General features: G+C 39.3%; 1 protein-coding gene across 4 annotated transcripts; it reads right to left on the bottom strand.

The window, feature by feature from the left end:
• Window positions 1–32339: 32339 nt before the first annotated feature.
• PXYLP1 (2-phosphoxylose phosphatase 1) lies at window positions 32340–99871 on the bottom strand. Of its 4 annotated transcripts, none has more exons than XM_044432807.1 (7): window positions 97313–99657; window positions 94637–95638; window positions 77560–77700; window positions 61902–62063; window positions 53414–53540; window positions 39538–39677; window positions 32340–34777 (listed from the first exon to the last, which is right to left on the bottom strand). In XM_044432807.1, the coding sequence occupies exons 3-7, from the start codon at window positions 77636–77638 to the stop codon at window positions 33846–33848; spliced, it is 1440 nt and encodes a 479-aa protein (XP_044288742.1). In that variant the 5' UTR covers window positions 77639–77700; window positions 94637–95638; window positions 97313–99657; the 3' UTR covers window positions 32340–33845. The 4 variants fall into 4 exon arrangements, with proteins under 4 accessions (XP_044288742.1, XP_044288743.1, XP_044288744.1 ...); XM_044432808.1 differs by lacking the exon at window positions 97313–99657 and having other exon boundaries at window positions 94637–94769; window positions 95534–96068; XM_044432809.1 differs by lacking the exon at window positions 97313–99657 and having other exon boundaries at window positions 94637–94706; window positions 95534–96068.
• Window positions 99872–116545: the final 16674 nt, after the last annotated feature.

Genomic DNA, 116545 nt, shown 5'->3' with positions numbered 1-116545 from the left:
TCTAGATCACAATTCCACTGCACCATCGCCATGTATCTGAGTGACTGGCTATCTGAATGACTTACCCATCCAGCTTTTGGAAATAATGCAAGCACCTTCTGTGCAGCTGCAGTCACAGTGGACAGCAAGTGCAGGAGGAAGCAGTTAGCACAAACTGAGGGGGATCAGAGGGGCTGATTTGAGGGTGATGTTTTCAAAATTGCATTGCCACTGCCAAAGCACTGCCACTGCCAAAAAGAGTAGTAATGAGGACATCATGCCAGTGAATACTTTCACTGACCCACTGCATACATTCTTGCATACGTTTGAGCCCTGCCTTCTCATGAAATCAGGCAACCAGAAAAAAACTATTTTTAAAAAAGTTCACTCCCCACCTCCACCCACCACTTCACTTCAGCAAATTAGCAAACATGCCTCTTTAAATCAGTTCTGGGAGATGTTTGGAAGCTTGTCCATATCCTTTAGGATGGCCTATCCGTGCACACAGATGGTGGAATATTTTGATGACTGTGGTGGTGACCTCTGAGTACTCAAAAACTTCTGCTATCTTCTGAAAGACAGGAAAATTGAACAGAAATGAAATGGCAGGATTACTTTGGCATATTCTGAAATTGACCAATGTAGCATGCAGGCTTCTCCAGAGGTGTAATCTCTCAGGTTGCTACTGACATACGGAGTGATCAGATGGACAATTTCCTGAAACCATGTTTGTATTTAAATGGATATTATCTAAAACCATTGTGAACCTGAAACTACCTACTTCAGGCCAATATCTCCTAAAGTGACGTTCACAAGTATAAACCAGCTGAAGGAGCAATTCAGTCAGCAATTTCCAAGGACTGAAATTCTATAAACACGGAAAGCCCTGAAGTGTAATTCCTCTTGATGCTGAAGAAATTGACAGGGTTTCACCCAGCTCAGTCAGCATATCAGATAGGCAATTTCTCCACTAAATGAACTGGCTTTAGGAAAATAAATGTGGCAATACTCACAGGTAAAAGAAAAGCAGATCAATATTCCACCAACAGCCACAGCCATCCTATTCCAATTAATTTCATCATTTCCAATTATATTGGTATGCAGCAAAAACTTCAACAGATCAGCAGCAGCTTTTAATGGCAAGGAAGATACAGAGTTCTACATTTCTTCATTTTTTAAATTAGAAGTTATCAGTTGATTACAGTTTGTGTGTGCATGCATGCGTGTTTTAATAAATAAAATAAAATAGAAATGAGCTCATAAGTTACATTTCTTTCCTTTACACATGTTCATAATAGCTGATATTGTGATGCTTCTGGCACTCCATAAAATTTTACTTAAAGGCCAGAGCAAAATTAGTTACTCGTAGTAAGTAAAATAAGATTAATCCAATAGTACAATTCATAATCACTGAAGGTTTAACTTGGAATCTGTGTGTTCAGGCATGTGAATATGTTAGATATAATTTGGGATTGCTTCTCTACAAATTAGACTAAAATGGTGCATTGGGTTATACACCAGGGGTCCAGCTCCTCTTAGGGTAGCCTGTAGGGACTAAGCCCTAATATATATGCATAAATTGTATATATCCATAACAATGAGTATATATGGAATGCACACATATGAAAATACAGCTTACTATCAATTATACATAGGCTTCAATAGAAACAGACCAGATATGCAAATAAATATCAATTGGTTTGTATGTAGGAGGAGGAAAATGAGAAGTGAAAGACAAAAATATAATGAAGAAAAAGAACTTGTCTTACTCTTTGCCAAGAACAGCAAAATGCCTTACATATTGCAATGTTCTTTACATTGCTTCACTGTTTCCTCTGAAGAAGTCATGACAAAATAAGTATGGAATAAAATTAGATTTGCATTTTATTTCCTTTGCTGAATACTCATGGAATGAATTAGGTTTTCTTTCCTGCCAGTTCTTCTTCTTGATGCTGTTTGCCATCACCTTTCATTGTACCATCTAAATATGGAATGGCATTTGACCTGTTCCAACCTGTGTGTCTAATTACATTGAGCATGCTGTCTAACTACCAAGCCAGCTATCAAAAAAGGAACAAGTCAAAACATAGCTGGGACAGAAACCAACCAAAAATGCTACCAAAGGATGTGCCTACTTGCTAGCTGACTTTTCTTCACTTAGCAATTCCAAGTAATGAAACTTTATTTTGTGTTTCCTTCATTCTGTTTTCATCCATTTTTAAAGTGGCTAATGCACAATCATGGCTCTTTCTTTTCATCTTTCCAATAATTTCTTCTACATGCATGAAGTTCTGGTCTTCCTGAATCCTAGGAATTTGGATTTCTTCTGCATGAGATAGCCTTGTATCAGCTCTGATTTCAAAACAGAAGTTTGACTGCTTCTACAAAGGTAAAAGGGATTACATTTCAGAGAGTAAGATAGGTTTCAGAAGGGTAGCTGTGCTTGTCTGCTGACTCCTTAAAAACTAATAAATTTATTGTGGCATAAACCTTTGTGAGCTAGAATCCACTTCATCTTACACTGTCTGGCTTATATACGTACATAGTTATAAGAGGGAGAAATTGTGAGCAGTGAGGTCGGAGGAAACGAAAATGCAGTACAGAGGGGGATAAGTGCATTAAACTTTGCATGTAAAGTGAAGGACCTACTCTGAAAGCTGTGTTGATTATAGTCTCAGCATCTGTAGGCCTATAAACATACTGGGTGTTTAGAGGGGTCCCTTTCAGAGGCTTCAGGGTTTCTCTGGGAGTTAGGGAATCGGAAAGAGGTAAAACTGTGGTTCAGAACCAAGCTGTCTTTCCTGCTGCCTGAGGGAGGATCCATACTACAGCCCTACACTTCATCAGGGATTCCTGTTGGGCTACTTACGCAAAACTCATTTACTGCTGTTAGAACACATGTTAATGAATACAAGCACAGTTTCCACCTGATGAAAATGGGATCTTGTGTCACACACAAAGAACACAATTAGAGGAGGAGGAGGCGGCGGCACTGGAAAGGTAATGTTTGCAGGGAAATAGCCCTTTGGGTTTCATGGATGGAGAGGGATGGGGGCAGATGATCCATTGAGCTTATGCACAGCTTCACTGGTGCTAAGGATTGATGATGCAGAGTATTTTAAAAGTCTACAGGAAGAGTAATTGACTTTTCCTCCTACTTCCTCACAAAAATCATGGGGAAGGCGATAGGGAGAAAAAAGGGAAGATTGTGCTTCTTTCTGCTGTCCTTCTACTTTCCATGAGCTGGGACCACTGCCTTCCACCCAAGAACAATTTGCAACTAGCAAGCGCAGCCCTCTCCCTTCAATTGCCACAGAGGACAGTGTGATTTATTTCTAACCAGGCTTGTATATCAGCACATTTTCAGATAGTTGTTCCTTGAGGCAAGAGGGCAAAGGAGCATTTGAAAAGACATTGCAACCAATCTTGGGCTTATCTCTTTTGCCTTCTGCTGTTCATCAAGGTCAGCCAAGAGCAGCCTTCCTCAGCACTTGAAGTCATGTGACAGATTTGTGCCATTCACAGGCTCACACCTCCACATTAGGAAATACTGCCAAAAAGGAAGAAAAGGGGACATTTCCTCTTAACAATGACACTCCCTTCCAGTCCACTGAAACCACACCTCTTCTCCCCCAGAACGGTATCTCAGGTTAAGCCCACAGTGAAATATGCACCCCAGAAAAATGCAGTATGTAGTGCATCATGATATGACTGGTCTGAGGAATCCAGGGTAAAATAGAAGTAACATGAGGAGGTCAGTAGGGTGAGCATCTTGTGAGTCAGGTATTAAAATGGCAGTAAAAATCCCTATTATAGATCCCTGGTCCAAGTTCACACAGCTGTGGTCAGATTGTGAACAATGGACCAGTGTAAGGCGTTACTTTGTTTCTTACTGCATTTTCCACATACTTTGCAGATTTCTGCCTGCTTGTTATGTTGCTCACCAATCCAGAACCAAATTCCCGGTTGGCATCTGGGAAAAAAAAGTCCAAGAAATCTTTTGGATGGGAGTAGAAAAAATTGAAGTGTACCTTAGGAGCGGGATATTGCTCATCTATTCTATTCTTTTGCATCATTCCTGTTTTTGCTAAGGAATCTTGGAGGCCTTTTGGGACTTTTGCTAAAGAATCTTGGAGGCCTTTTGGTACTTGGTTTGCTTTTGCCCTCTTTCTTTTAAAGAAGAAGGGATTTCTTACTCTGTTCATGTCCCTTCCCTTTGAGGCTGCTGGGCCATTTTTAAAAATCTTTTTGAGGAGTATTTTGAAGCTAGGTGCCTAGCTCTGGAACGGCTTCATTCAGTTTCCCCCCATTATTTTATCTGACTCACTGCTAAGGCTCAGACTTAACAATTGTCTGTTTTAAAACATTTTCTTCACTTCCTCTCCAGTTTAATTTTACTCTCTGGGCTTTGCTAAGAGCTACTCTGTGGACCCTGGGAAAAAACTCCAATCTTCCTCCAGGTGCAGAGGAGCCTGTTTCTCAAGTCTCTGTTTGAAATAGGTAGCTGTAAACTTCTTTTTCATGCTGCAACTCTCAATTCCTTGTTCCTGAATGTTTAAACTGCAGTGCTGTATAATTGGAAGCTTTAAAACTTGCATTTAACTAGACTACTAGTGGAAGTTTAACTGAAGTAAAAATTAAAACTGGTTTACTGTAACTGCTTAATGCCATGGCTGTTTTATATAATGTTCTAATACCACTTTCCTAATAGGCTTCTGTGAAAATTAAATGACGGTATGGTATCGTCTTTGTGTGAACCTGTCACACTGCTTTGCGGTTCATGGCTACATGTATTTTTTGTACAATTACATGTTTCACAAATTACTTTTGCACATAATGCTCTCCTGCATTTGCTTTTCTCTGTATATCATGCATATCTTAATGCATCATGTGAGGCATTTTTTCATTTATTTTAAAAGTTGAAAGGTATTCACTGTTTTCTGTTTTGAATTGTAGAATATATTTTCAGTTCTAGTTACAAGTCAGACCTTCCTTTAAAGAGTAGAATGGAAATATCTTCTTTTATTTGTTTTGCCCTTCTAGGTCAATTAAAACTTTAGAGTAGACTAATTATTAAACAAATTAACAGTGCAAACCTATGTATGTCTACTCAGAAGTAATCTTCATTGGATTCAATGAGACTGTCTTATACGTGAGTATATGGTTGCATCTCACATTCTTCAGCTTGTCTTCTAATGATAATCCTTTTAAGGACATTGTCATAATTCTTAATATACTCTGAATTCTAACCATTAATTGGCTTGAATCTGTGCTCAGAACAGAATCTAGTGGCAGATCTTATTTTCTCTTCCCTATACCTCTCCATAAATTTATCCATAGGTTGGAGGATTCTTTTAAGTAGGTATGGTGGGGGGAGCATGTAGTGGGGGGCTGCATGTGGGAAGGGAAACTCTCTTGCAGCAGTGGAAGTCAACCCATATAAAGCTAAAGGAGACTCTGGTCTCCTCCTTTAGGTGGGATGGCTGGAACTGAATGCAGATCTTAGTGATTAATGCAAGTGTTACAATGCTCAGTGGACCAGGGAGTGCAGTAATATGCATATTGCACTTGTGTTAAAAGAAGTACACTGGCTGCCTATAACTTTCTGAGCTGCACTTATGACATGCAAAGCCCTAAACAACTTGAGAGCAGGATGCCTAGCTGATTATTTTTCCCAGTATAAACTAAATCAACCCCTGAGGTTTTCTGTGGAGGACTCATTGGTCTTGACCAACAGTTTGTCCTTGCGTAAAGGCACAAAGCAGTCCTTTTTCATAGTGGCTCTCATGCTTTGGAATAACCACCCACATGAGGTTTGACAGGAAAAATGGTGGCCATTTTTAAATGCCTCTTGAAAGCCCAGTTATCCACACAGACTTTCCCTGTTACCAGCCTATTTTATCCTTATGATGTAATGCTTTTAAATGGTCTTCATTATTTTAATTACTTATTTTTATCTTTCATGTATATTGCTATGTTTCTTAATGTATACTGCTTGGGATTTTTAATATATTAAGTGATCAATCCCATACTGCCCAGCCTTGTGCACATAAGAAACCAAATTCAGAGGTTTACTTGCATCTGGTACAAAGGGTGAGATGGGATAGTTGCAATGTCTGCCACCACCATGCCTTGAACACCAAATTTTATCTGGATACATGACCATATTTATCTGGATAAAGTGATGTGGAGGGCAAGGAAAGGAGGCTGGAGAAGCCACAGCTTCCTCCCATGCCCCCCAACAGGATGTCCATCTTCCTTCTCTCCAGTGACAGTTTGCAACCATGGAGTGGTACCCAGCAAGATTCTTTCCATGACGGCTGTGGAAGGGGGAAGGGGCTTGGCCTTTGGACTTCCAGCACCAAAGGCACAAGACTCTGGAGCTAAGAATCTGAATAATCCTGTTGTTAATCCCACTCCACAGATGATGTCAGGAAGCCATAAGATTTCATCTTAACCGGTACTCATACAAAGGTATGGTGAAAAATAAATATTTTTATTTTTGACTATTCCCTGTCAAATCTTGAAAATTTTAGGGAAAGTTCAGTCCATTCATATATTCTTTGTTGTTATAGCTCAGCTTCCCTATATTTCTGTTCAAAGCCTGACAAAGAATGCAAATATTTAGTGCCTCACGGCTGCTTTTCCATCTCATCAGAGAGAAGAAGCGGATAGCAGGGAACAATGGATCCAACTGAGTGCATAGAAATAATATGGGATAAAGGAAGAAAACTAATTTCTGAAGCAAACTGTGATTGCAATGATCAAAAGCTAAGTTTCTGAAGATGCTTTGCAGCAAGTACATTCCATTGTGACAGAGCTGGATTTTTCAAATTCATCTCATTAAGCACTTGAAAATGGTTTCTCCAAGTCCAAGGAACTGATTTGTTGCTCTTGTTATAACTAATCACAAAATAAAGCCATGAATAAAGAAAGCACTGGTTTCCTATGTGATGAGACTAGCTAATATTTGACCAAAGGGATACCAAGGGGAAGTGGGCACGTGTTCTTTAGAAATGATGCTATTCATTGGTAACACTATAGCATCATTTCTATCATGCATTTTGGCTAGGTACTAGATAGAGACATATCAGAAATATATCTCTTTGTCAGGTAGCATTTTCTAGAAGGAATTGAAGGGCTTCAGTATAGCTCTCATGAGTGATGCATCCACAAATTTAGAATGCATTTCTTGAAATAATAAGTCAGAAAAGGAAGAAGTTGATTGTGTAGCTGCCTGCTCTTCAGTCCAAGAACTTTCCTGCACAAGGCATTTACTGCAGGCTTGTCATTCCCTCTTTACAGTGGTTTATGGATCTCCAGTTTCACTTCTGTTTTTAAGAAAACTTCCTTAGGGGAATTTTTAGCACAGGGATAATGGAATATTATTTCTGAAAGAATATGAGAATCGAAGAGGTCAGATCACAGCAAAAACAAAGCCAGCATCAAGGATAAATCCATACAAAGATTTACCCCCCCCCCCCCCGAAAAAATAATAATTCTTAGATGCATGGGAAATGTAGACACCCAGTGAGGCTCCCTGGAAAAGGCACTCCACTTGTTAGGATGCTATTACCAAAGAGTTTGTTTCTCTTCTGGTCACCCCTCTCTCAGGAGCACCTGGAAATTATTTTTAATTGATGGTAAAATATTGTTGCAATTGGATTGTACTGGCCACTGCACAATATTTTGGACAATGTGAAGTTTCCAGACCATTTTCAAGGTAAAACCTAAGTATAAACTTTGTAATAATCCAAAGAAAGCTTTATCAGAACTTGAATACCTCGTAAAGGTATCTCTGACCAGCTGTGGCCACGAGTGATCAATCTAAGCTAACCAAGGCTACCTGTGCTTTTAGTGAGAATGACTGAATCAAACACACTCCCAAACTATGCGCTGGATGCTTTAGGTAGAGTGCAACCCCCTCCACAGTCACTCAGCAAGGCAGACAGTCATTTATGTTCTGATTACTTTTATTTATGTTCTGCTCAGTGTCATCCTCCTATGATTCCAAAATGTATTAGCAAAAAGATAACTTGGTTATCATTCTCTTGCCCTGGTCAAACTGCCTGCTTGTCTGGTATCTTCATGAAACAGCTATTCCCATACATCCCACCACAGTTTTCTATACCAGCCTCCACCTACTATCCAAACAGCACAGCTGCTGCAGTTGCATGGGTCTCACAGCAAGTGAGGTAGAAGACGTTTGTTTGCAACCCTAGAGAGCTGCTACTAGTTAAAGCAGACAACAATGGGCTTGATAACAAATTGTCTGGCCTAATATAAGACATCTTCCTATGCTCCGTATGTCAAGAATGCAGGCTGTTTTGGCCTCACCAGAACACAACTGTAGTAATCTCAGCAGCTGGCAACTGTATAGATGTAATTATTTGCAATGTAAAATTTGGTAGCAGTCTTCCCCAACCTGAAGCCCTCCATATGTTTTAGACCATATCATGCAGTGTTCATGGTTGGCAGGGGCCACTGGAAGTTGAAGAGCTTAGCATCTGGAGAGCAGCTGGTCAGGTAAGGCTGCCTTTGGCAGTACACAGTTCAGGAAAAGTTACACAATGAGACTAAGTCCCATGGAAATCATCCACTATCTTAGGTCTTATAAGATTTTAAGAATGATTAACCTTCACTGAATTGTACAAAGATGGGTTTATAACTATTCTTCAATGCACACTGTATTAAATAGATTTATTTTTACAGATTGTAATTAATGTCTATTCTTCCCATATAGTTTGCTAAAAATAGCAAACACTTTGCTCAGGAGACTATTTGAAAAACTTGTTTGTGAAAACACTATTTTAATCTAGCTTAATATCAGAAGACTATTTGCAAAACTTTTATGCAAGAACACTAGTTTAATCCCCTAACTCAAAACATGAAAACTCAGCTGACACCTATTTTTGTGTCACCATGCTATGCTACTAGTAATTCCAGCATCACATTCTTTCAGGACTATTATCAATCTTCTTGGATATAATTAAACAAAAGGGGGGAAAGTTAGGGAGCAGTTCACAACATGATACCTGGCATTCTGCTATCAATTAGCTCACTTGATCCTGGCTGTGCAGAAGCAAAAGTAAAGGATTCCCTCCTCCCGTACATTTCTTTTGTTGCTACAAATTATGCAATGGCACAATTGTGTATCTTTGGATGCCTGCAGTTCTTTCAATGTCTGCTTAACCAGATGTAGTCCAGATGCCTCCTAAGTGCACATGGCAGGAAATTCTTTGCAGTCTTTTCTGTTTCCCGTATATTATTGGTTTATAATTACTGCTATCCATCATTTTTTTTTAGCTACTGAGGTTGCCCTTGAGGCTTCCCCCCATCCCCCAAAGAATTTTGCAGGTGTGTAGATAAAGCCCAGGCCCTGCTAGCTGTGCAACTCTCTCATCAGCATGAGCTCCAGCTTCTCCTTGTATATAAATATAGGAGCCACGAGGGAGTTTTACTTCCCAAAACAGCACCAGTAAAGATCAGAAAACTTGTATTTAATTTGTTAGAGTTATATATGCCACCTTTCTCATAATGCACTAAGAGATCTCAAATGAGACACTTGTGTATTTTCTTGATGACAGTTTTCAAGTCTTGCAAGGATATTACATCTGCTTTATTTTTAGTCTTACTTTAACCCTCTTCAAAAATTGCCCCTCTAACATTCAGTGAATGCACAGGAAAGAGTGGGGAATTTCCCCTGGGACCATCCCCAACATGTACGTATGCCCCAGCTCTATCCTGTGTTCTCTAAGTGCACAACAGCATGTCTGAAAGGAAAAGACTACATGTGCAGAATTGTGCATGCGTATGGTAGAACGTTGTGTTAATATAACTTAAACCTTATTTCTTTAAATTGTCCAACTAATGTTGAATACAGTCTTTTAGACCATGTTTGATTCCACAATGTAGAGTTCAAAGGACGAAGCAGTGTACCTAGGAACATGTTCCCTGAATGCTAGAGGATCATTTCTGGAAAGGGCTTATGGTAAAGATATATTGTGATGCAAATATTTTGCACATTCCTTCCAGAGAAGAGTGATGTGAGTTATGTGAGGCAATTGATTATAGAGGTATGGAACTTGTGGCCCCCATTCTAAAGGTTGCAATGCCTCTCTTAAGGCATCAGTATTAGCAGGAAGAGCTTTATGTCACATAAACTCCTGAACTTGTAGGCTCATGTTCATCCAATTCAGGAGAAGCAGCAGAGGTGACCTTTGCCTCACTGTTCTATAGTTTTGCTAAATAACTAGCTAGTGGTGGCAGTTCAGAGGGAGAAGGGAGGAGGCTAGACTGGCTTCAGGATGCCTAGTATCCTGGCCTTTTCAGTGTCTTCCCTCCCCACTCCCCCAATTTCCTCTTTAAGCCATCTCTGAGGTTACAGTCTGACCTCAGAGAGCAACCAGTGAGGTTCTTTCCTTTCCAGATGTGTGAGACTTGGGAACAGGACTGGATAGCTGATACCTACCTCTTGCCTTAAAGCAGTGGGTCAGAAGGATCTCATGGCTTCTTAGACAGATTCTAGGGGGCGTAGGAGCTTTCCGTGGTGCTAAAATATGCTGGGGCAGACACTGCATTTTTGTCCCCACACGCCTTGCTTTTGGTGGCACCCATGATTAGAATGTGTGTCACAAGAGCTTCTCTGAAATTGAATTTAGCCCTTGCACTGAAACAGGTTCCCTACTGTTTCCAGTGCTAAATGTGCCTAATTACTTGGCTTGGTGTTAGAAATCGTTTGTAGCCATGGCTTGTCTCCTTGCACTTTTAGTTATTACACAGAAATGGATTTTGCCTTGTTTTCATAGACATCCGAAGATGGTTTGAAAGAAGGATTTCTGCTTGTAGTGCAGGCACTTATTCTCATTGCCTCTGGTGAACATACTTTGTAGGAGTTTGTAATGCTTCTAAAGACTCTAGGATGAAGCCAAGAAGGACATGGGGTGCAACAATAGCATTATTTCATTTCTAAATTTGTTTTTGATATTAACCCCATATTTATTTCTTTTTGAGCGCATGAAGTATATAACAAAAGGGCCGCTTTGATCCCAAAACTAATAGGCATGTCTCATGAAAGGGCAATGAGTACATTTATACACATGGACACCCTGGAAAATGACGCTTGTCTCAAACTAACATCATACTCTTAAAACATATTGTCTGTCTCCACCCTTGTTTCATGTTAACTCCATGATAAATGAAATACTAGTACAGCTTTCCCAGTCTCCAATACCCTTTTGATTTCACATTGAGCAAACCAGAAATATGTTTCCCATCAAATTACTTTCTTATTCCCAGAGCTACAATAATTCTCAAATAAATCTGCCCAGCTGAAACATATTTTACCACACACCCCCTTTCCAGTTGCCTACGGAATAAGAACAAGCATCCAGGGGCAAAAACCTCAAGCACATAAGTCTCAGCTCAGCGGGGAAAATCCACACCTACCTAACTGAGAAGCCTAATCTAATGTCAATGCTGCTGTCCCATTGACATTGACCAACTGTTCATTCCCCATTCCCAAGAAACACAGTTATGTTGTACAAGGGCCTTTGCTGGCATGATGCATACGGCTTGTAAGAAGTTGGTGGTGGTCTTTTAAACGGACCCCTGAGGAATGAGACAATTCATGGAGCAGCACTGCATGATAGACAGCACAATGTGACTGTCCTACTGAGCAGGGCAACAACAACCTAAAAGGAAGAGAGAACCACTTGAATGAAACTGAGGAACAAAGGAAGTTTACCCACACCCCAACATATAGCAGAAAACAGTCATGCAATATCATCTTTGCAATGACAGTGATAATAATCTAGTATACACTACCAATGATAAAGCTAGTGTAAATGTGAATGTAAAACACACAAACACACCACAAAATCCACCTGCATTTAAAATGAAATCAGCACTTCCAGTATTTGTCTTTGTTATTTTAATGAATAGCTTTTAATATAAACAATAAAACTTATTACCAAAGTATTCACCCCATGAAAAAATAGCTTTTCTGTCCAGTATAATTTATTTGCCAGGAACATTGCATTCAAAGTCTTGCAATCATTTCAATGAGCTCTGATTAATCAAGACATTTTCATTTCTTTATGCCTATCAAATTTTACCCAAACTAAAGAAAATACTGCTTATTTGCCAATCAAGCAAGGAGGACAAGCAAGGAGACCAATTATAAAGCAACACACCACTGCAAGTAACACTTGCACAAATATTAAGAACACACAACCATGAAGTCTTACAGGAAACAACCTTTTTTGGTTTTGTTTTTAATTAAGGCAGGGGCAGTGAAGGAAGATTAGTGAAGGCAATGAGGAGGAGGAGGAGGAGGAGGAGGAGAGGATAATGTAACAACATTCCATTATCTCCTGGTGAATGTCAGATAATTCATAGCAGATAAAGTCATTGTTTCTTGACTCACAATTAACTAACAATAAGAAGTGTAGGGATAACATTGGCCGATCTGACTCCTGCACTGGTAATCAAATAAGTGGATTTCTGCAATGTACTAGGTGGGACAAGGTAGGTCTTCCTTTCAGGTTGGTCTGGATGCTGCAGCTGATACGTGCATTAAGTGGGAAACCAGCTCATACACACATTACACCCATGCTAAGGGAACTCACTGCCTATATGTATTCTACCAGGCCATCTACCAAGGACTTATTAACATAAAAAGTCTTGAACTACTTGTGTGTTTGGAGTGGCTGTTGCTTGCTTGTTGTTTGTTTGTTTAATACACCATTTCACATTCAAATTGAACTTGAAAGTTAGGCAAATTTACTCTTATGACTGAGAGTCAGAAAGCTTATTGGATTAAAAAGTGAACATAGAAACTGGGAACATTGCCAAGTATATTAATTTCTTCATTTCCACAGGGCTCTCTTGTAATTATCAGAAACATATAGATTTCTGCTTAGAGGAAAGGTAGTTCACAGCTTGCTTCTTCATCCATTAGTTATACTGACTAATTGATATTGATAGCTTCTAACTGTTTTACAAACCTTTGCAAAAATAAAAAATAAAACCTTGGCCAACTCTATCTGATGTTTTAAAAACATCCTTCAGTTCCTTTTAAATGAGATGAATATCCTTTAAACTGTGTGCCTAACAACAGCTGAACTTCAAGAGAGGTCTTCTAAGCCACCCCCCTGTGTCATTTCATATCGATACTGCAGAACTTGTCCCCTAATTCACTATACATGTGACCAGTCATGTGACAACTTTGGAAAATGGTGTCAATGAGCTCATTTCTTCTCAATAAATGGAGATCAAAATTACCTAAGTGTCAATGCATGAATTATTGGGTAAGTTTGACTAAAATCCACGATGGCTCCAAAACCTATGGGTTGGTTGTTTAGAGAAATTAATAAGACATAGTCTTTGTAGGCAGGAATGAATGTATAGCCTTTAGAAAACCCAATGCAACATAATCATGCAACTTAAAATAAAGCTTATTCCTTCTGGCAGCTGAAGATAACCTATCCACAACCCATCTGTTTCTGCCATGGATATATGCATTTATTGAGTTTCTATTTACATTGAGTTCCCTAAAAGATGAGAAATGGTCTCCTTCACTTGCCTTTTCCACAATTAGAGCTATGATAGGACCCTCATGTCCTTTAATGTGTACTTTTAATATGGCAAAAGGCTGTATTTCCTTGTCATTATTATCTCTTGCTTACAGCTCACGTCACAGGGCAAGCGCTTGCAGGATATTATATTTCTTTTATAATGACTATCTCTCAAGCTAACAATTCTAGGCTTTTCCTATAACTAGAAGGCAGCTGTGATAGCTGGGAAGGAATTTAGTGGCACCTTGACAGCCACCATTAAAACAGTCATTACTGCTGCAGTACCAACTAGAGAGCTTCTTTAGTGAAACTCTGTCACTTGCAGAGCCATGAGTTATCACTCACAGGCTTCAGTGCCTTCATTTTTAATAATATTGATTGGTTATAGGCTTATAGCAAGCAAACAGGATGGCTTTGGGATTAGAAAATGATCATTTGCCCTGACAAAATGCACCACACATAAATTACCAAGCAAAATAAATGTACGCTCACCATCAATCTTATTTTCCTGCAGATTTACGATGTTGCTCATGCTGAGTTCACTTTATGATGAGTTATCATAGTGGGTCCATTTGGCGTGAATAATGAGAATGACTAATAACTCATGCCTATCATTTAGCAAATGGCAAAGAGACTGGAGAAGCAGTCATTCACAAACAACCATCAATCCATCTCTCCATGGCCCTTGCCATGTAAAAACAGCATTCTGTGTAAAAGTAGGTAAGCTGGTTTGCATGACAGAAAATTATCCAAATTGTTGTTTTCCTGGTTACTGTGCAAATGGCTTGCGGGATATAATCTGGGTAAAAGAAGGTACATTTCCTTCTTGTGATAGGCCAGTGCTAGCAGTTGGACAGTTATGTGACCCACCAAATACACTAGTACAAGAGCTAAAGGACCCCACATGTTTCTAGACCACAGGGTCTAGAAGCACTTTGAAGAAGCAACTGAGCATATTTCATCTCTGAAATTAGTGAGGGCATGCTCTAGTTACAATGATGTGAAGCAGGAATTGATGCTCACCTGCCAAGGGGAGCTAATCTTTTATTTTTGCATATTGCAGTTACATTCTTAAAGGCTCTGGCAAAAGCATGAAGACATAAACCTTTTCCAACCTTTAAAAAATGATCATTTTTAAAACACATTGAGGAGGTGAAAACCTGGAGGTCATCTCTGATTTTCCCACACCCTCCAGCTATGTGTTTAACAGCAGATAGAATGGCAGTCTATGCACACAGATGTACAATCTTTGCACCCTCGAGGTACCAGAGGAAAAGGCTGTGCACATGCAGCTGTAGACAGATAAAGCTCTATTCATACCTTCTTCTGGAAGCACAGGACTTGAGGGCAGCTGCAATCTTCCTCCTCCTCTTCAACACTAAATGTTTAGTGAATATCACTGGGAGGTGTGTACAAGGGAAGAGAGCCTGATTCTAAGAACACCCGGCTGGCTGCTCTTTGTACTATTGCCCCACATTATATGGTGCTCAGCTGGTTTGCTTTAAGAAATGTTTTGGTGATGAAGGCCTAACCTTTACAATTTGTAGACCCTCATGAAGGCCTGATAGACATTTGGTGAAGATCTCAAGGAACTGAAAATCCCATGTAACATTAAAATTTGTGTATATGTAAAGCATATGCAGAAATGGTGCTGGCATTTTGTTAAAAGGCAAGATAGAATTGCCCTCTGTCTAATTGAGATGGTGTTAGGAGATGGTCACTAGGCTGGAGTGGATTTGGATCCCTGAATCCCTGGGAAGCCATCTGTCCCACCTGTTTGCTGTCTAGTCCCCATTGTGTCTGATCTCCCCTGGGTTAGCTGATCTCTTGCGTACATATGTTTCACTTCCTACTGCCCCCACCTCAGAAAAATCTGCCTCAGGTTTCCCCCACTAAAAAACAAATGCCTTTTTCTCCCCTGACCCTACATCCCCTTTTTTAAATAGTGGTGTCCTTAGGAGACAGTCCTTTAAAGTGTGTGGTGTGGGGGGAGTTCAGAACACATGCACACATGTGAACATATGAATGGACATGTGAATGAGCATATGAACATGTGTGCATTTCTTGTTCTTTGGGCTCAAGCCCTAGATTAAATGGGGCAGCTATCATCCCCACTGCTTATCCCCATTTTAGGGGAGGAGTTGTAATGTTGCAGAAAGGAATGGACATTACCAGTTCGGTAAAGTGAAACAAGACATTCATTACAAAGGCTATCTGTGAACAAACTGGCTTTTAAAACATCTCTGTGTGTGTGCAGCAGTGGGGAGTGGGGCGGGGGGAGGTCACTTCCATTTTAAACTCATCTAAGCATGTGTGTGCTATTGATCCAACATTTCATTTCCCTTCACTTAAGAGTAACTCTGCAAGTAGCCCAAAAGGAATTAATTATGGCAAAGAAGCAGCGGTGCAATTAGGCTAGGTGATGCTGCCATTAAAGAGGAAGGAAGTAGGCAAAAGGAGCTCTTATGTGTCGATGGAAAAATGCTTTGAGCTGAACATGTCACTGGGCTAGTTCTAATGACTTTTCCAAACCCTGCTTTCAGAAGTCTTATCCTGTGCACTAATTGGGAGGAATACCTCTTTCTCTGTTGTAAATATGATATAATCCTGTTGAGAGACTTTTGATTGATTGTAAGCTGTGTCTATATTATGCATAGATAATTGTTTATTTAATACTGAGCAACTATTGTCAGTAGGCCATAATGTCAAAACCAGGTAATTGTAACCAGGATCTTCATAGAGAACAGTGATATTTCTGGTATCGTTAAAAAGCACAAAAACACCTAATTGATTTATTTTACTTTGTTGTCAGCATATGACATTTTACTGAGGATAGAACCTACTTAATCCTCAATTGCTGATTCAAAGAAGTGAATCCAGGAATATACAACAGAGTATCCAAAGTAAACCAGGGTATCCAAAGCATTCTGTGTCAATAGCCAATGAAACCTGAGGGAAATTCCCTTCCTCTTCCAAGTATATTTGCTATTTCTGAAGAAATCTCCCTGAGCTCATAATGTATAGCAGAATACAGGCAAAGTTGCCAATAAAACAGTAGCCACTAAGGTGGCACATTAAAGACATGAAGTGATGGCCTTTTGTTCATCCATGGCATATGGCATCCTAAGATATGTAGCCTCACAAACAAAAAGCAGAAGCATGCCAAAGTAGCTGAGCAATAGCTTTAAATCTGCAGAGGTGACCTGGTACCTTTCAGATACCTTTTGATTAGAACTCTCATGAAAGTTGTCTTTTAGCCATATGGGTTGGAGCTTAAGGGTGTTGCAGTCCAAAATATTTGGATGCCACGAGGTTACCTATCCATACCTTAAAAATACCTTAGATTTTTACAGAAAGCTTGCTGCACTCTGCAGGCGAGAAAGGATCCCTACATGATGACTGGAAGAGTAGGTTGTGCTTTGCTTCCCTTCCCTTTGCTTTGCCTTGCTTCTGACTTTTCATGCACAATCCCGTACCTGTGTGGACTTATTCCTGTACCTATTTAGGTAAGGAGTCAGCTTGTGCACCACAACTCAGCTCTGGTCAAAGGCAGTTGTTACAAGATGATGCATAAAGCTATCTGCACACCCAAAAGACAAACAATGGAAGGAGCCCTGACCTTGTACATCCTCTGTTTTTAAGTGTGATAAATAAAGAAAGTTTCTTATCTTCATACCATTATGAAAAGGGAGATCACAAAATGAGGGAGGCAGAGAAAAAGAGCGCATTTTTCCATGGGGTTTCTATGTGCCCTTTATTTTTCCATACTTCTTTTTTTTAGTCAACTTGGGGAACAGCCCAATGACTGTTCCCTGGATTCAAGGCATACCATTGTTATAATTGAGTTCTGGATTCCCGCATACATAAAAAGTAGCCACAATAAAGATTTCATACAGAAAAGAAAAACATAAATAAGGAAATTAAAAACAACTTTGAAAATAATGGACACAGTTACAGAGCAAACCGTAGTGCAAGAAACAGTGACATTTCACCTATGCCTTCTTATAGCCAGACTATAACAGCCTCTCCCATGCTCAGTGGGGTATTAAATTTTATAGCCATGCAGCTTTTATTTTTAGATATTCCAACCCTTCTTTGAATGCATGGGCTTATGTTTTTCTTAATTTCTTTTGTATGTAATATGTTTTGAAAGTTTGTAATGAGCTAAACAGCCTTATATTATCCTAGGCAGTGGAGGTCGTCAGAAAAATGTTGCCATTTAAAATCCCCAGCATTCATAAAATGCTTTTATTACCCTTTCAAGGTTGGTGGAACGGCTGGAGGCTTGCACCTCGAACTTGGCACAGTCATCAGCATAATTCTGAAAGTCAGTGAGCCTCCCAACACCATCTTGTTTTAGACATTTTAAACAGAGAGGGGAATCGCAGTACACTCTTCCCATAGAGCGAATGTTATTAGTGTCATAAAGTGTGTGTGAAAGAAACCAGCAAAGCAATCACAGGGAATTTTTTATATAGAAGAATCACCATTGTTGAAGGTCAATTGATGCTTCTGACAGAAACATTACTATACACCTCCATATAATACACCGCTACTTCCAGGGATGGAAGATGGTGCTGAGTGAATGCTAACACCCCTCCCAAAGAGACAGCATTACCACTACCATAATGAATTGACGGATGAATTTTCTTCTGACCTGCCAAGCAAAGAAACAGAAATTATTCCATCTCCCAGAGCTTGTGATCCGTATCCAAGGATTCAGTCAGGGCCAGCCCGAATGGACAGAGCTGTGTTATTAAAGGGAGAGGAAAGAGAGAGGCTGAGCTAATCTTATAATTTATGGTGACTATTTTAAACTGGAATGAAGTTCTGAATCACTGTAATAGGTAGGATTTCATAGCCATGCAGAAAAAAAAGATACTAAGCCCCATTACTGCAGCTCACTGAGCTGAAGCCAGAGGTGGGTTTCCTTGGCGTCAGATTTAGATGGGGTTAGAAAAGAGGCAAGGTTTGATGCCAGTGCAAAGTGAGACTAGACCAGTGTAGGGATTAGCCTGCTCATGTGTAGGCTTGAAAGAGGGCAGGACTTGGTTGTGCCCGTTGATCTTACCCCCCAGGAACCTGGTCCTCTTGTTCCTGACAAACGAATCTTCTCCACCTTTCATTGACCAGACAATGAGCATGGGGCTTGCCTTTCCTTTGAGCCAAACATCTCATTACACTTTAATCTTTTTAGAATCAGAGCTCAGAACTGTGTTTTTGATACTCAAACAGTACCTATTTATCCACCTTGTAGAAAAAGCTGTGCGCTCTCCAAAGAACAGTGACCATAAACCTCAAAAAGTTGGCAGTCATACATTGGACAACTCATGGGGTTTACATGAACTTTTGTGACCACAAAAACCTTTTATTAGCTTTGTGGCTACTGCTATGCTCCTCTTGGAGGCCATCTCTTCAGAAGAGAGGGTAGCTCTCTCTGGGCATGCAACATCAAATAGCAGCCCATTCCAGAAGTTTAGGAACAGCCTCTGGTCTCAAAGGAGATGGCTGCAGATCCCTTCCTGAAGAAAAGGGGAATTCTACCTTCAGGTGGCACTAATACCAACACATATAAGTGGCTCAGCCCACTCAGTGAGCCCAGAGTGATGTAGTGGTTAAGAGAGTGGGTCTGGGACACAGGTGACTTGGGTTCTAGTCCCCACCCAGCCATGGAGCCAATTGGGTGACTTTGGGCCAGGCACAGGCTCTCAGCCAACCTGCCTCACAGGGTTGTTGTTATAGAGATAAGATTGAGAGCAGGATGAGAATGATAGGAACTGCTTTAAGGTCTTTGTAAGAAAAAAGGTGAAACATAACTCTAATAAATAAATAATTCTAAATAGTTTTGACCTATAAAGCTGTACAGTAGATACCTGGGTCTGAATTATTTTTTACCTTTCCTAATTGAATAAGGAAAAAATAGCAAAGTAACCTACCTGAAGGACAAAACTTAACTGACATTAAAATTTCCTTGAAAATATATGCAAGTGTGTTGTTGCATAATAACACAGCACACTAGGATGGTGAAACAGCCAACCACAGTCTTTTCAGAGAATGCACAAATTATTCACACAAATGAGAAGCTGCACAATAGAATGATCTATGATACAAATGTGCAGTGAATTTGCAATTCATATTGAATGCAATTGCTTTCAACCTGTCATTTTACATTAGAGGCTAATTTTCTTGCTATTGATTCTTTCTCAGCCTCTGCTCTTTTTATTTTTCAGTACCCCCAGTATTTTTTTAAGAAGAACAAGAAATGGTAGCGGACTGTTTGAATCACTATATATATATTTGGCATGATGCTCCACCCAGTTGTTCTTTTCATGGCACAACTCACAATGACTCCATGTGCATTTTCCATAATTCTGCAATGTATCTTGGATGATGGGTCTCTGCCTGGAATAAATGAAGGTTATTTCCCCCCAGGAGGAAGTGTGATTGAAATGCAATTCAAGATGATTAAGTGAGCTGGTGGACTGTACCCTGACAACTAGTCACCCAAACAAATTGAGAAAAATCCTATCCATGGACAAGTTGCCAAACTATACCTAGGTCCGAGTGACCATAACATAGCCACCTACACAGACAGTGGCTCAGGTTGCAATGCAGGTCTGATGGCTTTGTTAGACCCCATATGTGCACTGGTCACATGTTAGCTCATCCATTAATTCATTTAAATCCCATGGGGGGGGGGGGGAACGGCAAAGCAGGTTTATAACCCTTCCCTTCATTTTATCCTCGCAACAATCCTGTGAGGCAGCTTAGGTTGAGAGTCAGTGACTAGCCCAAAGTCATACAATGATTTTTAAGTCCAAGTGGGGACTAGAACCTGGGTCTTCTGAGTCCCAGTCCAGCATTCTAACCATTATGCCACAGTGGCTCTACTTTCCCTCACAGCTTCTTGTGTCATTCCAGCCAAGCAAGGCTGCTGTGTTAGGATGTTTAACAAAAAATCCAGAACCTATGGCCTGTTGTAGCTTTTAGATCAGTTTCTTCACTACCCGAATGGACTCCACCAGGTTCAACACTGTTGCACAAAATCTACACAATGGCACTCAAGAGCAACATAATCCATCATGGCTTAAGCCTGGGTGGGCTGCAGTGATTGGGTGAATCATGTCCAAGTTTTCTCCATTCTGAGAGCCCAAACAATGTATGTGCAGTGCAATCCTATATTTGTTTATTCAGAGGTAAGGCACATTGCATTCAGTGGTGTGCTTAGTAAGTGTTCACAGGAGCGCTTTTCCTTTTGTTAAATCACTCATCCAGTTAAGCCAAAATGGCAACTAGTTTTTCAAAGCAAGCAAGTAGACATGATTCATGTGCTTTTTTGTGGGCTTGATGCAAATCTTGTTAAGGACAAGAAAAAACAGAAATGATTCATGAGCAAATAAAAATACAGTAGGATTGTTTTTTTTGACAAAAGGAGACCTATCACTAACAATCAGAAGAAATGTCTTCCTCAAGATTTTCTTCCTGTAAGAAAAAGGATGGAAGACGTGGTTTCCAAGTAGATGGAAAACAAAAAAACAAAACCCTGACTGGATCCTCATCAAATTATATGTATGCGAAGGGGACTGGACTTTAAAATCTGATCCCTTGGGTTCTCTGTCATAGATCCACAAGAAATAAAATCATACAAAATGATGGATATATTTAAAATTATTTTACGCTGAGAAGCATTTGAGAAGCCAGTCACAGACTCTTGTTCTAACGAGCCTCACAGGATTACCTTTGTGAGGATAAGATTGAGAGGAAGGCAATGGAACCCAGGTTGAATTCCTTGAAAGGAAAAAGAGACATAAGTTGTGTTATTATAATATTATAACATAAATGGGGTGAGGCTGAAGGAAGGGGCATGGCCATCTGGGGAACCTAGGAGAACCAATGCTAGTGATTATATTTACATCCTGCCATTTTCCTTCTGTAGGAAGTTCAAGCCAGCTTAGAAGGATCTCCTCCTCTCCATGTTATCCTCACAACATCATCAACAAGAACCACCACCACCCTATGAGATAGGCGAAGCTCAGAGTCAGTGACTTTCCCTAAATCATCCAGTGAGCTTTCTGCCCAAGTGGGGACTAGAACTTGGATCTCCCAAGGAGCCTTCCAGCACTCTAACCACTGCACCACACTGGCTTTCAATGTTTGAATTGCAGAGTATGGCAGAAGGCATAATCTCACTTGTGGCCTCAGAGCTATAGAGGGCTTCAGATACTGGGTGGTACTGAAATAAGATAAATAATTAAGATATGCTATGCTATGCTATGATAATACAACCCCAGAAAGAACTGTGTCAGGAACAAGGTCAAAATAAGGTTGCTCCATCATCAAAGTCTCAGCTGTGACCACAGAACACATTTCTGAGGTTAGAATTGCAACTCTGACTTATCCTATGGCCATCTAGACAGCATTGAGAGGCTCTAAAATTGTTCCCTTAGTGTTCCTGATTTCCCTTTTCAAGATGTTTGTGGAAAGGAAGTCCTTCTTGGAGTGTTTTTAAGGGCCTTTTCCTGTGACTTTTTAAAAAAGAACTACATTTGCAATGTTGTGCCATCTGTGCAAATTTCTAACTTCTCTGATGTAGTTCTCACCTCAAATCCTATTAGGGAAAGCTACATACAAAAATTGATGTATTACACAATGTTACATGCAAAAACATGAGTATTAAGGAAAATTATATAAACTGTGTCTTTTATAGGTATTGTATTCAAAAAGAAATGCAAATTTTCATGCTGTTTTAATGAAAAGAAAAATTCAGATTGATGCAAACAATGGACAAAACAGTCCTGTTATTGAATGCACACACCGCTAACAGGAACTAGAAACATACTGATTCATCCAACCCTGGTGATAGCATGCTGGCATGGCAAAATTGAACCACTTCAAACTGAGAGGAAAATCCTGCCTTAGAAGTTTTGATGAATAACCTTACTTCTTTTGGAAACAAGATGACAAAATAAATGCTTTGGAGCAGGCACCTGAGACATTTTGCTTTGCTAAATCCAAAATAATTAGTTGCTGACAATTGCACACAAGGAATACAGATTTTCTGTCCTGCCTAGGCACTTAATGAAATGCTAGTACAAAGGACAAGAGAGGGGAGAGTGTCCAGTCTCCACACATGCATGGATGTATATTTCATTTGATACTGCTAATATATTTCCACCATTTCAGAATGCCTTGGTTAACCGCTGCTTTCATGATGTGTCAAACACAGGGTAATTGATCAAAGTTGGTGAGTTTTTCTCAGTTGAAATGAGAACCACTCTGGGTGGAACAGAACCCAAACAAGTAAAGCTTAGACCAATGCTCCCGTTTTGATCAAACGCCTTTTATTCCTTATTGTTCTGCAACATGAACATTCAGTATTTACTTTCAGGCATGCATGGAAAAAAGGCAGTGGGCCCATGAAGAAGTCTTGCCACAGGCAAGGTAGGAAAACATTATCTACTCTCCCTTCCCTCACATAATATATCAGCATTTTTTGACTGGTTACCTCTCTATTGTATAGATTTTCCTAGATTCATAGGAGGGTAGGGCTGCAAGGGACCAAGAAGGCCACCTGGTCCAGCCCCTGCTGGTGCAGGATACCAGACCGCTCCATGCCATCCAGATGACTGGGCTTACATTTTGGACTTAACTCCCATCAGCCTCAGTCAGAATGGCCAATGGTTAGGAAAGGTGAAAGAAGTAATGCATTTGGAAGGCATCAGTTTAGGAACGGCTTCCCTGGAGATTTACCCAGGGTCCACATTGTCTCCATGAGCACAGCTTCATGCTTAACATAGTCATCTTGATAGAGAGAATGTGTGCTGATCCAATAATGCATATAAAATGAATCTTTTATTAAGTAAGCATTTGTATTATGCAAATGCTGCATGCACTCGCTGCTAATTTCTATATTTGCAATGCAAACATAAGAAAAAATGGTGATATATGAAGCAGCTCAGAACTCTACAGCCAGATGGAAGTACAATGCAGAGAGATGGAAAGGTTGCTATTTTTCCCTATACTGTGTCACACAAATCATGCCCTTGCCACCACTATTAACTGCAAAAAGGAAAAAAGGCATAGAATATAGGAACCCATGTTTTCCTTCCTGTGGCTAAATTGCTCCAGCCAGTGGGTAGAGTTTTTTCATTGGGAAAAATCAGTGCAGAAACAGAGAGTTAAATTCTGCCTTTTCTATATCATATTACCAAACTCATGTGTGTGTTTGTGTATTTGTGTGTTTGTGTGTTTGTGTGCGTGTGCGTGTGTGTGTGTGTGTGTGTGTGAGAGAGAGAGAGAGAGAGAGAGAGAGACTTTTTTGAATAAGCAAAAACATGGCCATGGGGGGATGCTAAGTAAAGAACTCCCCATATCCCATTCAGTTTGGCCCTGAAACAGTTCAAGTAAAGCTCATGTGCTATTTGGATAGCCCAGGTACCCCAGGAGTGTCAAGAAGTTCACAATGGATTCGAGTTTGTTAAGATTTATTTGAATCTGGTACACAGATTGTGTAGCAGACCAGTTTTTCCCAGGTCACTTGGATTCCATGGGCTTACAGACCAGTTTCTGCTTTCCAGAATTCCACCAAATTTATTTGCAGAAAAATAAGAAACAAAATTTAAAAACCAACCAAAAATACAGTTCCCCCATAGGCTAGAGTTTCTAACAAAGAGAGCTCTGGTTCAAGGATTTAATTTAAATTTCTTGGCTTTGAATATATTTACTCTACTAAACAAAATGAACATATTTTGACCAGAACTTTTGTAATAACCTGAAGCATTTGCATGCTTCCTCTAATTGGATTGGCATAAGTGGTCAGGGTAATTTCATGAAGACATCTATTTGAGCGTATTTTAAAATGTGCATGCATCAGGGAACAAACACCTAAGTGCTGCTTTCCGCCTGTCTTTTGGGTACAGACTTCTTTTTCTTCTTCCTTTTCTAAGCAACCCTTAAGCTTTTCTATAGATCACTCAGAAAAATATGTGGTTTTGATCATGCTTGAATGTCCCAAGAACAACTCAATTTTATGTCTGAATGGCACCTCTAGCATACATTTTACTCACACACCACAAACTGTCACCAGCATAACAGGAAATCTCTCTCAACCACTTTGGGAAACCAAGAGAGAAAAAATAATGAAAAATAGCAGGTTCAGCCAACCTTGATTTCTCCCTAAAGAGATTCCTGGCAAAAACCCATGGAAGAAATGCAGACTTGCATGCCCCGGAGGATCCTTAGGCTGGAAGGAAACCTCAAGGCTGCCAAACTCTGGACCTTGGTTTTGACAGATGAAAAATCTACATAGACCTGTCTGTGACTCCTTGTTCTCTATTCTGAAAGCTTTGAAAAGCTGGTACCCTTTTGAAAATGAACAAGTGCATTGCCAGTGAACTGTTACAAAGATCCCATGGCTGTGTGTTATGCTACTTTATCATTATTTATTATTATTCTATTCTGAAGTGTGTAAATATTTAGGTTTCCAATGGTTAAAATCTCCTATGATTTGGCATGTTATTTTGCTGTAGATCAATGCTGTTTACAGCAAGATACATTTAAATTAAAAGAGAAACATGATTTACTTCATATTTTAGTTTCCTTAATATATATCAAATATCAATCAATGCAATTTAAAATAAGAAATTATACAATAAAATATTTTAGGAAGAAATCTTATGGCCCCTAGCATGTTTGATTTTGTTATTGTCTAATTAAACTCAATTGTAAATACGCATCTGTAAAATGCAAGTTACTAAAACATAGTTCTATTCATTGAGGACTGGAAGTATAGTTTTTCTACATGAGGTTCTTAATCCACTTCATTTACTTTTGGTTTCACTGCAAAACTGAGATTAGAGCATTTCATGAAAAATATTTTTTTTTCTTTTTTTCTGCAGCATAATGCTACATTATGTGTATAGTCAAGGCATACATACATGCACATAGTCAGGGCTATGGTTTTCCCAGTTGTAATGTATGGCTGTGAAAGCTGGACCATAAGGAAGGCTGAGCGCAAAAGGATTGAGGCCTTTGAATTGTGGTGCTGGAGGAGACTCCTGCGAGTCCCTTGGACTGCAAGGTGATCAAACTGGTCAGTCCTAGAGGAGATGAACCTTGACTGCTCTTTATAAGGTCAGATACTGAAGATGAAACTCAAATACTTTGGCCACCTAATGAGAAGGAAGGACTCCCTGGAGAAAAGCCTAATGCTGGGAACAATAGATGGCAAAAGAAGAAGGGGACGGCAGAGGATGAGGTGGCTAGATGGAGTCACTGAAGCAGTCGGTGTGAGCTTAAGTGGACTCCAGGGGATGGTGGAGGACAGGAAGGCCTGGAGGAATGTTGCCCATGGGGTCGCGATGGGTTGGACACGATTTCGTGACTAACAACAACAAATGTTACATTTCTCCAGCTCTAAAAGTAAGTCACCAGAGGTCACAGTATCATCTGTAAGCAAGCATTAGTAGAAAACGGTGAGCACACAATGAGTGCCTCATGTAGAAAAGCACCAGAGAACTAGATACAAATGTATCTGTGAATAGTACAAACTGGCTTTGACTATGGGGCAGTACAGAAATGAAGTCAATAATTCTGATAGCAACAGCAGCAGCACAATTCCAGGTAGCAACAGCATTCTGTTCGGATAGCCATGTGTCCTGCGCTACAGAGGCCAGTTCTCTATTTGAAGCCCTACTAGAGGACACGTCAACCTGCTCCTTTGCATGCCATCAGGTCAACCCTTAGAGGAACTGCTCCCCCAGATACTGAGCTCCTTTTCCTCTGGCACAGCTGGATTTAAAGGGGATTCTTCTACATGCACAGCTTGTGACACTCATACTGAACATTTTCTGTGTACACATTGGAGCACCCATGAGACTTCGTACTAAAGTAACACTGGCTTAGAATTGTCTTCTCTCAATATTTTTATTCTTTGCCCTCATTAGGGTTTATGTGCTAAGGTGCCTTCATGCAGAACAATAAGAACTCTTCAGCCCTTGTTTGCTTTATACTGTAAATTAATTTAATTTTCCCCCCAGTGCTGATCTGCTCTAGGAAGAAAAGAAGCAATTAACACATTTTTCTGTTAAGGACAACAATTCAAAGTAGACTGTTTATCAAATTAGCTTATCTGCTTTTCATGTTTGCAAATTATCCATAAGGAGGCTACTTTAATAGGTTTGCTTATTTGCAAATACTTAGGCTGACAGATGTTAGCCCAAGGCTTCCATGCACACAGCTCAGTGTTCTTGCCTTGATTTGACACTGTTTCTAATTGGTACTTTTTGTCAACTGATCATATGGTGGGGCTAGGTTTGCACACTGTCAGGCTCAATGTTAATAACAGCCATCTGAACTTTCTTCCAGGGCCAGTTTCCATATGGATGTCAGAGAAATCCGCAAGGAGTCAAGTGAGTTTGGATTTAGGAGTTATACCAATCTAATCTGCAATATCACTTTTGTAGTGGTACAGAATCTATGGACCTGCAAACCCTTTTTTAGGATTGGGTTAGGAGGTATTCACTAATGCTCAGTAGTGCTGATACATTTTAATGCAAGTGGAACAAAGTTTTCATACCTGAGAGAGAAAAAGTAAGTATATTAATGTGCTGACAACAGAACAAAACATACCTACAAAACACAGATGGAGCATATTTAACAAAACAAATGCATAAAATTATGGCTATTTTAATATATCCATAATCTCCATAAATATCCATAATCTTAATCTCCATAAAATGATAAATGAGTTCCTTGAAACGACTGAGCTGCCATTTCACAGGTGACAAAGTAACTGCTCAGCAAAGAGTCTTTTGAATGTACTCCCTTTCACAATAGCTGAGGAGAGGCAATTGGGGAATACAACTGATGCAACTGTTAACTGTTTAACTTTGGGACATTCTTTCTGACCTGTGACTTGGGAAGGGATCAGTCAGCAGGAGACACTGTTTCTGTGGTCTTCCATGTGGCTTCCATGTACCAGCACCCTTCATCTCCATGATGGCAGTCAGGTTTTTTGGGTTGCCCCATGGCAAGAATTAGATAGGTTCCCTTCCCACATTGCAAAGCCCAGCCTGATCCCTCATTCATTAGCTATCTGGAAGCAATGAAACAAGCAGGACAGTCACTATAATACAGATGGCGCAAGTTGGATGGACTGGACATCACATTACCATACCCAGTTTGTGGCAGTGAAGGGGTCAAGGCAATCTTCCTTCTTTCCGTCCATTGCATCCTCATGTGGTGGCCATCTGGCAAAATTTTTTAAAATCCTAGGCACTCACACACATTCCAGTTGTCCTGATCACAATTATTGATATAATTCAAGAGGAAGTTATCTAGAGAATCACCTGTTCTGCTTTGGGGGATCAGTTTCAGTTGTGGCAGTCTAGGGATACAGATAATGAGCTAGGCTTTGGGTTCCTGAGCCACCTGAATATATTCCTCCCTTTCCTATCTTGGCTTCTTATACAGAGGTGAAAGAGATTGTCTGGGCAGTTCCAGAATTCCCAATTGGTACACGGAATAATCCTAGCTGCCTTCAAGACAGAAGAGCACTTCTTTTTTAAAAACAGAAACAAAACAAACCTCCTGATTGGATCTAGATTATTCCTTGGTTGCAATACCCATTACGGAGGTAAGATGTTTCAAGGGGTGGTGGCAGCCCAGTTTGTAGCACTGCTAGATGGAATGCATTATCTAGGCTTGTTTCAGCCTGGGTTTGGGCCTGGCTTCGGCACTGAAACGTAGTCTCCAGAGTCAGGATGCACACTGTGGTTTCTTCTTCCTCTCAAGGGTTATTAATACCATCTGCAGTAACTCACTGGACTGATTCTGTGGAATAAGAGACACAGCAATTCTACGTTTATTTCCCTGGTTTTCAAAAATTAGTATTGGGGAATAACCCCATGGCATATGATCTGTGGGGTGCTGTAACACTCCACCGCATCCATATGGGGTGATTGGAGCTGGGTGTGATGGTGTTAGTGCTGAACTGAAGCTGAATTGTGAAAAGTCAGAGGTATTGAAGGTAGGTGTTTTTATAGCTGAAAAGGCAGTTTATTACCTATTATATACAAATACTGTGCAAACTTTGTATGTGTGTGGGTACAATGCGTAAGTGGCCACCCTGATGGTATATGACTCTTAACAATGAAGCTTATAAAATAATAATGTAATCCTATGCATATGGTTGCAGCATCCAGGTAAGAGAATATGGGACTGTGCAGATTCACAATCTCCAGTTTAGCCTACTACGGTTTTAAGATATCTTCCATTTGTGCCTATGTCACTAATCAGAATACAGTAATTGCATGCAGTACATAAGCTTTGGGACAAATATTCTCCTAAACAGGGGTCACTAATTAGGAGCATGTTCAGAATCTGCTTATTTAGTAAATTTGTTAGAATACCCATTTCCTGCTTTTCTTTCTTGGGAAGCTAACTGCTACAATTACTTACCAAGCGACTGTTTTATAGTGTTTGGCCACTAGAGGGGAGCCTAAGCTTTCCTTTGCAGTTTAGGAAGAAAAGACCAAAAAATAAAAGAAAAAACCCACCCATCATTACAACCATGATTTCGTTGGCACTGTGCTTTACTTGGTTTCAGGGAATGAACACACACTCTAGAAAGTTGGATGAGAATCGGAAGTAGCTCCATATCTGTAAAACTTGAGAGCTTTGGTGATAGTGGTGGGGTCTAAGACTGTTGAAAGATACAGTTTAAGAAAATCACAAGTTTTGTTACCTTTTGTTCCAGAATACCCAAAAGTTGTGTCTGAAAATGTTTAAGGAAAGAAAGGAACTGCTCCTACATAGTGACAAAGTTGCAATGGGCTCCATCATCATCATCATCAAAAATATAATCTGTGGATTTCCAATCCATCTAACAGGATTATGTTCTTATATTTCCCATTGGGGTTCCCCACCCCTTATACAAAAGAATCTGCCCAGTGTAGATATACCCATATTGCGGTAAGCACCTCTGAAATCTACTATGATGGACAGTGTATAAACATGCCAAATAAAGAGTCCCAGGAATGCATTTTCATATGGGAACAGTGCCACATCCTCTGTCCTATTTTTTAAATGCAAGAATTCAGTGTTGGCCTTAAAATCTGGAACTTACCAAAATGCCAAAAGGAATAATATGCAACCAATGTACAGTATCAGAAAGACTCACAAAAAGGTACTTAAAAATTAGCCACATTATATTCACAATCTCACTTTTCACTGGGATGGAACAGTTTTGTTGAATACGGAGTGCTGTAAAAGTAGGAGAAACCTAGAAACACAGAGAGTCAGAAGGGGCCTCCTGGGCCATCTGACCCTTGGCTCCAGCCGGCTCCACTAAAGACATGCCCACCATGTGCATGTCCAGTCTATCTTTGAACACTCTCACCGATGGGGCCTCAACCACCTCCCATAGTAGAATATAAGCAACATTGCTAGTTGCTGAAAATCCAGTTGTCCTGGATGCATCAATTTCCAGAGTCATTGCTGTGTCCCATGTTCAAGGACAAGTATATTCCCAGGATTTGTGATCTGTATCAAATAGATACATAGATGGACATGCAACACATTTACAGGAATATGTGGCATACAGAAGCTACCAGATTCAACATACGAAGACTAACTTTATTTTGCTTGTTTTTCTTTTGACATGCTGCTATTTGTAATGTCAGCACCAGTACCTATCCAAATGGCAGCAACCTAGCATTGTACCTGCATAAAGCCAGTCATAAAATGTAACCCTCAATTCAGGAAATGGGATGTTGTGACATAGTAGCTGCTGTGATTGTTTGGTTTCCTTCTTAGTTTTTGTGCTTTTCCCAATAGAAGATTCCATCCATTTTGCTTTGGGAACTCCTTGCCTTTCACCGTATTGGCCACTTATGGGTGCAGCCATAGAACCCCTGGTCTGTTCTTCATCCAGGCCAGGAGACTTTGTCAGGAGCTCCAGCTGGCACACTGGCCAGCAACCAAGCTATGTTGGGGGTGTGTCCACAACATGTCCCCAACAGGCATCAGCTCTTTCCCCCTCCCCCACCACACCCAATATCTATTTCTCACCCAGGCCATAAAATATACCAGATTTTGTCCTAAGGGGCTATGCTCCAACTCAGAAGGGAATGTACATCAAATGTATTTTCTGCATTAGAAAGCTAGGACAGAGCAACCCTCAGGGTGAACTAGACCGCAACTAATCCTACTGATTATTCATTCTCCATTATTTTTCTTCCCACTATCTGGCTATACAGAATCACATTATTGAACTGCTCTGACATTTAGCCCTTTAGCTGAATTTGTGCAATATGGCACATCTGAATTTGGCTAACACAAGAATACTTGTGTACAATCCTATAGTTTGCAACTTATGCTCACAAAAGGAGAGTACATCAAAGACAAAATCAGGCTGAGATCCTGCTTCACAAAGTGAGTTAGACACAAACCATTTCAGCTGATACCCAGTTCAGCATCAATCTGAATCAAAATGTCATTTTGGAAGATCCTTAGCTGTTTTTCCTCACCATTGATTTACCATAGGAAATTGAACAAACAACTTTTAACTTTCATACTTTTTGGCAGAAAAAGTCGGAATATGCAGGCCTCGTTGCTCTTCTGAGAGAACACAAGCATCCCAATCTAATGCAATGGCAGTTGAAAGGACCTGATGGAATGAGGGGGCCTCTGTACCTCCTGGGACCCCTTCCCTTCTTGACATATTTAGCTATCAAAATTTTCCTGATTCTAGGTGTTGCACAGGCACCCAATCCCATCAGTGTGATGCACAGAGGCCACAAAGAAGCACACACACACCATTTCAGGCAATGATGTGTATGTTAGAAGTGTCCCTCTGTAAAAAATCTGCAAAGTATCAGAAGGATAAGTGCAAAGGTTAGGGAAATTACCATGAATGAAAAAAGCTGAAGGGGTTTTTTTTTTGCTCAGCTAACAAAATCACAGGAAGAACTTCATTTACACACACACACACCTCATATAAGCTCCTTCTCAAATTGTCAGTTGTGCTTCCTAGCTGCTCCTTGGTTACAGTGGGCCCGAAGTTGCCAGTAGGCGCCACACTGAGCATGAAGGAGTGCTCTTCCTTCTGCTGTTGCCAGGGAGAAAATATTAAGAGAACGGTACAGGTTAGGAGGACTTGAATAAGATTTTAAATATCCATAATGCTAAATTACAGATATATTATGAACCTCATTTTTTTCTTTTTTCAAAGTGGGTTTGTTATCACATAGCGATAGCTAACTAACCAAGTTGTGAATGCAGGATAGAGTGCACGTACCTGAATCCCCAGCTGGCACAGACCAGGAAGTACTGCTCCCCAAGCAATTTGTGATCTCAGTGTGGCTGGAGCTCAGAAAATGCCTCAGAAATTTTATGATAGTGTCAAAATGCCATAAAAATTACAAGAATATCCCTTGAAAAGTTCTATATCTGTCTCAAAAGCACTGTGACTGTATATCTGAAGTTCTGTACTTTTGAGAAGTTACTTTTTTTAAGCTTCCCAAGCCACTTTTCATAATGTAATCTACCTAGGCTTTGTGAGATTAGGGCTTATTTCAGTACTATTTAGGTTGCAGATCTATGCTAAAACACCTAAGTTGTAATATTCATAAAACATATCCAGCATGTCTACTTAAATTGTAAGTAGACGTATTTAAAATAAAATTAAATTGCAAAAAGCATATTTAACACAGGGAAGCAAAAATAATTTATATGCATACTATTTCCAATACTAGATAGCAAAGATCAGCGTAGAGCCAGAAGTATCAACAAGAATTATTCAAAACTTTATTTATAAGAAACATTCAAATGCATCATTTTCAAAAGGGGGCTGAAATACCAATAAAGTCAGAACACAAATCACAGCTCCTTTTAATTGCTAGCACCATTTCAACCTGTGACACACAAATTATGGTCCTTGGGTGTGTAAAAACTCCAACATTAAAAATGTGGCATTCCAACAGTAACAAAAGGTGTCTAAAAATATTGTACGAACAGTACATTTTAAAATTGAGTTTAAATTGAGTTATTATGCATTAGTAGTTTCTCAGGTATAATTAAGCATAAGACCACTTCTACATACCACCCAAAATCTATGAACCATGGTTCAAGAAGTGTTTGAAAACTGCTCTTGGTATCCCTTTACAACGAAGGTAAAAAACACTTAATACACTATAGTACAATCACTGCAGCGTAAAAAACAAGACTGAGCGTATAAAATGTCTTCCTAGTCTATAAAAGTACTAAATGGACTACAAAATTAAGCAGTAAGTCAAGTTCTCTTTTGGCCACATGCAGCCATTATAACAAACTGCAAACACATTGCCAGCACAAATGGGTTGAACACATAATACAAAAAGATCCTAAAGTGTACAAGTCAGATTTAAAGTTCTCTATTTCTTATACGCTTCCTCTACATTTAGTTTTGTATCATTTTCTAACATCTGGCACAACTTGTAATTTGTGTTCAGAGTATGCATAAAGTGCTAAAAGTGCAAAAAACAGAACCAGGACTGCTTTGTATATGATAAAAACCGTTTCAACATACTGCTTGTAATAGTTCCTTTATGAACTGGCCAACAACTACACTTCTGGTAACATTGGTACTTCCCAGGAAGTCATTGCATGAGGGCAAAGAGACTTTTGACATGTTCCAACCAATGAGCAGAAAAAGGAATGTTAAATATTATAGCCTGCACCAAACAGTAATAGACTTCACACATCATGTATGAAGTAAGTCCTGTATAGTAATTAACAGTCAAGTTTTCCACACTCTTACATGGAAAAAGCATATGAATACATGCATGCAGGGTGTGGAAAGGATACCTATAATTTGCTATGATGTAATTTAAAAGAACTGACACTTCAGGAATATTTCGGAAGGAACAATGGATCTGCACAATGAAGAGAAACTTTCTGTTATGACGACTTTTAGAACGGGTTGTATTTGTTGTTGGTGGTGATCTTTGTGGTAGAAAAACAAGGAACCAGAATATGTCAATTCAGTCCTTCAAGCAATATCCATTTTTACAGCAGCTAAGAGACAAGTCAAGTTGGGCACAAAGAAAATACTTCTAGTTCTGCTGGACTGGCAGCCGTTATACATTTTTATGACAATTTAAAACAATGTAAAATGAATTTTGGCAAAAATTAAAACCATTCCAAGCTATACTCCTTTACACTTAGTTACACTAGAATTTGACAGTGTCAAGATTTCTTATGAACAGATCTTCTGACAAAACAAAATGTAAAATTTTATTTCTCCCTCATTTAGTATGGTCTTCTGTGACATGCATCATAATAATTGGTGCTATTAAAAGGTGAAAACATGTCTTGCTTAACAAAATGGACAAATTTCTCCAAAGGGCACATCAGCTTGCTATAACGTTTGTTGTAATCTCTGCAGAAGGAAGTCTGGAATGTGACATCAACACCATTATAAAGGATGCGAACAAAGTGTTCCTTATATTTCTTTCCATCCTTCCAAAGCTCAAATACAAGTCTAGCAGCAAATCTTGGAAACCGGGCCTCCGTAATGCCTAAGGCACTAAGGACAGGTGACAAGGTGACATCATGAGCAGAGTAAAGGACAAACAACTCTTCTTTCTTGCCCTCTGCAATGCGCTGCATACGATTGACAGTCTGGTTAAGGATAGGATGAGTGGCCAGTAGGGCATACAAGTAGTAGAATTTTTTCTCCTGCCTCTCTTTTTCATCTTCAAGTTGATGTGTCTTGATTACTTTAAAGTGCTCGATGTCAATGCAGCCATTCTTAGTGCATGGGAAGCTGACATTATGGCAAAAATGGCACAACATCGAATCTATAGGGTTAGAAGCCCTTAGCTGCCTTGTGGGTATGCCAACTATTCTTGCCATATCTGCATATGTTTTCTCCAAATTTAAGTTTTTAACCCGTAGGCTATACTGGCGACGTTGTTCTTCCTCTAGGTAATGGTTTCTTATTGGGCAATCACAATTTCCTGAACAAAAAATTGTGCTCCATTGGTTTCGAAAATTAATTTTCTTCCAGTCAAATTCTGGCAGGAAGGAATAGAGTAATGCGAGCCCACTCTGTAGCGTTCGACTCTTTCCTGTGGTCTCCAAATACAAATGTTTACTGGTCCAATCACTTGGTACCAAGTTATGCTTCTTTATATAAATATCCCTTAGCAGTTGTCCATTTCGTAAGTGCTGTACAATACCTTTAAGAACAAGTGGGGGGAAAGGTAGGAAAAAATCAATAGCATATAGCAGAATGCCCTCCTTCCTGGGGCTACAGTTAATTAGCACATATTTGACTTAGAACTAAGACAGGTGGATATGAACAATCAAATTTTGACTACATTTTGCTCCTATGCAGGACAGCATAAACAAGAACACATTGCCAAGCATGTATTAGCAAACTCTAAATTAAATGTTAGTATTCCATATTGCTCAGTACAGTAGGAAAATGGAACAGCTGCTTCAATAGCTTTATGATAAACAGCTAAGGGAGGAACAGAACTTTAAGTTAGATTAAAAAAGAAATCAATTTGACAACCTATAAAAAATACATTCAGCTTTTCTGCAAAGTTGATCAGCTATTAGGAATGAAAATTCAGTTGAGTTTATAAGTAAATTGTATTTGTTGTATATTGCACAAGTCCTTAGCCCGTGGCAGAATTAAAAGCAAGCCTTTTCTATTTATATGCATCTTAGTAATATTAACCTGCTTAAGTGATTTTTATATTAATTTTCATCATTTTATGTATTATGATAGGTTTTTAAAAATATGTTTATGTGTAAATAATTGCCTTAATTATTAACTAGGTAGTCCAGAGAAATAAGCAAAGCATAGCAACTGCAACTAAAAATCCCTGATGGAAGCTGCATGTTTGGAATCAAACACTTTCAAATAATAAATCAAAACTAATGCATGCTACATGAGAAGTCATACTGGATCTCCCAGCACCTTCTCCCCCTGAAAATGAAGCTGGCTGAAGTAAGGCTAGTATTGTCAGTTCGTAGGACACAGTGCCCATGACTGATTGTTCATTCTCAAGTAGCCTTATTGGGAAGGCTTGTATTAGTCAATAGGTTAGACCTTCCACTAGGCAGAATGAGGCAAGCAATCTAAGCAGAAGCTAGTCCCTCCTGCTACAGTGCTACTGCTACTGTTAGCTGCCTTTATTTCATGTCAGGTTCTGGGCCTCCACCTGATGCACTCCCACTCGCTGCAGCCATGTGCATCAAGAATCAAGGTGAGCACCTGTGGAAGTGGGAGAGGTTCAGACCTCTAATATTTTTTTCTGATCACCTAGGCTGGTGGGAAAGTAAACCACATATGTGTTTGGAAAGTAATCAGAACACCATCTGGAGCACACAGAGGCTGCAGTAAATCACACCTATTTGTGCTAACTGGTTATAGTCTGTTATAGCTCATTTTTTGTTTTGATACAAGAAGGAGTTTGTGTCTGTTCTAAATCAACATCTAAGAAAACAACTATGATGCTTGTGAGTGGGTGTTTCTGTGATTGGTGTAATTTACATGCATAGTAATTCAAGAAGTTTCCGTTTTCCTCAGAACAACAAGGAATGTTATATAAACAAGGAGCTTTTGCCTCTGAGTTAAGATACTTGTTGCTTTCAGAGGACTTCCGGTCAGTTTCAACTCTCTCTCCTGGAATTTATTTATTTATTTATTAAAACATTTTTATGCCGCCCCATTTGCCGAAGCCTCGGGGCGGCTTACAACAAATAAGTTAAATAACATTTTAAAATATATACATTAAAATTAATTACAAATATACAATATAAAATAAGCCGCCCTGGCCAGAAAAATTCAATAATATTAACATTTAAAATGCTGCTTGAATAAAAAGGTCTTCGCCTGGCGCCGAAAAACAAATAACGGCGCCAGGCGGGCCTCTCTGGGGAGCGCATTCCATAACTTAGGCGCCACCACAGAGAAAGCCCTCCTCCGAGTAGCCACCCTCCTAATTTTATGCTTTATTAAGCCTACGTACCTGGATTAACCTAAACACAGAATTAAGTTCATTTTCTTCCACATCCCCGAGCTAAAGAGGTACACTGAGCTGCAGCAAATGTGCCTACCCACTGCCAATCTTCTCACCACTACCCTGAAAGAGACCGAGACCCTGACAAGCAAGGGCCCCACAAAGCAGCTGCTACTGAGGAGGGGAGGTAGCAGTGGAGGAGGAGGATACGGACAAACAGAAGCCATATGTCCCAGCCATGCCTCCAAGCAGACAACCACTGCAGGCAAAGTGACTATCCCTATCTAGCTTTTCTCTCTCTAAATCAACCTGACTTGCAGCCTCTCCACCCCACCCCACCCCACCCCACCCCCATATTGCTGGCATAAAGCATCAACCTTGGCTTCCCCACACATTTCTCATTTCTGCCTGTATCACTTGTGCCTGTGAATGGCAATCACACATTCTCCTCTAATCCTGAACCATTTCAATCCAGTTTTATCAGCGGCACTGTTTTCATGTAAGACTGCTGAGGGATTATAGCCTGACAGTTTAAATTTGGGAGTAATTCATTTCCATGCATAGAGCAAACCTATGCATGTTTACTCAGAAGGAAGTTCCATAATATCCAGTGGAATTTACCTCACTATAAGGTTGCAAAGACATGGGCTTGATGGGGAAGGATTCTAAAAGAAAAAGACAGAAAGAGAGCAAGTGCAAAGAATAGAAAGAGAAACAGAACGTGGGAGTGTAGACTTGTCCCTGTGTGAGAGACAGCAAAGAAGAAAAGGGGAGATGAAAGCATATAAGAGATCAATGCAACTTACGTATGCAACAAGTACCTTGTTAGAAGAAAGAATGAGAGCATTGGACTTATGAGTGTCTACCCTCAAGGCAACAAAAAAAGACAAAGAGTTCTTAGTGGTAGAACTACAAGATCAACAGCAAGCTGAGGCAGAAGAGGAGAATCTTAAAGCAAGGGAAAATGAAGTAGAGAGAACTCTTTGGACCATGCTATAATTAATTTCTTGATGCTAAAAGAAGCAGAAGCTAATTGTAGCCAAATGCATACCCTAGATTTTAGGAAAGCCAATTTAATGGACTCAGAACAATAACAGGTAAGGTCCCATGGCAAGTGATTCTAATGAATAATGTAATCCAAATTGGAGGGGAAACAAAGACAATTCTAAAAGCATGATTACAAACAATTCCAACATGAAAAGAAAAGAAAAGAAAGACAACCAAAGAAATCAGTATGGCTTCACAAAAGGCTCAGAGTTTACCTGGAAATGGAGAATAAGAAGTGGAAAACAGGCCAGGCTACAAAGGAAGAGTACAGGAAGGTAGCATAAAATTGCAGGGTGACATAATGAAGGTTCAGATGAGGGTTATAAAGATGACTAAGGATTGGAAACTAAGCTCTATGAAGAAAAACTGAAAGCACTAGGTATGTTCAGCCTTGAAAAGAGAAGTCTGAATAGAGTCATGATACCATTCTTCAAGTACTTGAAAGGTGCTTGTAACACAGAGTAGTGCCAAGATCTCATCACAGTCCAGATAAGAGTACAGGACACAAAATGATGGGCTCACGTTACAGGAAGCCAGATTCTGGATGAACATCAGGAACAAACATCCTTACTACTAAGTGCAGTACAACAATGAAACCAATTACCTGGAAGGTTAAGGGCTTTCCCACAATGGAGGCATTCAGGATGTAGCATCTGTTACAGATGCTTCAACCTGAAGTCCTGCACTGAACAGGTGGTTAGACTAAGGGCCTTACTGGCCTCTTCCATCTCTACTATTCAATGATTCTGTAAATGATTCTAGGTCTCAGAGGAAAGAATAAAGAAAGGGGGACCAGCTGAGAAGCAAACAATGCAGGATATGTGGAAGGAAAAGAACACTTGTCTGGCTTGGATATAGAGACATTCTATTTCATACCACAAGCATGTCCATCTCTACTCAAAAATAAATCCCATTAAGGTCAAGTGGTCTGATTTCCAAGTAAGTTGTGTATCGGATGCATCTTTTATTTTGGCAAAGCTGGGGGAGTCTGCTGTGCCTGACTCACCACACATCCCTGGCCTTTTGACTAATGATTCACTGTTGTGACTTCCTGTCCCAAACTGAGAATATTAGGTTTCATCCATGCCTTCTGAGGTCTGTCTTAGACTTGGGGTCATCTAGTTAATTTGACTGGCAGTGCACCAGACAGGAAAGGAAAGGCGTTCCTGTGGATTTTACTCAGCTAGCCAAACAGCACCGGACAGAGGACAGTCAAAAAGGAAGTCTATCTTCACACACAGTACATTTCTTTACTGCAATATGTTGCACCTGAATGTTTTCGCACTGCCTCAGGTGCCTTTAAGAGAAAATTAAAGAGGGTAGAGTCATACAGCAAGGGCTGATGGGGACAGAGTACTGCTTACTGTGAGGAGAGGAAGATGCTGGGCTAGGTGAAGCCTTTGGTATGAAAAATTCTCTACAGTATCCTGCCCTTTGCAAACCTCAGGAGGGTTTAAAGCCACAAAGTTTTAACAGTAAAAGACCAGTTTTGGTTCTTCTATAAGCAAGCATTTAAATACACTTCAGGCCAGGATAATCTTCTCTTGCCGATGTTTTTGCCTGAATGGGGCTGTTATGATAAGTTAATTCAGGCAGCAAAATATGCTGGGCTGGCTCTGATTGTTAGCGAGATCCACACAAGAAGTCAGGGGCAGAAGCGGGCAGACATTGGAAACATTTTTGAAAATGGGAAAAAGGGGACAATTGCTCAAGGTATAAACAGGCCTTATACATGTCATAAATATGAGAATGCCTTACCCCCCACCAAAAAAAAAAAAAAAAGGAAACCAGGTTATTCTTTGGAAAGCACCAACATGCCCTCTAGCAAACAAGGAGGACATGCCAATTAGGGGAGAACCCAAGAACCCCATGGCATGCACATTTTGCTGGAAATGAGAAAACCGGCATGACGCACTCACCTGTCTGTGTGAGCTCTCCCATTTCACACAATGAATGGCTGGGGTAACGAGACATGCTACTCAGAGCACCATCCATTTGGGCTTCTTCTCCTTTAGACATATGGCTAATAAAAGCCTCAAGCTGAGGATGGGATGGCTTTCTAAAAGAAATACACCAAAACATAAAAACTCTTAAGTGCATGAAAAAGCTAGAACAGTAAAGTGCCCTAATTATGTCAATTCACATAATTTCATGACAGCATAGCTTCTGCTGGGGGCAACCTGTCCCCTGCTCTTAAAGAAATGAAATATGTTGCTAAGAAAATGCACACTAATGCTTGAAAAATGTGTGTAAGGTTGGGTGGGGGACAGCAGAACAAGAACTAAGAACTTATGAGACAAACCCTGGAGGCACTGTTATGTAACAGCCTATAATCCATGTGGCACTTTCTGATTAGCAATCTTGCAGGCACTTGGACCCTATGGTCCTACACGGAGTGAGCAACTGAAGACTGTCTCTGCTGCTCCTTCTGTTCTACCTTGCATGAGCATAAGCTTCCATGTTCAGATGTTTAACCTCAGCTTTGTAGGATTATGCCATAACATTATCTATCTATTCCTCATATAACAGAAACACTACACCTGGCAGTGGTCAGGTTAGGCAATGCATGATTTGTGCCCTATTGTCCTGTAAAGTCAGATGTTCTTCACAACATTTTGTAGTGTCCACAACAGTTTATAACATGGAATAAAGAGACAGAGCTAGTACTCTCCAGATGTTTTAGACTACAGCTCCCTTATAATTAGCCATGCTGGCTGTTCAGATGGTATCTCCAAAGCATCTGGACAGCACATGGTTGCCTACAGGTCTATTACCTATTCCTTCAAGATTTGCATCGAATCATCCTTCATAATCCAAGTTTGCATGTAACTTCCATTTCTCGTTCAAAAATCAAAGTCCTCATTACTGGAAGTCACTGAGAACCTCACCGATAATATTTTAAAATACTCCAAAAGTTTATGATATATTTGAAGATGCCATGGTAGTAAACAGAAAATCAGGATAATTTTGCTAAGGATGCCATTTCTCATATACATATGGATATTTCTCATCTGTTTATACTTCTAAAAGACAGTATATTGTCAAATTAATCAGTGCATTTTAATCAAAAGTTTAATCTAATTAAAAACAGTTACCCTTGACAGATATTTCAGTAATTCTACAATATTTCAAACCTATTCTGGATAAAGCAAGTAACATTTATTGAACATACATTCAACTGTAGATGGGCTTAAAAACATGATTCTGAAGTATAGAAGTACATTACTTAAATGCAGAAAAAAGGTGACTACTTGAAGAATGGTACTAGATTACTTTTTAACTGTGGTAATAAGGCCTTAAGGCAATAAAGTCAATGATTTTGTCAATGATTTTTTCCCATTTCAGTTAATAAAATATTTCTATTCAAGTGTGCCTTGCCTGCTTAAAGGAAAAGGAGTAACAAAAATTCTTGTTTCCACAAGCTTATGCTACTGACGCATTAAATTATCAGGCATTATTGTCTCAAAAAGCAATAGGAGATTTTGACATAAACAACACATAAAAGAGCTTCTTCAAATAATATTGGTTTACCAGTTCTATGAAAGTGCATAACTTTCTGAATCTCATAAGGTGAGAAAAGCAAATCACCGGTCCTGAAAAACTGACATGCTAGCTTTCTGGGACTTCCTTTGGCTTGGTGTTCAGTATATCCTTTAACCTTTAGAAAAGTTCACGTTTTCACAGTGGTAATGGCAACTACAACGCACACATGAAAAAGCGAAGTAAGACACATGCACAGAAATTCTACATGGAAGGAAGCAAGTGTTCATATTAACTCTGAATCACACTCCTTTTTGTGTAAAATTTAGGCCCAATCTTTATGACCTTATTTGATGTAGAAAAACCATTTTATATGACTTTATATTTTATATATTGCTTTGATAATCAAGAGAGTTAATAATAATATTCAGACCACCTTCATCAAATTTAGTCTCATTGATGGTCATGGATGCAACACAGTGTATACACATTGGGATGTAATTAAACTCTACTGAAATTACTCATTTTAGATTAATGTTCCATTTAAATGTATAAGCCAATTTCCAAAACAGGTATCATCAGTAAAAACAAGATTAAATTTAATAATTTAGCACAGGCTATTTGAAGTTATGGGCTACCAGCCAGAGGGCTGCAGAAAAAGTCAGCATGTGTAGAGTGAAACACAGTTTATTGCTTTCATTTTCACTCCAGTAACCCCCTGCTAAACTGAAAACTACATTTTGGACAAATCTGAGAAGAGCAAGCTGCTGAAGTGAAAACTGAAAGCAAAATAACCAGCAATACATGTGGGTAGGGTCTTAATGTATCTGTTTCCTTTAAGAATTTGTCCCTTCATGTCACTTTCCCTTTGCTCATAGAGGTATTAGTTCTTAACACAGCAGCCTGGGCATCTTGATCAATATAATAAAAGCACATGGTACTTCATAAAATGTAAATATCCAAGAACATTTACACTGCAATTTAATACACACGATCACAGTGTAAATCAATTACTGACATCAGGATTAATCTTAATCTGACAAGACTTGCAGGGATCAGGGGAAGACATTAACAGTTCAGCATATTTAACTGAGAGGAATGGGACAGGGAGTTTATTTCTGCATGTATTAAACAATTTACTGATTTGCATTCTGTGATTCCACTACAGCTCGGGTACAAGATATGTATGTGATTTCTCCTTCATCTTCAGTATCCTATTCCCCCTTCATATTGAAATGGTTGTTTAATTACACATAACAGGATTCAAGGGCACAGAGATTGGTATAAATTAAAGTTGGTGGAAGCCAATAATTCAATGGAATATGTCCAGATAGGCAGAAATCCCACCAGGTTCAAGGTATGAACAATTGCACCTGGATAGCTAAAGTAAGACTAGCACTCAAACAAGGCTTTTAAGTATCTAAAATATTTGTTCAAGCTAACAGGAAAACAGACTTAGACACTAATTTGTATAGATTAGTATCAAAAAGTGACCTTTAAGGCTTACATTTCAACAAAGGAGCTAAACAAATCTTATATAAGGCTCTATAGGTCAAACAAACCAACAAACAAGTCTTGGGGCACCTTTAAGTCCAACAAACCTATTACATTGTAAGTTTTCATGGATTACAGTCTGCTCCATCAGATGCATTTTAAATACACAGTTGTGGGAATGGGGGAAGGCAGAGGGTTCGAGAGGATTCATAACTGCTAAAGTCAGAGAAAAATGAAATATAAACATCACAATAATTGTCTTAAAATAACCATTCACGAATAAATCAGTGTGTGTGCTAAAATGAATAACCAACATTAAGCTTTAACATGTCACATTGGGTTTTGCTTTGTTTGCTTCCTTGTTTGCTTTTTGCATTTCATTTCCTTCTTTTCTGAGTGATTACAATCCCCCAGTCTGTGTGCATGTGTATCATCCACTGAGGACAACACTTCAGTCTATGAAAGTATATGTATGCCATAATATCTGTTGGTCTTTAAAGTGCCCAAAGACTGTTATTTTTGGTGTGACACGGTAACATAGTTATGCCTTTAGAAAGTGGACCATTCTGAATTTTGAAATTCTTCTACATGAACTGGCTCGCAGGATGCAACTGTGCTGAATAAATTATGGCTACCTGGTGCTTCCAGGACAACAGGCTTTGCTACCCAGTGGCAATGTGTTTACTCACGCAAAGTGACGCTGCTGCCTTTTTTCAAATCAGATAATGATTCCTTGATGCAACTCTTCTGTGACGATACATTTCAAATAATTAATTTGACCCATATGAATATGCAGTTTGTAGGTTTTATGGTTTAGATTACTCAATCTTTATCCCTGTCAATATGATACAATCAATAGTGTGTATATTCCTTATTGATACTTATTATTAACAAATTTTGCTTAATGAATTATGACTTAATTTGGAAATACTCAGAACAAAGCTCTTGCTATGTTTAAAGTACTTCAAGATTTGAAATGGGAAAAGCCTTATCAACAATCATTGCAATAAAATGTTCTTGTGTTTTTATTTGTGTACTCTATATTGCAATTGATTATTCTTGTTTTTTTAAAAAATAACAATATATAGGTCCAGTTCTATGTCTTCCACATAAGATTTTCACATTTGTCAAATACAGTCAATGGTATGGCTTCAAAATGCTTCAATATGATTCTGAAATTTGGAAATGCAAATAAGAGCTGGTCAAATAAAAGGCATCTGTTGGATACTTTGTTCTAGACTTCTCAAAAGATATTGAAACCACAAGGGGGCACCAAACAATCATTGCAAGATAAACATAGGCCTTAGAAGTGATACCCAGAATATGACTACACAGAGGATTCAAAAAGAGGCTCTCCTGAAATGCAAAGTTATTGCTTTTGCACACTCTCATATAGCAGAAAGAAGATAAAAATTAAGAAACAAAAGTTTTCCAGATACTTGAGCTTGTCAAAAAAGGAAGGGAGGAAGGAAGGGGGAAACATTTAACAGAAAAATCACAAAAACACTTTTCATATCACCCATGTGTGGATATAATATGGACAGCTGAAAAACTGTTCAGCCTTTTCCTGCAACTCCAAACTGCAGCACAACACAGCTTCTTTACTTATCCAGTGCATTTATATCCTGTTTCTTAGAGGTATATACTCAAAAAGGAAGTAGACACAATTTCATATCAATTTAGAAATCAAACCTGTCAAAATTAAGCCAAATTTGAGGTTGCTGAGCACATGAATTAACTGCTTACTCAGAAAAGTTCAATAATAGAATGCATATATCTGAAATCCTTCCCTTCCTTTTAATTTTGCTTTATTAATGGTAAATTATCATTGTGTATTTTAGTCTTCCTTTTCTTCTTTTTGATTCTTTTTTCTTCACCGTTTCACCCCACTACCCTTTCTTTTTGTCACTGTAATAGTTTATACAATTCTATGAAAATTTAACTAGAAATAAGTCCCACTATGGTCAGTGGAGTATAGTCCCAGAAAATATACACAAGCATTGCCGCTTTGATGTTCTTATCTTGTCACAGTTTACAAAATAAAGATGATACACGCACACAAGTTTGTTAAATACACCCCTTTTCTTCTTCCCATAGCAACCACTATAGTGATTAAGAAGATGCATGGGCTCTCCAGAACAGTTACATAAGTTTGTACATTATGATCATGCATATTTGCTGACAATTATTGCTCTAGGAAATCCTTAATTCAGATAGGGCAGAGCTCTCTCTTTCATACACACCATACAAAATAGGCTACAAATGCAAAGGCCACATACACCTTTCTACATGTGCACACAGCTTCCAGATTCATATTTAGTAAGTGATAACCTAATTCTGTCAAAAACTTCATGTTCACTAACTGCAAAGCATATGTCAACTTTACCATCATACACAAAAGTGAAATATTTCCAGAAATGGTAAATATACTATACTTATTAGAAGTGCCATATCAATTCATAAAACCTGAGGTGCAAGGCAAAAGCTATGGGTAGACAACTCACAGCACTCCTGACTGCTGGCCATGCTGGCCGAGACTGACATGTGTTGAAGTCCAGAACACCTAGAGAGTACCAGCTTTGAGAACACTACACTATCTAATTCATTACAAAGAAAAAGCAGCTTTAACAATCCAACTGTCACAACTCTGTAACTACCATTCTTACTTTCCAGTAACATGAAAGCCATAAAGGGAAAGCTTTTCCTGTACAGATTTAGCACTAATAGCAGGTAAGAGATTCTTTGCATTTAAAAAACTTATTTTTTATGTTTTTGAACATGCAAATCAAGATGCTGTAGTAGTACTGCATTTGACCAGTGAACTGAAGAAGATTAATGTTTGTCTTCCATTAAGACTACGTGAAGATAAGCTTGAACTGAAGTTTGCTATTTATTTACATTGGTCACAAGTTCTTAATTTAGCTTTCAGTTTCCAGTTAATCATTCCTTTAAACGGGCCCAAGAACACTTGCATGATACAGGTCTCCTGTCTGAAAATGAACTTGTAGGTTTGAGGATGAGCCTTGGATGCACTCTGGTGTTACTCACAAACCTTTAGAAAGATGGCAAAAAACAAAACAAAAAAAGCCCAGCTCTTTCCCTTATATGCAGTGATAGCTAAAGAAACAAGGAGGAATTTAGTAAATTGGTAATAGCATTTAAAAGAAATCATAGTGATAGTCTATCAGCTATGTAAAAGTGTTAAGTGCAAATTCCATTACAAAAAGGAGATGTGGGTGATGCACTTTGGGTGGAGAGGCCAGGGAAGGTGCTCAGGCCTACCGCCAGCACCTACATACTGCAGCAGTTGCCAGGGTCCAGGCATCCTATCGGGACTCACTGCAGCCAAATGCCACTGTCACTCATTGTGCCTCCTAGATCAGCTCACCTTACAGTGATGGCGCTTTTTGGATCAATGCTGGGTGTTCACAATACAACCTTTCCCAAAATGCAATGTCCACTCATGCGTTTTGAAAAATCCGGCTCTCATCCCAGAGGGTCATTATCACCAGTTAAGTGCATGACAGCAATGCTGAAGTTGGAGCTCTTTAAATATGTTTAATGTCTAGTTTCTCTCTAGGGGAAGTCTTCCCTACATACCTTATCAGTTCCTGCACAATATTACATATACGGTCACAGCACTACTTTATCTCAAATAGAATTGTCTCTGTATTTCACATTTATATGCAATATAAGCAAACAGTAATATAGTGTGTACTTTAAACTATACATGAATTTTTGAGCTTCCATCCAGTTCACAATCCTTTCAGTGAAGCATTGTGTTCCCAACTTAACTGTAAAAATCTACAGATGTTTAAGCATCTCAGTTCCTCTGTTACTCCCTAGGTACAGCTGTTAACAATTAACTTTGTGAATACATATTTGAAAGTTAACTATTTATAGCAGTACAAGGCAATTTATCTGTCAATAGCTTAAAGGTATACAGGCAATGCAAGTTATTCTCTACATGCCAAATGTGAAGAAGGTGTTTGTACTGTCAGAATCCAGGAATCTCAATTTGAGAAGAGGGAATAAAACTTGGGTTCATGGGAAAGATCAAGCGTCCAGACCATCTAGGCTTTATTGTATTTACCCCAAGGTTCCTGCGGTACTCACGATAATGCATGCATTACCAGGCAGGTAGAGATGAACTCTGCTGCCAAGCTTCAACACAACTAGAGAGTTTTTATACACTCCCAGTCACATACAGGTACAGGGCAATTGATGACAGAATGTAGAGATTACAATAAGATTCTGAGGTCATCACATACAGAACAGATAAAGAAATATCAGTCAATCACACAGCAACAATGAGATTACAATATTTCCAACTGCCTGTATTGACACTTTAGTTCAGTAGCTTGAACCCATCTCCAGGTCTGCTTAAGACATGTAAATTCAAGCCACTGAAACTATGCATGAGCTCAAGACTCTTATCTAGAATGTCTAGACTCTAAACATTCTGAATTGGCCAGGGCACATGGAGCCTCTGGGCTAGGAAGATACTTCCTTGAATTCCAACAATGAGTATTTACAATGTATATTTGGACTAAATGGCCTGTCTACTGTAGCCCACAGCTAAAGGTGAGAGAAAGGAGCGGGGGAATGAATGCCATTTTAAACAGTGACAGCAGAGAGTACAGGATTTGATCCCACAATGCAAACGCACACAAAAGTAATGCTTTTCAGACAGGATTTATCCAAATTTTCCCAATAGTACCTAATTTAGGGAAGAGATCCTGCATGCATGCATTCTGCAAGCTGCACTGTAAATCTTACTATTCACAAGAGAAGGGATTAGGGAGAATAACACAAGACACCTGAAGGGGTTTAGTATTTAGGCTGTGAGTTAGTAAATTACCAATTTTGCTGTTGAATTGGTCAATTTAGAGATACCGCAGGAGATGGAGTATCCAGGCAACACTGTGAAGGTTGCTGGGACAGTGCAGAATAAAAGAAATTACTCTGTTTAGCTTGATAGATTAAGCCTCCAGAGAGAGTATTTCCATAACATTGTGAAAGAATAAAAATGAGAGAGATTAATTATGCAGTGTGGCCCTTTTTTGATAACTTTCTGGCATTGGAATGTGGCCAGGGCTAACATGTTTAAAAATAAAATCTTTTACAAATTGTCAGTATGGTGAAATGCATTCCTCATATGTTTCATTTTAGGGCATATTTTTCCTAATTAAGCAATATGTTTACTTTTTCATCCTGGAGCATTTCCAGTGCATTGTTAGAAGCTGATCAAAAAGAACAGAAAAGCCAAATTTTACCAATTAGTGCCAACAGGTCCTTGAGAATACATTGCAAGGAAACTTCTATTTGCAATTCCTTGTTAGTATTACTACTTAGATGTTTTGGTTCTCTGAATGCATAGAAGAATGGGTAAATTCATATGAAGCAATCTCCTTTCATTAGGGAAGGCTGGACCAATCAGACTGTCATTAATGCAATTATGCATTTGTTTGTAATGAAGTCTGCCTTATCCTGTTTCTGAATTAAATGTTCATTTTTTTTCCTCAAACACTCTTGCATGAAATTATCTGAAGGTTGACTTTGAAATAAATTGATCTTTTCCCCCACAAGGCTTCCCAATTTCTTTTTCTGATTATAGATTCTTGTATCGCAGGCCAGTCTCAAAAGCAGGAGCTGTTTTAAAAGCCCTTTGGAAACCTGCTAATACAGTTCAGCTCACCTATCATCTCTGGCTGTTCTGCAGCCACATCTGTTTACCTATTTTCTGTTCTCCTTTTGCTGTCTAGAATTTTGCTACACATTTAAACATAAGCTATGACTACATTTTTAGCCTCTCCCACTTTGGGGGCTAAGGGCACATAATATTAGGCACTAAGGAGAACTGGCAAATGCCATTTTATATCATTCTTAGCATCACCTTTGGGGAAGTAGCCTAAACTTTCTTATTTCTGCAACAGCAGTAGGGTGTCTTTTCAATATGCATTCAAATCTTTCCAGTTTGCATACGATAGGCAAAGAGTAGTTGCCAAGAACAACTTGGGGGCACAGGAAATTTCTGGGGGCAGGAAGATTTCTATGCTCTCTCTCATGAAACTCAATTATGGCATTTTCAACAGATAGTTATCACTTTATCTGTTATGTGTGAAACTAACATAAAGCTAGGTATTGCATACTTGAATCCAAAAAACTCCAACAACTACAACAGAAAGTTAATTATGCATGTGAACAATTACAAAACCAAGTTTTCTCTATGGAAATCTGCCTTTATTTGAAAATGTTAATTGAAATTTGACAGGAAATATCTCCAAGGACTTGGTCTATTTCCTGGTGTCCTTTCTAAACTATTTATAAGCCACATTTTTTAATTCACAAAACCCAAGCAGGACCCCCTAAGCTATCTTGCATACCCATTAAAAGTCCATAGGGCTATAGCATAATCTGCGTAATTAATGAACTCCATCTGTGGAATACTAAATGAAACAGAGAATAGGACTGAATACAAATGGGATGCTTATCACAAAACCATGTCCAAATAGCTTATACAAATACAAATTTCAGTGGGAAAATAATTAAAAACTAAATAGCTGTCAATCTATATTTAACAAATGTGTGGCAGTTCTTCTATGTTTTAATCTCACTGTAACCAACAGCACTTCATTATTCATCATTGTTACAACATTTTTGTTTACCAGCCCAACTGAAAAGAACTCCTAAAATAGTCCTACAATTATTTAAGACTATTTTACTCAATTTGCCTGTACAGCTGCTAATTCCCCTTCTCCTTTCTCATGATGCCACACATGCAACCCTGCCTTCATCTCTTCTGGCCTTGAAGAAAACCTTGCCAGTATAACAGAACTATGCATGAAACCACCACTATACTTTATTAATAGACTGCAGATCTACTGAGCCAGTATAAAAGTGCACACAGGTCTCCAAAGAAGATGTGTCTTCAAGTCTGTGGCAGATGCAGTTTGCTATCTAGATGCTTGCTCAATAACTACAGTGGTACCTTGGCTCACGAACTTAATCCGTTCCAGGACTCTGGTCATGACCCAAATTGGTTGTGAGCCAAGTTAAATTTCCCCATAAGGTTCAATGTAAATAACGTTAATCCGTTCTGTAACCATTTTTTAATTCAGAAAAATGTGAAGCAAAGTGACAACAACAAAGACCATGGCCAGCTTCCCCCACCCCACCCCGAGCACAAGTGGGGCCACTTCCCCGCCACCCAGCAAGACCGAGATAGCACCTGTCATCCCTGCACTACTGAAATCATGCCTGTCATCCCGGCAGGCGCCCGTCATCCCGGCACACTGGGGAGTGGGAGGGAGAGGCAGGTGCAATCATGGGCGCACTGGGGGAGGAAGAGTCGGGGGCAAACGGCGCACTGGGGGACAGAGAGACGGACGTGAACAAATTGTGCTGGGGAAGGGAGAGACTGCGCGAGCGGGGTGCACTGGGGGTGGGGAGATGTCTGCAATCGTGCTGGTTGCGGGGTGGGGGGGAATGGCCGAGATTGCGCTCATCCTTCCTGCAGGAGTGCGCCTGCCTTCCCTGCACAAAAGGAACTGCGATCGTGGCCATCTTCCCACTCGGGGTGGGGGGGGGGGGAGATGGCTGCGATCTTGGTTGCCACTGAATGCGGAATTCGCGACCCAAATCAAAATTTTAATGAAATTTTTGTTCCTGACCCAATTTGTTCATGAACCAAGGCATTCATGAGCCAAGGTAGTTTGTTACTATGTTTCAGAAAAACAGACAAGAGGTATTGTAGTACACTGATTATAGCACAAGCTTCTGCCTACTGGTGAAGCAATAACTCTGTGAGACTGAGATTCAGTGAGTGGCCCAAAGTTACTCAATGAGCTTCATGGGCAAGTAGAAACAGCAACCAAGTCCCAATCCAACACTCTAACCACTACACAACACCAACCTTTGTGTGTATGCATGTGTTTTGCATACACAAAATATAAGTTTCATTTACATTTTATCTTTTTCCCTTGCCAATATATTCTTATCAATACTCATGCAATGGATGTAAACCCTTTGTCCACAAGAAAGATGTACAATAGAAGAAAGACTATTAATCGCAAATGATTTTTCTGCTAAGTGTATATATTCATATTGATCTCCCTGTAAGAGCAGGAAGAGTTGCATGCAATTTGCAGCTTCCAAATGCCATGACTAGAAAAAGACTTGTCTTTGGTCTGTCAGATAAACAACCTCCTGATGTAGCCTTCTTTGTTGAAAACTGCACCAAGCTTCTTTCTCAAAAACTCTAGTTTACCCACAAGAGTTAAGGACACAATCCCATGCATATTTAGACACCAAAAAATCTTAGAACTCCCAGCACTCCCCAGGTGAAACTTGTTAAGAAGACAGAATATCTCTGCCACAAGTCACCTTACTTCAGATGGGGCAGGTGAGGCACTAAACAGAGTCATGGGTGACAGAAAACAATTTAAACAGGTATGCTAATTAAATGAGGTTAATTTTAAAACACAAGTCCCTGCTTTCTTGAACAAATACATAAAATCCTACCCAGCTTCCTCATTCACTGTTGATAAGAGTCATTCACAGAAGCTTCACAAAAACCTCAAAGCTGTCTCACAACCAAGGTCGTTTGGAATGGATAAAGCTTTAACATAGCAGACATTATAAGGCTGGCAGCATTTTCATTTTAGCAGTTTCAACCACCCTAAGAATTGCAGGTAAGGAAGGAGATCTCAGCCAACGGTCACCAGGAATTTCCTTGGAGCCACTGAGAAGCTGAACTTCTACACAGTGGGGCTTTCTCTATAGTGTGTTTTCCTGGATTTTCTTACAAACAGTAAGAGTTGAAAAATAGTTATTTAATTACCACCATTCACACTTGCCAACTCTGGAAAGTGATTTCTTTAAAAGTACACTCTAGACATTTTCAGAGCTTAGATTGTAAAGCCCTGTAGGATTTCCAAATGGCTTTGAATGATCTCTCTTCAATTAATGTTTCATTCCCTGGAGTAAGTTCATTAAAAATCCTATCACTGCAATTACCAAATTACTCATTGCTTATCTTATTACAGAATTTAATTGCTTATTGTAGCCAGTGAAATTTGGTAACACTGAGTAGGTCCAATTTAGAAACTTTTAATAACAAATGCTTCAACACGCTGATGTTTTGTTTGTAAAAAATGTGTTTATTATAAAAATATGTTGATCGTCTTATTTCTACCCTTCTTCCCTAGTGATTCCATTATGTATTTTCCAGTTAAAATAATAAACAGAGAAGAGGCTTAAATGACCAGCCTTAAAATCCTGACCTTTATAGAATTCTCTGTCTGCTGTGCAGTCAGGTTTGCTGTTAAGTGGAACCTTTACAAATTATAATGCAACATAACACAACATTTCACTTGACCTGCTTTAATAATTCTACTTAATCTCTGAACAGTAATTCTGCACTATTTAATTCTCTTCCTTGTTTTTTGAGCTCAAAAAATTAAGTTCTGTTTTGGGACAGGCTAACTTAATAAGCCTGTACTAGTTAGGAAATCTAGACTCAAAACTATGATACCAGCAAGACATTTGTCATAAATTCTTTTTTATTATGTATTAAGAATGTGTTAACAACTCTATATAGTTATTAAGAAGCACTAACAGCTACCATCTATATTACATATTGTTAATCCATTCTCTAAGTGAACTGGCATTTCAGATAGATTTTGTTGCTGATGAAGTGACACACAAAATGAGAGTTCAAGTATAGGAAAGACAGCTAACATTTAGTACAGAAACAAAACAAAAACAGAGCAACATACCAAAGCTCTCTAAATTAAAAGATTTAACTGCCAATAACTCATGATGTCCAGGTTCACACTTCAAGAAGCAACTTCTGATTAGTCTGCTCAGATGCGTAGTCAAATTGAAAACAGCTTGTGTCTAGATTACAACCCAGAAAACCATGGTTTAATTATCTACCATTAACATATGAACAGCTCCAATATGAGAAGGTAAGATGTTATGGTTCCATCTGTAACAACACACCATTATTTCCTTAACTGTTTTCTGTTGTAGCTGTCACATTCTTCTCGTAATTTTTTCTCAATTCATCCAACTGTCAACATACCTACCAGGATAGGAAGAAAGTAATGCCAGAGAAGAATTTCACTACAAAAGGAATGGGAGCAATTGAAGAAAGTTGGCAAACAATGGGTATATATGTATTATATTTTGAAAGCTTTATGCTGGGGAGGTAGACTGGAATGATATAAAATTCCCTTTTATCTGAGCTCCTCCTGGAAATGCTAACAATTCCTGTAGAAATGGAATCAAAAAGGAGTAGAAAATTTTCTATAAGCAATACTTTAGATGTGAAGATTAGAAGTATCCCTTTAATGGGAATTAATAGGTCTCTACTTAAGCATATGCAAACCAAATACAAGATGCTCATGCACTTCTCTTGGTCAATCACATTACGCTGAACATTTATTAGCATAATGATTACCTATGAAGGGTAGGCACTACCTTAGTTAGCTGGCTAGATTTGTTTGCAACATTTGCATTTTATAAATTGCCCCTAATGAAGGAGTCTCAGTCTCCTCAAAGCATTGTGTTTTAATTTAAAAAAAAAGTTTCCCTTTGGCACCACTGAAAATTCATTCTCTTCTTGCTTCCAATTCATCCCAGGTTGCTCTTGTTTGGTTTTTTAGCATTTATATAACAACTTTTATACTAAAAGGCCATCAAAACAATATACAACAATTTAAAGCAATAAAAAACAAAAACAGTAAAAACAAGACCATTAAAAATTGCCCAAATAATTAAAAAAAAGAGAGGGTGGGGGGACGACTGAAATCCTACCTGTTAGGCACTAGTGTACAGTCAATATCTGGCCTTTTTGTTTTGGGAATGGTATAAAGTGGATATCGGTCCCCATGGCGAATCAGCACATGAACAGAAATCAGTTTAAAATAATGAGGTGCATGACCTATAATAGAAAAACAAAATAAAATTGTTATGTATCAATCAGTTTTAAAATTCATAATAAACCTATGTATTCAACCATATACAAAACAGACAATCAACTCAGACTTTTTCCACTTATGTGACTGATGAAGGGGGGGTAGCTCTAACATGTATGCCACATATATTCTACATGGATTGAAAGATGCAAACATTTATTTAACATTAATGGGCACTGTGTTCACTGTAGTGGTTGCTTTCCACAAAGAAATAGTGTTATAACTTAAAACCCTCTTTACTTTTCTGGCCTGCTTTCTTAGTGTTACTAAGGTAACCATGCATCTCAGTGACAAGCTTTATTATTCACCTTTCCATATTGTTGCAAACATATTTTTAAAAGGTGATGTTTATTAATATCTCTCATATCATGGCCAAGAAAATAGGATATCAATAATATAAACAACAGATAAATATTCTAGAGACCAGTAAGATTGTCTTGTTTAAACTGCTGTAGCATTTGCATTGAAAGTGAATATAAAACAGCTGGTGTATGGTTCACCTTCGACCAGAAAAAAGGCAAGAAGGTTATTGAGGTTTTGCAAGCAGCACAGTGAACTTTTCCAGTGTTCAAAAGCCAAAATTGTTTCTCAAAAGCCTGTCAAGACTTCATGGCCTTAAGCCAGGGCTCACTAAGAAAAGCAACAGAAACAATGGCCTTGAAGCTGCTATAGTCATCTGCTTCTGTAGATAAAGCATGCCTTTGCAATGAGAACAAAGCTGTTTATGCAACTGCAAGGGAGCCTGGGTGTATCCAGGCTCCCTTGCAGGCTCTGAAATAATGGGAGACAGGGACCATATATAGTCCATGGCAAAAGCCACTGTCTTTCATTTTCAGCTTGGTGGAAGGAACTAACTTGTTGTTCATTCAGGAACCTTTGAAGGCCCATGGAATATCCCTGGCCCATTAACTAACAGATCACGGAAAAGTATGCTTTCTTTTGCTTCTTTATTAGTTGTCTGCATCTACAGTTCATTGCTGTCTTTCATAAACTGTATATCACCTTTAACACAGGTGGTTTTGTGTATTTCTAAGCATCCTTGAACCTAACGTAGGGTGCCTTACCTGGACCAGACCTCTATGGCCAGAATATCTGGTCAGTTCTAGTAACACTCCTGACTCTCCAACTACTGTGCCTTTGGTTCTAGGATGTGGTGGAAGAATTCATACAAATCATAGCTTACAAATTCAGCTGTAGTAAATATTTTGTTAACTGCCCAGAGTACCTTGACTATAAAAATGAAACAAATAGATGAAAGAAAAAAAAAAGTGCAGCACTGTCAGATTAAACCAAAAGGTTTATGTAACCCAGTATTGTCTTTTCCAGACTGACCAGAAAGTAACTAGTGTGTGACTTGTGCCCATTCCTAAAGTTGTCTGATCTGGGCATGTTCATGCACACTTCAGTCACATCCCATCTGGACACTGTAACACACGCTATCCATAGCTACCTTTGAAAACTCTCCGCAGCTTTAATTAGTGCCGAATTCTGCGGCCAGACTGCTGAAAAAGGGCCAGTTACAGGGAGCATGTGACTCCTTCAATAGAAAAGCTTCAATGGTTTACAGTTTTGGTTGCCCCCTCCACCAGACACAATTTGAAATATTAATTATAACCCATAAAGCCCTATATATCTGCTTCAGACCAATCACATAAATGGCTAGATTCTCCTGTATAAGCTTGTCTGGGCCTTAAGAACCTTGGAAAATGCTTTTCTTTTGAGACTTCCATCTGCAGAAATGTATTTGGTGCTGACATGTCAGAGGAACTTTTCAATAGCTGTTCCCAGGCTGTGGATCTCCCTGCCACAGGAAGCTAAATTCACTCCCTCTAAAGACCTTTTTATTCTTTTGGAGCATTGGGTGGGATGCTGTTTTAATTTTGTTACTACTATGTTTTATGGTGTTTTGATGCATTGTTTTACTATTCTTTTTATCAAGTTTTATTTATGATTGCAAACTGCCTTAGGTGCCATTTTTATTGGTAGGAAAGCAAGGTACAAATCTAAATCAACAGTTCCTCAAGTAACCTGGTCCCAATCCATGTAGAGAAAAGGGGTAGCACCAAATTTTGGTGGGGGACTGGATTACCCCACCACTGCCTTGCACTCCACAGGCTGGATGGTATCAGTGCACATGGGAAAGATCACTAACATCATTGCCCCCATCTCATTCTTTGTGCTAAGAGAGGTACAGCAAGGGAATCTGGCACAAGTGTGTTCCTGAGGCTTTGAGCAGCAAGCACTGCTCCAAAGAGCAGTAAATGTTGCCAAAAACAACAGAAATGGAAACAGAAACAGAATCATTGGTGCTGATACAAGTGGTAGCTTTTACAAGTGCCAGTCCAGTTCCCTGAAATCACATTCTAACTTCACCTCCAATCTAAGACGATTGTGGTAATTCCTCCAGCAAGTACAGCTTTGGGCCAAATTCTAATACCCAAGGGGACAAAAGCAGGGTTTGAAGCCTGGTTGTGAAAACTTAACAGGCCAAATTAGGCCTACAGGCCAAACCTTCTCATTCTTGGTGCACAGCTTTAACATTACATTTTAGTAGGACATTTTAGTGAAAGCTTTTTTAAAGTTCAACTAAGTAGTCAATGTTTGCCAGGTCAGCCCTAGCCACATACACAAATTTCGCTTCGCAGAACCCTTGCCAATTTTCCTTCAGCAGGAGTTCTTATTTTGTATATGTGTTTTTTTAAATAATGAACAGGTGTTAACTGGCCAGTAACTTCCTTAAAAAATTATCTTACATTGGCTATTTTCTAGGTATCCAATAGGGAAGGCAGTTGTAGCAACAAGTATTTTAATTGCAATGTTGCAGTTTCATATTCTTTAAGAACTTTCAGGCCACCTGAAACTTTCAGCTGGATGCCGCCTAGATTCAGGAATTTAATTTTTAGTCACTTTACAACTGTCTCCTGTCACCTCTATTTTGCTTATTTTTCAGAGTCCTTTCCTAAAAATGTTGATTCACATAAGAGTTCCTGTTTTAAATTTTCTGCAATTAAGACAGGTTCAAATAACTCAGCCTCTACAATCTTTCATAACCAATCTTCATATTCCCTTATCATTAAACAGCCACCAACTGTTGGCTTTAATGTTCTTAACAACACATTCCTCCAATTTCTCTCTCTCTCTGCTTTCTTTCTTGTCAGCTTACATTTTTTTCTAGATTTCTTTACTTAGTTTTGATCATTGGGAAAATACTGAAGGAACTATTTTTGCTTTTTATTTTATTCCTCAGTGTTTTATTCCTCAACATTGCTCATTATCCATGTTAGCATCTTCTTGTACTTTTCCTAATTTGGGTTAAACAGTCTTGTTGAGCTTCTAGAGACTACAGCACAATAGTGCAATACATGCTTTGTACCAAAAAAACTTTCTAAATTCAATCCCTGACCTTTTCAATTAAAAGTACCAAACAGTAGGTAATGCGAAAGATCTTTACTTGATCTTTAATTTTTAAAAAAACTAGACAACAGATGGAAAATCTGACCTGATCTGGTATAAGACAGCTTTTTACATTCCTGTTATGGCTTTAAATAACCAACAGGCATTTTGCAGAGATGTGGCACATTCATCTTCTTTTTAAGAATCTATTTTTTTTTTTAAGTTCAAAAGTTGTCTTCCTCTGAAGTCATGTCTAGCTTGGAACTTCCTTGGCAATCTCCATTTTACATACATGAATTAAACACCATGCACCAGCTCTTTGGTACCAGCATAAGTCTGGCAGGCTCACAACAAAACTAGGGAATAGCAAAGGAGGCGTACAAGACACATTGAAGGGTTGGGAGCACTACTTCGGAACTCATTTTCTAAGGCTAACAAATGTGTCTGTCATCCTTTAAATAAGGACTTTGGAACACAGTGCATGTATACTATAGTGTGTTCAAAATGGCATCCAGAAAGATACCTGTTGACTACTTAGCTAGAGTTCAAAGCTTTCTGTCCCAAGTTTTTCAAAACTTGAAAATCCTGAACTAATTTCAGGAAAGGATAAGTGATGGCACCTTTAGAACAAGTTCAAAAAGCCAACTAGAGAGGAAGCAACATTTAAACTTATATGATGTCCAGAATGCAAATATAAATTTTACATGTAGTCAAACTGATCAGGAATGGTAAATAATCACCAAGCTTGGCATTTATGCAAACTGGAAAATCAATTAACAATTGAGGAAACCTCAAAAACTCAGCAATTCATTAAAGTAATGATAAAAGAAAAATTCAGCATAATCAAATCTCTTCAAGAAATGCAGATTATGTGGCACAGGTTAGAAAATGAACAAACAAAACCAACAGGACACCACCATGATGAAAGTAACAGAATGTAAGAAACTATAAGAATGCTTTATTTAAAAAGCATGGAATAAAATCTATCAGACGCAGGAAACCAGAAAACCAACGAGCAAGATGGTCAAACCTTTAGATATAAGATGATTAGCAAATAGACTAGGGAGGCCACAAAAAAGCTAATGTTTGTTTTGCATCTGTCTTCACTATAGAAGATGTTTGGCAAATAGTCTTCCCTGACTCAGCTTTTTTTTTTTTTAAGATCTATGCGAAAGGGAGGAGAACAAATGAATTTCTATGGGTGACAGGTTAAACATTAACAAATCACTGGGTTCAAATGGCAGTAAACTCAGCTATGTACTGTTGACCTTCTAAAGTAAATACCTACCTTGTCACTAAAAGCCAGCCTGCTCAGAGGATAAGAAGGCATCCTAGGTAATACAAGTTTTTTTTTTTAAGTAAAATGGCGTCAGTATGTTATAGATTCATTAGCCTAATGACTGCACCACACAAATTGATTTTAAAAAATCATTAAAATTACACATGTACAGAACAGTTTTTGCAAAATGAAGTTCTGCCTCACAGTCACTTTGATTTTGCCCTTTATGTAATTTTTTATAGAATTATGTTATTTATACATGTAATTTTATTGCATTTCAATTTTATGGATTGTGAGCCGTCCCGAGATGCCAAGGCATAAGGGACGGCATACAAAAGTTTTAAATAAATAAATAATAAATACATCTTTTGGAAGCCTTTGAGGATACGGATGAACCAGTAACTTCCAAAAATATTTTGATACTGTGTTTCACTAAAAGCTTCTAAATAAATGTAATTATTGAGAAGACCAGCTCATCTTCACTCAAGTCTTTTGCGGCATCAATCCTTTACCCAGTTATCTGGGAGCAAGTTTCACTGATCGCAGTGGAACTCCCTTCTGACATGAATAACTATGAATCAACTAAGTTGTTATGGAATGTCAGGACCTCCTATGATTAAAACACAATAAATATAGATAACAAATATATCCTTTTCAAAATGGATGCATAGAAAGTAAGTAAATAGGATTTCCCAATAAGCTGAGCTTAAATGGGCCAGAACTGTTTAATATTCATACATTATTTGGCAGCACTGATATAGCTAGCTCATGGAAGATAACTAATTAGGGTTAGATAATTAACATTAAGCTAACAAGAACTCCAGACAAATCTCCATAAATTGTTTGAAATAGCAACAAAATGGCAAACACAATTCAATTTATGTAGTGTTGTGTGTTGGAAAAGTGTGTGTGTGTTGATAAAATCTGGAACAGAAGTAACTTCTTTGAAAATAGAAACATAGAAACAGAGCGAGTCAGAAGGGGCCTCTCAGGCCATCTAGTATGATCTCCGGCACCAGCCGGCTCCGCTCACAACATGCCCACCATGTGCACGTCCAGCCTATCCTTGAACACCCTCACCGATGGGGCCTCAACAACATCTCGTGGAAGCCCATTCCACATCCTCGGGCTCCTAACGGTCAGGAAGGGCTTCCTGGCATCCAAATGGAACCTTGGCTCCTTGAACTTTGCTCCATTGGAGCACGTCCTGCCTTCCTCTACAGGGGAGAACAGGTCTCTACCCATCTCCATGTGACATCCCCTCACATACCTGTATGTCACCAACTTATCCCCTCTGAGTCTCCTCTTCTCCAGGCTGAAGAGACCCAGTTCCCCAGTAAGTAAGGGATCACAATAGACTGATTCAAAATATACATTCACTGAACTATAATGCCAAAACATATAATTTTCATTCTATGGTTCAACTTCATTTGGAATACTGTGCAGCATTGTGAATCGTTCATCTTAACACTGATACTATAGATTTTGAAGTGATCTAACTGTTAGAAATAATCTTTCCTTTCCTTCAGAAGAGGAAAACATTCCAAGCATGCAGGGAGTTCTTTTTGAAACTTTATTGCAATAAAGGGAGTGAAGGGTTTTCTTTCCCCTTGCCAGCTCACTCAGCTCATGTTCACATCCCATTTTTATGCCCTGCCCCTGGCCGCTTCTTCCCTCTTCTTTTCCTTCATTGGGCAGAGTACTGGGAAGTTACAAATCCTTTCCATCCACCTATCCTGTGCCACTCTGATACCTGTTCTTCCCTCACACTTCGTCCCTCCCAGGTGAATTATAATGAGCTTATTTCCTATGCAGGCTGCGTTTGTTAAGTCATGAGGTCATTGAGCAAGTTTCCTGCTATCTTGTCCAGGTGACAATTCCCTCCTGCTATCCGATCTCAGCCTCCTCTTCCTTTAGTTAAGGAATTTTCTTTGTTACTTTTTTTTTTTACTCTTCCTGTTTCCTTGTTTCAAATCGTCCTTTCATCCCTATCACTAACTAAAATGGCCAAGATGAACTTCCCCTATGATGGAAAGCTAAAGCATCTGTTGAATTTTGCAGATTATGCATGCTAAAGACAAAGAGAAAGGGTTCTTTTTTTCCTCATACAACACTACAAGTTGTGCAAACATAGGAAACTGCCTTATACTGAGATGTATTAGCCCATCTAGCCCAGTACTGTCCACAGTAACTGGTAGCAGTTCCCCAGCATTTCAAGCAAGAATTTTTCCAACCCTATCTGAGATGTTCAGGATTAATGCAGGATTATCCAATTAAATCAATGGACAGTAGATTCAGTCCAAGGAAAATAAAGTTCTTCACATAATGCAAAATTTGTAGAATTCATTTGTGAAGAATTATCAGGGCTTGCTGTCTCCCACCTGGTGCACAGCAAGTGGATCCCAGTGAGAGGATCAGCAGTGACAGTGGAAGTAGCTCCCCTCTCACTAGAGTCTTCAGACATGGAGCAGTGAGCAAGCATGTTGGGGGAGCCATGGAGAATCACCTACCTCACTGCAACACTGATCCCGGAAGATGAGGAAGATCTGGATGCAGTGGTGGGGGTAAAGTGGGGAACGGGAGAAAATGGGAAGACACGGGAGGTGGCACAGCAGAGTGTGGCTTTGATGGTGCTGGTGGCTGAGAGAGACGCAGACAGCAAGGCAGCAGTTCAAGGGAAGAGGTGCAAAGACGTGACGCTGGAGCCCCATGGAAGCGGCACAGGGCTACAGGTCAACTGGATGTTCCCTGACAACCCAGGAAGGGGCAAGGCAGACCCAGCTGGTTCCACCTTCTGCAATGCCCCCAGACAGCCCAGCCTAACCACAGTAGATGAAGGCTTCAGAACATTTACACTGATAAGGCAAAAACATATGGTGTGTTCCTAGGGGCATCACCCTGTTTAGGATTCAGGGATTGCAGAGAGTGGAGAGCACTGGTGAGGTGGACAGAGCTCTCTGTCCTAAACTGAGGGAATCTGAAGGAACTCTGTGTTGGGAGCAGAGTCTCCTTTCTTCTCCTTGTCAAGCACATTGTACCCAGAATGGTTAATTCCCTATTAAACTGCAGAACTGGCAGTTTTTGTTGTGTTCTCTTGAACAGAGGTAAGGGGGAGGTGCTGAGGTCCCCCTATCCCCAGACACAGTAACATCATTGCTACAAGACGCCATGACAGCCTCTGGCTTAGATTACTTTAATGTTTCATACTTGTTAGATATACACTTTGTGTTTCAAATTACTTTGATTCTACTTAAAAAAGAATATGTAAAGCTTTCCTAAGTTTCAGCTTCTAATTCATGGAGTGATCAGTCATAGCTAAGTGGAGCCTTCAGATGCAGAGGGAGTCAGGTCAAAGGGGATTCCTATGTCTGCTTGGAGGATTCCTAGAATATTTTACTGGCTATTCTTGGAAACATGCTAGACTAGATGGGCCCTTGCTCTGATCAGCAGGCCCATTTATATTTGAGCAGATCATTGATAACTAAGATTAAATTAGGAGGTGAGGGCTGGGTTTTATACTTTGATTTTAAATACTACTGCAACTTCCTTCTACTTGACAATTTTCTGAGAGCGTGCTGTATCAGGAAAGCTATAATTTAAAGATGAAACTCCAAAACAGGAACATAGGAACAAAAACAGACAAACAAAACATTACCTTCCATACTACGTTCAGGTATGCTGGGAATGTTACAATAAAACTGGGCTTCATAAATTGGATCTATAGCAGGTGGTTCTGTCAGTGGATTAGGCATTATTCTTTTTCGATTCTTGGTATTCAGACCATCTTCTTTAACTGGATGAACAGGAATCAAGTGCACTAAAAGATATGAAAAAGCAATATTCATGGCAGGTTGGCTTTGCTGGATTATCTTAATACTATAACATTTATTTTAATAACCCAAAACAAAAAATCAATATAAATAAACCAGATTCCTGCTGTAAAATACATTTAGACCACTTTGTAGTCATCTAGTAATTCCTCAATGTCTTTGGATAAGAAGGCAAAGAGAACAAATAATTAGTAGGAAACCTAAAATTAAATACTTAAGAAAATGAGAACATTTCAAACTGATGGAACAGTTCACTGAATTAGAGTCATTTTTAAGTAATTTAATCCTGGATAATAATAGCCTTCCAAGTTTCCTTAATTCTAGTTTCTTTTTGCTCAGAATTAGCCCCCTCTCCCATAAGTAATCAATGTAATCCTGCTAACGGAAGAAATTCTTTAAAAACACAAATGCCACAAATGACATTCCTATTACATATAACTTATCACAAAACATGCAATATAGCAAGATGGGAACCAGTAACAGGAGCAAAACAGAGAAATGCAGAATCCCTAATAGCCACATTCTGACTCCCCCACCCCAGAAAAATCACTAGAATCACTAGAATATTCAACATAGCTGCATATTACAAAATATATCTGTCATTACTCCTTACTCCCTAGTTTTAGATTAATAATTAAATGTTACTCTAAACATTCTAGAAGGGTCGCATAAAAATCCCAGTGCTTTTAATATTAAGTGTTATATATTTCAATAAACAGGATACACATACTACAGTAAAAAATACAATAAAATCTCTTCAGAAGAAGGATAGCTCTAGTGAAAGAAACCTAATCAATGTTAGAAACTGTTGCATCTTAATATAACTGACACTCTCATATATTTTCAGAGAGCTGAAAAACATTAAAATAAGACATATTTTCCTTTTACTGTGAGTACTGGTATTAGAATAGCAAACCATGCAAGCGTTACAAAATAAACAAAAGTGCTGCAGCAAAATCAGCAAGTTCATAGCATCAAACCTTTACCTAGAATTAGAAGGAAAAAAAGTAAATCCATATTCCTTTCTCTTTTCCCTTTAGAACCCCAAATAGTGCCCAAACAGTACATAATCAAAGAGGCTGGAACTTTTTCTGAATGTTAGCTTTAAACACAGACAGTTCTTTCAGCTCCATGCAACCAGTCTACGTAGAACTGTTCTCATTGACTTAAGAAGTAGGTCACATAGCAAACAATTTTTGAAAATGGTTACGTGGCAATTTTTCCTCACCTTGAGACACAAAATATGCACAGAGGGAACTACTCAAACTTAATTATCCCTCTCCCTACAAAGAAAAAATTCTATGATCTCTCAGCAGGATACTTGTCATTTAAAGTAGAACATGCAAACAAGGAACTGATAAGCATGGAAACACAATAAAAGGCAAAAATATGCTGTATAAGGAAATGGTTAAGAAAACACACTGGCAGATACACAAAAAAATATCCTGGAAGAGACAGACAAGATGCAGATGGAGTGGGGAGAATTGTTAATGTATAACATGGCCAATTTAGAAGCAAGGAAACACTCTACAGGGTATCTTGCCATCTGTTGTGCCTGTTTAAGAACGGCTGCCATGCTGGACTTATTTCTAAAGTCATATCATCATACCTAATTAATATATTTCATGTTGACTATAATACACATCCTGAAGCCTGGCAGCTAGTTCTATTTACTGACCATCCAAATTCCTTAATGTATTAAACTTTATTTTGACTAAATTGTCAAAGTTAAAAACAAATCAGCAAGTCCATCTGAAATTCCTTAAAGAACCCAAAATGAAATTGGTTTTCTAAGAAGAATGTGTAACATATACCTAAAACAGGTCTCTATACTAGAGGATCGGACAGTGACCAACCTAATGTCAATTCTGAAGGAAGTATAGATTGGCTAGTCTAACATCTGTTCGAAATAACTTTTTGGAAAGCATTATTAAAAAATAAAACTAGCAAGCCACTTTGCAATGGAGGCAATCTGCGGTCAATGTCCATACATTTCCAAGTTTGCAATGCAATTTACAATGCAAAAAATGAGTTTGACTACATTCACTCATTTGAAAAATGTGCCTGAAAAATGCATGCTTTTGCAAAATGTGAAAGCAAATATGCTTTCATCAATGGAAGAAGAATACATTTCAAGCATCTGCTTATAATTGCTGCATACATTTGGGAAAATACCACAAAAACATGCATGAATTTTCATGTGAAAAGAGAAAACAAAGCTTGTAATATGACAGATAGTTGAGAAGGGATTAAAAGAACTTTGAAAAGTTTGAAGATTTGCTGATTCATCTCTGTTTCAAACACTGTGTACCATGCCAGCTGCTTCACCTAAAAGATGAACTAGAAAAAGTGATCAAAAGGACAGTGAGAAGTGGCAGGCACAGGTGATTGTGAGGAAAGATTACAGTGTTTAGGGCTCTTAAGCTTGGAATAGTGAAAGAGAAACTATGTGACAGCAGTAAAAAATACATGCATGTTCCTGAGAACATGGATAGAGAGGACTTTCTTCCTTTCTCATAATACTATCACCCAGGGCCATCCAATGAAGTTAAGAGTACTTCTTCAAATCATGCAGAGTTAATCCTGGCTAAGGATTCAGAAGAGAGAGACCAAATCATTTCACTGTATCCAAGTGGAGTTTTCAAAGAGAAATAACCAAACATAGTCATTTTACACCAACAATCACTGATTTTTTTGAAGACTAAATTTATTATCTTGCATATTATTTATTCTTAAAATAAGTATCCAGGCAAAGGAATAACAACCTTCATCCCAGAAATATGTTATATGGAAGAACGAAGCTCTGGGGAACAACAGAGAAACCACTGAAACATTTTCCAGTCATTTTCTTTTGATTGTTTCTACAAATATTTTCTCAGATGTCTAAAGATAAACATTATCAACAGTCACTTCCACAGTCCATCATTCAATTGCTCCTTTAGAAAGTCACTTGCAACACCCATGTGTACCAGTGAAGCAGATCACATACTGGCTGCATTCACACATAACAAGATGCCATGGCAGGAATGGCTTGTTGCTGCGTGAATATCAGAAGCACATTTGGTTTCTGTGATTCACCATGGAGAACCAATGGTTTGTTCTAATGTTGCCACATTTCCATGTTGTTTCCTGTTATGTCTTAAGTTGGTCGCAGCATTTTTTTCTGATGTTTTGCTGGTTTAGCCAGTGGCTGCTCCAGCCACCATTTCCCACTGCCTTGTTCACCTAGCAATGGCTGAGTTGTCGGTAGAGTTTCCACATCATTTTCAAGTGCAGCCACCACGCCATGCCACCACCATACCCATCACCTGGTCAATCACCTATTGGTAAGATTACCCACTGCACACACTACCTTGATGGTTGCTGAGATGCCCAGCTTGTGCAGCTGTACCACACTATCACCTCATGAGCAACTGCCTCTGACACAAACTCATGTGTACTGTCCCCACAGTAACTATTTGTATTATGTATGAACAACCCCACTAAGTCAGAACCGTATAACTGTTTTCAGTCAGCACTCAGTGGCAGCCCCCCTAAAGTGCAATGATTTCATCAGTGCGGCACACCGGATGTCAACACCGTTATCTTTTTGGTGCCAGGTTAAAACAGTACTCTGCTCCAAAGCATCTGACAGCATATGATGGGATTTTAATGTTAATCATACATTAGATCCAGGTATCACATTTTTTAGCAATTTCAATTGTTTTTAAATTCTACATGTTAATTTTATATAACATTGTGTAATTTTTGTGAACTGACCAGAGAGATCTGGCTACTGGGCAGTAAGTAAGTAAGTAAATAAATGGCTTTGGGTTAAACAACAATGTAATGAATATTCAATTAGTTATGGCCCCTCTTGAGCAAGTAAGCATACAGTTTCCCATCTGTTCATCACATCAACTTTACCTCCACTTCCTAATGTTTTGATGTGACAGCCTAGCGTTCAGAAGTATTTAAACAGCTCAGAATGTTAACCTGGCAATAAACCATGAGTTTAAACTCTGGGTCATTTAGGATTAAACAAGCTGGTGTGCCAGGGTCCACAAATCATGAAACATTTCTCAGTTGCTTCATAAAGCAGAAGCAGGAAAAATCCACTATGCTTGTTTACTCTCACACATAGTTTGCAAACCCTGGGTTGTTTAATCATGTAAACTTGGTTGCTACACTAATGTTTCTTCCACTGATTAAAAGGAGTTGTTCCCATTTATATCTGGAAACATACGAAAGCCTACTTAATTACAAAGAACATGCCCAGCCAATTCAAGATGGCACCATTAAACCAGCCAATCCAGAGAGTAGGTCCTGAAGGTCCACTCCTGAAGATTTCCCTCCCACTAGAATGGCCAACAGCTTAGATACTCCTGGCACTCTAATTGACACATTTTGTTTAATGTAAAGCTACTAATTATCTTTTGCTGTAGAGCTCATACCATATACAGCCAGCTAGATTTAAAACAAAGCAAATGGCAAAGAAATTCCCTGAGCTTTCTTTTTATTCCTCAAAGCCAAATGTATTTTCATTTGTTTTGACCATCTTAAGCCCAACTATCAAGTCTCTTTTATCCTTTTTGTTGTTGTTGTTGTTGTTGCACCTTCTACTCCAGTACTTACTCAATGTTTCCAAGGCCAGAGTCCCATATTTTGTGTTTTTAATCATGTTGCCACCCTGTTTGCCTCAGGAGACCTAGGTTACCCAAAGAGAGAGAGCTTGACTCCCCTTGTAAAGCATCAATTACTAACTGAAATCCTGAAATTTGTATTTCTCCTTAGTCCTGATTGAAAAGACTGACTTTTTAATAGCGAAGGATCTTTATTTAAGATACTCTGCATGCAAGGAGCATGTTATCCACTGATTCTTTTCTCTTTTTGTAAAGTGTGCAGTAAAGAATGTTGTAAAAGTCTTGAGCATCAAGCTCAAGACTGGCCATCTTACTGAAGCGCTACTCAAATGTGTTTTTGCAGAGATTATTCCACAAGGCAGGACAGAAATTAAGTCTGTGACAAGCTTATCTCTACAAATGTCTTTCTATGCATTCTCCTAGAGCAAAATAACATGGGCATTAGTTATTCCACCTACTCATTCTCCTTAGAATTAGTTCAAAGTAATTTATCAACTATTCTACCTGTTTTCATGAACTAAAAAGACAGCTGAAAAGTTAATTGCATCTCAATTTCTATTTGCCAAAGGTCCACCTGAAACAAATGTGAAGGTTAGCAGTACATGGAGGAAACCCAAATGCTAAAATCTGAATTAGGCACAAGTGGGTGGTTCCATGTATTAAATGCTATCAGTGGAAGCTGTGAAGATCAGAGTCCTTGAACAGCCTGAATACTAAAGAATAAAGCAAGAGCAACCAATACATGAGCAATGGGAGTACAATGTTCAATAGTATGATTGTACTATTTATTGCAATAGTTAACTGTGTTAGCACAATAAGTAATGTAAATTACATACAATAACCAAACTCCTCTAGTCTAGGTCCAAATAAAGGATGAGGAACGCAGAACGAAGAGACTAATTGCTTATTATTATTATTATTATTATTATTATTATTATTATTATTATTATTATTAGCACTTCTATGCCACCTCATAGCCTGAAGTGTAAACCTGGGTGGTTTGCAAATTTAAAAAAAATATAAACAACCAACATAATCATATTTAATAACACATTAGAAAATGTATGACATGACCCCAAGTTAAGTTTAAGGTATCACAAGATCCTCATTTGTTACTGTAACAATGCAATACTAGTTCTGTATAATTTGGATAAGGAGGTAATAGAAGCAGCAGCAGAAAGATTTCAGTCTTCCTACTCGGGACATTGCATCAGTTTGTGACAGGGGACATGGTCCTTCAAGCTGTATCTTATTAAAGGTTTTTTCAGTTGTAGGGAAGTGTGGGACACTTTACTCTCCACCATGATTACCACTGGTCTACTAAGCCAGGCAGAAGTCTGCAAAAAATGTATACGGGAGAGAGGGCAGAAAAGGAGGATGCAGAAGAATAGCAGGCAACTGAGAAGTCAACCAAAAAGCATATGAAGGAAATGCTGTTGTTTTAAAATGAAGAGAGGTGAGCAAAATCAGAAACATCCTGAGATATAGATGGGCCTGACAATTACTCAAATAAAGCCACTGGTTCTTGTTCCTCTGGTTGTATTGCTCCTCTTCTTCAGGGGAGTGCCCAGTCCTTTTTCTTGTATGGCCATGGCCAGGACTGAATCTGGGACCTCTTGTATACTGAACCTATAATGTTTCACCATGCTATCTCCTAAGTTACTATTTAATTCATGTCTATTTAGCAATGGTCCCTGGGCACCGTGACTACTTTCATCTTCGTTTTGCATCTAAGGTCACAGTTGATAGCAGAAAATGCAAATAAGCTTTGCCTTCATGAGCTTACCTCAGCCTCCCTGTGGTAAGATTAACACATCTTCCTATATTATCACAGTGCTATTTCCCTCTTAGCTATCAGAAAGCTACTGCTGCTGCCTCCTGCAAGCTTTCCTTAAGTCATACAGTGCTGCATACAGAATGGCATTCTTCTTTTCTCTATTTATTCAGGCTTTTAGTCAAAAATGCTGCCCATAACTAGAATGCCTATGCTGTCTGCAGATATGAATCCATCGATGCTCACAGATGTCTGTTTCTACTCTTGCCTGCTGTGACATGGTTGGCCTGCATTGTCAGAACTTCCAGGCTGCCTATGCATGTTGTGTGAGCAAAGAGGGCTGATTTTATCAACACCTTGGTTGCTGATTGATGCTAACAGGCATGGCACTGACATTTTTTCAGTACTCGTTTCTATGACTGTTTTATGGTTAAGGCTTGCAGGAATGTTCAAGTTGACAACTACATTACATATGTCACTGATATAGTGGTTGTTGGTATAATGAGAGCATAGTTTTAGCCTGCTCAGTGGTTAGAATAAAAGCAGTGGACTAGGAAAGCATTCTACAGGTAGACCATGAGAGATTCTCCTATTGTATGTAGGATAATCTCTGCACTGTGGTTGAACAGCTTTTGAGAAAAGCTATAAAATGTGACTACTATAGAAACAACAACAAATAATTCAGTTTGTATGCATGAAAGTGTGTATGCAAAACTACGTTTCCAAAAGAGAACATGCAGGGACATTTAAAGCACTAAACAGCTTGGGACTCAGTTATGTGAAGAAACACCTTGTCCCATTTGTTACAATTCTTTAAGATTGTCTGATGAAGTTCTTCTCACTAATGTGATATCTGAATTTACTGGTGTTATTTTCATGGGGGTTAGATAAACCCCAATAGAAAGAAAACATCTTTAATCACAGGTTGTTAGAAGATGCTTTATATTATCATAAATGACACCTACTATTCCATGAAAAGACTATTTTTATTGAAAAGTGCACAGCTTCATATCTTCTTCTCTTTTAGAAAAATTCCCATGTAAAACACAAGTGTTTTAATAGTTTTTTCAAGATTCTAAAAATCTGTGAATATGATAACCTGTTTCAATTCTAGGCTTTGATATTTATGTTTATATGAGCCAGTAGGAAAGGAGGGCAAAAGCTGAACACAGTAAAGCAGATATGTCATTTGAGATAGATGTAGAGCATCAGATAAGTCATAAAAAAACTGACAAAATAACAAAAAAAATTAAAACAATTGCAGGAAGAAAAAACTTGATGAAAACTCAAAACACTGCTACAAAACAAGAATATGGTTGCTTGGCAACAAGCAGATTAGCACAGGCATCAGGTGAGCAAATTAAAGTTCAACAAATGCAAAAACATTCATTACCAAGAGGTAGGAGGATAAGCATGGAGAGATTCTAAGAAAGAAGAAAATCTGAACCTTAGGGAAAATATAGGAGTTGTAAGAGAATATTTCAGTGTGCAATGTTTCCTCCTCAAGGTTTCAGCTTCTCCATTTCCCCATTAGTTCTTATTGGGCGATTTAGGAAGCAAGTTCTACCCTGCTTTTTTCCTTAAAGATTTTTCTAGGCAGTGGGTACTTCTGGATTTTGAGGCTTCCCCAAATTCCGCTGATAACTCTCCTTGGGCATAGGTGGTGTAACTTTGGTTACATAAAGGCTGGCATGTGGAAAACTGAAAATGCTCTTAACATTTATGATTATTAATAGGAGTCACCATGCTGGGGCATTTAATTTGGACTATTATACAGAACTATTATATAGAACATATGCAAAACTTAAATATATAGAACTTACCACTACGAAGAAGTTATATAGAACTAAACAGACCCAATTAATTATGGTGGATGCTACTGTGCATTTAAGATGACCATCTGAACACATGTTCCTAGATTGTTCCTAATATCTAGGAGGAAGGTTCATTTTAAAATATTTGTAACCAAATACAGCTGTTCAGTGTCACAGAATTATACACTACGGTTCTGTGCATAGCATCCATTCTTGCATTTGCTTCCTAACATTATTGAGGGGCAGAATTTTCATGACAGAAATGGACGGCTGGAGTGAAATACTTAATCATTCAGAAAACATGCATTTGCTAAGGTTCTGAATTTTCACAGAAATTATTTATTTAGCAATAATATATTTGACATCCTCAAAATATACAGCTATTGCCTACTGATGCGTACCACTATTCTCCCCTGCCTCCACCAACCCCTCCTGAATTTCTGATATGTATCAAAGCATAGTTCCTGAAGCATATGTATTTCAATTATAAATGGCAATTTAAGGTCCAATTCAGCTGAAACATGTTTTGCTAAAATTTAATAAATACAATTTCCTTGCAGATCATCTCATAAGCTGAATTCCTAGACAGCTGCAGCACAGGGGTCATCTTTGAATATGGTCTGTGAATGATTTGGAATTGCTTCCACCTGCATATTTACAGGAATCTTTAAAAGAACCCAACCACAAATGCAAACTGCTAGGCTGGAGCTCTAAGGGGTAGCATGTGTTACAAAATAAAAAAGTAACACATTATTTAAATGACCTCTAGGTGAAGTCTTCCAACTAAAATGTTGTTACAGACCCGAACTTTCCCATATCTCATGAACTTATGGGGTAAAAACAAGTTTTCATCTGTCACCTTGTTAGGTCCTTTATTAGTTAAAGCACAGGCAGTTCTGGTAAGAGATTGTGAAAACAGAATTAAAAAGAAATAGTTTCTGTAGTATGCAACCTTAATCCCATACAAACATGAAGTATAATTAGAAGCAAACATAAGCAATGAAAAAATACTCTCTCGAGTAGTCTCCAACAGAATGAACCAAGCTGGACGTGAAAAAATCTCACAGGCACCAACAGCTGAAGGATGATAGTGATGGCACTCCATACACTATCAAGACATATGCTAAAGATAAAGCAACAGACGTTCTGCCAATGTAAATATCAAAGCAGTCAAAAAGCACCAGGGAAGGGAAGGGAAGGGAAGGGAAGGGAAGGGAAGGGAAGGGAAGGGAAGGGGAAAAGAAAACTGGCAACTGGTAAATATACAGATGCGGGATCTAATACATTAGCATCCAGCTCTCACAATAAGGAAGACTGCATAGAACTATTATGTAACAATAGAACTGTTGTGTAACATTTATTGGACTGGATCCAGATTGAGTGATCATTTGCTTTCATATCTTCCCTTCCCCCTTGCAGCATCCCCCCGGATTTGGGGAAGCATCCAAAACATTGCAAGATGTATGTGGAGGCCTGCAGAGGAGGATGAGCTTGTCCTCTAGAGGGACTATTCATAGAGCACAGGAAGTTGCTGTACAAAGAAAGGGAAAAGAAAATTATATTGCCTACAACTCATGCCATTCTGGATTCAAATAAATTACTTAGGCCACAATCCAATGCATCTTTTGAGGGAAGTAAGTCCTACAATTCCAATGTGTTTACTGATTCTACATTATCACTTAGATTTTTCACCTTCATCAGTTATGTAATCTTCTTGTAGATAGCATTCATTAACATGCATAGGGTTCTTCCCACAATTATAAATGTCAAGAGATGTATGCTATATGCAACATCACCCCAATTACATTTGGTCCATTTTTTCATACTAAATTGACTCTATGAGGCAACCTGGGTTTAAAAATTGGTAAGAAAATGTTTTGGTGCACTCTTGGACATATGTTGATTTTCACTTTGGACAGCTAGTGGCTGCTACTGAGTTTTTAATCTTTTTTGACTGCATGCCAAGTACAATTTGCCAGCTACAGCTGAATAGTAATACTAACTGCAACATTATAAGAATCTAGATTTGGCCCTGCTGTGTTTACAGCTTCAGAAGGTCCTTCTCTATTGGAAACACTTCCTATAACCAATAAGTCATATAAACGGTGTTTATAAATACTTATTACTGGGGAATAAATGATGCACACAGTGTTAAGCAGGAATGGAATAGGAAACTGGATTGTTTAAGAGGCTGCCATTTTAGTCTCTTTCCCTTATTCAGCAAAGCCTCTTTTTCTATGCCTTTTAGACTCACAAAGTCTCTCTAATAAGGTTTTGTCTAAGTCAGAAAACTGCTAGATGTGTAACACAGCTAAAACACTTGTGGAATGTGCATCTCCGGAAGTTGCAGGACTTACTTCTAATGCATAGGACTGCACTCTTGATCATGCTTTGATAAAACCCATTTAAATCATGACTAACACAATAGATCAACACAAAACATGACTCTATATCTAGCCCAACACATTTTGCAGAATTTAGAAGCTTCATTACGCTCTTCTAAATATTAAGCAATATATAAATATTGTTATATTTAACAGGAGCACCCAACACATCATGGTAGTAGAGTGAGCTATGGAGCTGACATGAGAGTCAACAATGATTTTAGATTATTTCAAAAGACATCTGAATGCAGTCAAATCAGAACTCTGGCAACCATAATTCTGCCCTCTAATGGCAGCCTGCAGGATAAAGAGACAGAAGGGAAGGACAAAAGAAAGACAAAGGAGATGAACCCGTGAATTTTGGATTCGGAGCAGAACCATTCAGCCCCAGACAGATTACCTATGAGGCAATGTGGCTTTTAACAAGAAAAAAAAAGTTGTGCCTTACATGAACAAGTAATTTTGTTTCATTTACTTTTCTGTTTTACTGATAAAACAGGCTGCACACACAGTTTCTTTTTATTTACTGTATTTTTCTGTCTATAAGATGCCCCCATGTATAGGATGCCCCCCCACTTTTCCTTCTTATCTCCAGCAAACAAGCTGCTGCTGCACACTCGTGCCGCTTTGCTGCCCCCCGCAGCACCTCGCCACCCCCACCCGCACTTGCCACCCCCCCACCCGGCGCACCAGCGGCCCCCCGTGTATAAGACACACCTTCATTTTTAAGTAAATGTTTTTAAGAAAAAGTAGCATCTTATACACAGAAAAATACAGTACATTTTCAGTTATGATCTCACTGATTGCCACCTATTATACATTTCCAAAAGATTATTATTCATTGAATTGTTCAAGATAAACTTAACATATGCAATCAGACTAGTTTCATCAAAGCATAGGAGCTTATAAAAGACCTTCCTAAATTCTGCCTTTCTGCAATTTTTGTGGAACTGGGGGGCAAAAAAAAAAGCATGCAATTTGGAAGTTAAATTCCTGAGCATTCAAAATCATCTTGCACACTTTTCTGTCTTTTTAGTTTTTTATAGTCTCTGTACATCACACACATGCATAATTACCAGCTGGTTTACTGGTGGTGATGTCACTACTGAAGCACTGGAGAAAGCACTGCCCTTCCAAAGGAGCAGTCAGCTCTGGCATGGACACCAAGCCAGTAAAGTTAGATGAACGTGGATGAAGTCAACAAGGCAGCAACCCTCCCTAATGATAGCAAGGGCCCACCAGCTCAGACAGGAGATGAGGCTGCAACTCCTTGGGTAGATCAAGCTGCTAACAGTCCCAAAAGTTCCAAGCCAGCCAACTGATATGAAAAGGCAATTATCTGAACTACCCAGGATGCAAATCTTTGGGAAGAAACTGGAAGCTATTTCTGCTGCTTTAACACAAAAGTAGTTACTGTGGGCAATGGATGAATTCAGACCAAGACCATATTCTTGTCAAACATCAAGGGTTTAGAGCTGATTCTAATGATAAGGATGGGAAAGAGAAGCAATATAATAACATTATTAAAGTGAAAGCTGTAAACTACTTTGGGCAGGAAGAATCACGGCCAAAGCGTAACTTTGCCCCTATGAAAAAAATCATGATGGAGGATCAACCCAGAGCACCCAGAGTGCACAGAGCTCACTGGTGTGACAAAGTGATGTAATCACCACTGAAAATGGTGCCTTCCATGACACTGAAGGGCTTAGACATGAAGAACAACAGACATGCTCTAGTTTTGCATGGGCAAGCGACTGAATGGGGCAACATATCTAATGCCACACAGGAATTAATAAGACGAGGGGGTCAGGAAAAAAATAGAGAATTAAATTAGTATGCTGGAATTGTGGAAAAGTAAACATGAATACATGAAGGCTTGAGTTCATGCTTGCAAAAAGAATGAAAGGGGAGAGGTACATGCTTGACCAGACATTGGATAGGGTCAAAAAGGCCCTCTCCTTACTTCTCCAGGGGGAGAGATTTGGGGGAATTCAAATGAAGACCTCAGAGATTGGGCAGGGACATATGAAGGTAGAGATTCCTTTAGACATCCTGGCCCCAAGCCATTCAGGGAATTGCATGTTATTGTTCAACACACTGAATTAGGCCCAGATGGCAACTGGCAGCCAACATAGACTGCACAGGACTGGTGTGACATGTTCACGAAAGCCAGTCCTTGTTAGCAGGTGTGCTACCCTATTCCGGAATAGCTGGATTTCAGAATTAATGGACTTCACTGGGAAAAGGTCAACCCAACACTTCATCTAAGTCAACCATCCCCAGGTTGGTGCCTTCCAGTTGTAAAACAGATACATTACAGTCAGCTTTATTTTTCCACATTTTAAAAATGTAGCATTTATCATCTCAGATGTATCATGCATTCAGAATTTATTCATTCTATTTTATGGTTCAGCCAATTTCAGTTTAACAGCATGTGTTTCCAGCCCCTTCCTCAAAAACATTAGATCTCACAAATCTAGGAAGGCATTATTTTTAAATAGAACTGAAACTACTGTGATATCTTTTATTTATTATAAACATAAGCAAATGTTTGTTACTGTACAATTATTCTGAGTTAAAACCAAAATAATGATGTTTAAAATGATTTATGCAATCAATTTTAATGGAACCATATCAGTAAATGTAAGCAAACTGAGTTGATATGACTCTAGGTGGCACAGATAATGCAGTTACTGTAAGAAATATACAATGTTCTGTTTCAGACATTACACTACCACAGCTTGGCAGACAGGGAATGCCCCCTCCTTATTCATTCTCCCTTTGCAAACCATGGTTTCAACTTGCAACTGTAGCTGTTTAATAAGCCATGGCTGTTTGCATGGATGTTCAGGCACAAGAAGCCAGATTTCATCAAACCACACAGCAGCTGTGTTATATGTCAAACCAATCCATTTGAAAATGAGAGGGATGTTAACATGTTTTAAGCAAGAATTTACATTCCAACATCTAAAGAACATTCAATTAATACTGTTAAGACCAATGCAATACTCTTGAGAGACAAACCTGACAGATCAGACAAACAACATTCAGCACTGCTTTGACGAATCATAGGAAAATCTTTTTGCTATCATTGTTCCAGAGCATGTACCTGCATACCTAGTTAGCTAAGGCCAACTTATGAGCAAGCACACCACTTGCTCATGGTGTATACTGTAATAACTTATAAATGGGACTGTGTAAAGTACAAAGAAAGAAATCCATGTTTAGGTTCCAATATAAATACATATACACATTTATTTCTTTGTCTCCAGTATGCTACCTTTTATAAATTTTCTCAGCTTTCATATTGAGAATCAACTTGACATGTCATGTTTTATAAAGGATATTAAAGAATATACTACATGTCCTTTAAAATGTAAATACTGCAATTTAATTTCTAGTTATGCAAAACATTTCAGTATATAATTCAAGAGGATTCAGTGAGAGCTTCTACTTGCTACGATCCCCATTTCTCATTAATGCCTCTGGGCAGGAACTGAAGATGGCAGCTGCAGGCTTCCCTCTATAAGTTTGCCCAGCCACAAAAAAGGAGGTAGAAAAGGGGGAAAAAGACTCATATTGTCATTTATTTTTGGTAAGCTGGGTTGATGGCTATAAAGAAAACAGCAGAGCGCTAGGGAGGGCAGCTGTAATGGCAGAGATCAAGGAAGCCAGGAGTTGGGAAGCCAGGAAGGAGCAACCTAATGATTTGGGAAGAATTGTGTTTGTATGTCTGAATGGACAGAAGTTGTGTGAATGTTAGAAAGAGAGGAAAAGGTTCAGCATGATTATGGAGGATATCCTTTAAAAAAGTCAATGTGGTATTTCCATGAGTTTCAAATGACAAACAATGTGTATGTACACGTACACACACACACACACAAACACACACGAGACAGTGTGGTGTAGTAGTTAAGGGCACAGGACTGGGACTCATGCAATCTGGGTTCTAGTCCCCACTCAGCCACGGAGCCAACTGGGTGACTTTGGACCAGTCACAGACTCTCAGCCCAGCCTACCTGACTAGGTTGTTTTTGTGGGCATAAGACTCAGAAGACGAGGAGAAAGAGCTGGAGAAGAATGATGCAAGACACTCTGAGTTTGTTATATGAAAAACAAATAAAATGACAAATGCATAGAGTACATATGTGGAAAATTGGATGAAAGATAGATGGCTGGTGTGTCTTTCTGTGTGGGGGAGAAGGGAGGGAGAGACTGAAAGTATAGGTAGTGATTCAGAGTGAGAGAGCAAAAGAAATAGGAAAAAAAGTCTGACTTCTGTGAAATTGTTTTCTACTGGCACTAAAAACCACAGATTTGAAGGAGCTGTTTAGTGTGCTGCATCCAACTCTTTCATGGCCTTGGCAAGGGGTGGCATAGAAATGTTTTAATTAATAAATAAATAAATAAATAAATAAATAAAATTTGCAATCCCTGTTTTTAATAGGATAGTTGTTATCGTTTGGGTAAGATATTTGTTGTTTAGTAGAATATTTGTCACAACTATCGATGCAGACAGGACACATCTTTTTTGGCTAGGAACCACACCCCAAATTTCAAAATGAATGTCAAGTATGCCAAAAGATCACCTGTACCCTTTATTATGATCAACACTAGGTTCACTAGGGGACTGTGTAGAATTCATGGATGGAGTGCATTCTGAACATGAAAACAGGGTGGCACTGATTCCCTCTATTACTTAGACGAACGCACAATATCACCTTCCTTTGAGCTAGCCCCACTTCTTTGGCATATGAAGAAAAGCTGGATCCAAGCAAGGCTGTAGGCTTGATTAATGGAAGCCATGTGACACTTGCAAGGAATTCAATGAAAGGAGGGTAAAGGCTTTACAGTCTCACAAACCTTGTAAACAGATGAGTTATACTTACAGAATTGTAGGCTAAGGCTCAGAAAGGCTAATAAGGCTGCCAAGGCCAACAAGAACAGAAAACGATTTCGGAAAAACATTATTATTCTTCCCCCTGCTACTTCTTCATGGTTTCAGCTTCATAGTCAAGATATTTCCTGTCCTGTCAACACAAACGCAAAACATTTGTTAGAAATAACACTCAATAAATTACATACTCAAAGAAATACCAAAGAGTTGAGAGAAAGTTGTAAAACTATCATATTCTGTATTTTCATCAAATCTTTGGTTTTGCTTCTTGATTTTTAATGTTTTTTAAGCTCAAGAGCTTTGGGGCCCTTTGAGACTGAAAGCTGGGGTTATGAACATTTTAATACGTAATGTTTTACAACAATAAATGGATTAATTTACAATTTTCTTTTGTTACATTATACCAATTGTATGTAATTGAAAATTAACATCCTAAAATGTTGAAGACAGTCCAGATACTTCAGCTGGTTCAGAATAGAGCTGCCAGGATGTTAACAGGGCCCAGCACGTATTTACATATAATGCCAGTCCTCTACTGTTTACACTGGCTGTCAGTTGAAGTCCAGGCCCAATTTAAGGTGCTGGTGATGACCTATAAAGCCCTAAACAGCTTGGGTCCTGAAGAAGTGCCTCCTTCCCTATGTGCCTTTCCGCCCCTTAAGAATTGAGGCAAAGATCCTTCTCTGGGAGCCCTCCTTGAAGGTGATTAGGAAGTTGGCTACCAGGAGAAGGGCCTTCAATGCAGTGGCACCCCAATTATGGAATATGCTCCCCAGAGAGGTTCTCCTGGTGCTGACGCTTTATTCTTTTTGATGCCAGACAACCTCCTTTTTATTTTCCTAATTATGTAATGTTTAATAAGTCTTAATGTGGGTTTTATTATACTGAATTGTTGGATACTGTGCTCCATTTTATTTGTGTTGCTTTTATTGTAAAACCATCCTGAGACACTAGTAGTTGGCCAGGTTATTAAAGCTTTAAATAAATAAAAATGAAACCCTAAAGAGTCACAGAGTATATGCACAAATTCTTTTCATAATGCTTTAAGTATCTTCCTTTTGTATGAGACACAAAACATTGCTTTGCATAATGTTCTTCAGAGTACACAGCTGTAAGATAATTCTTATTTAAATGTTTTTATAGTTACTAAGTGTATTATTTGATACTGACTTTCATCCATGTAGTAAAATAATGAGAAATACCTGCTGAATAATATTGCAATGAACGTTATTGACATCAATAAACAAAAGAGACCAAAATGACAGACTGACTTAATACTTTCAAGTTTATCTGGAGGGAAAAATATGTAATGCAACAGCTTAGTGAAAAAGACAGGAGCTATACCCTGAGTACAGAAGAAGGAAAAGTTCTACAATGTTCTGAACCAGGGGCCCTCATACTTTTTCAACAGGGGGCCAGTTGAAAGGTGGCGGCAGTGGGCACGGGCCAGTGAGGCGGTGGCAGGCATGGCAAGGCGCGGCAGAGGTGGCAGCAGGCACACATGAAGCGAGGCAGCGCTTGCTCGTCAGAGATCGTTTTCTCCAAGTGAGTCCAAAACCTCTGAGGTGGGCCGGATAAAGGGGAATGGTGGGCTGGAACCAGCCCACAGGCCGTAGTTTGAGGACCCGTGTTCTGAACGTTGCCCTGCTCAGGAGCAGAACTCATATGTGTGAGTCACAGAGGCTACAGAGGACACATAGCTTTCAACTGTCAGAGAGCATATAGATACAAAACAAGAAGGAAAGTACCAATAATACCAATTGACAGAATACAGAGAAAACAAAAATTAACAAAGTTTGGAACGTGAAATGAAATCATGATGTGCATTATTAGAAGAATATAGTCCATAAATTACCACCTATATCTTTCTAATAGAGGTAATCCCCTGTTGAGGGCAACCCTGTCCATGACATTTCATGTTTCAATTATACATTTATCCCCAAATATTCAACTTAGTTATGTTGAATAAAGCCATTACGAACTGTATCTGTCGTGCTCCTGATGGCTCTTGGCTGTTCCTATCCCCTCCCCGTGTCACTTGTTCATCTTACTTTGCCCTAAGAACAATTGTATGTTTTACCAAACACTTCAACTTCCTCCTCATTGCTTATACTCTTGCTTTCTGACATAACACATCCTCCTTCCCTGTATTCTCCTGAATTCCTTCTTGTGTAATTGCCCAAACCACTCTGCACATTAATCAACTAAGCTCCACCACAACTATGTTACTGTGGGCCTTTATTCCCTCTGAAGTATGCCCATGTCAACCCCATCAGAATATATGTATGTGTAGCATATGCCTGCGAACAAGTTCTTTGCATCTTTAAACCTCTCCAGTGATGTTCTGTTCACTGTGAGTTCACAGATTGATTCCTGTGAGTTTACCTTTGCAGTTGCTTCTTGGCTCCAGATTTGCAGCCTAATTTATGTTATGCACTCCATTTGCAGAAACTACTAGAAGATCTTTCCATGGGCCTATCACAATCTTAGAAAAATAGAATCAAAGAACAGTAGATGTGAAAGGGACCAAGAGCTGGTGGGTCCAACCCCATACTGAATGCAGGATTCCAAGTGAAAGCATTCATAAGTGATGGCAGTCCAGCTACGTTCTGAATGTTCCATGTAGAAGAATCCCACAAACTCCCACTGCTGCCCATGCAAGTTGCTCCTGCCTACAACCCATTCCCACCTTGTGTCCCTTCCTAACTGCATAGTTCACGTAAAATTTCCACCAAACTCTAGCAAGGTTCCATAGCTATGGTAAAGACATACAGAAATGCACAACACTAAGTTGTTCCAGAGAGCCCTATCAGCTTTCTTTCAACAGTAAATACCACAACAGGAAGGCAGCTTGTGGGCCTGTCCAGAGCAGATGTGGGAGGCAGCAGTTTTCACATCCAGCCATCATACAAAAACAGCGTTTGGTCACTTCTACGATGGTGCTGTATCATTTGAAACAACACATTGTTCCACCACTTTAGAACATCACCTTTCAACCAGGTGCCCACCAGATGTGTTAGACTAAAATCCTGTTATCCCTAGGCAATATGACTTTGGTGCCTGGTTGGAAAAGACGGCTTTAGAACATCAGCCTCCTGTCTCACACAGAGCATAAACACATTATTGCACTGAATTACTGCAACAGCTTAAATAGATTGATTAAAATGGCTTGTCTCCATAATAATCAATAGCACTCTTCAGTGTCTGCCTCCATGAAATTACTGTACTTATCTGGCATGAGAGATCAAAATGTTTGTAACTGCCACAACATGAATGAGTACAATCAACATGCGGAAGAAAGCCAAAGATATACACAACAGGCCAAACATAATATAACCCAATGCATTCAGTTACTGTAAAAGTGAAAGAGCTTTCCCAAGTTTCCAGAACACTACATCTTGAGAACAGTTGTTCCTTCTCATACAGATATACTGCAGAAAGGCTACATCAGCACTGGAATCAACAGGTTCTAACAGGTCTCCATTGCCTTTAAGGACAGTGAGCATAAATGCTATCATCATCACCATCTGTTTATTTATTGCATTTCTCTATCAACCAATAGCTGAACTCTCTGGAAGGGTTACAAGCTTAACTTTTTCAGGATACAAAACTTTAACCTAGTTATTCTTGTTATACACTAAGTTGTTCTTCCTAACACTTCGAAATTTTCCTGGTGAGATCCCTGATACTTTTGCATTGAATAATTTACTCTAATAAATGCTGATGAAACAAGAAACAGCCCATGTTAAAGCAGTAATTAACACCAAAGTGATACGATATAGATGGAAACCAACTGTAAATGATAAACTGTAGAAAAATGTGTTGCTTTCCTGATTTACACAAATGGCATTCATATTAAGATAACTAGGAAAACCCCACGGAGTAGCACATTGTTGCTAAGTTTGAAAATGTGAACATACATTGAGCTGGCATTCAAGCATCCTTATGTAACACAGTTTTATAAAAAATCCATTTTTTGACTTTTTAACTGAGTCGTCTCAGAACCACTATTACCTTTGAGAAATCTCATGTCAGAAGACAGGTGGAGGGGTAAAATTCTCTGTATTTTCAAAAAGTGAAAAAAGAAGGACCCTAGAAACTGCAGTCTGATATTAGTCCGGGAAAATCTGGTGCCAATCATAAGCAGCCAATCTATAAGTAAGGTTGAAAATAATGTAATGATTACAAGATGCCAATGTGGATTTGACAAGAACAAATCCTGACACACTAATCTGATGTCACTTTTTGATTTGGTAACCTGCTTGACAGACTGTGAGAATGCTATGGACATAATATATCTTAACTTCAATAAAGCTTCTTACAAAGTACTACATGAAATCATGATTAGTAGATTACCTGAAAGTGGGCTAGATGGAACAACCATTAGGAGGATCCACAGTTGGCTACAGAAATAGATTCAAAGAGTACTTATCAATTGCACCTTCTGTAACCAGGGAAATGTAACAATTGAGTTTCTACAAGTTTCAGTCCTGGGCCCAGTGCTCTTCCATATTTTTATTAAATATTTGGATGAGGAAGTGCAGGGAATGCTTACCAAATCAGCAGATGATATAAAATTGTCTGGGACAGCTAATACCCCAGAAGACAGTAACAAAATTTTAAGTGATCTTGACTGGTTGGAGTGCTGGGCTGAAAACAACAGAATGACTTTTAATAGGGATGAATGCCGAGTTCTTCACCTATGAAAAAATGCACTAGATGGAGGATACTTGGTTACAAGCAAGGAGGATTGTCAGCAATAAGATGTGGCAACAAAAAGGGCAAATGCTATTTTAATGCAAGTATCATTTCCAGATCACAGGGAGTACTAACACCCCTCTGTTTGGTTCTAGGCACCACAGTTTAAGAAAATGCAGACAAACTGGAAAGGGTTCAGAGGAGGGCAACAAAGATGATCAGGGGATCAGAAACAAAGTCCTATCAGGAGAGCCTGAAAGAACTGGGCATACTTACTCTTGAAGACAAAACTGAAGGGAGCTTTGATAGCATTCAAGTACTTGAAAGGTATTTGTAGCAAAGAAAAGGACTGGGATCTCTTTTTAATCATCCCAGGGTACTGGACACAGAATAATAAGCTCAAGTTTCAGAAAATCAAATTCTGGCTGAACATCAAGAAACAGTGAGAGCAATACAACAGTGGAACCACTTACCTATGTAGGTCATGGGCTCTCCCAGACTGGAGACATTCAAGATGCAGCTAGAAAGACATCTACTAGAGATACTTTCACCCAGACTCCTGCACTGAGTAGCAGGTTGGACCCAGGTGCTTTATTGGCCCCTTTCAACTCTACTATACTATGGTTTTATGATCCCTACATAACTGCCTAGTGGAATTAGTGGGTATCAGAATGTTGGGTTCCTTGTCATAATAGTGTTTGACCATCCTATGCACTAAGAAGCAGCTCTAACTGCTGGCAGTTCCATTGGTGATAGCTCATACTACTTGGCATCTTTTTTGTAATTCTCACTGGGTCATAAACTCATCAGTGGACACAAGTATGTTCACAGACAGGAGCATGAGGACTGGGATACATATTGACCAGTCTTAAGTACCACTTTTTAAATTATGCAGAGAGATAAAGTCAACCAAATGTCTTGAGAAAAATGATGATGTCCATACATTTCCACATGTTCTCCCCTGCTGAGGGTTCATAGTCTTGAATTACTTCTTGACTAAGTAAACAAATGTGCAAAATTACAATTTCTATTGCACATAAATCCAGATCCTTTTTCCCTCTCATACACTGAAAGTGTGCATTAAACTTTGCCTGTTTTGTCCTAAGTATCTTTGCCTTGTTTTATTTATGAAAATAAAGTATACAGTACACTATAAATAAACAACATTTGCACACAATGTACATAATAATACACACTAGGGCATAAACAGTCTACAAAAATTGTGTGTGTGTGTTTATTTCTGTTGCCACGGGCCCTTAAAATAAACTATAGTACAAATTCTTCATAACCAGGAAAAAAGTGTATCCCGAGGAATAAATATTCTTGGATCAAGCACAGCAGACTACAATATATCCCTGAAGTCATGGCATTCATCACTATGGGCTATGAAATTTCAGGAAAAGATAAGCAGAACACAGATTTATAAGCTTTTAATGTGGCCAACACTGTCAGACATGTGGGGGAAGGTAGACTGCAGCATCTCAAAAAGCAAAAATAATGGTAAACCCTTACCTTCATGCCTATTTTATCCAAATGCATGAGGAATGCACATTTTATACCAACCATTGCATTTATTCCATACGTTAACATAAAAGTAATTATTTAAGACACTGCGTTTGACACAAAGGTAGAATTAATAAGCAAACCAGTTAGGAGCTTATTTTCTTGAGAAATACATCTGAATTTTATTTCAGATGATAGAAAACCTCCCCAAGGTTTGAAGAACATTTCTGGTGCAAAATTTTAAGATATTGTTTAGAAGCTGCAACTAATACATCACTAGATTCAATTTCTGCCTCTTAAAAATATGTTCTACATACTTCACAGAACTGATAGGTTTGTGAGGAACTATGCTTATGGACATATGGACATATTCCAACATTCTCCCTTCTTTTTCAGCCAAAGAACCTGAGGTAGTTCGCATTACACATGACTTTCACCTCTTTGTGCACTGTTTCTGACCTGTGCAACAGTTTCGGTCTTGCGCCAAGTTTGTTTTCTAGAGTTTTTTCCCACCTCTCTTTCACATAGACCTTAGAAAAGCAAATGTATGCTTTATATTTTCACATGAAAATCTAAAGCAGTTGTCATTTCTATATGTTAATAATCCAAAACCCAGAAGTTTTACACAAATTAGTTGCTTAGCTTCCCCAGGAAAGCTCATTATTGAGACTCTTATTTAGATTTCAGAACTAAGGAGCTCAGTAAATCTATGCTTCATCAGGTATGACAGGCAGCTAAGTTGATCTTGATGCAAACACGTTAAAAAGTACTCAGGAACACTAGAAGACAGCTTAGGAAAGGTGGGCAAAAGATACTATATGCAAAGGAATTAAATTTGAATTACAGCTCCCTAAGCTCCATATTATTGCGGTCACTCCATTCTCTAGATAATAATATGGATCCCAGAAAGATATCTGCCTCAGATAGTGATCCTTTCACTTATTATCAAAAATTAAGTAAGATATAACATGTAAAGAAAGGCAGGTTGCATAACTGTAACTGTCATTCTTTGAGTGGTCATTTGTGCATTCACCTATTTATATAACTGGAGGAGGGGGGGGAATGACAAAAATTCTAGGCTTAGCTAGAGGAACCTTCCCAAACATGGCACTGCGCAGGAGCAGCACCCATTTGTGTGTTGCACAGAGACCACAATGAAGAACTGTAGATTATCTTTCTCTTGCAAATTGCATCCTATTACTGATGAATGTGAGCAAAGATTATATTAACCCATGTTCAAAATTTGGTTCAACTGCCAGAAGCTAATAAATTGCTTCAGGTGCAAGATGTAAGCTCCTTCAGAACTGTAAAGTTAAATAAAGAATCAACTTCTTCCAACTGTAAAGACATACAGCTGGAAACAATGTGTTGCAACTAATGGACAGGAATAGAAGTAATGTCAAAGCTCAACTTGGCGCACAGATCTTCCCCTGTATTATGTAGGGCAATGGTCCATGACTCCCAAAATATAGTACCTAAAAGGAACCTTTAGAATTTTGTGAAACAAATTCTATACACTGAAGTCATGGTTGACTACACATTCATCTGTTCCTTTCAAGGTCACTTGATCTGTGTTAGGAAAGTCCTGAAATTACAAAAGCTAGACATGCAGCATTTCTTATTTTGTCTTTCTTTCATGTGTTTCCCTGTATGTCTTGTTCCATCCTTAGCAAATCAAGAAACACATAATCAGTTACAAAATTGTTGGCAGCAACCTACTCACCCACCAGTCAAGTGATAAAACTGTAACCATATGCCCCTTTTCTCCACCACAACCAAGAATAAATTCAGTATCTAAGTGCCATCAGTTTATTAGCGCAAATACTTTATTATTAATAAAGCACCACATTTATTTTATCTATTTATTCTGCATTGCCTTATCACATATACCTTAATTTTGTGACTGAAGGAAAATGCACTCATATCCTTTTTAAGTGTACAACCTTGAATTCCTATATACAAACATCAACATTTTCGATACTCAAAGAATTACCTCTATAGTCACTTACCTAAACCGGAAGTCTTGTTAAGTTCACATATTACACTATCATTTACCAACTAAACAAAATTTTAAAGGACAAAGTAAAACACTTTGGAAACTAACTCATGCTCTTTAAAAGCCTTACTGTCTTGCCTATGTACACAAAATACTCTGTGTGCGTATGGATGTGTATGTGGGAATGTGTGAATATATGCATGCACAATGTTGAAAAAATACACATTTTTTGACAGAGTCCTAATAACTATCAACACCATTGAATGGTTCAGCACAAAAACAGATCCCCTCAAATCCAGGTATCTTCTGAGGTTTTCACAAAATTATACACTTTATTGTAGATTATTAGAAGGCTACATAATCGCAGCTATTTAGTTTGGATTTATTTCAACAAATGCCACCAATTCTCTGCATCTCCCTTGAATCAATATCGTGCGGGCCTTCAATATTTTATGATAGTGAAAAAAAATCCTATTTACTAGAGAAAATTCAAAGTGCAAAAACATATTATGGTGGAAAAATTATGTGTGGGGGGGGGGTCCTAAGTATTTGAATAGCAGCCATATGTTTAATGGAAAAGCAACAGTGAGGATTATATAATAGATTGAAAGGATTATTTAGTAATTGGATTCTTGCAAATACAGAGCTTTTAATCTTTCCCTGTCCAACCCTTTCCACCTTCTTTGTCAACTACCAATATACTTGTTAGTCATGCCTATGATCAGTGAATTATGTTTCAGCGTGGCCTTTTATCCTACATTTCCACATGCGATATTCTGAATGTTGAATTTCTCTGCACAATGCTCCAAACAGCATTCATAATGCAACTGTGTTATTACCACTCTCCCTTTCCATATCAGTTCCTCATATCTCCAGAAAACTGTTTTTGATGGCTGGCATGCTTCCTTGTATAAGTCACTTCATCTTTTTTTTCCCCCAATTTTGTTTCTAAAGCTTCTATTTCGACTTCCCTGCCATTTGTTTCATCCTCAATATAAAGATTACTGGGCAAAACCCATTATAGTATTGGGTCATTGCACCACTCAGAACTGCCTTTTCTTTATACAGTTAAGTAGCTAATAGCACAATTGCTTTGGCCTAAAAATTCTCTACCAAGCTTCCAGTTTTTGGGAGAAAACATTTAAAGACAATCAGTTTGACTGTTTTCAGACCCTAATAACCTAAGACCTTTAAACTGTACACTATATATGTGCTGTCTAATGATAAGAGGATTAATGTAACTGGAGTAATCAGGAAAATGTGTAGAAAAATCAAAGTATTTTTTCAGGAGTGCCATATATATTTTCCATTTACCCTTATTTTCAAATTTCACATATCAATGATTTTATATCTATTATTATAGGGAATTAAATCCTATTTAAAATATATTTTACATCTCACTAACCTCTTCTAAGTAGCACCTTTAATTTCTTGGAATAATACCTATTGTTAAGCCTGTGATTTCTGAAAACTAATGTGCCACATTTTTATATACTGCATTACACAATAGCTGCATTGACTTCCTGTGCTTTATACCTCACTGTCTGACTATAGCAAGAATATGTACAGACTACAGCAAGAGTAGCATTAATCTCCATTAACAATCCCTTATTTCTTAGTTGTCATAGGAGTTTGCTTCCCTGAAGTTCCACTCCAAAATACCTTAAAGCAGTGGCTTTCAACTGCCAGTCTGGGGACCAGCACCAGTCTGCAGAAGATTTCCTGCCAGTCCGGGGAGGGGGCGCATCCCAGTCGCTGCAGACTGGCGCGAGGGCTGGCTGTGCTCCACCACCTCTTCCTTGGTTGGCATCGTGTTTGCGGGGGGGGGGGTGCACCAGTGCCCCCTGGAGGGGGACTGGGAAGGGAGAGACAGCTTTGTGGAAGCTGGGTGGGAGCCATGCCGTGCCAATTTTGGTATTTTGATCTTTTGTTGGCATTTATTGTTGCTCGGTTTCTGGTTGAATTGGATAATTTTCATTTTTTTAGGTATTCTGTTTGGAAACTAATACACAGAATGTGTATGGTGCTTTTGTTTCTGCCTCAGTGGTCCCAGAGATGGTTTTCCTGTTTTCCCCGGCCAGTTCCCAGCTGTGGAAAGGCCAAAAACCACTACCTCAAAAAACACTGTGAATTTACAGAGTCAAGCTATTTTAAATCTCTTGCTTTTTCTCCTCCTCCCTTCACACACTTCCAAGTACTACATAAGCAGCAGGTTTACTAACTCAAAGCTCATGATAAACACTATTTTGAACAGGCATACTATAATTATATACTGTGCAATCATAAGCCATCAGCTAATCAGTGGCCCTTGGAACCAAGAAAACCACATGAAATAAGATGACAGCACAGTTCTGCACTGAAGCACAGGAAATTACACACAAGGAAATGAGCTGTTGTAATGGCTTATCTGTGTACAGTAAAGGAGAAATGGGTGCAGACCTTCCATTACAGAAGTGCAATAGGTGGAAGCCTACCAAGTGCAGCATCTGTATTTCATACAAATTCGTCTTGTGACTACATTACCTTCTTCAGTCTCAGTCTTTGCATTCTACTGTGTTATTTTAATGGGCACTGTATGAGTAAGCATTAGAAACACCATGTTTAATAGAAGCTCTGACCTTTATGGTAGTAATATTAAATTGTTCTTACATCAAAAAGAATGTGTCAAGGAAACCCCCTCAACTTTTTGTATAACAATCTGTTTAGCAGAGATGACATCACCTTTATAACTATTCCTCCACTTGCAATTCCTCCACTGCGCTATGTTAGCACAAAGCTCCTGCATAGTAACACTAAGCTAAAGTATCTGAGTTCGGACTCAATGCATCTATCCACTTACATTTATACATACATTTATACCTCTAACCCTGAAGATTCTTAAAATAGTTCACAATGAAAAATACAAAAAACCAGTACAAAATCTTAACAAACCAGTATAAATGTTATAACCACAAAAGACCAGAGCCACAAAAATGGAAGGATTTTGCATGCAAAAGAAGGTAAAATCAATCCTTGGCTACTCCAGGTGGGTCTTGGAAATACATATATCTGGAATCAGCGTGGAAATACTGAGTTAGATGGACCTATGGACTGACTCAGTATAAGACAACACACATAGCAATAGCTAAAATAAAAACCTTTTTCACCTTGAGTCAGTGTAATACTGAGCAACAGCTGAGCCTCTCTGGAGAAGGCATTCTAAAAGTACTGTCTTGAATCACTGTGCACCTTACAACAAGCTGGGCAGGGTGTGGGACCCTGAAAAGAGCCTCTAAAAATATTCAGGCATGCAGAAGTGAATGGCTTAGAGATACAATGATCCCAAGCTGCTTAAAGGTCAAACACACTATACTATAATCTAGTATACCACTTAACTAAAGAAGCATATGCAAACGGTATTCATTGTTCTGTCTATACAGTCTGATTTGTGCTGGTTGTTTCAGATATGCAGTCTACATTTCTTAATACTTTTATTTAGCAACTCACACCCTCCCCACTTTGCAGCAACTATTATGTAGAGACAGAACAAAGTATTACAATGGCCAGTCTTAAGAAATAGAAAACAACAAAAGAAGGAAAAACAAGATACCTCTTTGAGAAGATCTAAGAAATCTAAGGGAAATACAAAAGGAAAGCATTATATCTAACCAGGAGAAAATTTTACAAAGTGGAAAGAATATACAGAACAACTGTACAGAAGAAATAAAAGGATGACAGACTGTGAAAGAGGAATTCTATGCAGAAGATCCTGCAATATTAGAAAATGAAGTGAAAGCTGTTCTGAAGCATGTACAAGGAATAAGGCACTGGGAATAGACAGGGCATCGACAGAACTGTCTCAGGCTACAAAGACTGAAGTGGTCCAAATCCTAACAGGAATATATACTGAAATGCTGAAAACAAAGCAATGACCCAACCCACAGGCTGGAAATATTCCATTTCGATCCCTAAAAAGGGAGGTGCAAAAGAGGACAGGACCATAGCTTTGACTTCCCATGTTCCCACAGCATTGCTTCCCAAAGCAATGCTCAAGGTCTTGCAACCAAGAATTTGATCCTACATGGCATGAGAAATGCCTGATGCTCAAATCTGGATTTTGTAGAGGAGGAGGCACTAAAGATCCTATCACAAATGTATATTGGCTACTGGACTGCACCAAAGAGTATCAGAAGGATCATGAGAAGTTATGGATGGTTCTGAAAAAGGAAAAAAAAAAAAGGGAAGGGACCTGTGCCCCAGCTCTTGATTGTCCTGAAGTGTAAGCTGCATTGTGAAAAAGATACTGTTGGGGTGGGAGATGGAGAAACAGAGTGGTTTTCTATAGGCAAAGGCATCATAGAAGTGTATTTTATCTCTCTATCTGGTCAATCTGTAGGGAAAACCTATAAAGAAAGGTGGATTTGGATCAGAAGACGGTGCAGCAAAAATTGAAAAAAAATTGATATGCAGATAATACCAGATGCGGTAAATGGCAGAAAGAAACAATGAATTGAAATTACTGCTAACGAAAATGGAAGAAGAAATATTCTATTTCACATGAGACTTGAAAGCCTGGGCTGAATCAATCTTGCTCACTCTCTTACAGATTAAGGAAGATATGCATGAGCATAAGAAGCTGCCATTGATCCATCTAGCCAAGTATTGCCAGCACTAGCTGGTAAACAGGTCTCAAGAGGTTTTAGCACAAGTTTTTCCAGCTCTCTCCGAAGTTGCCAGGGGCTGAGCTTAGGACCTTCTGGATACAAATCACATGCTCTTCATCTGAGCTATGGCCCTTCATGCACATTTAAACTGCTGCCACTTCACTCCCCCCTTAATGCCAGCGATGAAACCAATCAGGAAGCCACAGTTAATCATCATAGTTTTCCATCACATTCAAACCAGGATCAATTGTTAATATGGTTGAATACCAGTTGCTATTGGACATGATTGGGAAGCTGCTACAGTTCTATCCTGCATACTTTCCACAGTTATCTGGTTGTTTAATGTGGGAACAAAATGTGGGTTAAACCTATGCCATGAACCAGCAGGAAACTTCTTATGTTCTTAAGTCATTAATTATAGCTCAGTGTTCTGACATAAGAGGAAGCTATGGTTAACCACTTCTTCCTTGTCACTGCTGCTTCTCACAAGAAGGGAGAAGCAAAGGAGCTGAATGCAGACACCCACAGCTTGTGCATACATTGCCTTATCAGGCTATGATTTGACCATCCAAAGACAACAACATGTTTTCAGAATGTCTAAGACAACACTATATATAAGTGAAACCGGATGTTTATTGTAGGAAAAAAAGTAGAGGTTATTTCAGAGTGATTTAACTAGAGGTTATGCTTACTTGATTTTGTTGCCTCACTCCACATGATAGTAGCCACATAAAAGATAGTAGCCTAAGGCCAACTGCTTAAGTTTGTCAAAGTAAGTCTACACCAGTATCTGATGTGAGTGTACTTCCCATTCCTTAAATTCATGTTAAACTGCCTGTGTCTTCGGAAATATACATTTAGAAGTTATGTTCAAACATATACAGTTAATCTAACACCAATTTTATACTGCATTTGAAAATATAAACCATCTTTTTTCCTTGTATTTGTGTGGGCAAAAAAACTAAGTTATCATTGTGTTTACAATTGAATAAAAGCTTGGTAGTGTTTCTTATCAGCACAAGTTAAGCTGCCAAATTTTTATTATATCCATTCTTCACGATACCATTTTCCAAGTGCTCCTTTTATACTGTACAAACCTGAGTAACTATTTTCTAAAGCTCTGTGTATGATTCACCACATTTGTATGCTACTACAACAAACACGTTCCTACTTTCCCATTCAAGGCAGGATGACAATTTGGGACGCATTAAGGCATGGATAGATTTTTACCAAAGGAAAGGTACAATTTCATAAATTCTGCTGCAATCCTAAGGTCCTTGAGAGAATGTTCCAGGAGCTTTAGGATTTTTTGGATCTTCCCACGCTAAGGGTAGAGATCTGCCCTCAGAAGGAGAGCACAAACTTCCCAGGCCCTGAAGAATCCTCCACAGCTCTTGCATCTCCAACAATAGAGCTCTAATATTCACAGCAGGAAAGGGGAGCTATTAATGTGCAGGACCTAAATCAACCTGGTATCACATAACAGTTTTTTGCCCCATACAGATCTCCCCAGCTGTTAAACTTATCATCAGAGCCCTCCTGGCTCTGCTACATTCTGCAGATGTTTATCTACTGATTACCAGGAAGAAAGACTCTTCTGCGATGGCACTCACTCTGGACACCCCTTTATGGCATCTTAGGCTCATGCTGAAGATGTTTTCATTCATGTCAGTGTTCCTTTATGATACCTGTAACTCTGCTTTTACCTCAAAATGTTTTACAGGACAGGCTATATAAAATATTATGAGTAATAATTAAATAAATGGTTCTTCAAAATCTTTTGCTAAAATATTATTTAATGCAAAGATAACCCTTTATGATTTTACTGAACAGCTAGGAGAGAAATTTTATTAACATACTTACAACACTATTGTTTGTTTATTACACTTCCATACCACCAAATAGCTGAAGCTTTCCATGATCATTTTCATATCACATGGTAATAGCTTACTGAAATAACCAGGGTGCTTTCCATTCTCTGGTTGGCTTATAATGACCCAGAATTCCAGCTCATAATGATCCCTCAAAATACATGGTTATGTTTCTTATGGTTATGTTTCTTATATTATATGAATGGTCTGTGATTCAAAGTTAGGAAAGTGGCAGACAAATAAACCAGTTTTCCAGTCTTGGCACCATGTGATGATAAGCAATTAAAAGAAATCTTTCATAGTCTACAAAGACAGCTAAGGGAAATTAGAGTGACTGTGACCTGGCAATGCAAGGTACCAAAACATGTTAGTGTTGGTGTTAGGCAGATTATGCTACCATATGGCAACCACTGTTTTAGGAATTGTGTGAACATTAATAATACTCATATGAGGAAATACTATGATTTTACTAATCAGGTTAAATCCAGCTTTCAGAGCACAAAACTGGAAATAAAGCCCAAATTCAAATTAGTCAAGGTAGAATTCCACTCCTTACTTCCTCCAAAATCAAATGCTCACTTCTAATCCTCATTCAGCTAGCAGCTGTCTTGATCATTTTAAGCAAGACCACATGAGCAGAGCTAGTGCAAGCCTGCAGAGTACAGTCTGTCATTAAAAAAAATGAATAAATAAACCTCTCCCATACATGTCAAACCCTGCAATTTTAAACTGTCACTCACAGAAAGCAAGGGGTTTTTTTAGGATTGCCCATGAACAATCTCCATCTTATGTGTCTCATTATTTGTCTGCTGGGACTAGTGCAGTTTTTCTTCGTGATGTTCTTTCATGTTCAACCATCTTTGCTATAAATAAAATGGCTTGATGGCCCCATTCTTAACAAGAAAATGTATTTAAGCATATACAAGCTATAAGAAATGTATTAATGAACAACACTGCTGCTTGGCCATAGTTGTCACAAGAAGACGAGCACAGATTTCTCTAGAACATGGGACATTCTATTTGACATTCTATTAGTAACTTTTCAGCAGATTTTATGAGAATTTTTCTTTACACAACAGCTTTATCTAAAATGAAGCTATTTATGTTCCACTTAGAAACAGGGCCAAGTACAACTGCAGCAACTGGTAAATGGGCATGGCTACACTTGCCCTACTGCCCATGTATGGAATACTGTAGGAATGCTCACTGTTATCAACACAAAAACACACTTTCACTTTAAGCACCTTACTTTGAAACAAAAATGTCATGGAGTTACTTCTACTAAAAAAAGTAATTACAAACCTAAAGCTAGATAGAAGTTACTTGAATCATCCGGCAGAAATTCAAGATAAAGCAGGTAACTTATGAAGATGGAAATAACCCAACAAAAAGAAGCAGCAGCAGCAGATACAGTGGCAGACAGTGATAACACAATAAACTTAAAGGTGATTCAGTATTTAATTAATCATCATTACACAATCATTAGCAAAGATTAAGATCAATAGACCACACAGGTGGCAGAGAAGAATGCTGTCTAGACAGCACAGCACTACAGACAATGGCTAATAAACACTATCCAAAGTCATAAAATTCTGCATGGCTTAATTTCATTATTCGTGCAATAATCATGCAATAATCATGTAAACCAGGTTAGTGCAAGCATGTGCCAACATGCACTTTTTTAAACCATACAAGTGTATATTTTAAGACTGAACTCTCCCCACCCTTTCTTCTGCTCTCTCCACCCAGCCAGCACCAGATTCTTGCCTGGCAGGAAATTACATCCCCTTCCCCACCTGAGTGAATGAGCTGTGCTTTCAAAGCCTTCTATTTCTGCTACTCCAACAGAGGGCTGGGATGCCATGGGTCCTGCACCACTGAAATAGACTGACAGGGACAAACACTCTGTAGCAGTAGCTTTTGCTCTAGGAAACCCTTCCAGAAACAAGAGGACTCATTTTTACATCACCTTGTAAGGCAAGGTGTTTTGATGTGGAAAAGCTTCTGCTATGTTTTATACAAATGTCTTCAATACAGCTTTCATATAATTTTTGATATAGCATTTTTACTTAATTTGTTGATTTAAAAGTTTCACTTTGGTGTTTGCTAATTTGGTGTGCAGAGTATAAGACAAAATTTAGAACCAGTTTGTCATGATAAGCAACATGCTTATTTTAAAATTAAGTACAGCACAACAGTCATACAGCCTATGAAAATAAACCATATTTGTATTGTATCATAAAACTGCTTTAAGAAACATTTGTTGAAGGACACAAAATATCCTCATAAAATAACTTTAAAATACTAAATGGCTAACAAGATAATGGACAGGTATACCAAACAATGGTGGTTTTTTACCTTTTTAGGTTTGTCGTGTTGTCTGAATCGCATCATGATATTTCAGCATAGTATGTTTTGCTAGGAAAAACTACAAACAGAACAGTCTATTCCATGGTTTTGCAGTACCCTGAATGCTTGTTGCATCATCAAACTGGAAAACACAATTCAGCATCGTACCAATCAGAACCAGAGAACCGCTTGGCAAGAGCAGACCATTGCCATGAGGGTGGCCATTTGCACAGCTGTCACAGACATTCCCCCATCTCCCACCTCCTGTCCTAAAGATCTTCTCTGGGCAGGAGCAGGCAATCAGGTCAGTGCTAGGAGAAGCAATGTTCAGTTGATTCCCCTTCAGCTGATTCCCCCACCGCTGCTCCTGCACAAGCAGGAGCGATGAAGCTCTGCTGGAGGGCAATGCCCAATTGGGGGCAGCATATCGCAGTGGATGCTCTCATGTCACCCGTTGCATAAGGCAGAGTGAAGCACCACATGATGCTCCTCACGAGCCAACAGCAGGGATAGGAATCCACAGGGCAGTGCCGCAGGAAGGAGCACTGTTACTCAATTTGTCCCTCCCAGACCTTTGCACATACCAGAACAAAATGCCTTGCAAGAAACGGCACAAGGAACACTGCCCACCAAATTCCTCCCTTTTTCCTGGCTGTGGATCAGGAAAACCCTCCTGCTCCAACAGTCCCCTCTGAAGCAGAAGAGCAGTCTATCAGGCCACCTCTGTCTGCTTCACTTCAGGGCACGAGCCCTATTTGTGCAGCAGAGACTGCCTGTCAGCCATGGTGAAGTAAACTTGGCTCGCAATTGCAGTTGTCAAAGTGAGGAGCCTCATTCCTCCTTGGAATGCCTCTTGGAGTACTGCCTGGAGGACTGAGGAGGACGAAGATGCCAAATGAAACTTACTATGATGAACCTGACTGTCTTTCAGGCACATCCATACATAAAAACCTCACACAATGATACTTGCACAGTATTGCTTGTTGTGACATATCAACCCAGACAATGAACCTGGTGGAAACAAAATACAGCCAATTAATCACCCAGTTGTTCACAGGATCACCACGCTTCAAAGATGACTTGATAGCACATGAAACCAACAAATTTCAAACCTAAGTTTTACACAGTAGTGTCTATCATTTACTCAAAAGAGCCTCTCAGTGATGTGCCAATTTACAAGCTTGTTATATTCAGGAAGCTTTTGATATATGATACATTTAAAATCATAGTAGAGTTGGAAGGGGCCAGAAGGCCATTGGCTCTAACCCCTGCTATTGCAGGATACTGCTTTACACCATCCCATTCAGATGACTGTCCAGACCCTTTCTGAATGTCTCTAGTGATGGAGAGTCCACAATTTCCCCAAGCATTTAGTATCTGCCCTTGTCATACTGCCTGAAGGAATGTTGTCCATGGGGTCGCAATGGGTCGGATGTGACTTCACAACTAGCAACATTGTCGTACTGCTCTGACACTTAAGAAATTCTTTCTGATGTCTAGTCTAAATCTGGTATCTTTTAATGTGTCCATTATTCCATGCCCTGCCTTCATGAATGGATGAGATCTTGTCCTTTCTCTTTGTGACAGCCTTTCAGGTACTTGTAGAATGCTATCATATCACCCCTCAGTCTTCTCTTCTCCAGGCTAGACTTGTCCAGTTCTTTCAGTCTCTCATACAACTTTGCCTCCAATTCCTGAATCATCCTTGTTGCCTTCCTCTGTACTCTTTCCAGCTTTTCTGATAATTGTTTAAACTTTGGTGCCCAGAACTGGACAGAGCACTCTAGGTAAGGTCTGAGTAGTGCTAAGTATAAGGTAACTAGTACTTCATGTGTATTGGAAGTGATACTTCTGTTAATGTAGTCCAAAACAGTGTTTGCCCATTTTGCAGCTGCATCACATTGTTGGCTCATATTTTAGCTTGCAACAAACCCAAGTTTAGTTACAACAAACCCAAGATCCATCTCATTTGCAGTATTGTTGAGCCAGTATTCCCACTCTGTAGCAATACATTTGGTTTCATGTTCCTAAGTGGAGGACCTGGCATTTGTCCCTACTGACTTTCATTCTGCTGTTCTCCACCCAGTATTCTAAGCTATCAAGATCATCCTGTATCTTATCTCTTTCTTCCAGGGTATTTGCTATTTCAGCCAGATTTGTGTCATCTACAAATGTAATTATGTTTCCTTGTACCTCCTCATCTAAATTGTTAATAAAAATGTTGAAGAGTACTGGTCCCAGGACAGAACTGCAGCACCCCACTTGTCACCTCTTCCCAGTTTGAAAATGTGCCATTGATGAGCACTCCAATTTTGCAGCCATCTGTGGATCCACCTAATGGTTTCACTATCTAGCCCACTTTTTGCTAGTCTGGTTATCAGGTTGTTGTGGAGTACTTTGTCAAAGGCTTTGCTAAAGTCTAGATAGATTATGTTCACAGCATTTCCACAATCCATTTGGGAGGTTACCCCGTCAAAAAATGAAATTAGATTACTCTGTCAGGATTTGTTCTTGAGAAAGACATGTTGGCTTCTAGTAAATGTAACACAACTCAAGTTGCACAATCTAAAATTGTACCACTAGATGGACCCTTGGTTTGATCCAGCATGGTGGTTCTTATGCTCTTACAAGCTACCATTAGCATGCAGAGCAACAGGAGAGCAAGTCATAGCAAATAGTTCCTACCTGCCCCTGTGATGTGCAGATCTACCAGCCCTTACCCCTGGTGTTCAAGCACACAGTGGGGATTTCTCTGGTGACATAGCTGTCCTGTAAACAAATGTACATGCTGCAGTTTCCATGGGACCCAGAACCCTGATTGTGTCGGATTCTGGATCATGTGAAAGTCTTTTGTGTATAAAAGGCACCCTCCTTGCTGATATTTTGTTGCTGTTGTACAAGTACAGTGTTCACTAAAGAACAGTTATAGAAACTTTAAATAAATAAAATACCAGAAAGAATGGGGTTTCTCAGGTCATCTGACATTACTCTCATGGCCCCACTCCACTGCTGATCAATAGTTCTATGTCAAAACAGTTACTTCTGATTAGGACTTGCTGATGCTCTGATGTAATTATTCTTTAAATCACTACGAATATTAACTATACGTAAGCAACCCAGTCAGTCTAGGAATATACTAATGGCCAAGGCTGCATTCCTGTTGTACCTGCATAACAAAATTATAACAGTATCACAATAGAACAAAGAACAATTAGAAGACAATACTGAGCTATCTAGGTAAGGTATGTGTGATCTGATGGTTTGTGATCATGATTCCAACAGTCTGTTTTGAAAGCATTTTAAACTAACAAGGTTTTGCTCGTCATCCACTTATACACCCTTCTATTAAAAAAACTGTCCTCTTCTTTTCAATGTTAACATAGGATTTAAGGGCTAGTAGTAATGCATCTGAGTCTACATAGACAGTAGAATGCAGCAAGATATTGTACTACTTCAAATCACAGTTGCATAAATGCCATTTTTAATGTTCTAAAGTACTTTAAAGTTGATCTAATTTAGGTTCATTCTAATGAATTACAAAAGAACTCAACTTCAAACATTTATGAAAGCTTTTGTGCACCACAGTCAATTAGGTATAATACAGGTGTCCATGCTAGTACATAGCAAACATGGCCTAACTATATCTTGAGGTAAATTCAAGAATAGAAGCTTTGATTGATAGAGAAGAGCCTGGCAAAGAAAAATAAATGTGTTAAATTCAGCTGTAATTATTGGCGATAAGGAAGGGCTCTGTTGACTTCGTTCTGCCTTTTCCACTGCTGGGAGCAAGAGTGATACTAGATTACAAAGCTGCCCAAATATACTGCTTCTGAGCAATCATAACAGACTGCTGATATATGTGCAGCAGATAACTCATTCTTCAAAAGCTCCCTTACCAGATCACCTCCCTTTCTTTATACAAAGCAAAGATGTGCACCAGATGGTCATACAATTTGCTCACACACTGCCAGCCTGGGATAACAAGGAAAGGCAATCACCCAGGTGTAAGAAGCAAATAGTGTAACAAATACCAAATATAAACACTGCATGCTTAAGCAAAATTATAGAAATGATATGAAACAGCATGTCCCATTTCAGGGTTTCTTAATGCTCTCTTCCTGATAGATATACAGTCGATCACCAGCAAAATGATGATCCTGTAACCAAGAAGCCCACATTGACAGGGTCACACCAGTACAGGACAAGACAACTGAAAGCTGAACTGGAAACTAGAGCAAGCCTCTCTTATACACCATTAAATAAATACATGCTCAGGTATCAACAAGGATAGCAAAAGAGTTTAAAACGAGAAAAACAGGGTAGAGAGGGAGAGAAAACAAGGAGAAACAAAGATTTTTGCATGGTGTCTTACTGATGCATGCGGGGTGGGCAGGCACAAGAGAACAGACTTTCCAAACCTAAACCTCCCTAGACGCTCATCAATAAAACCAATTGATGGAAAACATGGATCCAGAAGAAATATCAGGAAAGATAGAAAGAGAAATGTCGCTTCAGGTCTTTTCCCCACACTTCGCATTCCCGATCTAAACCGTGATGCCTGTAGAAAGAGAGGGAAACCCAGCGCAGGAATTAAAAAGAAGTAAAAAGCAACAGCAGCTGGTAGGAGAGGGAAAAATAAAAAGCCAGGAGAGATTCCTTGTTAGATAGAAGAAACGGGGTCGTCCTCCGCAACCTCTGATCTCCTGAGAAGACACGAAGCGCGATGAGTCGCCACGCCAGCTCGCTGCAGGAGCGCGAGTGGAAGCGGCTCGGCAGGGCGCGCACGGGGGACCCGCGGGCGGCTCGTCGCCAGCAGCGTGAGAATCCGGAAAGGTGCTGCCGCCACGCCGGAGCGTCTGCGCCGTGTTGAGGCGGGCAATGCAAGGAAGAGGGGCTGTGTCGCCCCATGGCTGCAGGGTGGAATGGATGAAAAGGGAAGGCCGAGGGGCGAAGGGGAGACGCGCGAGCGGGAGCTGCCCCGAGGCAAGCAGCCCCATTTTGCGCTCCGAGGAGCGACAGGGCTTGCAGGACTCCCGGCGATGCACAGGGGCATGTACACAAGCAGAGGCTTCAGCTCCTACCTGCCCCGCCGCGGGGTTCCTCCCTGTCCAGCCAGCCAAGCCGGGAAATGCTCAGGCCAACGTCGCCCAGGCGGCACAACCGCCTCAGTCCGGCGGCAGCAGCCCCTCACTCCGCCTCCGCCGCTCCTTCCGTCCTCGCACTCTCTGCCTCTGTGCCGCCGCCGCGGCGCGCGAACCAACTTGAGCCGACTCTGACTCGCTCGCTCGCTCGCTCAGACTCCGCCTCCTCCATCCTTCCCCATTGGCTGCCCGAGAAGGTCCCCGGCAGCGCCACGTACTGGCAAGGCAGTCGCTTCGGGAATCTGGACTCCGCTCCCTCCCTCCCTCCCGCGAACGAGCGAGCGAGCGAACGAAACTACAGGCTGGTGGTAACGCGGCGACCGCTCCGCAGCGGCGCACAGTTCCCCATGGGAAGGTTCCTGGCTCAGGAAGACGCGTCGCCGCTGGGGAGAGCGTCCTCTCGCTTTCTGTCGTCCTGCCCTAGTCTGGAACTGGCGCTGTCGTGGCTGTAGCAGCGGTAGGGGCGGGGCGGGGCGGGGCGGAGCAGGCGGGAAAGAATGCACGCAAAGCTATTTAGAGACGGAAACATGATGGGAAAGGTTGCTACAGGCTTTACTTCCACCCCTCCGTTTCAGAGGAGTGAAGCGTCTCTCTCCTCCTAATACTCCAAGCCTCCGCGCTGTGCCCACCTTACCTTTCCTCAGATTCAAAGAGGTTCCAAAAGCGGGGCTCTCTCCGTATCATTTTAAAGGCTGGCTGTGGCTTGTGTCGAAATAGCGCTTTGTATGACTCCTGATCTTTCTTCCGAATGAAGATTAACCCCCTTCTCTGTTTTGACATTTCAGCATTTAACGCACAGAGAAGGAGTCAGAGTTCTACTTGAAGGTACTTTCCTTGCCGCCTGCCGCCAAACAAGTCGTGAGCACATCGTAACCTTCAAGAGAAGCCGCTCCTAAAGCTGCCAGTTAAAAAGCCCACTCGGCTCCTCCGAGTGGGCAGCGGCTCCGAGAGCCCTGCTGACCATGAGAAAATGCCATGGCGAGGCAGCAGCTGGCGTGGCTCTCCAGAGCTCCCGCGGGGCCAGGGAGGAGCAGCGCGATGCAGCCCATCTCACAGGAGGGCATGCTGAACTCAGTGTCGGAGGAACCTTGCAAGAAGCACAGACCATCCTTGTATACTCTGCAAAAAGAGCTGGAGTGACAGTGACAGCAGGTAGTGCCCGTGCCAAAAGATTCTGGGCTCACCCTGAAACAGCCAATGTGCCATTTATTACATATGAGCCTTAAGATTAAGCAATGAACATTTGAAGCCATTTTGGCAGGCATTACATGTGAAAAGAACAATGTTTAATATTGTATGCACTACATTATTTGTTCAAAGCCTCTCTTTAATTTTGGTGCAGCTTGGACACTACCAGTGAAAGTAATTAAGGTAGCAGATGTCCTCGGCCTGTTGTGTGACAGAAAACACTTCTTGCAGAGTAGACAAACTGTTAAACATGTTTGCCCAATAAAAGAATAAACACAGGCCAAAAAACCTGATAAGCAAAGAAGTTGCCTGTATTTGGACAAAGAGAAAAAGAGAAAAAAAGTAACTAAGAGTGCAATCATATTGAACCCTGAGCTCAAAAGTTGGGCTGTCTAATGCTGGGTGGACTTTGCCTCTTCATTCTGCCATGCAGTTTTTTTTTTTTTTTTTTTTTTTTGTAGATGGGCAGTTTGTCCACCTAGTGACAAGACATCTGAGCAGGAGGGAAGGTACCTTTTCCTTGCAACCTGCCACTTTGGAGAGTGAATCTGTTTGGCTTTACTTTTAATGCATTGTTTTAAGGATAATTGCTTAATCTTATATTTTCATGACTTTATAACTTGCACTGTTGCTGTAAATTTGTTTAATGTGCCATCCCCTTCTCAATTTATCTATTTATTTTATTTACTTTATTAATTGTTTATCTTCTGGTAGGGCATTATTGATTTTATTGTCATTTTTGGTTTTATTGTATTTGTCGATTTTACTGTATTGCATTCTGACACTGATTTGTTGATCATTACACACATGATAAAAATCACTCCATGAGGCCTTGTAACTGTCCTTGCTTGTGGCTGTGGCATCATTTGAAGGGATGAGTACCCTAACTAAAACAAGAGGTTGATCTTGACATTTAAATAAGCAAGTTAGTAAACCTTTTTCTCTGAACTCTGACACAAGAAGAACTCTCCCATAAGGGAAAATGCTTGCTATAAAAATAAGCCAAGTTTCACTGTGCTCCTGAAAGGAGAACTATGATGCTTGAGTCCAGCAAACCATGCAGGATTACATTTACTGTTATGGAAAGGCCAAAAGTGCCTTGCTGGAGGTCAGAGCAGGTAGATATTTCCAGGGATCTCACACAGGGAGATTCTTCTGATCTATTGGTAAGCTCTATAAATACAATTGCACATCCTCTTACAGCTAGCGTACAAGAAATCATTTCCACTGACACACATCTTGCTGTACAACTACACTGTGCCTCAGGATACGTTTGAATTACAAGTAGGTGAAGCCACCTCACAATCACTTTGCTAATGTTTTCCCTGAGGCACTAACAAGAGGAGTTTCCCAGTGATCGTTAGAATCCAGAGTCATTTTTGTTTTAAAACAATATATACCACTATCATTTTAGCATCCTATACATCTTACATGACAGCTTCTTTCCTCCAGTAGTGTACCATATGCAGCTGTGAAGGTATAGCAAAAGCTCAGTCTTTCCATATTTAAGCACCTCAGGTGAAGCGCTTCCTTACAAACCTTGCTAAGGAGTACATGCGTTGACTAAGTTCTACAGCCTCCATACCAGCTTTGCCATAACTCTATCAGTGTATCAGCTATTGTGAAAAATTCCATAAAATGTGATGTATGCCCATTTATCTTGGTTTAATATTTTATTTTTGAGGCTGTCCTTCTCTATTTTCATCAGCAGAGATGGACAAAGACATTCTAACCAAGCATTATTATGGCAACAGAAACCAGCAAGGCCAACCTTAAAGTATAAATGAAACCATTTTCTGTAATTGCAGAAACCAATAACAAAAGCAAGAAACCTAGTTAGAATTCTAAGCTGCAAGCCATTAAGAGTGACCTCACTTTCAAGCTGGGGGCATCTTTTCCCTTCCAAACTCAAATTACTAGCACCCTACCTTTAAAGTGGTTACCTCTTGCTGTAACACATTTTCATTGCCATTCCCTCTTCCACTGACATCTGACCCTGGGAAAGTATGCTTGTCATACTTTCTCCTTCAGTAACAGGCTCTCAGTGACTTCCTATGCTTTCTGAAAGTAATTGACTCTTTGCTACTTCCTGCCTTATCTGAGTCTTCAACCAGGAATTCCATCCCCTTCTCACCTGATGCAGAGTCTGTCCCCATATTCCCTGAAGGCATTTTAGATGAATGGCTCCAATCTCTACAGTTTTCTTATACATGGAATTGAGGCTGAAACTCCTAATATGTCCTATCTAATCAGTTCTATGGCATTAACAGAAACCCTTGTCCTAAAAAATAGTATGTGTCTACATAACACACACATTTTCTTGAATTGCTCGAGATCAAAGAGGATTAGTATTTATGGCGTTAAAATGTGTGAAAGCCTTTTTCCTAGTGCAACCACATATATTCTGTGATAGATGCAGTACATTTGCTTGTTAGGGGAAACAGATGTGCTGACTACAGTTCCATTTAATGGTACTTTTTATAAAATATTTTATAAAATACTATTCTGAGGCACACTCCTATGAATCAGTTATAATCAGGGAAGGAGATACACTCCCACTACACTAGCAAATGGACACTCTATTCTATACTTACCTAGTATGAGAGAAAAGGACAAACACCACTCACTGATTTCTAAAATGGCAGTTCACACTAACTTATTATCACATTGTCTTCTGGTTATTGAACCCAATACAATATCACATCCCCGTCAGATGTGAGGGTGATGACACTGTATTCAGACTGTTAATAAGAACATACTGAGGTTAACTGTAATCTTAGCCGTGAACTGTTCATGGCATCCAACAATGGCATTTTGTGTAGCCATAAAAGCAACTGATACATGGCTAGCTTAATTGCTGTGAGAAACCTGTAGAGTAGCAAGAAATTCCACTGAAGACAGGACATGACCATCCACCACCCACTCTGAATGCTTCAATGCTTTACCTGATCCTTATGTTTATACAACCTTCTGCTGAAATTACTTGGAAAAGCTGGGTGTTCTCTCATGCCTCCCTCTCCTTCATCCCTGCTGGCAGCTTCTGGGAGATTTTTAAAATTACTATCACCAGTACTATTTTAAGTATTGCATTTGCAATAATAATGCATACAAAAGCAGAACAAAATACAGCCACATTAATACCTAATCCCTTCCCAACTTGATGCATAGTAATTTGTCCTATTTTGTCACCATTCATCTTTTTCCTATGAGCTCTCTAACTTTCTTCCAAAATTATTCTATTCTGAGAGCCACACACCCCCTTGTGCAGAAACAAAGTTGGCCTATGGCTTAAAGAATCAGAGGTGGGGGAAGAGACCTCTATGGAGAACCTTGCTGATTGGTTTTCCCTTTGGTTTTCCACTTATAACAATGAGTGTAAACATGTCTAATGGGCTTAATGCCTGGACTACTATCTATCATATCAGAAAGCTCTGTGACTGCCAGAGGGACATGTGAACTTTGTGTGTTCATGCACAATCTGGTTTATCTTCAACCATATTTTATCAACTCATTCAATATTGACAAAAGTGATTTTGTTTCCCACTGATTATCTGCAAATCCAAAATACGATGCTGTCAGCACTAGGAGACAAGCAGTGGGTTTCAACAGCTAGAACACCTGGAGCAAGTGTGCTGGAGAGGAACAGAGTTCTTAGCATTGATGCAAGAGAGCCAAATGCAAAGTCCAACTACAAACTAAGGTCAGATACCAGTAAACTGATTCAGGGTCAAATGCAAGGGCACAGTATACGCAAGCTGAGCTCAGGTACCAGCAAGACAGAGCAGGCTCAGGTTCAAGGCAAGATCAGAGTATACAAGGAACTGTTACCTGGCAAGACAAGGACAGAAGCAGGACCTGGCAAGATTCAAAGTATGCTTGAAGATGAGGTAGGACTAGAAGCAGAAACATGATATACCCACCTAGAAGGCCCATGTTGCTGTGAAAAAGCTGAGCCAGGGCTTGTGTCACACTCAACAAGGAACAAGCGTTCATCATAACAAGCCATCCTTCTGGATAAATGCCTGCGTCAAATAATCAAGGTTCCAGATCTACTTCCACATATACTTCCTGAGTGACCCTAGAGGATTGGATATAGATGTACATTCACAGATGCAATCTAGCATGTTTGATTTCCACCAGTGTTGAATGCTGTGGATGCAAAAACATCTGTCCATCTTGCAATGACAATGAGATTATATACATCCTCTGCAATGTAGGATCATTACATAACTAATCACATACAGTGCTTTAATCTGTGCAGCTGTCACTAGATCTGGAGAACCATGTACTGAAACAAAAACACGACAAAACGGAAAAAAGAAAGGAACTATACAAGCAATCTTATTTGAGTTACTGTTTTCTCCTTTTTCTTGTGCATATGTGTGTGGGTGTGGGATTTTGTACCTTGTTTTGGGATTATTTTATAACAAAAAACAGTTAATGTTTGAACAACAGCCACCTAGCTTTTTTGTTGAAAGCTGCCTTGAGAAAGCTGTGGGTTAAATTCAACATTGCACCAGCAAACTTTCTCTTGCACAATCTCTTCCCCTTCCTCCCCATTGCGCCCTCCCAGGTCTTCTCCCAATTGTAACACGGCAGTGCACAATTAGCTGGTGATACACCACATTGGATACAACCCTGCAGCCTTGAAAGGCTGTGGAGACAAGGACTGAATAAAATAAACAATAAATAAAACTCAGTGTGACAAGTCAGCTCTCTCTCTAAAAGTCACAGGCTCTGGCTGCCTCATAACTTGAATGAAATGAAATAATAAATGGTTCACATTTCTCCATGCTATTATGTGTCTGCTTACAGCCCAATACACATTCTTCTGTTCTCTGCAGACTCCCGAAACTTGATTTTTCCTAATGTATTCTGGGGCTGTCACACAAAGCTGCTGGTTAGTGGTTAACCTCTCTCACACTGTCTTGCATCCCTGTTTGCCTCCTGCCTCATTGCTGTCTTCAGATCTATTATCTCACATCAGTGCTCTGACTCTTGAGCCTCTCAGGGTGTGACATCAACTGTAACTGGTTCTGGAATGATTTGACAACCTGTACTGAACCCTGCAAGAAATGAGTAAAATGCTAGCATATGTTAAAATAAAATGTTGCTGTGTTAAGATGACTAGATGTTAACGTAACTGGTTCCCCAGTATTTAAGACTATAATATATAGCAGAGTTCATCATAACACAGTTACCTACTGCAGGATGTTAAGCTGTCAAAATTCCCTTTTCTTTTTAACTACTGATGGCACAAATGTTGCATCCTCCTTTGCACTGAAGTGCCTATAGATTTGTGGACCTTCACATGACAGGGGAATGATTGTGATAATGATACAAAAATGAGGAGGGAGAGAAGGACTGAAAGCTCAAAGGATCTCACCTCCTACTATTTATTGCAAAAATGCTATTAGGTTTGCCAGCATTAGTGCCCCATGGTTCAATGGGCCAGTGTACATGAGAAACAAGAGCATTTTGTTTTCAGTAGTGCCTAACTAGAGTCCCTTTAAAAACCTATTAGCAGGGAATGAATTGTTCTTCTCATTGTTGGTTGTATCCAGTGTTAACCCTACCTGAATATTTAAAGCCATAGATATAAATGGAATAGAATGCACACAACACCATATGCCCCTAATATCTGAAGTACAAAGGCAATGAAATACAGGGACCATACAGTCTTTGGCAGTGCTAACTGTAGTTAATTGACCTAACCCTTTGTTGTTGTTGTCCTTGTTGGTCAACTAATAGGTATCACATTGTCCTGTGGCAGTGAATTCCATTAATTAACCAGTTTTGTGCTATACAAAATAGCAATGCCTTTTCCATTAAGAACATATGAAGCCACTGTATCTCAAGTCAGATTCTTGGTGCATCTAGCCTAGTGTTGTCAACACTGATTGGAGCTTTCTGTAGTCCTAGCTCAATTTACTGGGAATTGAATTTAGTAGATTTTGTGGGTTATCATGTGCTCTACCCTTGAATCGCTCCTCACTCATGCTGAAACTATTGCCAATCAATTTCATTGAGTGACCTCAAACTCTAATGTATATCGAGAGGGAGAGAAATGAGCATAATAAGGATCTTCTCGGTATTTGTTCCTACCATTTATAACCTAAAAAACCTCAAATGGGCTAGCCTTCACTTGTAAAGAAGGTATGTCCAACATGTGCAGCCCAATCCTATACATACTAATTCAATTTATTTATTTAAAACATTTGTATGCCGTCCTTCACTATCACGTCTCAGGACGGCTTACATGATTAAAAGCAAAACCATAGAACAACAGAACAATCAATGAAACAAAACAATACGACAAAATTATTAAAACCAGAATAAATTCAATCAGAACAAAACAAAACAAAAGTGACTGTAAATCGGTAAATATACTAATTTTAAAAATAATGATTAATTAAAAAGGTTTTAACCTGGCGCTGAAAAGAATATAGGCTTGGTGCCAGGCAAACCTCACTGGGGAACGTATTCCATAATCTGGGCACCACTGCAGAGAAGGCCCTGTTCCAAGTAGATGTCCTTTTTACCTCCTTCAGGGAGGGTTCCCGGAGCAGGGTCTCTCCTGCCAAACTTAAGGGCCGTGATGTCATATACAGAAGGAAACATTCCTTCAGGTATCCTGGTCCCAAACCATTTAGGGCTTTATAGGTCAAAACCAGCACCTTGAATTAGGCCTGGACTTCAACTTCAAATATAAATATATAGAATCACAGCCTTAGTTGGTATTTTCTTTTTCATTAAGTTTAGCTAAAGCTTTTTCATTCAGCTTTGCTGAGTCAGTATTTTCAGTGAGCATCCATTATGACCCCAAAATTTCCTTCCTGATTTATTAAAGACAATTCAGACTCCCTGGGATATATGTAAAGTTAGCCTTTTTCTTACACAGAAGTTAGTTCCACTGAATTTACTTTCGATAGGCCCAGTTACACATGCTGTGGTACCATCCCAATTGGACTACTGTAATGTTCTCTGTGTGAAGCTGCCTTTGAAGACAGTCCAGAAACTTCAACTGATTCAAAACAGGGCTGCGTGGTTGCTGACAAAAGCTAGTCTGTGCAACCATATCATGCCTATCTTATACCATCTGCATCTGCTACCAGTAGAGGTCCAGGCCCAATTAAAGTGCTTTTTAAAAAACATATAAATCCCTAAACCTCTTGGGACCAGGTTACCTGAAGGACCACCCGTTCCCATATGCACCTACTCAATCCTAAAGAACTAAGTCAGAGGCCCTTCTTGGGGTAGCAAAGAGATGAGAGAGTAGTAAAATGAAGGAGGGCCTTTCCGGTGGTTGTACCTTACTATTAGAATAGGCTCCCAAAAGAAATCTGCTCGGTGCCTTCATTATTAGCATATCAGCAGCAGGTATTTTAATAATTGTTTTTTATTGCTTTATTTATGAGTTTTATGTTAGAGATCAAGGAGGATCTCTATTTTATGTTTTAAGCTGCTATACCTTGTTCATATTGTTGTAATGTAGTATTTAATGGAGCTATTTGTTTTATTGTTGGTTTTCATGGAAAAGTACACCACCCAGAGAACACTAACAGAGCTATAGATGTGATCTATATATTTTTTAAAAATAGATAAATAGGACTGTACTGTTTAAAGATTAATCACAATAAACATAAAATCACATTTTTCTTTTAAAACATGAAACCTCATTTACTATTTTTTTGCTATCTGACAATAACCTTCTGCTCTTCATAGTCTACTTTTTATTTCAACCTTGAATTGGTGACATTTGAAAACTATTTCAGTGCTCACCCAACTCCAGATCATTTATGAATGTTAAATAGCATTGATAACAATGTGAGTCCCACTGCTTTCTAAAACTGCCCATTTACTCCTACCATCCTACTTTGTTATTTACCAGTGGCCTAATTTGCATTTGAATTAACACAAATCAGATTCGACCAGACTAATTTATAGCTAAATTGGTATCTTTAAACAATTAGGAATGGGACACACTTGCTGCTCTATTGCAAACTACCCAAAGATCTTCCATCAGTTTCTGATCCACTTGCTGACCACTTGCTGATTGATTTAAACTGTGGTTTGTCCAAAAAAGACAAAGTCAAGTTGCAGTTTCCAATTATAACTTTTTTGGATAATCCATAGTTAAAAATGAACCAGCATTCCAGGTTCAGGATAAATTACAAGCTCTGGTTCATTTGAAACAGAAATAGATTTTTTCAGATAATCTCACAGCTGTGCCAGAGGAAACATACATGAGCCTGAGGTTCCATCATTCATAATTAAATTGTGGCTTAGTATTAAGTCCTCATCCGATGTTTGTCTACCTTTTGCAGGAGGGAAGGATCTTTCTTATTCAATTATATCCATGTCCTTCTAATTACATTCTTGCCTTTGCTTTCCATAAGATCTTTTCTAACTGGGAAGACATGCATTTTTCATATCTACCTTGTAACTTGTCTTAATTCTTTTCATGTTCCTTGTCTATGGTGGATTAGGAGAAGAAACTGAGAGAAATGAAATAGCCTCAAAGTTGATGTGTAACTCCCAGATTCAAAATATGATGATGATCATCATCATCTACTTATAGTTTTATCTGCTAAAAAGCCATCAAAGTGGCAGCGATGTAGTGGAGCCAGGGCATACAGGGATGCTGATCTGTCACTTCTTTATAGGTAGACCTGATGCCTTCTGCTATCTCCTTCAGAATTTTCTGCGAACTTACCTGAAATCCACTCCATTGCTGGGAGGAAATGACTTTTCCCAGCAGATATAACATTCCTTGTTCTAATCTAAAGTAATTTGCAGTAGTTTGCACATATCCTGCCTGTGGGATCCCTTGGGCAGCTATTTGGTCACCGTGCAAAGAGAATGCTGGACTAGATGAACTTTTGGTTTCATCCAACATGGCTCTTATGTTCTTAGGGACAACATAAGAGAAATTTCTTGTATGCATGCCAGACTAATGGGCCTTTGAGAGTAATACTGACCTCAGAAGAACAGAATGATATACACATTCCAGATCTTATAAGTGCCTTTGTTAGCACCTTCTATGGTCCTGTTGTGTAGGTACAGAAGGGGTGGGAACTGTCCTTTCAAATGAGTTTACAATGCAGTAGTCTTTATCAATAATTGCAGCTTGTAATTATTGCCTCTCAACCACTAATTTGCTCCTGGCAGAACCCTCCAACCAATCAGCTTTGGCATGGATAACATTTTATCACACCATCTCTTCAAACTCGGGTTCTATAGATGTTTCTAGAATGTTTAGCTATCTTCCAATCAGATGGTGCCAATTTTGGTACCATCCTTTATGTAAGATCAAACCTAGCTTCATCTTCTCTTCTTTATGGTAAGGATAATTGCCTTTCCATAGGCATACCATGTTTATATTGCATCATCACTGCTCAGGTATAAGCCCTAAGTGAAAAAAATACCCATTTCCCCCCAGTTGCTTCATCTTCAGACCTGGGTTTACTCACACTACAGAAATGCACATTAAACTTTTTTACCTCACAAAAACAGCTTCTTTGCAGTGCTCTACACAGATTTAAAATTCTCAGGTCTCTTCTTTCATACTCACAATGTCCATAATCACGGGGATTTTTTAAATGAAGTTAATACTCTTCATATCTTGTATGTGAGAGTCTTGCACCAAGGAGCAGGTAAACACTTTTATCATTTCCTTTACTACAAGAACATTTGGTTTCCTCTCTCCAACCCCATCTTCTGCTTCATTGTCCACATAAGTTGAGTACTTCCTTTGGGCTGGTCCTTGGAATGATTTCTCCTGTGGCTTAAAGGCTGAATTCTGCCTTTGTTGTGCACCTTAGGCATCTGAGGTTGACTCCTCTGTAGTGTAATTTCCACCTTGTTTGTTTTTGAGGAATTGGAAAAACCCACTCCTGTGCTGGATATTTCCTATTGGGAATTCACAGTCAAACAGGATCAGTCTTGCATACTGTGTCAGTGGCTTGTGATCCACAGAGGGAGTTTTACAAAGTTCTTCATTAGGCTTAAGCCCTACCTGAAAATGCAGCTGACATGATAGCCACAAGTTTTCTGTATCGCAGGAATAAATTGTTACTTGCCATCAGGTGAAACTGTTCATGGAAGTCTTTGCCATGAGAGTACACAACACCCCTCAAATCTGCTGAAGCATTCCTTTGTGCACACTTAAAAAACTGTAGTCAAGGCTGGACACCAAATACCCACTGGGAAAAAGCCCCATAGTCTAGTCCCTCCTCATCACTGGAACCTTCCTTTCAGGCACACACAGCAGTAATGGAGGAGCAATGGATAACACTGTCTACTTCTTCCCTGGTTCTCTTCCTGACAAAAAAAAAGAGGAAATTATGAGATAGAGAGAATACACAGAGTAAGAGTAGCTTGTGACAATGCTGGTGAGACAGTAGACTTACTGAGGGAGGGAACCATCAAGGTTATCTTGCCCAAGTGCCCCCAAAACCCTGGAGCCAGCACTGATAAACAATAGCCAAATTACATTGACTTCTTTCTATAAGAGTAGTTACTTCCATCTTACCCCAGTCTTTTTCCTTCTACAATGGATGGGAAAGCTTTCTAAATAACTCTCAAATAATTCATGGTGCTTTTTGAAATAGCACCCATTTCCTTTTCTTCTTATTGAATAAATCAAGAACAGTTTGCTCCCAAGTGGTTTGAACCATCTGGGAATAAGCAAGAGCTCAGAACAGAAGGAACAAGAAAAAGCTCATTGTAAAGAGAAATTAGATTTATTGAGGAAAACAGACCGTAAGAAAGAGAAGGCACTAAAAGTCAGGCTTTCCCATTTTAAAAGAGTGACACTGCCTTCTTGTTCCCTGGGCCATGCCTGGCCAAACCATCACTGAAGCTTGTTGTGTTGCAGCTAATTGGACCATGGTAAAAGTTACTGCTGTTGCACTGGATAATGTACCATTGGACCCCATGCTGTGGGACAGTGAAAGCAGCATGACACTCTGTAAGTCCAGAGCATCTCCCCGTTATCATTTCATTCCACCAGATTACCCAGTGAACACACATTGCCTATGCTCACTGTTGGCCTCATTGAGTTGGCTTGAAAAGTTGTGGCATTTAATGTTTCCTTCCACACTGACCAGTCCTGTGGACTTGTTCCTGCCTTCCAGATCTTCTACTTCTCTGTTGGAGTTAAGTACAGCAAGAAAAAAGGGAACTGTTTCCTAATGGAGAAACAGTACCTGCTGTAGTTCTGCCAGGATGAGTAATTCCAGACCTAGATGTTGTTACATGGATATTTAATTAGTAGATATAGTTCCATCCTAACAGAGTTCTCAAGGAGAATGTCAATCTCAATCTCTCTCTCTCTCACTCACACACACACACAAAATACTCTAGAATGCAGTGACAATAAAGAGCAACAATTAAAGTATAACACCGAAACTAAAAATGGCTTACAGCTAGCACAGATTAAAAGACTGGAAAAAGCCTTCAACTGGGGCCAAAATAACACATAGAAACATAGAAACAAAGCGAGTCAGAAGGGGTCTCCTGGGCCATCTAGTCTGACCTCCAACACCAGCCGGCTCCATTCACGACATGCCCACCATGTGCACGTCCAGACTATCCTGCACCGATGGGGCCTCAATGACCTCTCGTGGAAGCCCATTCCACACCCTTGGGGTCCTGTCAGGAAATGCTTCCTGGCATCCAAATGGAACCTTGTCTCCCTGAGCTTTGCTCCATTGGAGCACATCCTGCCTTCCTCTGCAGGGGAGAACAGGTCTCTACCCATCTCCATGTGACACCCCCTCACATACCTGTATGTCGCCAACATTTCAAGAATAAGTCTTTTCACAGGTGAGCCTTTCTGGAAATAGCATACCATAGGCACACTGCCACCTCCCTTCCATAGCTGCCCTTCTTATTTCATTTAGTAGAGGTACTCAAGAAGCATCTCTGAAGATGCTTTCAAGTGGAGGAACACATCATAGAGAGAGACTTGTTTGTTTCTGTACCATGCAATAGCCAAAGCACTATGGGTGGTGAACAACAGTTAAATGCATGCAATATAAAATAGAACACCACAAATCATAACTTTACATTTAAATTTTAAAACATATTTTTTAGCAACAAAGCAATCAAAACCATACTGCTAGGCCTGTTACAAAACAGCTGCCAATACCCCAAACCTTTAGTGCTGATAAATGCCACAGCAGGGAGGGTAGTGTCAACCTGGTACTAAAAAGATAGCAAATTTGCCAGATGGCCTTCAGTGGAGTGATCATTCCATAATTTGGGTGCTACAATCCTGTTCCTGTTACCATTAGCTAAGCATTTGAGGTGGAATTTGAAGAAAGGCCTCTGATGTTGAGCATAATATCTGGGTACTTTGTAGATGGAAGAGGTGTTTCATCAAGTATTGTAGTCTCAGCCCTTAGGGCTTTCTAGGTTAAAATCAGCACCTTGAAGTACATAGGCAGCCAGTAGAAGTAGACCAGTACTGGAGCTTTGTGTTTGGAGTGCCTGGTTCTGATTAGTAGCCTGGCATTTTGCAAAAGCTGTAGGTTCTGAAATGTCTTCAAGGGCAGCCTCATGCAGAGCACATTGCAGTAAACTGAGGTTTAGAAACTAACAAAGTTTCTAAATAAATTACTGAAGCCAGGCTATTCCTGTCCAGATGGGCCACAGTTGGTAGAAGGCAATCTGGGTCACTGAGGCCACCTGGCTTTAGATAACAAAGATAGCTGCAAAGGAACCTCCAAACCATGAATAGACTCCTTCAAAAGGGGAGTGCAGCACCATCCAGCCAGAACAACCATCCGCCAACAGCACTGCAGGCTCATGTTGATTGAGCTTCAGTTTATCCATACTGAGGCTGTGCGTAATGTCTACCGCGGGCTGCCTTTTGTTCAGAATCAAGCTGGCTGTGCGGTAGCTGGGCTGTTATCTTGCTAAATCTGAAATATATGTAGAATAAATGGTACATTGTGGTATATGGTGACAATTAGGAAGAGAAATGAAGCTTCATTTTGAAAACTATCCCCTAAATCTAACAAAAGAGCCCACAGTCTTTTTTTTCACCATAATTGTATAGTTTAAATGCTCCCTTTCAGCAGTACCATTAAATTGCACTTCCCCCAAATGTTTCAGAAAGCTTCCCCAAATGCTTTGTAAAATCCTCAGTTCTTCTTTAGCAAGAGGTCACTAACCATTCCGATAGCATCTCATTTCTAGCAAACACTGCTTTAAGCCTGCTAATTACAGACTTGAATGCTATGTCATTCTCTTTCTCAACACATCCGGGTACTTAAAGAACCAGACTACAATCAGGACAGAATAATGCCACTTCATAATCAGAACAGTCTGCACCATTTTGTACCACAATATGCAAGGAATATGATGAGAACATGAGACATATTCCCTGTTTCCAAGTTACTATAGAAGATCAAATGCCACAGACCAAACTTTTCTGGGCTAGTTCTTTCTGGCTTACCCATATCCAAGGCTTTCAGAACTTCAGAGCAGACTTTTAGCTGCATAAAATAGGATAGCTGAACAAGAGTGGCTGATTACCAGGCCACCTTGGAAGCAGGATGCAGAATCTCTTTCTATCCAAGGGTGAGATTTCATTTCAAAGAGTTTCTGCAGCTGCATTTGACTAGTAGGTGGGACTTAAGGCAAATACGATGTGACTAAAGGCAAAAGGGATAGGAACCAAAATTCAAAAATATGAGCATATTTTAGCTTTAAGCTCTTCCTATTGATAAAAAAAACTTACAGGAGGTATGTTGGCTTTTTGGGGAGTGGGAAGGAGCTTACACAAAGCCAGGAAGCCACCAAGTGATTGATGGCCAGACAAACATGGCACACCATATGGAGAAACCCAGATTGTCAGGCTGGGACTCCAGGTGGCCTAGATTTTGCAGACCTTAAGATTTAGTGAAGAAAGTTACTTATATTCTATTTTGGTTTTAGCTGACATTTTTTTCTTTGTAGGGTCATGGATCGCACAACCAAGTTCTAGATGGGATGCCATATATAAAATAGACCAACATGTACCTATCATCATGCATTACTGAACCCAAAATTCTCACACCTTTTCTAGCACATCATCCAACTCTGTGTTTGCATCTGAGGTTACTTCATCTATCACTGTCAAGGAAAAGCATGACAAAAGTGCAACACACTCCAAGTGCAAATAGAAAGTCAAGTATCTCCTACTTACATGCATATGACTTTTAATTGCAGTTCTGCTAAGAACTACCAACCTGTCATGGATGCCTTGAGATGGGAAAGATCACACAAATGGTAGTATCTCTTGCAACGTTTTGTAGTTCTAAAAACCCACACAGAAATAACATAGTGCACTGTTCCTCAACCTGGTGACCTATAGGTGTGATGAACAGCAACTCCCAGTATTCCTAAGCATGGGCCATGCTGTCTAGGAATGGCAACAGTTGCACTCCAACACATCTGGAGGCCATCTAATTGTGGAAGGCTGCCATAATGGGTGAGGGGAAATTTCTTTTTTCCCCTCAAGCAAGATGAAGGACTTGCTCCATATTCTCCTCCCAAGCCATTAGACATTCTGGCTGCATTCCTATATCCACTTACCTGGAAATAAACTCTGTTGAACTCAATGGAACTTACTTACAGTCTGGTTTCTGTGATTCATGCCCTGATAACCTCCTGATTAAATTACTCCAATGCATTGTATATGGGGCTGCCCTTGAAGATAGTCCAAAAACCTGACTGACTACTAGGTAGCTAGGATACTGACTAGAACTGGGCATGATGGTCATATTCATTCCATATTGTACCAGTATAATTGACTCCCAGATCTCATACTCATATAAGGTTTCACTCATGTAGACAGTTGCTGGATTCATGTACTCTCAAAACCCTATTAAATAGGAAATACAAAGAAATGAAAGAACGAAAAGGAGAGAAGATTCAGAATCCACATAAGAAAAATGCATCAGGAACAAGAAAACCAGATTGATAACACTGTTGCCTCTTTAACAAGCTGTCAGTCAGGAAACTTGCCTGGCAACATTATTGCCTTTCTTAACAAGATATCAATTAAGATGAGCTGAATTGGCAACACTGTAATTTCTGTAACAAGATTGGTATTGTCAGTTTCAGGCAGTTCTTGTTAGTTCCAGGCTTCCTGCAAGAATCCTGGCTGCACTTTGGTTCAGTAACCTCTGAGAGTATTCATAAATGGCCTTTATCTGTGATAGCCCCAAAATCATGGAGTACCCTCTGTACTGAGGTTAGTCTAGTCCCTGCTTGGACAACTTTTTAGTGGCAAGCAGAGACCTTTTTATTTTCCCAGCTCTTTTAAGGGTGTTTTAACTTGTTTTATTTTTAATATGTGCAGTGCTGCATTTTAAAACCACCTTCTCTGTTTTTAGCTTCTCAGATAGTTTTCCACTGCTGCTTTTAAAATACTCTCAATGTGCTTTATTTTTGGTTTTATAACTGGTTTTATTAGTGCTGCTTTTATTATGTACATTGCCCTACCACTATTCCCGTGATCCCTGACTGACAAGATGATCCCTGACCATTAGCTATGCTGGCTATGACCTCAATGAGTTGCAGTCAAAACATCTGG

The sequence above is a fragment of the Varanus komodoensis genome, unplaced genomic scaffold, assembly GCF_004798865.1.
Source record: "Varanus komodoensis strain SLA01 unplaced genomic scaffold, ASM479886v1 scaffold25, whole genome shotgun sequence".
NCBI lineage: Eukaryota > Metazoa > Chordata > Lepidosauria > Squamata > Varanidae > Varanus > Varanus komodoensis.
This window is presented reverse-complemented; position numbering and strand designations above follow the sequence as displayed.

Excerpts from the sequence above, each read along its gene's own strand:
- PXYLP1 (XM_044432806.1), bottom strand. The coding sequence starts at position 77,638 with ATGTTTTTCCGAAATCGTTTTCTGTTCTTGTTGGCCTTGGCAGCCTTA. Across the intron at positions 39,678-53,413 it reads TGTACACTAGTGCCTAACAG|AAAGCCATCCCATCCTCAGC; the intron begins GTAGGATTTCAG and ends TATTTCTTTTAG. Across the intron at positions 34,778-39,537 it reads GGGAGAGCTCACACAGACAG|GTATTGTACAGCACTTACGA; the intron begins GTGAGTGCGTCA and ends TTGTTCTTAAAG.